A 143518-nucleotide genomic window follows, 5' to 3' on the forward strand; every position below is an offset into this window, starting at 1 on the left:
GTCCAATTGCTTCAGGGTTTGCATGGTTGTTGGCACCCATGGGTGCTCCACAATAAGAAATAATGGGCTGGTTCGAGTCCCATTATACCCTATGAGGGGAAAAATAATTTTCAAAAAGTCATATAAAATCATACGAGTGTCCGATTGCTTTGGGGTTTGGGTGACAGGTACCCCTGGGTGCCAGCTACCATCCTACCAATTTTTGGATGCCCGAACCAGTTCAAAAAGGTTCAAAAAGGTTTGAATTCGAACCAAACCAGGGGGAGGTTCGAGCAAAACCAAAACCGAACCACCCCCTCCTGGTTCGAACCTGGTTCGAATTTGAACCAAACTGGGCAAACCGGTTTTGTGCACATCCCTAGTGGCCAGGGGAGTCACACAAGCACAGGAGTGAGCCTCTCCTTCTCCTCCATCGCCCCCAGGCCCTAAGCTGCCACACAGCTTGCCCCCTCGGCAGCCCAATATAGTTACTTGCTACAAAATGAGATCTTGAATTTCTTCACACATGACCTGACTGAGCTCACAGGGCTGCCACTGCTGCCTTTGCTGGGGTTTATGATTGCCATGCAGTGGGTAAAATGACTTGACTAGCAAGCCAGAGGTTGCCGGTTTGAATCCCCACCGGTATGTTTCCCAGACTAGGGGAAGCACCTATATCGGGCAGCAGCAATATAGGAAGATGCTGAAAGGCATCATCTCATACTGAGTGGGAGATGGCAATGGTAAACCCCTCCTGTATTCTACCAAAGACAACCACAGGGTTCTGTGGTCACAAGGATTCGACAGCCGACTCAACTTACCACCACTACCTCCTCCTTTATGGTCTCCTCGGCCTCTTCATCCACCTGCCACCACGTTGTCAGGAAAGGAGTTTAGCAGGGTGGCTTCCATGACAATTGCGCCCAGAGGATGGGGCCTCTCTGCAGTAAGCCGCAACACCTCTGCAGGGGTGCTCCCAGCCAGGCTAGGAGCCAAGGCACAGCCTTCACTCACCTCCCATTCTCCCCCATGGTCTCCATCACAGTCTGTGCTGCGCTGTTGGCACCAGTGCCCCTTATAACTTGGGGCTCTAGATGGTCACCTATATCGCCTCTATGGACAGGCCAGCCTTGCATCTGAAGACTGAAAAGTATAGCAAGAACAGCAAGACTCGTCTCTCGTACACATCCAGAGGTTCCGTGATTAGCCAGTTATTAGTAAAGCACACTTCTGAGCATGTAAAACATGCCTGTTGGGGGCAGGATCTGTCTGCTAGTGTGGAGTGGAGGAAGCTGATGAGCACAACTTCACAACTGGAAACAAATATGTCTGTGACAGAGGCTGCCCCCTCAGGGCAGGAGAAACTGCACCAGCTTCTCAACAAATATATATCCTAAGAATGAAAATTCTCTTCAGGGCTGAAAGTGAGAAGAGTATTAGTTTACCGCGATCATCCCTTATCCCTGACACCACATCACTCTTCTTTCATCTCAAATTCTCTGACTCCTTAGGGCCATTCTGTGCATTGCACAGCAACAAAGCTTGTTTGCCACCAACTCGGGGTCAGCTTCAGGGACCCCGCAGCAAACCGTCCTCTGTGGGCCCCCCTCCTCCCTGGGACTCCTTAAGGCTTGTGCTGAGGCTCACCTTAGTGGATGAGATGGGAGAGAGGAGGAATGATGGAGTTGCTCTCTTGGTGGAGAGAGTCCCTTCACTGCAATCGCACAATGGATCTGGGCACGAAGAAGATGGTCTTGGGGATTGGCAGTGGGTCCTTTTGAGGCCCCAGGGTCCTCGACAGTTGCCCAGCAATGGCAGCCTCTGACGGCAGCCTTGCACCAAATGTACACTCAACAGGGACATGCAACCAACCCTAGCTTTCTGACAAGTTATCTGTATGATATACGTATTTTCAGAGGTGCACTTAGGTAATTTTGGTGCCTGGACCTAAAGGCCTTTGGAAGCCCACCCCCGCACCACTGCAGTTTAAGCATCATCCCCCTACACAAACACCCCCCATGACAAACAGAGTATTTTTAAGACATGGTTTCTGAGGGCACAAACAGCAACTGAAACTCACTAGAATGTAAGAATATAAAACAGGTATATTTATGCAACATATACATTAGTAGAAACATCTCAACATACAGCTTAACATATTCCACATATCTCTTTCCCCACTCCTCTGTCTCTAAAGCACCCGGCACAGGCCATGATCACATTCAGCCTCCCGGTGCAGTGCAGGCCAGCAGTGACCACACCACCCAGGACAGACTAAAGAGGATTTGGGGGCCTGTGGGGGTGTGGAGACACTGGGCTTTGGCCCCAAAATCCAGGGGTAAGGGCGCCACTGCGGATTTTCACATGCCTGTTTGCCCCCATTCAATTTGTTTACATTTGTAGATATTTAAAACACCTTAGGTGTACACCTAAAAGAATTGTAATGCATGAATTAAAGAGGCCCTGAAGACCACATCCACTCTCAGTGGCAAACGGGCTCCCTCGTGCTAACATTCCTCACCATCCCCCCTGCATAAGAATATTTAAGGAAAGTGTTTTTTGCTCACTCCCCCCTCCCCCCACACACAATTTCCAGAATCTTTGGCTTTTTCCTCCTGAAGGGATTCTCAATCTTTGTATTATTTGGATCCTTGCTCTTTCACTGACCTTTTACCTGGTTGAATTTCCTTCTCAACTCTGTGCTTTTCCAAATTATAATAAAGACACTCAGAACTTAAAAAGGTCAGCAGCAGAAGGCTTAGCAGCTGCAGCCCCTTGAACATCCCCTAAAAATAAAGAGGTCAAACACCATCAAAAGACTGTCCTATATCTTGACGTGCATGAGATAACATAAAGCAGTGTGTTTTGGAAGTGATGGTGGTCCCTGGCTCATCAGATGCAGAGAGAGAGAGAGAGAGAGAGAGAGAGAGAGAGAGAATATCTTTGAAGCTGACTAGAGAAAGAGCCAAGCACATTCTACGGATTAGCAGAGTGTGATTTTTCAAGATGATTTGTACATGTCCCAAGAGCGTTTGAGTTGAAAAGGCTGGAGAAAGGGAGAGAAATCTGGATAATCCACAACATAAAATAGTATGTATTTGTGAAGCTGAAAGGCTCAGCCATACACACCTCATATGCAAATAAGAGTGCTGACAGTATAACAGAGACAACCACATAAAATACCCAACAGCCATACATAATACACATAGAATTCCTCATATTCATGTAGCCTATGATTCTTCTCACATGCAGAAAAGGTGAGTGTGGTACAGGATATTGAATTCATCTTCCTGAGAATTCCAGTTTTCATTTTTTAAAGCAAATTTTAAGATTTCATAGTTGTGAGATAGCTTTGGAATTACATAAAATAAATATATAACAAAAACAAACCCTGATGCCAGCACTGGGGTGGGGAAGAGAAGTGAATTTCTCAGCATTCACATCACAAGCAATCAGAATGGCTGCACTATCTGGGCAAAGAATAATATTTCCTGCAATACCATGTACTAAAGCCCACAATATTCTGGTATCAGAAGCTCTTCATTCAGGGAGGGCAGCTGGATCCCACACATATGAGTAACAATTGCACATGGAAGACTATGCATTCATTGCATGAAAAGAATAAAAGTGTGGGGTGGATCCTAAAGATGTACAGAATTTTTGCTTACAGCTTACATAGGATGCCAAGACAATACCCCACCTAGACAAGAGCCAGAAAGAGACTTGGCTTTAACAGTGTAATAGACTCTTCTGCCTTCAGACCATTCCATAAGTCTGTTCTCATGCTGTTGTTTTTCTGCTGTAGATGTGGGGAAAGGTTACGACTCTGATTAGGGTTCATATGACATATGAAGGATCAGTTGGCAGGGGAAGCGCTGTCACTTCCCCCACCTCTCCTACAGGCACGGTCCTTTCATGAGGCAAGGTGAGGTTGGTTGCCTCGGGTGGCAGATGATTGAAGGCGGCTCCCTGCTACTGCCATCAGAGCAACTCTTGGGGGCTGATTTGATCCTGGCAAGCTTTGCAGGGAGTGCCTCTTCTCACACGCTCCGCAAAGCTTGCAAGCAGCAGAAGGAGAGAAGAGGAAACTGCTGGCAACCTTCCTTCCGCCCCGTCACCACCCCACTTTCAAAGTTTGCAAGGGTTTTGAAAGATAGCTTGCCCCCACCAGGGTCATGGGGCAAAGCAAAATTTGGCACTTCACCTCAGTACTGAGCCAACTCTGCCCTTCTCAGAGCAACTTCTCTATGGCCTAGTTATTTCACAGAGATAGTAAGCCTGTGGTCTGGGCTGCAGACTGTAGGTGGAGGAGTCACGTGACCAAATGCTCTTCTGCACAGAACCATTCCTTAAGAACAGAAGAACCGCCCGGCTGGATCAGGCCCAAGGAAGCCCATCTCGTGCAGCATCCTGTTTCACACAGTGGCCCACCAGATGCCGCTGGAAGCCTACAGGCAGGAGTTGAGGGCATGCCCTCTCTCCTGCTGTTACTCCGCTTGCAACTGATACTTAGAGGCATCCTGCCTCAGAGGCTGGAGGTGGACTATAGTAGCCTCCGACTAGTAGCCACTGACAGACCTCTCCTCCATGAAGTTATCCAGACCCCTCATTCCAGGTTGTCGGCTGTCACCACATCTTGGTGGCAAAGAAATAAGAACAGCCCTGCTGGATCCTTACACACAGAAAACTGTCATGTCAGAAAGAAGACCAGACTCAGAACCTCAAGAGATCGAGTCACAGGCCTCTGGCCATGTAGTTTGGCCATATTGTTTTTGATGTCGTAAAGGCACAGCATTGGTGCACAATTATTTATTATTTACTTAGACATCTATATCCTGCCATGTGGTACAACAGTGGCCTCATTTAAGGTTGGCGTGCCTTGTGGTAACTTTCATGACTGTGTACATCCGAAACTGAGACCCCAAATATGGATGTTTTTAAATTCAGCTTTCTAGAACATCTGTTTGTTTTTTATTTTAAAAATCTGTGAAGATACAAAATTGTAGGCATAATGCATATCTGCGCTCCCTGTGTAGAGGGGAAAGACAAGGAACACACAGGGGGAGGACAGGGAATGAGGAGCAGAGTGATGGCTGTGCAGAGAAGGCTGGAATGGAAAGGGGTTTCCAGCACAGGCAGGTCCCTCTTCCTTCTTGCTCCTGCAGAGGCGCTTTTCCCCCCTGGACTTCGGGTCCAAAGTCCAGGGCCGCCACAGTCCCTGGGGCCCCCCAAATCCTCTTTAGTCTGTCCCAGGTAGTGCTATTACTGGCCAAGCATGATGATACTTAATTTGGGGGGGGGGGCTTCCAAAGGCCTTTAGGTCCAGACTCCAAAGTTACCTACGTGCACCTCTGGCTCCAGGCTACAGTCACTAATTCACTCCCACAGCTCACCTCTGCTTGGGGCTGTCATGTCCATATAGGTGACCTAGGTGGTCACCTAGAGCACTAAGTTTTAGGGGGCACAAATGCCACTGTGCCAGCGCCCCAGCTGTCCTAAAACAGCAGCAACCAGAAAATGACACCACCACCCCATCATGTTTCCTGGTAGCCCTAGCAGACCAGGCAAGAGGGGATGAGGGGTGAGACTGTGAGGCGGCCATGAGCTCCCGCAGTGGCATACCTGGAGGAGACCTTGGGCAGGTGGAGGTGCCGAGCGGCCTGGCTGGGAGCACCCCTGCAGAGGTGCCATGGCTCAGGAGAAGTCCCACCCCTGGGAGTGCTTGCCATGGGAACATAGAACATTTCTCCAAGGTTGCAGGCAGGAATCTCTCTCAGCCCTATCTTGGAGAAGCCAGGGAGGGAACTTGGAACCTTCTGCTCTTCCCAGAGCGGCTTCATCCCCGGAGGGGAATATCTGACAGTGCTCACACTTCTAGTCTCCCATCCATATGCAACCAGAGTAGATCCTGCTTAGCTAAGAGGACAAGTCATGCTTGCTACCACAAGATCAGCTCTCCTCTGCCAGGCCCTTCCTGTCTTGTGCCAACCTCCTGGCACTCATCTCCTTTCTGCAGGGTTGAAGAGGCATACCAGGACCCTCGTAGCTGCCCATGTTGGGGGCTTGTGACCCAAGGTGCAGTGGGGTAAATTTGGAAAGAGCTGAGGCTGCTGAGGGGACAAGGTACAGGTTTGCTCAGGGCTTGAAGACTGCTCCAGTCCAAGGTAAGTGCCTGAACTGGCTTCCGCCTCTTCACAAGTAAGCCTATTGGGAGATAGGCCTCAGGCTGCTGGGCCCAAGCCTGGGATGGTCCCAATAGCCAACCCCTGAAACTTCCTGCCAGGATACTATGTTGTGCTGAACTTATTTCATGACATTTATATCCTGCCTTCTGTCATGGAACTGAAGGCAGCACACATGGGAGTCCCAGATGGCCCTTCATCCAGGCACTGATTAGGGCCAAACCTGCTTAGCTTTAGTAAGAGTAACTCTTTTATGTGCTCTTTAGACCAAGGGTCCCCAAATGTTGTTGGACTTAAAGTCTCATAATCTCCAGTCAGTTTGTCCCTATTCTTCCTACCTACTTCCAGGTAAGGAACTTACAGTTGATTCCCAGCCCAAGGCTGTTAGTCTCCCTTTCTCCCCACAGTAATTGCTCACTCACTCAGACCTCACTTTGAAGCTTCCAGGGAAGAACTCAACTCTAACTCACTCCTCCCCTACTCTTCGAGGCTGTTGCCCAATAAACCCTACTGGTGGCATAACAAGGATGCCAGCGGCTCCTCCCCAGGTTGTTGCCAGCGGCCCCTGCCATCCCAGCCATGCCCCCTGCATCTGACGTCAGATGCAGGAGGCATGGCAGTGCTAGCAAATTGGGCTATTTGGAAGTAAAATCCAGCCAGCGCTGCGCTCCCAGCATGGCCAGGTTGACTTCTCCCTATTGCAAAGCTAGGGGGAGGTGTTCCGGGCTGCAGCCCCTGGGACATTGTGGCCCGGGTTCTTTGAACCTGTTTCCACAGTGAATGCTACACCCATGCACCCTGCCCCTCAGCCTGGATTGGGCCACAGGGATTTGATTCTCCCAGCTTTTCTTCCTTATGTGGAGAAGCCACTAGTCCTGAATCTAAATATTTTATTGCCATATAGTGGAGTGGAGGGGTGTGTATTCTGGAGAGTGGACCAGAACAAAGGTGTCCCTTCTTCCTGGTTTGTTCCCCTTCTGGAACTTCTCCTTCCAACTTGTGAAGGAGAGTTTTTTAATCTCATGGTACACATCACCCTGACACTAACTCCCTCCCCTCCAGGACAATATGTTAAGGGCTAGTTCCATCCTTCCTGCTCCATCTTCATTTTTTTCTTCCCAACACCCTCAGCACTCCATGGCTCAGCTGCTCAAATATTCTGTAGGTCCTTGAAGTCACTGGGCATAGGTCCCTCATCCATGCAGGCCATTTCTGAGTTTTAAACATTTTTCTTTTAATTTACAATCTAATATTTCTGCGTAACCAGGAATCTCCCTGCCTTCACACCCCATATGCACATCATGACTTTGTTCATGAGTGGGTCTACTTTGCATCTAGACTGATAGGCATAGGACCATCCAAGTTTGGTGCTAGAGGGAATGATGTCTTTAAGGCTCAGATTTGCCACCAGATGCAGACTCATCAGGGAGATGCAGCAGACCTATGCTCTCTGCTATGATAAATGGTTTGAAAACAGAATTTTATCACATTTATATACTTCACATGTATAGGTGGACATTTAGAGTATTTTAAGAGTGTACAACCAAAGAAATATAATGTGTAAAGCAGCACTGAGGAATGAATTCCAGAGGGGTAGCCATGTTAGTCTATAATAGCAGCAACAACAACAGAGTCCTGTGATACCTTAAAGACTAACATTTATTTTGGCATAACTTTAGGACCTGGCCTGTTAACCTTCACAGACCCTGGCCACTTTATTGTTGCTTGGAAGGCATAGTGCTAATTGACATCTCCATAATGAAGCAAGCAACAGTGGGGCTGTTATATACCCCTGCTGGCTGAGACACACATTATACAACTGCAGTTCCTGTAGGAGTTGCTTGGATGTGTGTGACTCCAAGATACAACAGCCTTTACTCAAAGAATTACTCCCCTGCCAAGCCCTTACTCTGCCTCAATTATTTATCACATTCTTACACATAATGCAAAGAGGGGGCAGAAAAGGAGACCCCCAAGTGGCCTAGATTGGCAGTTGTTTCACTTTTGCAGTGATGTGAAGTGTAACAAATCCTGTAATGTAACAGCTGTGGCTTGGTGCTAGTGAGTAAAAATTAATTAGCTGCCCATCCTCAGAAAAGAGAAACGTCATGTGACATTGTTACTGACTGCATAGCGCTAAGGCTGTGTGCTTTCTGTGCTTCTATTCAGGTGCAGCGGGGGGAGGCATGGAAACAGCAGCAAAACCATCACTGTAGGGGCAGATTGCCACTGAGGAGGGGGATTTTCAGCACCAAAACAGTGCAGAGGGGTGTGTTTGAAACACACACACACACACACCCCACACTCCCATCTAGAACAGGGGTCTCTCTGACTAATTTCTAAAGATAAAAGAGCCATTTTGGGGCATGAAACCTAAAGACAGCTTTAATGTCACATGTTGTTTGGCTTTCAACTTCCTGAGACTCTCAGCTTTCATTTTCAAATAAGTGAGTTTGCCGTCCTGGTGGTTTTGCTGTCTGGGGTGGGGTGGGGGTGGGGGTGGGGATGTCATGCTTTGTGAATCTCAGAAGCTAAAGGGGTGGCAAAATAAAATTGCCAGAGAACAGGGGTGGTGATCAAAGTTTCAGCATCCTGCATAGCTCTTTGCCCCTCCACATGTGTAGCAGAAGACAGTAGGCTTGTTCACACAACCATTTGGGTGTGGGGTGGAGAACAGGCGAGCTCCTCCTCCATCAATAGCACACAAACAGCACCTTGATTTGGGCCAGCAGACCCAAAAACCAGACTATCAAGGCAACTGCTGGCTCTGTTGTTGAACTCTGTCACTGCAAGCCCTACCCCTTCATGGAAAGTCCTCCAAGGTTGCCTCTGCCTTCCCAGCATGCTTTGCAGTGTCAGCAGACTGGAAAGCTTAATGACATCAGCAGCTGTCCTCCCATTGGTCACCAAGGAGCTGCTACAGCTTCAAAGCTGTCAAAGCTTCTAGATCATAGAGTGTGCTTTGCGGGCGAGCTCATCCATTGACGGCAGCCACTGTAGCCACCTCTGTCTATGGTTGCTGTGCAGAGGTGGTTGGGCAGAGTGCTGTTTCACCAGATAGAAGAGGCACATCAGTTCTCACATCCAGAGAATCAAGGTAGGAGCTTGGGCTGGATGGATCTGCATGGGTTCTGATTATAAAACCAGGGCAGCCCACCTCCTACCCTAATTTTAATGGTCGTTTGAACCAGCCTATTTTGTACAATAACCAAAATATGCAAATTTGTTTAAGTTATTATTAATTATTATTATTATTATTATTATTATTAATTTGATTTCTATACTGCCCTTCCAAAAATGGCTCAGGGCGGTTTACAAAGAGAAATAAAACAAATAAGATGGCTCCCTGTCCCCAAAGGGCTCACATTCTAAAAAGAAACATAGAACACACACCAGCAACAGTCACTGGAAGTACTGTGCTGGGGGTGGATAGGGCCAGTTACTCTCCCCCTGCTAAATAAAGAGAATCACCATGGTAAAAGGTGCCTCTTTGCCAGGTTAGCAGGGGTTGCATATAACATACACATCATAGTTGCATATAACATACACATCACAGAATTAAACTTTGTGCAAAATTTAGGACAGACTAAGTGTTGCACTGTACACATGGCCTAGCATATAGCATGATTTTAAACCTTTGTCATACTGTTGTCATCCACAAAAATATATTTTCTAAGCATTCCCAATATACAACTAAGGCACATTCCCATGAACACAAGCAAACAGCTTTAGAGACCCCTGTTGGGGTTATTCAGAAGGATGTGCCTTGATTCTGGACTGTTTGCACATCTCATAAGATTAGGAGCACGTAATGTTTCCCACTGTCCTTTTAGCATTCCGATGGCAATATCCCAGAGTTATTCTTGATTCCCCTTCCTACTGTGTAAACAGCCATTCTCTCTGTAGTAGACAGAGGCACTGTGCACCAGAATTGTAGAGGCTAAGAGACTTGAGTTATGAATTGTGAAGTCCCTGGTTTGAATGTTGAACTTGCTAGGTGACTTCAGCCAAGCCATTCTCTCTCAGCCCCCTCTCGTCTTCAGTATGGGGATAATAATACTGATTTACCTTATTCTGGCCACCTTGAAGGAGCCAGTTGTGTGACTGTTCCCCAAAAACCCACTCAGGACCTGAAGGATTGTAACCACTATTAGCTGGCTGCCAATATCTCATCATCATTATTATTTATTTATACAGTCAGACAGGTGTTATTGACTGGTTTGTTTTATCCAGACATCCAAGGACCTGGGATGGCTGAATTTTATGGTCAATGTTGTTGCTGTTGTTATAGATATCGTCGCAGAATATAGGCTGTTCCCAGTAAAGCTGCTTTTTGTAATTAGCTGATGGTGATTTCTGTGGCCCCTATGGTGTTGAGGTGCTCTTCAAGGTCTTTTGGAACTGCACCCAGGGTGCCAATTACTACTGGGATTATTTTGGTCATCTTCTGCCACAGCCTTTCAATTTCAATTTGTAGATCTTTGTATTTTGTGATTTTTTCTATTTCTTTTTCTTCTATTCTGCTTTCCCCTGGTATTGCTATGTCGATTATTTTAATTTGTTTTTCTTTCTTCTTGACTACAGTTATATCTGGTGTATTGTGTGGCAGATGTTTGTCTGTTTGTAGTCAGAAGTCCCATAATATTTTTACATCTTCATTTTCTTCAACTTTTTCAATTTTATGGTCCCACCAGTTTTTGGCTACAGGTAGCTTGTATTTTTGCAGATGTTCCAGTGTATAATCCCTGCTACCTTGTCATGCCTTTGTAGTCAGTCTGTGTGATCTTATTATTTATTTTATTTTATTTTATTCAATTTCTATACCGCCCTTCCAAAAATGGCTCAGGGTGGTTTACACAGAAAAATAAATAAATAAGATGGATTTCATTTACGGTGAAAGGTGCTCAGATGATGGTGATTGTTCAACTCCAAGCATTCTTGGATGAAATGGATGGTCTGCATTAATCCAGTTTTCAGTCTGGTTGACCTTGTGTTAGGAAATGGGCAGAGGGAGCGCAACTCTACTGATTTTCCTGGACCTCTCAGTGGCTTTCAGTATTAACGATCTTAACTCTCTGAATAGTCTATCTGGGTAGGGGATGCTTTTTTAATAATGGTTCAGCTCCTACCTAGAGGGTTGATTCAGAGGTGGTGCTGCAAGACTACGACTTGGCCCTGTGGCATCAATAGTAGGGGACCTCACAACGTTCTGTCTTGACACAGCTGGCACAAGCTCTACATCCAGGGCCTGAGCCGGTGACACAGCTGGTGACATCGCCTCTTGACTCTTCCTCCTCCATCCTCTCAGTGGTGCACAACATGCTCTGTTCTTCCCACCCCACCCTGGCTCTTCTGCCCCACAGGCTCCCCCCCACCCACACACACAGTTCTTTCCTTCCCTCCTGCAGTACTAGAGCCACTCTTCCCTCCTTCCCACCCCAATGTGGCTGTGACCCTCTCCCTTGCCTCACCAAGTGGAGGCACACCAGCCACCACCCTCCTCTATTCACCTCTGCCTTTTCAGTTGAGTGCTACTCTAGCCCAGTATTCCATTCCTCCTCCACCTTTCTTCTGCCCCCTTCCATTGACCTTTGAAAAACCAGAGGAGGGGATGGATGAGAAGGATGGTGGAGGTTGCCTGCTCCCTCCTCCTACCTCGTTGGTTGCTAGACAGAGGCGCACTTAGCCATGGACCACAAGGATTTGGTCTGTGGCCTCCTGTCATCTGGGGGGCCTCCAAATGTTCTGGGGGGCCTCCCAAGAGACCCACTGCTGCCCCACGCCCGCCAAGCAAATCAAATCTTTTTTTAAAATCTTTTTTAAAAGCGCTGCTGTGCAGTGGGGACGGGGGGCTGCCAGCATGCATAGAGGCCCCAGGTGGGCCGAAAATGGTCTAATCTGTCATTTGGGAGGCACTCAGGCTCAGAGAAGGAGCTCTTGCCACCACTTCCCTCCCCTGAGTGCCCACACATCTGCTGGCAGCTCCCGTCCCCACCACACAGCGACGCTTTAAAAAATGTTTTTTTTAAAAAAGATTTGACTTGCCCCCCCACCCAGCTCTCAAGTGGGGGCGGGGGAGGCAGGAGGCCTCCCAAGCCCTTCAAGTCTGGACTCCAAAATTACCTAGGTGTGCCCCTGTGGCTAGCCCATGAATGAAAATTGGGAGCACACACAGCTCCTGAAACTGGACAGGATACTTTTCCTACCCAGTTTTGATCATGTGAACTGCTTTTGTGGGGAGATTTGTTTCTTGCACCTCTTCCATAGCCCCCTCGCTCAGTTTTTTTTTCCTTTTGTGGGAGGAAAGCAACCACAACCACACCTTCTGTTTTTTGTGTTTACCTCCCTTCTTCTCTGTTGCCATCCCTGACACCTCCTCCATCTCCTCATGTAGCCCAGCAGCCTGTGTTGCTGGACACAAATTGCAGGGATGCCAGGGCAAAGGTGCCAAAGACAGCCCCAGCAACTCCTCCTGGGCCTCAAGAGAGCTTGCATGTGGCTGGGGCTGCTGCCCTAAGAGAGAGCCTCCCCCCACAACACTGCAGGTCAGCCAGGGCTGGGGGCACTGCCCCAAGACAGCTCATGACGCCCCAGCAATCTCACCTCTTTCCAAGTCCATGCACCTCGTAATGGAAAGCACTTTTTACTCAGGGGTAAATACCACTGAAATTGATTAGGTTTACTCACAAGTAAGTATGCAGCCCTACGCACACACAACTGAGAATAAGCACCGTCATACCCAGTGGGACTTACTTCTGAGCAAATATGTTAGAATCAGGTTGTATGCATGCATAGGATCACAGCCTTAAACTGCAATACTGAACACACTTACTAGGGATTAAGTCTATTGAACTCTGTGCGACTTGCATCTGAGTAAATATGCATAAGATTCAAGCTTCAGAGCATTTAAAGACCATAATTCAGTTTGCAAATATCCCTTCCACTCTGGCCTTTGTAGTTTCATGTTACTGCTTTGGCACCTGAGGACTTTTTCATGGAGAGCTTCCTAGCAGTTTTTCTTCTCTGGAGAGAAACTCCTCTGGGTATAGCAACCAGTGGTAACACAGCTAGTTCTATACAACATTCATGCACAAATGTACCACACAGCAACAAGCAAATGTTCAAGGATGGTCAGCAACATCTCCAGAATGTTACAGACCTCTTTGGTTCCACCTATAAACAGCCCTCAGTTTCACCATGTACAGAGGACAAAGCACAGGAACTTAATTCCAATGGAAGTGGTTGGAGAGTCCATAGCAATGCTGTGGCCAAGCCTGTACCTATCTACCCAGTTTTTCTGCATTTCAATGGGACTTGTGCAGGAGAACTTCCTAGTGGATGGGTCCACTGTCGTCGTCTTCTGTCTTCTACTCTGTCACCCTTAATGGAGCTCAAAAATGTACCACCTGAGGCAGCAACTTCACATTGCCTAATGGCAGGGCAGCCTCTGCACATACAAATGCTCTTTCTTGCTCATTTACACATACACTCAGAGCACTGCCACAGATGGGCCACTTAGACAAAGACAGACCCACAATTGTACACCAGTCGATGAGGCATGCAGCACTGGAAGACATAAAATCTAGGGAATGTGCATCTATTATAGATAGGTTTGCTCTCAGGTGTACCCTCAACAGGAAGCTGCAGCTATTCACAGTTCTCTGAACTAGCTGAACCAGGTGCAGACCATCTGTGCTTGTAGGCCCCACCTCCCCCCCAAGCCCACCTGCCAGTCGCCGCTTTCTCCTGCCTGCCCGTCGCCGCTCCGCCCCCGGCCACTGCTTTCTCCCTCCTGCCCGCCCACCCGCCGCGGCTTTTTTCTCCCGTCCGCCCACCTGCCACTGCTGGGTTTTTCTCCCTCCCTCCGTCCGCCCCCCCACCCCCGCCGCTTTTCTCTCCCCCCCATCCGCCTGCCTCTGCCGCTTTTCTCCCCCCCCCCATCCGCTCACCTGCCTGCCTGCCCACCCGCCCCCGCTTTCTTCCCCCTCTCCTCCTCCCTCGGCCGGGCCTCTTGCTGGAACTCTCACAGCGTGTCATGAGAGTTCTGCCGCCAAATCCTGGGCACGCATGCCGGCTAAGAGAATTAAATAAATAGAAGATGATCAACAACTAGCCATTGGGAGGCAAATAGGAGCTGATGATGAATTTTCAGCATGAGAATGGCAGGAGGGAGGATGAGGCTCCCTTCTCCACAGGGATGCAGATCCACTCTAAGCATCTGAGGATCTCCACCCAAAGTGCTTTTTGATTCACCAAAGCAGATTTTCCCTAAAGTTGTCTCCCCCCCACCATTCAAGTGGGGGGTTGTTCCTCAAGCTTTCCCTCTGTTTGCACCCCTGCTGCCCTGGTTGCCCAGTCCAGGAATCCTCCAAGCCCAGGATTCCAACCCATTTTAAATATTTCGTGTAGTTTGGAATAGAAATATAGAAACAGAAATATAGTAGAAATATTTTGCATAATAAACATGTTCGCAAACACATGTTCACCACATTCTCAGGTTTCGCTTTGGAATGTAAAATCATCCAACAGATGTCCATCTGGGGAAACTGTAAACTAAATGGTCCAGATTAAATTGTGATCCAGAGCATACACTGACGCCCTGGCCCCTGAACTCCAACGAATCCCAAACACATATCCACTCTAACCTAATGAAAAACCGAAGAATTCCTCCCAAACATAGGCACGCGGGCACGCACACGACGAGGAATTCACACTTCTAGCCACGCTTCCCCTCTCATTCGCCCCTCCCGCGTTGGCTGCTTGCATTTGACGGAGGGGGTCACGGTGGAGGAGAAGATTTGATATGGAAGAACTGAAGGGGGCGGGGGAGATCCCCTGGGGAAGAAAGAACCCCCTGGAAAGAAGCTTGTGAGATTTCAGCAAGGAGACGACTAGAATGGAGGAGAGAGGGGGATTTGCAGAAGCGGGGGGGGGGGGCTAATGTGGTTAGGGCGCGGGGTGGGGGGAGATGGATTTGTTGTTGTGCAAAAGAATCAGAACGGCGGGACCAAACTGCAGAAAGAGAGAGAGAGACAGGAGGAGCAGCCATGGGAGAGTCAAGTCCAGCCAGGCAGGAGGATTCTCAGGGATGATGGACGGCAGGGAAGGCTCTCTCCTGCCTCGCCGAGCGCCGCTTCATCCCGGTCCTCCCTTTCTCCCTGTGTGTGTCTGCGCGGGGGGCGGGCGGTCAGCTCAAGCCTCTCTCCTCCTTCCCTTCCCTCTCTCGCTCCCTGCGGGCAGGCTTGGCTGGAGACCGAACTGAGGCAGCTTCAGCCACAGGTGCTGCCTGGCATGTCCCTTGGAAACGCCTCGCTCCATAGCAACGCCAGAGGAACAGGCTGGGCTGGAAGGAAGAGAGGGATGTGGAAGGAGGACGCAGGGAAAGAAATCTGCAGGGACAGCGGGGTGGTGGGGGGAACCACATGAACACACATTGCTCCCTCCCGCCGCGAGGTTCCCGAACTCGGGCTTCTCGAGGGGAAAACATACGTACCCCCTGCCCTAGATGGAAGGAGCGCTTCCCTTTCATCCCACAAGCGGAGGGGAAACCTCTCCGGCTGAGGGGACTGGGTGGCAGGCAAAGAGAAAAACACTCTGCACATTCTCAGAGGCATTCTCGGAAGGCCCGTCATCTTGAAAAACAAAGCCAGTTCCTTCGGAGGCGGAGGAGCTCTTGCAATGCCCCAACAAGGGCACGGATCCACCCACCCCACTCTTTGGCGCCAGGGAAGCTCCAAGCACGGGGCTGAGGCGCGGGGCGTCCTTTGCTGCCGCTGGGTTTCATTTCCTCTGCGAAGGGGCCGGAACACACACACACACACACACACCCCTCCCCCAGGGCGCATCCCCCCCCCCGCCCCGCCTGGGTAGCCCCACCCCATGCCCCGAGAGGGCATCCCTCGCTCGCTCCAGCCCTCGTTATTCCCTCGCTGGCTGCCTGCAAAAGCAGCCGCTGCTCTGCCGCCGTTCGAGGGGGCGGCCTCTGGTGGCGTGTAGCCGAGAAGGGGGCAGCCAGCAGGCGGGGGGTTAACAGCGCCGCCGAGCGAGACAGACGGACGGGCGGGCAGACGGACAAGACAGCCGCGCGGCGAGAGAGCCCAGGCGAGGCTGGAGCAGCCCGCAGCAGCAGGAACAGCCACCGCCGCTCTAGCCGCCCTGTCGGGCCATGGAAGACGACGCCAGCTGGGCGGAGAGCTGCGGCAGCCTGACTCGCCCCAGCCCGGCGGGGTCCCTCGCCCCTGCCTCGCCCTCCTCCTCGGCCGCCAGGAAGGTGAGTTGTGGCTGGCTGGCTCGCCCGCCGCCCCGCGCTTGGAGAGGGAGCCGGCTGAGCCTGCTCGCTCGCCTTCGCCCGCCTTCGCCCGCCGTGTCCTTCGCCGACTCTGCTGCTGCCCGTCTGCCTCCCGTGCCGCGCCGTCCTCCGTCTTCGGCTCTCCTGCAGCGGGCATGAGGGGGCCGCCGCCGCCCCTCTGTCGGGTCAATACGAGGGCTCGCTGGTCCTGGGGCTGGGGAAGCAGCAGCAGCACCATTGGCGAGGTGGGTGGGTCGGGCCGTGCTCAGGCGTGTCGGAGGGGCGCATGCCCGGTGGGGAGGGGAGTGGGCTTGCACCCTTGGCTGGTTGGACCGGCGGGAGGACGCTGCTGCTTCTGGGGCGGCTCTCTGAAAGACGTGTGAGCACTGGAGAGCCGGCATCTCCGAGTCTGTCCGATCTGAGCGGGAGCTCTCTTTTTTGAACGGGGCGCGGGGTGGGGGGGGGGGGTGGCGGGGCTCGTCTAAGAACTCCTTGGTCCCGTAGGGCGTGCTTGTAGAAGAGGAGATGGCAGAGAAGGAAGGTCTGGCTGTTGCTGCCGCCGCCGCCGCCGCCCCAGATCAGCTCTCCATTTTCAGCACGAGGGCTCGTCGTCTTGGGGCTGGAACCGCATCACTTCCACGGCGGGAGGGAGCAAGTGTATGGGGAGTGCTCAGGGAGCGGTGTGGGGCGGTGGAGCGGAGCCATGGCGGGGCGTGTGGTCTTTGGCGCTTGCTGGGCTCGGGAGGGATGTTCTGTTCTGTTCTGTGCAGTGTGTGCGTGCGTATGTGTGTGAGACAGAGATCAAATAGGTTTCCTTCAGTCACGGGAAACATGTCCCTTAAAAGGAGGACAATTTGACATTTCTCTGCGGGGCTTGTACTTCAGCCTAGTCTTGCCCTTCCTAGCAGCCCTTCTGCAGCCTCCCGAGTCCCTTCAGTCTCTCTGTTTTGAAACTCTCCCTCCCAAGACCTGTTGTGCCCAAGAACAACTATGGTGAGACAGAAGACTTCAAAACAAACAGGCACAGGGGTGGTGGCCGGGCGATTACTTGAGCCCCCTGCAGGTTGGCTGAGGAGGGTTCTGGGCGAAGGGAGGGGTCTGAGACCAGCCACTAGACAGAGCAACAGTGAGTGCGCCACACGGTTCCCCACATGTGTGGTGGAGAGCCCATGAGAAGCCCAAAAGCTTGTGACACGACACACCGGTCAGAATTGAGCTACCCAGCAACTTCATTGCTCCAGTTTAGCAGCCCCTCCCTGGGCCATAGGAAAATGCACTTGGCTCACAAGATTTGCAGCATGATCTTAAGTATGCTTACTCAGAAATAAATCCCACTCAGCTCAATAGGACTTACTCTCCCAAGGACGTGTGTACAGGACTGCAGCTTCCTTCTTCCAGCCTTTGGAAGAGCATAGCTGCCTTTCTTCCTGGATGTGAGTGTTAAGACCTGAGGCTATCTGATGTATGGGTAGGTACCTAGCAGGGAGCGAGGTGAACCTCTGTCAGCCTGTGAAGATCCTGCTGCTTTTTCCAGCTCCTGGCCATCAGCAGTACCAACAGACCATCAGTCTCACTTCACAGCCTCAGCTAGCAAATGCTGTTGGATTTCTGTAAACAGTACATTAGCCACTACCAAGATGAAGTCACAGCCCAGCTCTTGAACACAGCAGATACACTTGGGGTAGCACTAGCATTTGTATTTCAGTCTCACTTTTCAGTCTCTCTCCACCCCCCACCCTCTCCTCTGTAAAAGAACATAAAAACTACCTCTCTGGATCAAACCAAGGGTCCATCTTCAAAGGTGGCCAACAGTTTGCCTGGAAAATTCACAAGAAAGGGCATGATGTAATCATGTTTGCCTGCAACACTCAGAGAGGTACACTCCTCCTAATCATGGAGGCTCCCTTTGGCTTCTCTTGGCTAGGCCTATCTTCTATGAATTCGTCTATTCCCCCCGCCTTTTTTGGGGGGGGGGTAAAGGAACACAATACAACAACACTGAAGCTGGAAGGCCATCACTTCATGTTGTGATAATGAATTTGTAGATTAATTATGTGTTGCGTGATGATGTACTTTCTTTTGCCAGTTCTGAATCTCCTGCCAATCAATTTTGTTGGGAGACTCTAAGTTCTAGTACTGTATGAGAAAAGGAGCAAAATTATTCTCTATTTACTCCCACACCATTCATAATGTTGTGCATCCCTCTCTTGGGCATCCTTTCCCTCTACTCCTTTCCCCGCTCCATAGCAGGTTCTACCACAGCAAGACCTTAGCCATGCACTTCAGCTGCTGGCTTCTAATACTCCCACTCCTCTTGATTAAGGGTAACCGTCTATTCATCTCAGGTCTTAGCCAGTGTGTGATTCAAAACAATGATGCAGAATCCCACCCGCCTCCTCTAGTCTACGGGGCCTCTGCCCACGTTGTTATATTTATATGACTATTGAACTAGGATACATGCACCTGAAGAAGAAGAAAAAAGAGGAGGGGCCACAGAAATTTAACTCAGAAGATTTCTGTCTGAGCGTACAGCAAATCTTGACCATTTTTCTTTGGATCTGGAAGCCAGCCCAAAAAAATTGAGAGCCAGGCAGTGGACACCTGACAAAATTATTGGATTTAGTGACAGACATTGTAGAGGGTGAGAGTAAATGGGCTTCCCCTTACCCCCTTTACAAGTAGCATACTTATAACAGAAACAGAGCTGCCAGGGACAAATAAATAATTTATTAAATAACTCGTTCTTCTGCATATCCTAGGTGCCCTGGTTAAATTTCTAGGCATCATGGCTCCCTGACACCTAGGGTTTGTCAAGCCCTAGCTTAGAGTAAGTGAGAGCCATTTGGGTAGAAAATCCAAATGGTGCTCTCCCCACGATTTTACATGATAAATCATTAACAGGGACACTCTCTGCATGACCCATTGCTACGGAAATGAATGGGAGCTGTGCAAGGAGTGCTCCTTTTCATTTCAACAATGGAGCTTGTGTGGGAGAGCATCTTGTGAGCTCATTGTGCCTTGTGAACTAGATCCATTTCCCATTTTGCCACCCGTATAATGGCAGCAAAATTCTGCCCCTGCTGTAGCTACAACATTTTGTCCCCTAGTAGGGTTGTCTCTGAAAGTAGTTCTGCTGGGCTGAATAACACAATACTGATTTAAATGTTCAAAATGTCAAATGCCAATCCCAATGCACTTCTCAGTCAATTCTTCCAGTTTATACCACCCTCAAGTATTTTGTAAAATGTACCTTTTCTTTCACAGCTGAATTTGTTTACTCACATTGCACTTCAGTGTGCCTTTACCCATTAGATTAAAGATCTGTTTACAGTTGGAAAGACACAGAGATACTGGGAGCATAGACAGAAACATAGGGGACTTGTAGATAAATATTGTTATGTCAGGGAACAGTCAACTGTGGGATTAATAAGGGAAAGTGACACCTCACTGATCTATCCGAATTCTCAGAGGATGTCAGGCACCATGTAGAACAGGGCGACCCACTTGATTTAGTGCAATTGGATTTCCAGAAGCTTTTGACAAAGCCTTTCATCAAAGGCTCTTAAGAAAACAAAATCATCCTGGAATAAGAGGGACAAACTTTTTGTGAATCAGTAATGAGTTTTTAAAAGAAGGGGATTCAAGCAGCTGTGTGTGTTTTTAAAAAATGTTTTGCTGGCACAAGCCCTGACTGTTTTTTAGTCAGCTATACCATTAGGGAGGGCAAGGCCACTTGCCTCTGACGGCAAAATTTCCAAGTAGCTTAGAGGGAAGCAAATAGTCAATTATTTGGTTTGCTATGATATTTTTAATCCCCATATGGGGAACTGTTTGGATTTTCTGCGTCAGGCATCAAAATGTCTTCTGTGTTTTGTTGGGGCTTATGCCATGTTGAGGACTAGGGTGATGATGTGGTAGGAATAAATAGTCAGTTTTCATATCGGACAGGTCAATAGGCAGGTGGGAGCAAGGATCTGTATCAGCATGTGTTAAACACATTCAGTACTGACCTCAAAAAAGGAGGAGGGGGATGCTGAGGTGGAAACGTTTACAACCGACAACGTTTTAAAGTCCAAAGCAGATTGCTGTCTTTTGAAAGGTCATTACACAACTGGGTGACTTCAGCAATAAAATGGCAGATGAAATTCAGTGCTGCGAAGTCATAGTAATACATGCCAGGGGAGGGGGGAGAGCGAGGGTCCTTCTTATAAGTATTCCAGTGAAAGCAGAGCACATATTTTAATGTCACTGTGTGAATCAAGGATGCATTTGCACTTCAAGTGGCGTGTCCAATGCTGATCTACCTCCACCCGCAATCTTGGACTAATGTGGCAGAAGGAGGAGGGGGGAAGGTGCTGAGAAAGTCAGCACACATGATCAGATAGATGGAAATGTTTTCCATAAGACCTGAGGCTAAAAAGATTTCCTGTTGAGCTAGATGACAGGAAAGAGGTGCAACAGAGATGTACAAAATAATGAATGTTGTAGAGAAAGTTAGCAGGGAGCAGTTGTTAATTTTACCTTAGCTCATCATACAAGAACAACTGAGCACCTGAGGAAGCTCAGGCAGGGGGCGTCTTAAACACTCCTTGAGTGCAGTCCAGTTTGATGCACGAGGTAAATTTTGCCATAGAATCTTGTGATGGCAGATATAAAACTGGGGTGGTGGGGGTGCGGGGTGTTCTGTCTTTTTAAGAGAAGAAATTCCTGGAGAAATGACTGTCAGTAGCGATTAGCCAAGATGGCTGGGGAAGAGAAACTTATGCTCAGGGTATTTCTAAAATCACAAACAGCTAGAAGCTATGAGTAAGTGGCAGGAATTGGGTCACTGCTCAGTTGCCTCTTCGTTTTCTCTGAAGCATCAGGTAGATGTCAAGTGTCCTGCTCCAAGAGGGTGGACCTCTGATTTAAGCAAATATATCAATCCTTTCATTCCTACTTCTTTTCCTTCGTAAACAAGTCACCTCCCAATCAATGTTCTCTCTACTCTTTTTCATCTGTGTGTGGAATGAGTTTTGTTCTGGGCAGCAGTATCAAGGCAGTGTGTGCACACCTGCAGTCAGAGTGGGGTCTTCCCAATTCAACCTGAGCGGGATCTAAAATTAACTGGAGCGGACATCAAAAAACTTGTGAGCACGTGCACGTGTGCACGCCTTAGAGGGAACGCTGCTCCCAATATATTTTTGGAAACTGGGAGGATACAAGGAGCAGTCCTATGCAAAGTCAAATCAGTAGTCCACCTGGCTCTTAATGCTGTTTAACTAGACTGGCAGATGCTGGGGATCATAACACCACTCATCCTAATGCTTAGCATTTTACATGATACACTTGACTGTTCAAAGCACTTCATAAACATAACCTTGTTCTTACAACAACAATACAGAGTAAGGTAAAGTGTGCCGTCGAGTCGGTGTCGACTCCTGGCAACCACAGAGCCCTGTGGTTGTCTTTTGGTATAACACAGGAGGGGTTTACCATTGCCATCTCCCGCACAGTCTGAGATGATGCCTTTCAGCATCTTCATATATCGCCGCTGCCCGATATAGGTGTTTCCCATAGTTTGGGAAACATACCAGCGGGGATTCAAACCAGCAACCTCTGGCTTGGTAGTCAAGTTAGCATTATTATTCCTGTATTGCAGATACTGGGGATGAATCTTGCCTAAGGCCATTCTTTTCCATCAGGATCAAAAGGGGCCTGTCCCTGAACAGTAGGTGCTAGGGAGTATCAACAGGAGGAAGCAGATGTCCTCTTTTCCCTGATACTGGATAGGACTTTGGCCTGACCCAACAGGGGTTTTCTGATGTTCTTAAGGCCATCAAGTGAGCTCATGGTGAAGGCAAGTTTCAAACCACGGACCTTTCTGCATCAGGGCTCACTCTCTTAGCCATTATGCTTCACTAGTTTCCAGTCTCTGGTTTCATATATATGAAAAGCAATGCATGTACTCTGCTACTTATATAAGGCCCCTTCCCCTCTCTAGAAGGTAGGGTTACCCAGTCTAGATGGTGGGGGACAGTCGATGTACCAGCACCAAAAAGGTAGTAGAGGACACGCTTCACCAAAAAGTCTCCACTTTGCATAAAATTTGCATATGTTTATTGGTATTATATATGCATATTTTGATAAAAAATTGGATAATTTGAGAATAAATACAGCTTCTTAGAGTTGTGCAAACAGGTTTGATAGTTCAGGGTTCAGCCTGACCCAGATCAACACACGCTCCGCTGGCCATTAGGAGGGGTTGTGAGTCATTTTTATGATTTTCTTTGTACTTACCCCCACAGAGGTTCTCCCCGCCCCCCCATGCACGGTCTCCCACGTGTGACTACAAACATCTATATACAGCTTTTCAACAGGTTTCACAGTGGCTTATTATTTATAAATAAATAATAAGATGCTCCCCTGTCCCCAAAGGGCTCACAGTCTAAAATGAAATGCAAGGTAACACTAGCTGTATAGGAGTTGTATAGGGCCATTTGCGCTCTCCATGATAAATAGAAGAGATTCTAGAAGAGAAGGCACCACTAAAAGGTGCCTTTTTACAGTGAGCAGGGAAGCTGCTAATTGTGTAAAGTTAGTTAACTAACTCGGGGCGGAGGCATCATTGAGCGAACGGGTTCAAAGAACCCAGGCCGCTGCCCCTCAGGGGCCATGCCTCGCACCTGCCTCAGATGGGGGTGTGCTGGCGGAATGAGCCCGGACCGCCACTGGCCTCTCTCTGCACCTGAACGGAGAACTAACTTCTCACTGCCATTGCCACCTCCACCACATGAAGGAAGTAAGCAGCACCTGCCACGCCCACCTATCTGCGCTCCTGCATCACATGGCTCTACAACCTGCCACTGAAGCAGAACCTCCCCTCTGGCTTCCTCATTGGATGGATGGTCAGTAGGAAGGGGAAGGAGACAGAGAAGCTGCTCGTGAGAGCAAAGTGTTCTGAGCAAACAAAATGTGCCAGCGGCTCCCCAGTAGGGGTGTGCATGGACTGGTTCATGGTGGACCAGTTTGATCACCAACCAGTTCTACACATCCCTACTCCCCAGAACTTCAGATACACACAACTCTACTCCCCAGAACTTCAGATGCAAAAAAGTTGTTTGGTCCCCCAAATAGCCTCTATTCCTCCTAATGGGGGAAAAAAAAGTCATTTGATCCCCAAAATAGTTGCATGTCCTCTGTAAAAGTCCCTAGTGGGCAACCCTACTAGAAGGTACAGCCCCAACCTCTCCTTAATCTGGGGACCACAAAGGGACCAAGCACATCTTATTTCACTGGTCCACTGAAGCAAGACGATTAAACTGAGTGAGCTAATGAATTAAATACCTTGCCTGCAGACATGCTTCTCAGCCAAGGATTCCCCCGCCCCACCCTCACAACTTTCCCCTAAATGTCTTCCAGTTGTTTTTGAGCAAAACATGAGCCCCATAATGAACTCATGAAATTAATTGCCACAAATTGTGGAGAAAGCCACTAGCTCAGATGGCTTTTAGGAAGAGGTTGACAAATTGATGGAGCAGGATAGGTAGCTCAATAGAACCTTCGTTGAGTCAATTCCTAGAGCAGCCAAAGTAGCCTTGTAGCCAGGCAAGAGAATGGGGGGGATGAAAAGAAAGATTAACATGCCTGTTAAAAGGAATCTCACTCTCCATTCCCCTTAATCCACAGACTCTCACACATAGCACTGGGATGGCTGTCTCTGCATGTAAGAATTTCTACACATTGAGCCACCAGCTTGCTGGAAGTTGGTTCAGGATTTTGGGAGCAGGTCCTGGAAGGAGAGCTGGTCTTGTGTAGCAAGCATGACTTGTCCCCTTAGCTAAGCAGGGTCTGCCCTGGTTGCATATGAATGGGAGACTGTAAGATATTCCCCTTAGGGGGATGGAGCTGCTCTGGGAAGAGCATCTAGGTGCCAAGTTCCTTCCCTGGCTTCTCCAGGATAGGGCTGAGAGAGATTCCTGCCTGCAACCTTGAAGAAGCTGCTGCCAATCTGTGTAGACAATACTGAGCTAGATAGACCAATGGTCTGACTCAGTATATGGCAGCTAAGCTTCCTAATGTATAGTAAAGTTTGGAGGTTGACATCTCTGGAGGACATACATTAAGGAAATCCATTGGAAGGAAATCACACAAGAAGGAACTTGTGGGAGCTATGTGAAACAGAATGCTGGACTAGATAGGCCCTGGGCCTGATCTAACACGGCTGTTCTTGTTCTCCACTGATCTCCAGCCCCTACACCCCCTATCCTGAGGTAGATCTTTCTGACTCGTTCGGAAATATGACCTCTGATTTCCAATTTGAATATAGTTTTCCTTGGTTTTTGCCCACTGAATATGATAGATACGATTTGATTTGAAAATGATTGTGTAGAGCTAGCTATTATCTGTGTGTCCTTGACACTGTTTTGCAAGCTTTTTGTTTTATACTGAGTAAGGTAGGAAGAAGGGGAGTTCTGCACCACATTTTAGACGCTTGGAGTGAAGGAAATACTTTTGACTGCAATAAGACCTTGGGTTCCAAACACAGCAGGATTAAGACTCCTGTGCTCTTGGAAGTCAGATTCCAAGATGTACAGCTCCAGTAAAGTGTCAGCACTCCTCCTTTGAAGAACCCTGGTCAGGTGGGTTGTACATTCACACTGGTATCTCTGAGTGCAGTGGAGCCTGTGCTTCTGGATACATTCCAGTCCAAGGCAGGTTTGGGAATGGCTGCTCATTGCTGAGTATATACAACTCACAATTGATTTAAATTAGTTCCTTGTCAAAAGACAAAAGCAGGGAGTTAAAAAAAATAGCTAACATGCATATATCAAGAACAAAGTGTACCACCAAGTATTATCCAATGTACTTTACTTCTTTGACAGGGTGATCAGTCTAGGTGAGAGTTGATGCGGTCAGTGAACTACAATTTGCCTTTAGGAAGGCCTTCCAGGAAGTTTCACATGATATCATCAAGCTAAATAAATTTAGCCTAGGTCATCAGTTGGTTGAAAACTCATCATACCCAGGGAACAGTGAGCTCACTGATAAATGGAAAATGGGACAAGGAGTGGAGGTTGTGTGAGTGCTTGTCCTCAGGCTTCTTTAGTATTTTCATCAACAATGTGGTCTTCTTTTGTTTTTAAAAAGGTGGGTTTTAGTTAACTAGAGGTCGGGCTGTGTGTATTTCATAAATCTGGGTTGAAATGTAGTGTTATGCACAGAATTCAGCTTCTTGTTTACAGAACCCGTGTGTTGAGGACTGAGCTAAATTCCCCATTTTGTGTTATGTTATAAAATAGTTGCACAGGGGGAAAGATAGATATATAGATTTCATCTGTCTGTCTATCTATCTATCTACAAAAGGATGTCCAAAACAAGCAGTTAAAGTAGGGGAAAGATCAAATGAAAACCTACCTTCCTGGTTGCCTATTTGAGAGGGAGGGGGAATCGTTAGTGGGGAGAAAAAGGCAGAGTTTTAAGAGATTGGGGCAAATAGTGTTGGAGGTTGCCAGAATCAGAGCTGGAAGAAGTGCTGGAGAAGAAAGACAGCTGAATAAAAGAGCTGCTGATGGTGAGATTGACTATTAGGGTTCAGCTGAATAGGCTATCTGGATGCACTTATCCCATTTTATTTTGTCTTTTGCTCTCATGGTGGTTGTCCATTTGCAATAGAATTATTTCAACAACTGTTGGTTTACTCTTTTTTTCTTCAAGTAAAATTATATATTTAATTCAGATCTCACGTGGTCTCTATGTTGTGTTCCCCACTCCATGCTTATTTGCCTTACCACTTGGTGGCAGTGGTAAAACCTCTCTAATCACAGGGCTGGGTAATATCGTACCAGGCTGTGATACCATGTTCATACTTTTTACTTTTAAAAAGCAAGTTTCTAGCCCTCATGGTTATGCAGATAGACATCAGAGTATATGGAAATGGCTGATAAAATCTCAGAAGAGCAGTTGGATAAAATTTTCAGGGGACTGGGCTTTAGTTTTCTGCTAGACCTCTTTGCCCTTCCCCATGATGATAGTGATTAAGAGATGCAGAATAAATTAGGCAAAGTGAGCAAATTATGAAAAATTGCATCATATATACAGAAAGAACAATAGGTCCTGTGGCTCTGTCAAAACCAACACTTTTATTATGCACAAGGTTTTTAAAAGAGTAGGCACAGCTCTGAGTAAAGAAAAGCATATAATTTCATGCTCTGTTCCTAAGAAGACATTTTATTTGTGTATTAAAACACTTCTATCCTGCCTTTCTGCCCATCAAGGACATTCAAGGAGGCTCACAATCCACAAAATGAAATACAAATAGAACACAGTAGTAACTATCTATAAAAACAATCAACCAAAACACAGCAGAGGAAATAAAACAAAACTATTTAGGACTAGAGGTGCACCTGGGTAATTTTGGAGCCTAGACCTACAGGCCTTTGGAGCCATCCCCCTACACACACACACACACACACACACACACCCCGTGATACACGTAGCATTTTTTAACATGTGAGTTCTTTGGGGCACAAACAGCAACTGGACTCACAAGAATGTAAGAATATAATAAAGGTATATTTATGTAAATATGCATTAGTAGAAACATTTCAACATGCAACTTAACATATCCCCATCCCACATATTTCTTTCCCCACTCCCCGCTGCCACCGCTCTCTAAAGCAGAGGTCATGCTCATCCACCTGGCACAGGTCACAGTCACACTTAGCTGCCCCACACAGCGTGGGACAGCAGTACGACCACACCACCTGGGACAAAATTAAGAGCATTTGCGGGCCTCCAGGGGGTGTGGAAGTCTTGGACTTCAGCTCGGAAGTCGAGGGCTTAGAGTGCCTCTGCTTAGGACACTCAGCTGCTGCTCAAGTCAAATGCTCACTTGTGTTTTGACCTGGTGTCTTAAAGCAAGCAAAGAGGGGTCCAGGTGTGCCTCCCAGGGCAACAAAACTGGGTGTCACTACCCAAAAGGCCTCTCATGTGTACCCATCCAACACACTTCTGATGATGGTCGTGTAGGGGAAGAATGGCAGTTCAGTCCCCAAATAGAAGAGCAAAACCAGTTTGGTGAGAAAGCAGCAAAGCAAGAGGTCTTGAGACAGTTCTTTAGTACTGAAGAACTACAAGGATTTATTTAGAAGATACAAAAGGTTAGGAAATCTGGGCTTAAGGCTGAAAGGGGAGCAAACAGCCATCTCAGCCATCATCTTTGCCTCTCATTTGCTGGAGAGACGAAAATGGAGACTAACACTGGAAGAACAAAGAGGGGAGGAGTCCAGCAATTTTATCCATGACCCTAACCACCCCACCCCCAAGTGGTCACTATGAGACATTGCAGCTGAGATGTGATACTGCCAGGGTCCTAGCTCCAACAGGTGGGACATGGAGGAGGACCCATCTGAGGATCTCCTCATGCAGGTCAGTTCATATTGACTGACTGACTGACTGAATCTGCATATGGATGATGAAAACAATAGCTTTGAAGCAAGAAGCATACTATTTAAACAGATGCTGGTTAAATAGTATGAGGTGTGCAAGAGAGCAACAATCAAGGATGTGGTGTGCAGGACTTCTGCCGATAGGACAAAGGAACTGAGCGTGTTTGATCCAGACAGGAGAAAGCTGAGGGGAAAACGTATGTACAATTTTCAAACATCTTAAAGGTGTGTAACTTAGAATCTGTAAGCAGTATGAAAATCAATTCCCTGAGGTCAGTAGAGGTCAATGAGCTTAAACTGAAGTGGGAAAGGATTGGATAAGGGAGAGTTTTCTAACCATCAAAACCAGTTTGTAAACTATTATTGTTAACTGGGACTACGCGTTGGGCTCATATTACCCCAACACTGCATGACTGTAGCGGCTGGTGAGGGTGCCGCTGGAGGGCGGTGGCAGTGGCGAGAGGCACCTTTACGAGTAAATGAATTGGTGCTTACCTCAGCTCTTGCCGCACCTGAACGCTGCTTGGAGAAGCAGCGTGCCTCCCAGCACCCCCTGTGGCAGGGGGTCGCCTTCGCCACTCACCTGGCCACGGGCCCCCCGCTGGGCTCCGCAGAGGCCAGGTGAGTGGTGGAGCACCACAAGGTAGCAAGGGTGAGTTTAGATCAGTGTAGAGTAGGCATGGCTTGGAGATAATGAGCAATGCCAGTCTTTAAAACTACCAATAAAGTAAGAAGCATTGAATAAGCAATAAACTCAACTTCATCATATGCTGCAATGGATTGAAGAACTGAAGTGAGGAAGAGAGACAATGTGACATCACCTGGAGATAACATCAAGAGTTGTTGTAAGAGTTATAGCCAGAAAATGTACATAAAGTGTTTTGAACACTTGAAAATGCTATAGAAATGCTAAATGTTGTTCTGTTTCTATCCTCGTACTGGCCTAGTACTGCATTTTGTTATAAGGAAGATACTAACGGTAAAAAGAGAACACTGAGAAAAGCTCAAACTACAGTCCCAGATCCCCAGCTTATCCCATGCTTGTACCAACCAGACTACACCCAGGGACCTTGGAAGGGGACAATGTGCAATGCCTCGTGCCTTCTTGCAAGCTCAAGAAAGCCCCTTAGCTCACCCTCGGAAGTCTTTCTTTTTAAAATGGGTGTCCCTGCTATGTGTGGGAGGGGGAAAACTGCATTAGCAGATGCAGGAAGGGTTTTTTTCCCCCTCACTGAACCTTGTTTAAATATTTAGCAAGAAACGGCCTATAAATATCCCTACAAAGCATTAACTATGAGGTATGTGCGTCTTCCTTTTGATGGTTGTTGCTTTCTACCACCCACCACCCTAAGGCTGGATTGGAAGGAGATTTTTCTCATCCTAAAAGGAAGGGAGGCAATTTACATGTACAGATTATAGTCTGGGGGGAACGGAAGGATTTTTATTTCCCCCTTCATGGGGAAAAATGTTGCGGAAGGCAAGAAAATATAATGTATACGGCTTCAGTGGCAGTGCAGAATTACTCAGGCTTTGCATGAACAGAAGGCGAGATAGCAAAACTGTTCCTGGACTGTACCACTTCAGACTGTCAATAGGGGTCCTGGACTAAATGCTGCTTTATATTACAAAAGTCCACTAGATTCAGTGTGAAGATTCCAATCTAGCCTCCCCGCTGTGGCTGACATGCTAGTTTTCTACCTGCAGAGACTTATTTCTATAATATATTGTTTATATTGTAAACAAGGACATTCCAGTATATAATGTCATGGTTGCTAGAGCATCTGATAGAAGTACTAGAGGAGGGAAAGGAGCAGTCGCAACTGGAAGAAACCGAAATACCTGGAACAGAAAGAGTGTTATATTGTACTTTAAGGAAAGTGATGAGGTGTCTACAGAGGGCAGTATTCTACTATTAGTGTGGAGGGTGAAACTTGGCAGGCAGTGTTAGGATTAACTGGCTGGGTGATAAAATGAGGATTGCAATGAAATTGAGAGTGGGGACTTCAGCTCCTGTGGGTGTGAGTGCAGGTACACCATCTGATTAGAAGCTAGCGGTGCACAACTCAAATGCCCCAGTGGGCTGGAACCAATCATGTTTGGGTTTGCAGGGGCCAAGGGCAATTTTAAGCACACTAATTTTTACATTGAGAATAGTTATTAAAAATATTAATGCAAGTGAGGGGGCAGAGGGTTGGAGCTGAGGGGAAAGAGGGCAAGGGGCATCGGGTCTCAAGTGACTAGCTGCATTGAGATGCTGCTGGTGGTCAGCAGAACAGACCAAGAGCTCTTCTTGGCTCCTGCTGTTGTTGCAGAATATTCCTACCTGCGAGCCAGCAAAAAAAAAAAAAAAGAAAAAAAGAGGGGGAAAAGGCCCCACGAGCCAGATCTGGCTCCCAGTCCTTACGTTATGCTGGCCTGTTATAAGCACATGACCAATCAAAGCTGAAAGTGCAAACCAACTCAGTTGAAAAGCATTGCATGATTTGAGGTGGGTGGAAAGTTCTATCTGTGGCAGGTCCTTCCTTCCTGCACGCAAGTTACTGCTTGATGCTGCAATGAACAGACGTGTGAGAAGAATGAGCTCTTGAAAAGACTGCTCTCAGATGAATCAAGGTAAGGGATGAGTTGTAGAGTAAGTTCACTTGGAAATATGGTGGGAGGGAGATGGTGTTCAGCTCTTCTGGATGGGGATCAAGTTATGGGAGGCTCCTAGATGCAGTCTTGTTACTAGAGGCCCCAGTGATCTCCATGGCACAAAGCATATGTACTGGCTGAGACAGGTGCACCTGCTGCAACCTCTTCTGGACAGAGATAGCCTGACCACAGTCATTCCATGTTCTGGAAACTTCCAGGCTCGACTTCTGCAATGTGTTGTATGTGAGGCTGGCTGTGAAGGCTGCTTCCAAACTGAAGTTAGTCTAAGAACATAAGAACAGCCCTGCTGGATCAGGCCCAAGGCCCATCTAGTCCAGCATCCTGTTTCATCTCGCCAACCAGATGCCCCTGGGAAGCCCACAGGCAAGAGCTTAGGGCATGCCCTCACTCCTACTGCTACTCCCTGCAACTGGCATCTTGCCTCTGAGGCTGGAGGTGGCCTATAGCCCTCAGCCTAGTAGCCATTAATAAACTTGTCCTCCATGAATTCATCTAAGCCCTTCTTAAAGCCATCCAGGCTGTTTTCTGTCACTACATCTTGTGGCAGAGAATTCCATAGGTTAATTACACATTGTGTGGAAAAAGTACTTCCTTTTGTCAGTCCTAAACTTCTTGGCAATTAATTTCATGGGATGACCCATGGTTCTAGTGTTATGCAAAAGGGAGAAACATTTCTCTCTATCAACTTTCCCCACACCATGCATGATTTTATAGGCCTCTGTCATGTCTTCCTTCAGTCTTTTTTTCTAAACTAGAATGCCCCAGGTGTTGTAGCCTTCACTCGTAAGGAATGTACTCTAGGGCCCTGATAATCTTGGTTACCTTCTTCTGAGCCTTTTCCAGTTCTACAATGTCCTTCTTGATATATGGTGGCCAGAACTGTACACAGTACTCTGTAATATTAATAATATCACAGTATTAGTCATATTAGCAGTTTTATATTCACTCCCTTTCCTAATGATTCCAAGCATGGAATTGACCTTTTTCACAGCTGCCGCACATTGAGTCAACATTTTCAAACAGGTTTGTCTACCATGATTCCAAGATCCCTCTCCTGGTCAGTCACTGACATCTCGGACCCCATCAGTGTATACATGAAGTTGGGTTTTTTTGCCCCAATATGCATCACTTTACACTTGCTAACATTGAATGGAATTTGCCATTTTGTTGCCCACTCCCCCAGTTTGGAGTGACCCTTTTGGAGCGCCTCACAATCTGTTTGGGATTTCACTAACTAAATAGTTTGGTTTCATCTGCAAATTTGGCCACCTCGCTGCTTACCTCAACTTCTAAATCATTGATGAACAAGCTAAAGAGCACTGGTCCCAGTACAGATCCCTGGGGGACCCCACTTCTTACCTCCCTCCATTTAGAGAACAGTCAATTTATACATACCCTCTGTTTCTTGTCCTTCAACCAGTACCCATCCACACATGAACCTGTCCCCTTATTCCATGACTGCTAAGTTTTCTCAAGTCTTTGATGAGGAATTTTGTCATAGGAACATAGGAAGCTGCCATATACTGAGTCAGACCATAGGTCCATCTCGCTCAGTATTGTCTACACAGACTGGCAGCGGCTTCTCCAAGGTTGCAGGCAGGAGTCTCTCTCAGCCCTATCCTGGAGATGCCAGGGAAGGAACTTGGAGCCTAGATGCTCTTCCCAGAGCGGCTCCATCCCCTGAGGGGAATATCTTACAGCGCTCACACTTCTAGTCTCCCATTCATATGCAACCAGGGCGGATCCTGCTTAGCTTAAGGGGACAAGTCATGCTTGCTACCACAAGACCAGCTCTCTTCACAAGACCAGCTCTCTTCGAAAGCTTTGTCGAAGGTTTGATGAGGAGCTCTGTTGAAAATCCAGGTATACTATGTCAACTGGATCACCTTTATCCACACACCTGTTGACACTCTCAAAGAACTCCAAAAGGTTTGTGAGGCAAGATTTACCTTTGCAGAAGCCATGCTGGTTCTCCTTCAGCAGGGCCTGTCCTTCCATATGCTTAACAATGTTATCCTTGCGAATGGTTTCCATCAATTGCCTGGAATAGACGTTAAGCTAACCGGCCTGTAATTTCCTGGATCCCCCTAGATCGCTTTTTGAATGTTGGTGTTACATTGTCTACTCTCCAGACCTCCAGCACAGAGCCCGATTGTAGGAATAAATTATACATCTTTGCAAGGAGGTCGGCAATTTCACATTTGAGTTGTTTAAGGACTTGGGTGGATGCCATCTGGCCCTGGTGATTTGTTAATTTTTAATTTTTCCTGACAGTTTAGAACGTCGTCATCTCATCACCTCTATCTGACTCAGTTCTTTAGCCTCTGTCCCTGAGACGCTCAGTTCCGACACCGATATATACTCAGGATCCACTGCCATGAAGACAGATGCAAATAACTCATTTAGCTTCTCTGCAACCTCCATATCCTCCCGAATAGTCTCTTTAACTCCCTCATCATCTAATGGACCAACTGCCTCCCGGGCAGATTTCCTGCTTCTAATGTATTTAAAGAAGTTTTTGTTCTTCTCTTTTATTCTTTTAGCTAAATGTTCCTCATACTCTTTTTTTGCTTCCCTTATTGTCTCCTTGCATTTCTTTTCCCAGAGTTTGTGTTCTTTTCTTTCTGTTCATTTGGGCAGGCTTTCCAACTTCTGAAGGAAGGCTTCTTCCCCTTTATAGCTTCCTTGACTTTACTTGTTAGATATGCTGGCATCCTTTTGGACTTGGGGGTATCTTTCCTCCTTTTTGTTATACATTCTAACTGGGCTTCTAGTGTTGTGGTTTTAAATAAATTCCATGCATTCTGGAGAGAAGTGACTCTCCTGATTTTTTCCCTTTCAGCTTTCTTTTCACTGAACTCCTCATTTTAGAGAAGTTTCCTTTTCTGAAATTCAAAGTGTCTGTGTTAGACTTCCTTGGTGATTCTTTCCCCACATGTATGCTGAATTTGATTGCACTATGGTCACTGTTCCTTAAAGGGTCGATGACACTGACATCACGCACCAGGTCCTGGGTGCCACTCAGGATTAAGTCCAAGGTCACCTTCTCTCTGGTTGGTTCCAAGACCAAATGTTCTAGGGCACAGTTGTTCAGCAGATTAGAAATTTGGCATCTTTGTCGTTACTTGAATGGGAATTTACCCAGTCTATGTGTGGGCAGTCGAAGTCACCCATTATTACACCCATCTGTCTCTCCTTGACGCCTCCCTGATTTCCCTCTGCAGCTCCCAGTCACTGTCAGTGTTTTGATACGGAGGGTGATAGCATGTCCATAGTACCACATTTCCCTTCAGGCCTTGTATTGTCACCCAAAGTGTTTCTGTGGAGGACTCCAGTCTTCCTAGGTCTTCTAGCTTGTTAGACTATATCCCTTCTTTAACATAACAGTGCTTCTCCACCTCCAAGGCATCCCTCCCTGTCCTTTCTATAGAGTCTATATCCAGGGACAAGAAGTCCCACTGGTTCTCACTGGTGCACCATGTTTCCGTTATGCTTACTATATCTCCATTTTCATTCGCATTCCAGCTCGCCCATCTTGGGTTGGAGGCTTCTGGGATTGGCATATAAGCACCTATACGCTGAATCTCTTACCTGATATGTGCTATCTTTCTTATGGCCATTTGATCTCTTTGACCAGCTAGCACAGCCACTGGGACTAGTTGTTGGAAACGCAACTTGCTGGTGCTTAAAGAGCTACACTTACCCTCAACCTGTTTCCAAGCACAATTAAAGTGCTGGTGTGTGTTTTTAAAGCCTATATGGCTTGGGACCTGGATACCATAAAGATGGTCTGCTCCCATGACAACCTGCTAGTGCACTGAGTGAGATTCTCTTCAGAAGCCCCCAACATCTGAAGTGAGGCAGGTCACTGGGGAAATGGCCATCTCAGTTACGGCATTCCATTAGGAGAATTTGCTCCCTGGCAGACTTGTATGATGCCCATACACATGGTTGTCTTTCTGGCACCAGGAGAAGACTTTTTATTGCCCAAGCATTTTAAGCTGCTCTTTAAATTGTTCTAACCACTGTTGCTACTGTTTGGACTGTATTATGTAATGTGATGTTATTGCTGTTCTACAGTTTTTGTAGATTTCCCTGAAAACATTGCTGAAGCAATCCATAAAACTATTGTTGTAATTTTTCAGTGGCAGAAGAAACTGGGTTTAACTGGAAGCTTGTCAAGACAGAGTTGTAAAGCTGGCAGAATTGATTATGGAATTACAGAGTGAGGCTTCTGCTTTAATAACTGGTGTTCCAGCTGTCATAGAGATGGTATCAGAAAAGGGAAAACAAGCATAAAGAAACAATATTTTCATCATTAATAGCATATGATTCTTCCCAGGGGTGCTTTAGCCTTCTAGCTGTTTTTGGACTGCAACTCCCATTATCTCCAGCCACAGTGACCAATATGGGAGCTGTGCGCCAGAATCTACAGGAAGGCTGAAGCCGTCTTCTAAATACTGCCCATCATGATGGGTCTGAAAAAGAAAAACCATCAAAAACAGATGTAAAGTAATTCTCTAGAAACAATGCATTAACTCTCTTCCTCCAGATCCTATCTCAAATCCCACCTCTTCCAGCAAGGCCCTTCCTAAACCCCATCCCACTCTCACAGCATTCATAGCATGTTAGAGTTGGAAGGGACCTTGGAGTTCTTCCAGTCCAACCCTCTGCTCACCTCCAACAGTGATGAAATCTAATGGTGTCAAAATGCACCTGTTCACATTTGCCGTTTTCTTAGCCTTGCTTGGCCTTTTCTATTCTTCTCTCTTTTGTTCTCTCCCCACTGGCTGATCCAACAAGGAGGAGCTCTGTGTAGGAGGCTTCCATCAATGCCACCAATGTGGATGGCAGTTGTGCACAATGGGATCAGTGTTCCCTCTAACAGGGATTCCCAGATATTGTTGACTACAACTCCCACAATCCCCAGCCAAAGGCCATTACAGCTGGGGATGCTGGGAATTGTAGTGAACAACATCTGGGAATCCCTGTTAGAGGGAAGACTGAATAGGATGTGCTTCTGCATCCTTACTGTGGGGCTCATCCAGCCCCACTGAACTAGCAGCATGTGTCTTTTGGTGTAGATAACAATGCACTTCCCCAGAAGGCAATAGCTCTTGCCTGTGACTAGAGCTGGATCAGGGCTACTGTTTATATTGTATATGCTACGAGGAAGGCTGCAGGAAGCTGTCTTTCTTTCCTCCTTGTGCTGCAAAGCACCGTCTACACACTGATACGAGTCTTGCCCCCAAATGGCATGTTTGTTGCAGTTTTGAGCATTTTGCAGAAGGCCGTTGTGCAAGGGTCATATGGCCTTGCAGGGGAGTACCACCTGTGACCTTATTAGCAGAGCAGCACACTCTGCCCCTGTTCTTGTGCCATTAAAGTTTTATGTTAATGCAGTTTTTTTAGTTCTGTAGAGGCCGAGTGTATTCCCCTGCTGTGCCACTCAAACTGGCTGGCGCTCATATATCCCTTAAATTAAACTGAAAAATCAGCAAAGCTACCTCTCTCCTAACAGCAGTGTCCTGCCTTGCTAAGTTTGGTGACAGGTTTCCCCGCTCCCTGCCTATTTATTTAGGGCTGGATCCAAGCACTTGGTTGCATGCAGTTCTGTCTGTGCACCTACAACAGGGCTAGCTAAGACATTTTGGTACCCAAAGCACAGGGGTGGCTCCTATGAGGCAGGGTGAGGCAACAGCTCCAGGCAGCACCTTGAACCTGGGGGGGGGGAGCAGCGAGCATGGGCATGATGCCCCACTCCTACCATATGTGGTCATCGCCTCACCTGCCTGCTGCCGCCGCCGCCGCCACCACCACCACCACTCCCAGCCCTTTGCTACCCTCCCTTTCCTCACTTGTTTATCTTCCAGGTGGCTGCTTAACATTCCGGCCATTTACACTGGAGACTGGCTGAGCAGCCCAGCTGTCCCGAAGGTTAAGCAGCTGCCCAGGAGATGCACACCTTAGGGAAGAAGGGACAGAGAGCACAGAACCGGATGCTTCCTCTTGCCCTCTTCTCTCCCTCCCACCCCCACACCTTCCGTTTACAAGCACTATAGTTGGAAGGTGTTGGGGGGACGGAGGGAGAGAAAGGAAATGCCCAGCTCTACTCTCTCCATCACTTCCCTCTCCACCTCCCTCACTTAATAGCCCTGCTGCCCTAACCATTACCCCTAACCCTAACCCACACCCCTTACCTGGCTGTTCCTACTCTACTGGAACAGCCAGGTAACTACTCTGCTGAGTTGGTGGCGACCCAGAACTCTAATGTGCCCAGCAAGGGCAATGACCATGGAGGAGGAAGAGGGATTTCTGCCTGAAGAGTTGGGCTAGAGTGGTGTCACCCATAGAGCTGGGCTGGTAAGAGTGGTGCTAGCAGCTCTGTGGAGCTGCTAGCTGCTGCAGAGGTGAGAAAGTGGAGGGATGGCTCTAGATCTTCTGCTCCCCACAAATTTGCCACTTTAACTAACTTGCTTTACCTTGCTACAGGGGCAGGCCCTGATGTACAGCTCTGAAAATGTGGGGGTGGGGTGGGGGTGGGGAGGTAGCACTGGCTGACATTCTAACTAAAGAAAAGTCTATGCACTGTGGAAGGCTTCCCGAGTTCTGCAGCAGGGAGGTGGGTGGGGGTGTAATATTCTCTAATCTCAGTTTCCTCTAGAAATGCCCAGCACCACTGGAAAAGATGCCCCTGAGGGTCACTCAGCCCTCAAGAACATATTTTTGAGTGGCACAGGGCATTTCCAAAGGAAGCAGAGATTGAAGGAAATCACATACACAACCCCATCCTCCATAGCTACAATAGCTCTCTCAATTGTGGGAGCATCTGCTTGGCGTTTGGACACTTTCTTAGTTAGGGTGTGTGTGTGGGGTGGGGTGGGGTGGGGTGGGGTTGGGTGCTAGGAGAGGACTGTAAGACATATTCTTAGAGGGGGTTTCCCAACAATACGTGCTCCATCTCTCCAGGACTGGAGCACAGATTTATTATTATTTCTTGTTTACACAGTCAGACGGGTGTTTATTGACTGGTTTGTTTTATCCAGACATCGAGTCCTTCCCAAGGACCTGGGATGGCTGAATTTTATTGCCAATTGTTATACATATCGTCGCAGAATATAGGCTGTTCCCAGTAAAGATGCTTTTTGTAATTGGCTGGTGGTGATTTCTGTGGCCCCTATGGTGTTGAGGTGCTCTTCACAGTCTTTTGGAACTGCACCCAGGGCGCCAATTACCACTGGGATTATTTTGGTCTTCTTCTGCCACCGCCTTTCAATTTCAATTTGTAGATCTTTGTATTTGGTGATTTTTTCTATTTCTTTTTCTTCTATTCTGCTATCCCCTGGTATTGCTATGTCGATTATTTTGACTTGTTTTTCTTTCTTCTTGACTACAGTTATATCTGGTGTATTGTGTGGCAGATGTTTGTCTGTTTGTAGTTGGAAGTCCCATAATATTTTTACATCTTCATTTTCTTCAACTTTTTCAGTTTTATGGTCCCACTAATTTTTGGCTACAGGTAGCTTGTATTTTTTGCAGATGTTCCAGTGTATCATCCCTGCTACCTTGTCATGCTTGTTTGTAGTCAGTCTGTGCGATCTTTTTACAACAGCTGATTAGGTGGTCCACTGTTTCATCTGCTTCTTTACAAAGGCGGCACTTGCTGTTTGTTGTGGATTTTTCGATTTTTGCTCTTATTACATTTGTTCTTAGTGCCTGTTCTTGTGCAGCCAGTATTAAACCCTCTGTTTCTTTCTTCAAGTAACCATTCTTAAGCCATTGCCAGGTCTTGGTGATGTCTGATTTTCCACTTATATTGTGCAAATATTGACCATGCAGGGGCTTATTTTTCCATTTTTCTGCTCGGTTCTTGACTTGTTCTTTCTTGTACGCCTGCTTTGTTTCATTGGTGTTGAATAGTTTCTCGTTATTGACCATTTGAAGTGCATCTTCTTCACTGTCCTTGATATATTCTTCAAGGCCTCTTTTTTCCTCCTCTACTGTTTGATGGACTTGTGGCATTCCTCTTCCACCTGAGCTGCGAGGGAGGTAGAGCCTATCGACATCACTGCGGGGGTGCAGAGCATGATTGATGGTCATGATTTTCCTGGTCTGACGGTCTAGCGTCTCAAGCTCTGCCTGGGTCCAGTCTATTATTCCTGCAGTGTATCTGATAACAGGTGTAGCCCAGGTGTTTATGGCTTGTATGGTGTTCCCGCCATTGAGTTTGGACTTGAGGATTTTTCTAACTCTCCTGATGTATTCACTTCCAATTTTTCTTTTAACTTCAGTGTGTGTGATGTTATCAGCCTGGAGAATGCCCAAGTATTTGTAAGGTTCTTTCTCTTCGAGGTTCTTGATCTTGCTTCCATTGGGCAGTTCTATTCCTTCTGTTTTTCTTATTTTCCCCCTGTTCATTATTAATGCAGCACACTTGTCTAGTCCAAACTCCATTGCTATATCGCTACTGAATATACGGACAGTGTTTAGCAGTGATTAGATTTCTGACTGGGACTTTGCATACAACTTCAGATCGTCCATGTACAGCAGATGGTTGATTTGACTTGATGTTTTAGATGTTTGGTATCTGAGGCCTGTTTTGTTGAGTATTTGTGAAAGTGGGGTCATGGTGATTACAAATAACAGAGGGGATAGTGAGTCCCCTTGGAAAATGCCTCTTCTAATGCTATCCTGTCCAAGTGTCTTGCCGTAGATTGGTAACTGTGTACTCCACATGCTCATTGCTTTTTTAATAAATATCTGAATGTTTTTGCTGACACCAGTTGTTTCTAAACATTTTAGTATCCATGTGTGAGGCAATGAGTTGAAGGCTTTCTTGTAGTCAATCCATGTAACACTTAGATTTGTTTTTCTCCTCTTGCAATTTTCTAAAATCATTTTGTCAATGAGCAGCTGGTCTTTTGTGCCTCTGGTGTTCGGGCAGTTTCCTTTCTGTTCAACTGGCCGCTGTTTGTTAGTTAATACGTGTTGCATCACTTCATCTGCTATTATTCCGGTTAATAATTTGAACATGGTTAGCAGACAGGTTATTGGTCTATAATTACCTGGAACTGCACCTTTTGCTGGGTCTTTCATGATGAGATCAGTTTTCCCACTTGTTAGCCATTGTTCAATATCACCTCCTTGCAAAATGTGATTGAACTGTTTTGATAGTTGTTTATGAAGGCTTGTTAGGTGTTTAAGCCAAAAGCCATGCAGTTCATCGTCACCTGGTGCAGTCCAATTTTTAATTTTCTTTGCTCTTTCACTTATTAATTCTGGTGTTATTATTAGATCTTACATTTGTTGGTTACATTTTTTGACCTCTTTCATCTAGCCTGCTTGTTTATTATAATCTATTGGATTGTCCCATTATTTCCCCCAGAATTGCACTGTTTCTTCTTTATTTGGTGTTTCTACATTTCTTGCAGTTTCTCCTTCTATGCTTTGGTAGAAACGTCTCTGATTCGACTGGAATTAGAGATTCTGCCTGTGTTGTGTAGTTCTGGCTTCATACCTGCTAATCTTCTTTGACACTGCTGTTATTTGCTGCTTTATTATTTCCAGGACTTCTCTAATTTTCCTTGAATCTAGATGGTATTTTTGGATCAGATACTGTTTGGTGTTTTCATTCTTCAGCTTCTTGTCTTTCATATCTTTAAATTTACTAGCATCTGATCTAAGCCTGGAGATTTTATTTTCTAATCTAATCTTCCATTTAGGTGATGTGCTACTTTCTTTTTTTACAGGTCCAGTGATCTTATATCCGAGCTCTTGTGTTGTTATTGTTGCTGCACTGAACATTAGTTGGTTTGTTTCTTGCAAATTCTTGGTTGTTATTTCTGCAAGTGCAGCATTGACATATTTTAATCCCTGAGCAAGTTGTTTTTTGGCAGCTGTTTTTAGTGCTGGAAGTCGAACCCTGGTGGTTGTTTGGTTCATGTGCTCAGTTATTTTTTGCTTTAGTTCTTGTTGCTTTTCTGTTAAAGGGCATTTGGGTTTTTGAGGTGAAGGCAAAGGGGAGGTTGCCTTGTTTTGATTTTGAAACAGTTCAGCAACAGTGGCATCCTCGATTTCCAACACCTCCTCCACCTGCGCCTGAGCAACTTCTTCAGTTGGTGGTAATTCTTCTTCCATATCTTGAGCTTGTGTTGCTCTTTGCAGTTCTTCCAGCTCAACTTCTGTGAATACTTTATTTCTTATTATGAATCTTCTCTGGTCTGCTAGCCTTTGTTCTGTTATTTCTGTATCTGGATGCTTCTCTTTCCAAATTTGGTACATTTTTTTAAAATAACCTCTTCTAGTTGGACTAGACTTGTAATAGCAGATCATTATTTCCTTGTTGGCATTTTTCATATTTTTTTTCTGGTTAAGTGACGTTTCTTCCAGTAACTTTGCTGTTTGCAGCCCTGGTTGCTCAACTGAAGATCCTGAGTCCTGTTGCCCACTTGCCACCAGATGTCCAGGGACTCAAGCACTTGGCGCAGTCCTTGTTGACCTGGGCGACGACCGATCCGGTATAGATTTATTAAAGTTACGTCTCACCATATTGTTGATGGGAGAGGCACTCTTTGTCTGGCTCCTCTGGTGAGACCTGTCCAGTATGGTTGGACCTCTGGCATAGCTCTCATCTTCCTCAGAGCACACAAGCCCCACAACCACTTATTATTATTAAGAAATTATTATTATAAAGAAAGAAAGTATTCACAGAAGTTGAGCTGGAAGAACTGCAAAGAGCAACACAAGCTCAAGATATGGAAGAAGAATTAACACCAACTGAAGAAGTTGCTCAGGCACAGGTGGAGGAGGTGTTGGAAATCGAGGATGCCACTGTTGCTGAACTGTTTCAAAATCAAAACAAGGCAACCACCCCTTTGCCTTCACCTCAAAAACCCCAATGCCGTTTAACAGAAAAGCAACAAGAACTAAAGCAAAAAATAACTGAGCACCACCAGGGTTCGACTTCCAGCTCTAAAAACAGCTGCCAAAAAACAACTTGCTCAGGGATTAAAAGATGTCAATGCTGCACTTGCAGAAATAACAACCCATAATTTGCAAGAAACAAACCAACTAATGTACAGTGCAGCAACAATAACAACACAAGAGCTCGGATATAAGAACAGTGGACTTGTAAAAAATGAAGTAGTACATCACTTAAATGGAAGATTAGATTAGAAAATAAAATCTCCAGGCTTAGATCAGATGCTAGTAAATTGAAAGATATGAAAGACAAGAAGCTGACGAATGAAAACACCAAACAGTATCAGATCCAAAAATACCATCTAGATTCAAGGAAAATTAGAGAAGTCCTGGAAATAATAAAGCAGCAAATAAAAGCAGCAAAGCAGTGTCAAAGAAGATTAGCAAATATGAAGCCAGAATTACACACAACACAGGCAGAACCTCCAATTCCAGTCGAATCAGAAATGTTTCTACCAAAGCATAGAAGGAGAAACTGCAAGAAACGTAGAAACACCAAATAAAGAAGAAACAGTGCAATTCTGGGGGAAATTATGGGACAATCCAATAGATTATAATAAACAAGCAGGCTGGGTGAAAGAGGTCAAAAAATGTAACCAACAAATGCAAGATCTAATAATAACACCAGAATTAATAAGTGAAAGAGCAAAGAAAATTAAAAATTGGACTGCACCAGGTGACAATGAACTGCATGGCTTTTGGCTTAAACACCTAACAAGCTTTCATAAACAATTATCAAAACAGTTCAATCACATTTTGCAAGGAGGTAATATTGGTTAACAAGTGGGAAAACTCATCTCATCATGAAAGACCCAGCAAAAGGTGCAGTTCCAAGTAATTATAGACTGATAACCTGCCTGCCAACCATGTGCACATTGTTGATGGGAGATCTTATATCCGAGCTCTTGTGTTGTTATTGTTGCTGCACTGAACATTAGTTGGTTTGTTTCTTGAAAATTCTTGGTTGTTATTTCTGCAAGTGCAGCATTGACATATTTTAATGCCTGAGCAAGTTGTTTTTTGGCAGCTGTTTTTAGTGCTGGAAGTCGAACCCTGGTGGTTGTTTGGTTCATGTGCTCAGTTATTTTTTGCTTTAGTTCTTGTTGCTTTTCTGTTAAAGGGCATTTGGGTTTTTGAGGTGAAGGCAAAGGGGAGGTTGCCTTGTTTTGATTTTGAAACAGTTCAGCAACAGTGGCATCCTCGATTTCCAACACCTCCTCCACCTGCGCCTGAGCAACTTCTTCAATTGGTGGTAATTCTTCTTCCATATCTTGAGCTTGTGTTGCTCTTTGCAGTTCTTCCAGCTCAACTTCTGTGAATACTTTATTTCTTATTATGAATCTTCTCTGGTCTGCTAGCCTTTGTTCTGTTATTTCTGTATCTGGATGCTTCTCTTTCCAAATTTGGCACATTTTTTAAAAATAACCTCTTCTAGTTGGACTAGACTTGTAATAGCAGATCATTATTTCCTTGTTGGCATTTTTCATATATATTTTTTCGGTTAAGCGACGTTTCTTCCAGTAACCCTGCAGTCTCCAGCCCTGGTTGCTCAACTGAAGATGATGATGATGATGATCCCAGAAAGGACGGTATTGAAGGAGCTGGTGCTGGTCGAGGAGGAAGCAGAGGACCGGCGTCCTTGGGCAGGTTTTGCAGAGTGGTGGCTGTGCCACTGCTCAGCAAAGAGCTGCTCCAATGGGAGCAGAAGGAAATGGGGTGTGGTGAGGGTAATCTTGCTGCTCCTGTGGTGCCCCAACAATCCATTGCTTGAGGAGATGGTCTTAACTTGGGAGGCCCACCCCTGCTTTTCCCTCCAACATACTGTATGATATACTGTATCTACACTACTAGTGCTGGATCAGTACTAAAGTAAAGTGTGCAGTCAAGTTGATTTCGACTCCTTGTGCCCACAGAGCCCTGTGGTTTTCTTTTGGTAGTATACAGGAGGGGTTTACCATTGCCTCCTTCCGCATAATGTGAGATGATGCCTTTCAACATCTTCCTCTATCACTGCTGGATATAGCATGAGTGACCATGAAAAATATAATCCTTTATGAAACCTTTCAGGAAGTAATATTATTATTATTTTACATTTTATATCCCGCTCTTCCTCCAAGGAGCCCAGAGCAGTGTACTACATACTTAAGTTTCTCCTCACAACAACCCTGTGAAGTAGGTTAGGCTGAGAGAGAAGTGACTGGCCCAGTGTCAGCCAGCAAGTCTCATGGCTGAACGGGGATTTGAACTTGGGTCTCCCCGGTCCTAGTCCAGCACTCTAGCCACTATAGCATGCTGGCTCTCCTATCCTGGATAATACCTATCCTGGTTGTAAGAGTATTATGAAAGTGTTGGGAGTATGCAGTTGGTTCTTTGCCATGAAGAAATTTGCTGATAAATAAATTAAAAAGAATTTGAAAGCGAGCTGTGAGGCAGATAAAATGGTCTGAAAGCAAGTTGTATGAGAGAAGGCCAAAATAAATGGGTATGGTTCATCTAGAGGAAATTAAGGAGGGATATTTAAATATTTAAGAGGATGTAAGAAAGAAGTGGGAGAACAAATGTTCACCCTGTTCACTGATGCAGTGGGTTTAAATAAGAGGCAGGTACAATTTTAGGCTAAACATTGGGGAAGAGAGCCTGAGTTAAAGCAATGGAAAATAACTGCCCAGGGACAATGAAGAATCTCCATACTTGATGAAGGAACTTCAAAAGATTATTGATAAGCATCTTTCAGGGATTGTTCATCACTCATAAGAATAGCTGGCATTTATATAGCACATTTCAAGTGTTTCATGCTTCATGCAGCCATGCACTATCTTGGTAATCCTCACCACAGCCCTGTAAGTAGGCCAGCGTTAGACTGGGATAATGAATGTGTTGTAGTTATCTAGAGCAGCAACCCTGCGTCGCCTTCTCCTCCTTTTACCCTGTAACACTGAGTAGTGCATTAGGTGTGCTATGATGTCATTGTGGTGCACGTTTTGCTATTCCTACTCCACTTTGGCTGCTGTTCAAGGGATGGATGGAAGAAGCAAGACATTTGCAGTGGGTTTTGCATTGCTAATCTTTACTAGGGAGAGAGGAGGAGGACATGTGAGCAGGGGTGTTAAAGGTAAAGTGTGCCGTGGAGTCGGTGTCAGAATGGGTGTCGACTCCTGGCACCCACAGAGCCCTGTGGCTGTCTTTGGTAGAATACAGGAGGGGTTTACCATTGCCATCTCCCACACAGTATGAGATTATGCCTTTCAACATTATCATTACTATTATCATTATTATTATTATTATTATTACATTATTTCTTGCTCTTCCTCCAAGGAGCCCAGAGCGGTGTACTACATACTTAAGTTTCTCTTTCACAACAACCCTGTGAAGTAGGCTAGGCTGAGAGAGAAGTGACTGGCCCAGAGTCACCCAGCTAGTTTCATGGCTGAATGGGGATTTGAACTCGGGTTTCCCTGGTCCTAGTCCAGCATTCTAACCACTACACCACACTGGCTCTCTTACTAGATACTTAAAAGATCTAGGCCCTAGGCCCACAGGCCCCCTTTTGATTATTAAACTCAGTCATACCTTTCCAAGAATAATTACATATGATTAAAAAAAAAATTCCTAGTATTATAATAGTATTCCTAGCACAACACCTTTCAAAGCGGAAGCAGCAGAGAGCTAGGTGAGGCTAGAAGGAGTTCTCTGCCTCCACTGTTGCACTTCCTGTCTGGAAAAGGTCATGGAGGACGGAGGTGGCTCTGAGCAATTAGTTAGGGGCCAAGCCCCATGGGCCACCCCCTAATGACCTCCCATTTCCTGGATGTGGGGTTGCTGCTTTTGCCAGCAGCCACACACCAGCCATTATGTGTAGCTTCCACCTTATTTTATCCCTCACTTGGGCAGTTGGGAGTGGCGGCTGGGAGTGTGGCTAAGGCTGCCCAGTGAGTTCATGGCAAAGGTGAGAGCCGCACCGGGGAGAGACCGTCTCAGCCCACACCCTTAACCACTCTCAGCAGAGGTGTAGCGAGACCCCCAGGGGCCAGGGGACAAAATCTGGGCAGGGGGGCCCCCCATCATGCACGCAAAGTGTGTGAGCCCCAACACCTCAAGCCACGCCCCCTGTGCCTGACATAAGGTGCAAGGGGCGGGGCAACTAACATCTCCCTGCTGCTGCCCCTACCTCCTCCTCTGCCGGCGGCCACCTCCAACACCACTGCTGCCGCTGCTTCTTATCTTGGGGGATGAGCTGAGTGGGGCAGGCCACCCTCCATGGTGGCGGTGGTGGGCGCTGTGGCTGGCAGGCCTTTCTGGCCACCCTGTGCACCTGCACAGTTCAAAGATGGACACTGCATGCCCATGACCTCACGGGCATGCAACATCCATCGTTGAACTGTGCAGGCGCACAGTTTGGCTGAGGAGGCCTGCCAGCCACAGTGCCCGCTGCCGCCACCACAGGGGTTGTCCTGCCCTGCAGGGGTGGTGGCATTAGGGTGGGGCAACCAGCTTGGGGGCCCCTTGAGGGCTCCCTGACCCTCTGGGCCCAGGACATTTGTCCCTGCTTGCCCATGACTCTCCAAGTCACTGTTCTTCAAGTGAAGAGTTAGACTAGATTAGCTCTTAAACTCTTTTAAAATCTACAGCTGACAATGCCTCTGAGTCACAGCCGGACCCACATCGTCCCCAGCAAGTAGAAAGTCCTCTTTTTGTTCCTCCTCCTGCCAGCCATCACCACCAGCGAATCCTGCCACAAAGCCCACTGCTGTAGAATCTATTACTCTTGTCATTTTGCAGTTCAACCAACCAACCTGGCGCTTGCATTATTACCGTTCTCTCTATTCAGACCCAAAGAATCTGCTCTGGCAATGCGACACTCTCAGAGCCACACTGGATGTTACACCAGAGGCACATAACATAACTCTGACAGCCCTCTTGAAGCAGAAAAAGCCATTTCCACATCCCCCTCACCCTCTGCGGGGATCCCACTGTATGTTTGCAAAGATCTCAGTTTAAATACTATACATGTCTAATCAAAACTGAATCATATTCTATGAGATCATGTTCAAAAGATTAAAGTAATAAAAGGCTGCCATAAAAAAGCCGTTTAACATGTAGTAAAAACACACATCAGATTTACCAGAATATAAAGAGACGACTGAATTTATTTTCGAAGTCAAAAATACACTCTCTCTGCATCTTGTAGTTTTTATGAATATGACCATCTGTTCTAGTTACTTTTTATCTGTCAATTTATCTCCCCCCCCCACCTTCCCTCCCTCTTTTCTCTCACTTTCTCTCAGATATGTGATCATGCACAAGGTGGGGGTGGGGGGAGGAGGAAGGGAAGACTCTCCCAAAGCAGAAAGTTAACCAGCCAGTGTCTGTTTCTTGCTTCACCTAGAAGCTGCGGTTTGTCTAACAGCCCCAGTGAACGCGTCAGCAAAATGTTAGCACATTGATTTCTCTCCCTTAAGTTTCTTTCAGCTGAAGGACCTGTGTCAGCCGCCTTCATTGTCTAGCACATAAAGGAAGAGGCTTTCATAGGGCTCCACTTGGAGAGTAAATGTGAGAGATATTATATCCAGCCCCTGAAAAGGACTGCAAGGTTTGCAGCAGCCAATATCTCCCCATCTATGGATAAATGGAACCTGAGGCATCTTTCAGATGCAACGGCTGACATATCTTTGAAATCTTCGTCCATAATCCAAAGCCAGATAGCACTTTTATTAAAGTAGAAAATAAAGTTGTGCCGTTATGTTGGTGTCGACTCCTGGGCGCTTGCCAGGTTAGACCCTGCAATGGGGTCACGTCAGATCTCCCAAGTCTGCTTCCACACTTCCTGTGTTGTGACACCGCAGCCCCTACGTGGACAGCAGGGTGCCGTTCACATTGCCAATGCCTTGTCTTGAACTTAATCGCTGGGATATAGAGCTAGGACATCATATATCTGGCGTAAGAAAGTTGCAGTTTTTTCGGGTTGTTCGTTTCCACAAGACTGCTCCCCCTTCTGTTTACGTTTCGAAAGTGACTTGCCTGAATGGAGGCATTTTACTGCTGTTGAGCAGCTAGTCTAGAAAGTGCCCTGGCGACCACAGAGCCCTGTGGTTGTCTTTATTAGAATACAGAAGGGGTTGACCATGGCCATCTCCCGCACAGTATGAGATGAAGCCTTTCAGCATCTTCCTATATCGCTGCTGCCCGACATAGGTGTTTCCCATAACCTGGGAAACATACCAGCAGGGATTCGAACCAGCAACCCCTTGCTCCCTAGGCAAGTTAATTCCCCGCTGTGCCATTAGGTTTTACACAGCATGAGGTACATTTTATTAAGGTACTTTTATTAGGACCAACCAATGTCAGAAAGTAATATGCAAGCTTTCAAGTTCTCCAGAATGCTTCAGGCTATGTAAGGCGCCTGGAGATTCAGGCAGCAGGGCTCCCTGTTTCACCAGAGGAGCTTGCAGGCTAAAGCAATTACTGGCCTGATCTTTCTTGTACGGCAGTGCCACTTCTGTGCTGGCCGAAAATGGCATTGCTGCTTATCAACCCAGCAAGACCAGGAGCATTTCCAGACGGGGCTTTTAGCTCACTTCTCCTCCAGAATGGAGGGTGTTCACATATCGGCCAGGTTTACCCCAAAGTCCCTGCAAGTTATTGGGGAGCACTCCAGACATGATGCAGGTTTTTCATTGTGTGTTAGAGCGTATCCTGATTTATATCCGGGGTGGGGTGGGGAATCTGCTTTTTGTGTCATTTGTGGGGGGGCAAATTCAACTCTCGCAGTAAAGCCTCACAGTAAAGCCGCGTGAAAGCATGCTGTCTGGAAATGCCCCAGATGACCCAAGGAACCAATAAGGGCCTAGATGGCTCTATACAGCTCTGTATAGCAGATGTTCGAGTTCGAGTTCCTCAGACTGAGCAACTTGTCAGAGTAGCAACTCAGATGGTCCTACCTTACCAATCTGATACCTGTCTGCCAATTCATACTCTGCTGCCTATTCAGATCATCGGTGGAGGTCTGGTTATGGTTGTCATTGGCTTGTTTGGTGGTGACTCGGGACCTGGCCTTCTTTGTGGCCACCCCAGGGCTTTGGAATACACTCCCTGTCAAAATAAGAGCTTCCCCATCTCTGACTGCGTGTTTTTTAAAAGACCCTCAGGATGCACCTGGTTTCTCAGGCTTGTAGTTAAAATTATCCCATTTAATTGTTCTTATTTTATTTTGTTTGTTTGTCTGTTTGTTTATTAAATTTATACCCCGCCCAAACTTAAGTCTCTGGGCGGCTTTGATAAAATTGTTTTTTATTCTGTTTTTACATTTATTTTATTTTAAATTATGCACACTGCCTAGGAATAGGCATATCAGAGGGTATATAAAGATGATTAAAAATAGGATAAATACAATAACTAACCACAGCTTCAGCCTCTGGCCCCTTCGGACCCTTGCATTCCTGCTCCAGAGCTTGTCCTCAGACTGTTTGAACCACATCATCTGCCGTTGGTCCCCCTGCTAGTATTGGACCACGTGCTTTGGCCTGTCTCAGAGCTCAGCCAAGGCCTGATAGGCTGGAGAATAAGTGGGTGGAAGGGAAGAGAAAGCTGGGTGTGTGGTGGCAGCTCAGGACTCTTGGGTGCCTGAGATGGGGTGCTAAATGCTGCCTCATCTCACCTGCTGCCCCCTTCTGCCAACAATGCACTTGCCATACACACCTGTCCCACTCCAGTGTGGGATGAGCAGCTTCAGTGAGCATCCTTATTCCATGGGCGCTGTGTGTCTTATTGAAAGAAGGAGAGAGCAGAGATTCCTAGGCCAGGGTTTCCTAACCTTGGGCCCCCAAATGTTGTTCTGGGACTACAACTCCCAGAAGCCCCAGACATGGACTTTGTGGCTGCGGATTCTGGGAGTTGTAGTCCAACAACATCTGGGGGCCCAAGGTTAAGAATCCCTGGCCTAGGCCACTGTTTCCCTCTCCTCCTCCATTTCCTCTCCTGCTCCATCCATCTCCTTTCAATATGTAAACTTGCACTGGAAGAGAGAGGCTGAGGTGTGCATGTGCATATGACACAAACACGGCATGAGGAGGAGCAGGGCAGTGGTCACAGCAAGGGCGGGGAGGCGGGCGGCAGACAGGACAGGGGATAGGAAGTGGCAGCTACTACCACTCCCCAAATGACTGCTTGAGACAGCTACCTCATCACACCTTGTTATGGTATCAGCCCTGTGGGAAAGACCCAACATCTGTCGTTCCCAAAAACCTTGGATGGGGTGGAGAAGCAGTTCTGTGAATGCAATTCAATTAGCCTCACTGGGTGCTAAACCATTTTCAAGACTTTCTTTACCTATTGGCTCACGTAAAATTAATCTCCAGCTTTGCTAATGGAAAGGCTACCATGTTTCTCTTTACTTCTGTTCTGTGCCTTCTAAGGGCTCTATGTGTTTTGAGTAGTGCTAGAGACAGATCCAAGTCACTGCCATTACTAGCCATGTTTATTTCTTTGTCAGGGTAGTCCTCTTTCTATCCTAGAATCAGTGTGGTACCAAGTGAGGCCAAACAAACGACATCTGTTTAACTCCTCCTGCACCCCATGTCAAGTCTGTTATAAACTGCAGACATTGACACTTGTCCCCTATGGTCTACATATCTGGCCTGAAAGAATTCTAGAGATCTCAGAAGCTGCTTTGTGATATTTTAGTTGATCCCATTAAATAAATTATCCTGCTTTTGGCTTTTTTCTAATACACTGTCATGACCACCTACCATTATTGTGCATCTACAATGGGGGACCAGAGTTTGGGGAGATACTAATATTCCTAGTATTCCAGTCTGCAATTTTTTAGACTATGCAAACATATTCTGTCCCAAAAGTGTGTGTGTGTGTGTGTGTGTGTGTGTGTGTGTGTGTGTGTGTGTGTGTTTTTGAAGGAAAGGAGGAAGAAGAGAGAGAGCAGGGATATAGAGGGCAAGAGGGAATGTGGGAAAGCCATGTTAGCCAACCAGAAAGTAAACACTAAATATTTTATGGACACATTTTCCTCCCAAAATTCTTTAGCAGGCTTGGACTTTTTGAACTGATTCATTCCCTTTCACGATCTCCTGTATTTATCATTCTAATTTTATTCCTATGCTTTTTATTTCCTTGTCTCCATGCACAATGGAAGTGGTTCTTTATATTAAATGGATTACATGCCCCATGCTATAAATAACCACAGGAATTAAGATCCTGTGAACTTGTTTTACGGATAAGAATCAGAGGCAGCAAATGTTCTCCTCAGTGTCTCTGGGGAAACATCCCTGTTTTTGTGGAAGTGGCCCTCTCATATGTATGCATATTAGGACCATGACATGTTTTCTCTCTGCATCGGTCTGCAGTCTGCTTGTGTTCACAGCATATAGTGTGTTTACAAGAACTGAAGAGACTCGGAGGACTGTAATGGGAGTTGGTGGCCACTGGGCAGCCATTCATTAGGTGCACTGAAGGAACTTGGAAAAGCTTTAGGTGACATGCAACTTAACACTGCTTTTTTATTCCTGGTTTCAGTGAAGAATATGAGACGGATTTACTACTGAGTGGAGAAACGGTTGCCTCTTGATATGGAGACTAGTACCTGGTAGGTTCACAATGTTATTTTAGAAAACATGGCAGAGCAGGGACAGGAGTGGCCATGGCACCTCAGTGGCCACCTAGAGCAGCGTTTGGAAGCAGATGGAAACAATGTAGGGTGCACGTCCCAGCTGCTGCCACAGACCAAAGAAGCACAGAGGGCCCGGTGCTGCTGGGAGGCAATAGGCAAGGGATGATACTGGCAGTGGCCGGGGGTGAGTGAGCAAGCCAATGGGACTGGGACCGGCTTTAAGCATGGATATGGAGCCGCTCCTCAGCTCTCAAGGCTGTGTGGCAGGCATCTACACATCCATTTGCCAGCTCACCCGTGACACATGCCTCCAATCCTCGAGCTAGCAAGACACCCAGCAGCTCTCCTTCCCAGAACACTCATCTGCAGTGCCATTTTGAGAAGGTAAAAAACAGCAGGAATCCCTTTTGAGCAGTAGGAGAGCAGGGCTCCCACTGTTTCTTACCCTCTCCAGCTGTGTTCCCTCTAACAGAGATTCCCAGATGTGGTTGACTACAACTCCCATAATCCTCAAGCAAGAGCCATTGCAGCTGGGGATTCTGGGAGTTCTAGTCAACAACCTCTGGGAATCCCTGTCAGAGGGAACACTGCTCTCCATATCACCATGCAAATGAGAGAAGCCCTGCTTCCCTCCTAAGCCTTCTCCCTATGTACCAGGAAGATTTGGGAGAAGAAACGGGGTTGGTGGTGAGCACAAAAAATGGATGGCTAGTGAGATAATCCTAAACTTGTGAACCCCTGACATGAAGAGAAGGCTCCAGCAGAAACTGAAATGACAGGTGATGGAACCTAAGCAGGAAAACAGCAAACAAAAAATGCCACAGTTACTCACAGCTCCAGCTGCTCCCAGACAGAGCCTTGGTCAGGGCTGGGGGCTTAATACTGGATGAAGGGGCCTGCTCTTCTGCTCCATCTCCAGGACCTGCCCAAGGCATTTCTGTGCTGGAGGCAGAAAGCCCAAACAGCACCCCTCCCCCTTAATTGAACATGGGACGCAATGCACCAGGAAGCTACCCTATGCCAGTCTCGTCACAAAGAACAGAAGCTGCCTGGGACACTTTCCAGATTGCAAGCCTTACACCGCAAAAAGTGCTGTAACCTGCAACATTTTGTGGCGCCGAATCCAAACCGCATTAGAGATGCGTTGTAAGGGGGCAAGCCTCCTACAGTGGGCAAAAACAGCTATTTTTTGCAACGTCATAGGGCTGTGACGCAGCGATAAAATGTGAAAGAAGGCATTGGGAATAAGAATTCCTTACAATGCGGGGGCTGCGATGTCAAAACACAGGCGATACGGAAGCACACTTCAGGGACTCGTTGCGACACTGTGATAGCGGGCAGTCTGGGAAGCGCCCAGGAACACAACGGTCTCTGTGCAGTTCTTTCTCATTCCAATGATGCTTTTGGAGAAGAAGTCCCAGAGGATTGTGTCCCACCAGTCAGTTCTGTACACCATCTTTAAAGGCAGCCCAAACCCACAGCCTGAGGTAGAGGAGCTACTTTGCCTTGTGCTAGGGCTGGCTCTGCTCAGTTCTTTCCTGGCTTCCCCAAAAGGAGGGACTCTTCTGATGAGTAATATGCATACTTCTCTCTCTCTCTCTCTCTCTCTCTCTCTCTCTCTCTCTCTCTCTCTCTCCCCCTCTCCCCCTCCACAGTGTGATGCTTCCTCTGGTCTCCTGCTTCCGTCTGCTGCAGCTCTGGCCCTTTCTGCTTCTTGCCTCAGCAGTGCCACCACACAGCGCCTGGTCTCTTCGCTCCCGAGGTCTCCCGGCAGCACGGCCACTCTGCGGCCACCGCAGCCCCTCGGCCCCCAGATCTGTCTGCGCCTGGGACAAGAGCCCGCCTCCCGATAAAGGACCGCCCCCTTCCTCACTGCACCCGCGGTCCCTGGCTCACAAAGGGGCGGAGCTACGCAGTGCAGTGCGGCTGAGGCGTCAGGCCCAGGGGACCCGGCCTGCCACCCCCTCTGGCTTTGAGGATGGCCTCTCCTCCTCGCAGTACCCCTGGGCCATAGTTTGGGGTCCCACGATATCCGTGGAAGATGGAGGCGATGCCAACTCGGCCAACCCAGGTTTCCCGCCTCCGGGTTACACCTTTGTTTCCTCAAGCGGAATGGCGACGGTGCAACCCAATTCCCACTCGCTGCTGCACAATGAAGGGCTCAACCTACGGCAAACCCCGGCCACACTACGGCCCTTCCTCTTTGGGCCCCGGGGAGAAGGTAACACTCCTCTCTTCCCCCATTCCTTGAGCAGGGGGCTAAAGGTGCATTCCCCCCCCCTTCTGGCAAGGCTTCTGTGTTTCTTTTAACAGCCTGAGTGACAAGCAGAAATTCAGCAGGTGCAACTTTCCCCATCGCTGCAACTCCATGCCCCACCTGCTGGATTTCTGCTTCCCATGCATCTGCTAAAGGCGTGCGGGAGCCCAGCCAGGCAGCATGGCTTTAAGGTGTGTCCCTGATCCCCACAGAGCTGGTCAAGGGAGACTTGGTGTGTGAGCACTGCAAGATATTCCCCTCAGGGGATGGAGCCGCTCTGGGAAGAGCAGAAGGTTCCAAGTTCCCTCCCTGGCAGCATCTCCAAGATAGGGCTGAGACACATTCCTGCCTGCATCCTTGGAGAAGCCACTGCCAGTCTGTGAAGACAATACTGAGCTCGATAGACCAATGGTCTGACTCAGTATATGGCAGCTTCCTATGTTCCTGTGTATCATTCTCACTGTTTCTCTCTCTGTCTCTTCCAGGTGTGGACCCTCAGTTATATGTTACCATTACGATCTCTGTTATTATCGTTCTAGTTGCTATGGGGATAATACTCAAATTCTGGTGAGTAGACTTTAGGTAGGTGCAAAGGACCCTTCCATATTACATCTGAAATCAGGGGAGGTGCAGCAGAGTGTGGACATAGTACTGGGGGTATGCTACAGTACAGTCAAAGATAATGAATGCCTTAATAATCCAAGGATAGCCAACTTACATGTTCTTGGTGAGCTTTCTATTCCCCAGGCAGCGGTCCAGGAGGTGGAAATGTATTTTGTTGCACAAACTGCCCTTCTAACAGGCATAGAGAACACATACCGGCATAGAGAACACATACTATCAGGTATAGCGTTAGAGACAAATATATGCATTACATTATGTATTGCATACCAGATTTTTAAAAGAGGTTACAATATCTTTGTTTCTCACAGCTTAACTTCTGACATCTTAAACTTTTTGGGGAAATTTTATGTCACCTGTCGATGAAATCTGGGTAGGTCCACATAAAACTCAAAGGCCACCTTTGGTCTTCCCTGCCCTGACAAATGGAGGGATTACTACAGGGTCAAACAATTGACATCTTCAGTTGTACATTAACTCCTTTAGCTTGTCTAACACACTTTTCACATCTAATTCTATATGTACGATTAAGCCATTCTATGATTTTGGTCTGAGTACTGTGTATTGCACATATATCATCAGTACATTTGCACAATTTGTGTTACTTTTAACAACCTTATTAGAGTTATAAAAGTATGAAACGTCTATATTACATTTGAAAAGAGGTTTAATAGAACTCTTTTTAAATTGGTATTTGTTTTTGTTTTTTTAGCTGAGTATTATTCCTATCTTTCTGTGCATAAGCAAAGATATGACCGTATAGTTTTGAAATGTGCAACTTAAGGGTAAAAACAGGTGCTTGCAGAGAAGCACTACATTCAGTACAAGCATACTTTTCCTCTCTGAAGCTGAGCTCCGGAAAAAACCAATTCTGCAAGCTTGCATTGAAAGCCAGTTATAGGTAACGTCAATTGGTTATTGCTTGTGATATCACCCAGACACACTCCTCCCCATCTCTGGAGCGGTTTTCCACATTTTAAAAGAAAATCCTTTGACTACAGTGAAGGATGAATGGACAAACAGCTAAACATATGTGTGGTGTGTACATTAAAAGCATAAAATAAAAGGCAGACAGCCCAAACGAAGTATGGCTGGTAGAAAGGCAAGACTGCTGGATGGAGCACAGTTTGATGACAGAATGTACATTTGTCAGACAAACTCTGAAGCCAAGAAGAAACCACATTTACACAGCAGATGAATAACTCACATTTACACAGCAGATGACGAACTCACTGTAAAGTATTAAGGTGGTCTCAGCTTGCATACCATCAGGTCTTCCTAAGATGCCACGATAAGTTGTAGATGGTTTGGGTTACTTGGCAGTCATAGTGGAAATACTGTTGAAAGGATTGTTTCTCAGACATACTGGTTGCCATCCAAAGTAAATGCACCAGGCAGATGCATCTGTGCTGCAGAGAGCTTCCCCATGGCTGCTACATCCCCTGTTTCCCCGAAAGTAAGACCTACCCCGAAAGCAAGACCTAGCAGTAATTTCTGATGTACCGCTAATATGCCCTAGTGCATTTTGGGGGGCTAAAATTAATATAAGTCACTGTCTTATTTTCGGGGAAACACGGTCTGCAAGCACAGTGGCAGGGGGAGTGAATTTTGACACTTTGCTTTGGAAGTGCACTGTGTTACCTGAAAACATGGCCCTGAGGGCTGCACAGCATATTTTGGGGGGACACAGGGTGCTTCCAAAGCGAAGCTTCAAAATTGGTTCTCCCTTCCCATTGCTGCACTGTGCAGCTAGGAGAACTCTCCACAACATTCCTGGCGCATCTGTGCTCAGTTACTCTGGATATCAGCCACTGATTTTATTAATGTCTTTATTTTGTTATGATTTCAGAACATGATTTACATCTGCATTAAGTACTCATATGCCTTTGAAGTTGTCCTTACAATTTGTCATCTTCTCTGTCCGCAATGGACAGGCAAGAAAAAATATTCTTTTTCTGTACTGAAGCAATGCTCCCAGGTAGAAGATTGCACATTCATTCATTCATTGATCTGATCTGATCTGATTTGATTTCTATACCGCCCTTCCAAAAATGGCTCAGAGAAATACACAGAGAAATAACAAACAAATAAGATGGATCCCTGTCCCCAAAGGGCTCACAATCTAAAAAGAAGCATAAGACACCAGCAGCTGTCACTGGAGGTACTATGCTGGGGGTGGATAGGGCCAGTTACTCCCCACCCCCGCGGCTAAATAAAGAGAAACATCACATTAAAAGGTGCCTCTTTGCCAAGGTAGCAGGGGTTAAACTAACTAGGGATGTGCAGAACTGGTTCTATTCGAACCCTGGTTTGACAGGTTCAAACTAGAACCAACCCGGCCTTCAAAAAATGGATTGCTGGTCTGAGTTCGAACCAAACCAACCCGGTTCTAAGGGAACCGGTTTGGAACCAGTTCGGCAGCTCAAGGAGTATGCTTGTAAAGGGGAATCTGGTGAGGAGGTCATGCAAATGCATGCACAGGTGCCAGATCCAGTCTGGAGCTTAGAGCGGCCAGCACGGGTGATAAGGTGCCCTCTTACCACTCCGCCACCTGGCTGCCATTAGTTTTTTAAAGGCAGGGTTCCCCCCTTTGCTTGCAAAGGGGAATCCTCACCAGATTCCCCTTTTACAAACATGCCCCTTGAATGGAATTGAACAAGTTCCGAACCAGTTTAACACTCGAACTGGCTCACATAACGGTGGTCCAGTTTGAATTCGGTTCCTTAAAACATCTGTGCCAGCTACCAGAATCTCTTTTTTCTTGGGGCGGGGGGGCGGGGGTGGTAAAAGCCGGAAAGTTTAGGTCAGTTGCCCCTGAGGTCAGCACAATCATTTTAACTTAATGCATATATTTGCCCAGTGCAGTCAACACAATCACACTGTGCATCATGTGAGTGCACACTGTGTGTTTCCTCCCTGACTGCTACGCTCCCCCAGGCCCCGGTGAGCAGAGGCAGACAGGGCAGAGAGCCACAGGGTAGCCTGCTCTCACACCCACTTCCTGTGCAATTCCTCCATCTCACCCTGGAGCCCAAGCACAGGCTCAGCCCTCCAGATCTGCCAGCACCACCAGCCATAAGAGCAAACAGAAATATTTTGCTTTATCTCAGCTCCTGCTCCAATCCAGCAGGCTCCACCCTGGCCCTGCCTGGGTACAAGACCTCTTGGAATCAAAATTGGCAATCTAGCTACACCAGGCAGAGGCTGTCCTGTAGCCAGGGGTCCCATCCCCCAGACTAGGGCCTGGATATTTCTACAGCACAGCAGGCTGAGGAGTTCCTGTTGGCAGTCAGACAGCACAAAGGATTGAATGTTTCTGGGAAAATGGCTGAGACACCAAGAGTTCCTAGTATGCCTGTGGAAGTGTGGAATTCTATGGCCACACATTTGGATCTGGCATTGGAAAGGAAGCGTGGACTTCTCTGCTGCCAAGGTGCTAGTTAGGAACTGCTGTGGGAAACCTCATGGTTCTGCTGTCAGTGCATATCCTATCAACCAGTTTAATGACCACAGGTGTTTCTGTTCTAGGGCAGGGTGGGACGATTTCAGTTTTGCATGGTCTACTTTTTTAAAAAAATGATATCCCTGCAGTCCACTAATATATTTTAAAATTTACAACATAAGAGTGCAAACTTAGGATCGCTTAACAGATAAGGCATAACTCATGTATGTTAAGTGATCCTGAGTGCACTCTTCCTTGAGAACGTAAAGACTAAGAAGTGCCAGATCAGACCAAGGAGCATGTAGTCCAGCATTATTGGCAATAATCTGAGCAACCAGCAGGTGCCCAGTGGGTCACTGCTGCTCTGTGAACTACCTGCTGCCCACTTCTCTTCTAGGGCACATGCCTCTCTGGGTGCATTCGAGTGGCGAAGGACTCTCCAAGAGTCTTTTCGTGAAACAAAACCCCCATATTTTGTTTTGAGAGCTGCAGCTGTTCTAGCTTCCCTCCAACAGTAGGGATACAATATCCCACCCTTATGTCATGGCAGGGAGGGGAGGTGGGCAATGATGGCCTTCTTTTAGACCTCTCTGCTGCTTTTTTTCCCTTCCCACAGGTGAGGGAGGGGGGAGCACAAGCCTGTTCAGCACTTCTTTTTTCAAGTGCTGAACAGGCTCGAACGCCGGCGTTTGAGCTGGCTCGACAAGCAGGGAAGGGAATCTTTAAGAAGTAGGTAAGGAGCTCCTTACCTGCCTCTTAAAAGTACCCCTCCCCTCCCCACCCCACCCCACAAGGGACTGCATGAACAGCTTGTGCACATCCCTAGGGAGAGATGGGCTCTCATGCTGAGGAAGGGATCCACAGTTTCCAAAGAACGAAATATGAGGAAGAGAAGAAGGCTTAGAAAAGGTTCCTGAAATAGTGAAGAACCTTCTGCAGCAAAAGGGGCGGTGCTGATAGAATTTGATCAATTGGGGTTTGTTAAAGGAATGGACTCAGAGGGCTTCACAAACCATCTTATGCTTCCATTGTGTAGTAGGAAAACGCTCAGCCTCTAAATTTAAAACATCATCAAATATACATTTAGGGGTCATAAAATGGCACAAGCATTGGTGGCTGTTATTATTAAAATGTATGGAATGCTTTTCTGTTAGAAATACTCAAAGCACTTAAAAACCAATAGAACAAATACAACAAACAAGGTAAAGGTCATCACTCTGTAGGCACAATAATACAAAAATAAAATCCAAGGAAAGCTCTCTAAAATGATGCTGCCACTTTGCTGAAGCTCAGCAAGTCCAGGTTTGGCTGGAGACCACCTAAGAATTCATGTAAGCTGCCTTGTGTTCCATAATAGAAGAAAGGTGGGATATAAGTGTAATGAAAAAAGTACAAAGATTTTGGGAAGTGGCTGTCCCTGGACAGGGAATTCAAAGAGCCAGAACAACTATTGTAATGGCCCTGCTCCAATTCCCTATCAATACCCATGGCTCACCTGTTACCTCTGGGAAGGAGGGGAACCAGAGCTTTCCCCCATATATTTCAGAGAATGATAATGAATGACTGGGAGAAGGGACTCCTTCAGGTGTGCAAGGCCCAGGATGTTCAGCTTTAAGATTGAAGGGGAATTTGTTGCTCTTCACCATTGACATCACAGGTACTGTCCAGTAGGTGCCCATGGCTCCCCTGTTACCAAATTCCACACGGCACCCACTACTGATGTTTGAACAGGGAAATAAAGTTCAGTAGTGTCTCACCTCATCATTGAGGTGATTCTCTGTTGACGGTACAGGTGGACATTTCATTTCCTCATCGATCGAAGTGGCCATTTGACTACTGGGGAAATGTGATTTCCCTATTACCTAGATTTCCTTAAAACAAGAAAATTACCTAGAAAGGTGTTTGGAACCCTGAAACAACTAAGTAATGAATGTGTGATAGACAGTGACTCTACCACCACCGCCACTCTCCCTGCAGCTGGGACCGCAACCAGAAACGCCGCCGCCACTCTAGCCAGCAAAGTGGACTGCGACAGCAGGGTAGCCAGCAGCCCTTAACAGACCTGTCACCTGCCTCCGTCAGCATCCTGGGGCCCTATGGAGATTCACAGGCTCCCACACCGGAGATGGCAGAAACTGGGCAGGGACTGGAGGGCACAGAGAAGCTAGAGGGATTAGGGAAGACCAGTGCCTTCCAGCTCAACAGGTAAGTGACACAGATACTAAGATATGTATATATGGGAGTGCCTTGGCTTGAAGAGTGGGAGAGGGAAAATAAAAACAGACCAGAGGAAATCAGTAGGATTTAGGCAGCCTAACTTTTTAAAATATTAAATTGTTGTGTTTTAAATTTCTTGTTTTAAAATTTCTTGTTTTTGTTTTTAATGTTTTACTTTTTTAAAAAAAAATCTTCTTGTAAACCGCCCAGAGACGTAAGTTTTGGGTGGTATAAAAATATGCTAAATAAATAAATAACTGTGTTGCCGGGTTATAGCCACAGTTGATGGATTTAATCAGTGAATCAGATTAACACTTTGAATCCTAATTTTTAGTACTGCTGCCATCCATTTGATACATACAGTCCAGACACCTTTGGAGGTAATGCTTCTTTTGCAGGAACATCACAATTTCCTGGCACCAGATATACTATGTATTTTCTACCTGGGGAAATGCAATTCTTCCTCTAGAGTATAAAGCTATTTTTCAACCACCATGTGAAATGTGGTTTGTGTGCATCACAAGCACCCTTTGGATTTTGTCCACCATATTAATGGTGGTAACACGATTTCCCTCTCCATGACTCTGACTTCTAAAGGTGTTTCCCCACCCCCACCCCCAGGGGCTGAAAAATCCCCTGCTATGATATCCTTCTGTAGGAGCATCCATCTTGCCTTCCACAAGAAAAGTACTGAACATGGCAAGGCTGCCAGCAAGACCCCTGGAGGGCAAGGAGGATGAGAACTTTTGTCTCACTGCATGTGAACTGTCATGTGCTCCCATGGCAAGTCTGCATTCAAAGTCATTAGCACAATATCTTGCCAAAAGTAACGGATATGGTGGAGGGTAGTCTTGCTCTGGGAGGAAGCAGAACTGTAGGGGAGAGCCATCTCTCCCACCTCCAGCCTGGATACAAATAATTTAAAACCACAAGTTTTGTGACATGAATGGGGCATTGCTAAGGGCAACGGAATAGTCTTGTGTTTACCATGTTTCCAACAAAAAAGATGGGTGCTCCCACACCAGAACAGTACAGCAGAGGTTTCTTGGGCTCTAACATTTCAAAAGAATAACGCCAGGGTCATGGAGGAGCAGATTTTGTTACTCATCAGCATTCCTATCATGGGCATAAAGTGTCCTCTCATGCCGTCAAGAACGGGAGCCAGGGTTGCAGCACCTTGGAGAGCTCCAAGTGAGCAACTTGCTCCAGCAAAGGCCAGAGCTGGAATGAGGTCTATTGAATACAGTACTTCCAGGCTCAGACTACAGAGACTTGCAGGCTCTGTCTCCTGCCTGGGGAGCAGAGATATTTAAAGGGGCACTCATCTGGCCTGGAGTCTAGCACTTCTCCTCTGCCCCATCAAGTCCCTTCTGGTTCTGGTCCATTGTCAGTGCAGGCTTGGGAGAGGGAGCATGAAGAACTTGGCATGGGAAAGGCTGGTTCAATGGGGGCTCGGGCTGAGTAAGTGCTGGGATTTCTGGCTCTGGGGTTTCTGGCTCTGGGGGGGGGCGTGGTCAGGTTCAGATTCCAGCTTCGTGTCAGGGCTTGGGGCTGAGGTTGGGGCTGACCCTTGCAGCCTGATTGTTCCTGCTTTCTCAGGCTCAGACTTTGTGCTACTGCTCAGGGAGGAGTCATGACCACGAGTCAACAGGTGCCTGTGAAATATGCACAACCACATTCTGGCCTCAACATTAGCTGAGTTCTCTGGATAAAGAATTACATTTTCTCAGGTGCTTGTGCATATATTAGAGAGAGAGAGAGAGCGAGCGTGCGCACCACACATCTGGTACTAGAAAAAAGTAGTTTCAGCAGTCTAACTGTATGCCAGATGGCAAACTATAGCAATCTTGGACTAATCAGTGGAGATCAAATGGGCAGGTCCAATTAAGACTGCAGATATTTATAAATTGGGGTGATTTTGGATTAATGTAATAGGAAATGATATTTAAAAGACTGAACAAGAAACTGCCATGTTTGCATATGCAGGTTGAAGTTCTCATAGCTTCAGTATCTCAGAGGCATCTGCACTGAAGTTTTGATCACATGCAAATATATTTAAATGTAATCAATCAGTCAATTTAAGGGCAGGCCATTAATCAGCGACAAATTATTTAGTCAGTTGACAGTCCTAAGAGCGATTTGTATGAAAGGCATTTTGAAGTGAAGTGTGCCAGGAGCGACCCTCAAGCGTGGAGGGTTTTGGGGGGAGTCTTGGGGAGACCTTGACCCCAAGGTCATGTACTCCATCCCAAAATGACGGGATCAGATGAAGCAGCCCTCCCATATGTTTCATATCTGTCTGTTCCCGGCTGCCCTCCTTTCTTTTCCAGGATCCCACTGGTCAACCTGTGACGGCACTGGAAGCAGCCGGCCTGGCTCCTTTGTGGCAAGACCAAATACTGAGTCTCCAGGAGAATCCCAGAGGACTGGCAGCCCTCCCTTTGCCCCCCGTCGTCCTGCAAGTGTGGTCCTGCCACAGCAGAAGTATTGTAGATCCCTTTTGTGTCCTGACTTTCCCTCATCATTGCAGACCCAGTGAAACTAAGGTCTGGGCTTTGACTGCTGCAGGGAGTGACTTGGGCAGTCTTGTGCAAACAGAGGGCTGGGAGGCAGGAGTAGTAGGGGACAAGAGCTGTTAGTGTCCTCAGCAGGGTTTTTTTTGGGGGGGAAACACAACGATTTCCCTCACACCTCCCCAAACACGTGTACAAGTGTGCACTTTGATCTTTGTGAGTAAGCATGCTTGATCCAGGGCTGCAACTCCAGCCTCTTTCTCCATCCTGTGATTTGAAGTGTCTTCCAAAGAGCCAGAGTTCAGCGTCACTTTTCCCTGCACCATGGAGACCCTTCTGGTTTTGTGGGGATGGACACCTATGGAGGGGGAGTGGGGGTGAAGGAGAACTAGACATCCTGCACTAGCAGCAAGCTGGGCACATCTCCGACTTATCTCTCACTCAGTCTTCCTTCTCACTAGTTGATTTTGTCCTGTTTTTGATCTCCCTTCCTGCATTTCCACACACTTCTTAGTGAATGAGTCAGTGCTGCATTTCTCCCTTCCTTGCTTCACTCTCATTTCTCACCCCAGATCTTCCACAGCTGCTTTTAGTCCCCTCTCGTATTATCTCCACCCTATACCCTAGCTAATGGGTACGTGCAGCTGTTCCCTGGTTGGTTACTTTTGTTCAGTCCAGTTTGGTCTCTATTCAGAGAGATTTTAATTGAAATATATTTTATTAAGCTTTTTTTAAAACACACACACACACACACACACACACACAAGAAAGTATGCATATTAGTTAATGCAAAAGAAAAGAAAAGCCTTAGCTCATAATAGCAGTTAGTACAATGAGAGAACTTGTTAGAAACTCACAGTCTTTAAAACACACCAGCTTTCTCCTCTTAACTTTTATTTTTGGATCTGGTGTTGATATCTGTTTCCTGCTTTTCCCAGTCACTAGTCGGCAGTAATTTTCTGTTTGAAGTTGCTGTCTCGTGACCACAATTACTGGGCTTCGCAATGGCCCAAATAAAGGGTGGCTTCACACGTCGCATGGCAAGTACGTGGCCAGCTCCCAGAGCATGTGCAGCCGCACCACTTCCAGTTCCAGGAAGGCTCCGTTGACATGGGGTGTGTTGTCTGAACCCACCACTGCTGGCACATTCTGCCCTTCTTACTGTTCCAAATCTGACAGCTGTAACCAAGATTTGAAGTCAGTCAGTCTTCATTATGGTCTTTGGCCAATATCAAAACATCTAAAACAAGTGTAAAATTTAAACATAGCCGTATTGATAACATATCTGTACACTGGATCAGGGGCGTAGCGAGGCTGGAGTGGGCCCAGAGACAAGATTTTAAAATGGGCCCCTCGCTGATACACACACACTCACACACACACTTCACAATATATAGTCATGTGACATGCCTCGGGGGGGGGCCAGGCAGCCGCCTCCCCTTGCCTAATGGTAGTTACGCCCCTGCACTGGATGTAACAGCAAGCAGAACACATCAAACTTGTATTGCAGAATGACAGAATTTTGCAACTCTATGTGTGATAGGCGGATTCACATCTGTTGACAAATATTTAACATAGAATTCGTCCAATCATCCAGGCAGGTTACGTTAAAAAAAGGGTCATTTAACCTTCACCTAAGACCTATATAAAAGACACACCGCAGAAGCACATGTGCAACTTACTCAATCTCCTCTCAGTTACAGGGGCCCTAACTCTGCTCAATTGGAATTCTGCTATATCTGCCAGCCAGTAGTTCTGAGAGGAGGGCATTCATATGGGCCCTTGAGAAGGCCCATCTATGTTTAGGGAAGGTGAGGAGGAATAGATAATCTGCTGGGCGGGTTCTCATCCCACCACTGAGCAGGTGGAATGACCTAGATGTCCTTGATAGGTCTTTCTGAAACTCAGTATCCCAGATCCTTTGTTTAATAAGTTCTTTGGCCCTGACCAATCCCACAGAGAGGATTGCCTCAGGTGAAAGACCGTAGGTACGGAGTTTCCTAACACAATTCTCCCACCAACCCGAGCAGTGCCTATCCAATAAAAACAAGGGAAGGAGACCAGAGGGCATTAAGTTGCTTCTTGCCCAGTTTATTAGTATTAGATACCAAGCTCTGCCCTCTATCGAGATAACACCCACTCCCAGTCTCAGAGTGGCATTAGAAATACATTTGGGGGTCAGAAACAATGCTCTTAAGAACCTGGCTTGGACCTGCTCCAGGAGGGAATAGTTAACATAGGGCCCCAGCTGTGCCCCATATAACATCTGAGCCACCAACGTCCCCTTAAATAAGTTGATGGCAGCTGGAATGAACATCCCTCCTTGCCGCCTGTGGAAGCTGAGAGTTGCTGACACACTTCTCTGTGCCGGAGCAGCAGCATATCTAATTGGGGAAGGCTATGCTGACATTGGGTGTGTCGTCTAAACCCACCAAGGTTGGCACATTCTACCCTTCTTACAGTTCCAAGTCTGACATCTGTAACCAAGATTTGAAGTCAGTTACAGATGTCGGTTTGAGAACCACCGACACCTCCAGCCTCAAAGGCAGTTTGCCTCTGAGTACCAGTTGCAGGGGAGTAACAGCAGGAGAGAGGGCATGCCCTCAACTCCTGCCTGTGGCTTCCAGCGGCATCTGGTGGGCCACTGTGTGAAACAGGATGCTGGACTAGATGGGCTTCCTTGGGCCTGATCCAGCAGGGCTGTTCTTATGTTCTTTACCATAAGTAGGATAGAATATGGTGACCTTGGTGGTGTTGGTTGACACACCCAATGTCAGCATGGCCTTTCCCATAAAGCATACAATTCCTTTACAACACCATTAGCATTAGTTTCTGAGATGTATTGTTTTAATTTCAGAATATTTGAGTAAAATTTGCTCTTGTTCCTAGGCAATTTGGAGCATATTAAAAACATTTTTTTAAAAAAGAAAGGTATTAAAAGGGATTGCAACCTTGGCTAGGTTGGGTTAGGTGAATCATAATCAAGAATTCTGCTAGTTTGAACTCCTGGTAGTAAGGGAGTACTCAATACAAGAAGAGTATTGAGGCTTTCCACTTTCCCTGAGCCAGAGAGATTGATAAGGGAACAGATTCTATTCCTTCCAGAACCTCAGATAACATAGTGATGAGACACTGTGTACAAAACCAAAGTTATGCGGTGGGTGGGGCGGGGGGATGATGATGAATGAACATTCAGGATTGATGTGTTAGACCATTCTTTTAAAATATAAGTTTTAAAAGTGTTATAAAATATAAATATATAAAATATAACACCGAGTGTTTCACTGGGAGATGAGCAGATGAGGAAGAGAGAGTTCCTATACTTTTGAAAAAGGTTATTTTGGCAGCTACTGCAGGTGAAATGCTCTCTTTACAATTAATTGAAGGGGCAGGAGCCCCACTGGCCACCTTTGCATTGGGCCACCCTCTCTAGAGAATCCATACTAAATATTTAAAATATTTATGATCTGCCTGCCTGCTCTTTCCAAAATGTTCAAGACAGTTTACACAGCAATCATGTCAATCACAATAAAATCCAAGCTTAAAATAAAAGCAGCAAAGATAACAAAAGCAATCAACTATTAAAAGTTCAAGGAAAGAAAACTGTTCTACTTGGCACCTAAAAGTTAAATATCTTAGTGTCAAGCAGATATTTATGGGGGACGGATTCCAAAATGCAGGTGCCTCCACTGAGAAGGCCCTGCCTCTTATTACCACCTGTATAACTTCTGAAGACACCCAGAGCATTGTAGATACAAAGAACTCTGTGGCAAGCAACAGTACAAGAGTCTTTTATAAAATATTTAAGACTTACACCCATGAAGGCTTAAACTATCTTAATGGGATGTTTGGGCTGCTCTTTTTTAAATTTAATAATGCTAGTGCTACTGGTAAGGTTGCTAGACTAGCCAAGAATTCTGTTCTACCTTTGCATTACTGTTAGAGTGGGCCTTAAAAATGGGCAGATGAGGTTACCCTTGTCAGCTAACATACAGAGCAAGGCTGCACTGGTGCAGGGAGAGAAGGCAACTTGAAGGAGATGTTGAGAAGGTGATTGAGAGTCACCCGGTGGGGTGTTTTCCAACTTTGGGCCCTTACAAAGGAGAGCAACACCAGGGGCAGGCCAGGAGGCAACTTGAAGGAGATGTTGAGAGGAACGCATTTATCCTGTCTAGCTTCCCAGCTCCTGCTCACTTCTGGGCTGGGAGAGCTGTCTGAGCTGTGGCCTCTCCCAGCCTCCCTCCTGGCAGCTTATAGATTGCTCTGCTCTTCCTGACTGCTCTAAAATTGAGCACCTGGGCCAACCACCTGTAGCCACTCCCCAAATTGGGCCAGCCTTTGGTGGAGGGACTGAGAGCTGGGGCAGGAGATCCTGAGTGCAGTATATTGTTACCTTATTATTGGTTGTGTCTGGTATAGGTATGTGCCGTGGGTTGTCCAGAAATGGGAAGATGGGGTAGCTCTGGGTCAGCCATTCCAGTGGTGGTGGGGAATCAGTGAAGGCATGTCATTGGTAGGGCAGCAGGCCATTACAGGGGAAAGGAAACCAGAAACCTAACAGCTGTTTCCCTTTCTAGCTGGCCTATCAGTTCATTGACTTTGGGGAGCAGTGCCAATCTCCCCCAGAGCTTCAACTTGCACTTTTTAATGCCAGGTCAGTCCAAAACAAACCAGAGGTCATCTATGATTTGATTTTGGATGAAGGAGCTGATCTCTAGTGATGTGCAAGAACCAGTTCAACGTTCTATTCCTAGAATGCCAAACCGGTTCGGAAACCAGCGTTCAAACTGGTTCGAATGAGGGAGCTCCTTTAAGGTGCGGGGAGGGTGTCCTTACCTCCCCCATGTGCGCGGGCCACTTCCGGTATTACGCTGACCAGGGTGGCAAGAGGGTATGCAGCTTCCCCACACCAGCGGTTTTTGAAGCAGCGCCAGAGGGGGAAGCATGGCAGGGGAGGTAAGGACACATCCCCATGCCATAAAAGATCCCCCCCATGCTTCCCAGGTGTGCACGGAACCAGTTCCATGCACACCCCTACTGACCTATGCATTACATAGACCTGGTTGGGGGAGGCTAGTGGTCCAGTCTGGTCCCAATGTCTCCCAGCATAAATCTCTGTGGTGGAGCACGTGAGAGAGTGAGGAGGTGGTATGGCTGTGGTCTATAATGACACTGTCTCCCTTAGCAGGGTCCCTGTCGGGGAATTGGCCCATATCAACTGTCTGTGCCTTGGCCTAGGGACCAAGAATAGATTGGGACTACTGTTTGTGTACAGATCGCCCCGTTGTTCAACAGAGTCCCTAACTGAGCTGATGGACCAGTCACCCAGGCTGGTGGTGGTGGGGAACTTCAATGTTCACTATGGAACCGGGTTGTCAGGGGCAGATCTGGAGTGCATAGCTACCATGATGACCATGGGTGTTTCCCAACTGGTCTCTGGACTGATGCATGCTGGTCACATGCTTAATCTGGTCTTTTACTTTGATCAGGGTGATGTTCCATGGGTGGGGGCTCCTGTTATTTCCCCATTGTCATGAACAGACCACTATCTGGTTAAGGTAGGACTTTCAACCACAACCCACCACTGCAGGGATGAAGGACCCATTAAGTTGGTCCGCCCGAGAAGGTCAGTGGATCCAACAGGACTCCAAGAAGCCTTGGAAGGATTTTGAGTTGGCTCTGCCAGTGATTCTGTCGATGCTCTGGTGCAAACTTGGAATAACTAACTCACTGAAGCCGTAGACATAATCGCTCCTAAGCGTCCTCTCCAACCTGCTTCAAAATTAGCCCCGTGGTATTTGGAAGAATTACGGGATCTGAAGCAGCAACAACTAGAGTGCAAATGGAGAAAGACGCGGCTCAAATCCAAGGTAGAGCATGTGGCGGCACATGCACAGATGCACGGAGGCCAGAATTGTGCTGCTGCTGCACGAGTGGTTTTCTAAAGAGGGATCACCTGCACTTGGGCTACACCAGGAGGGTGACTGGCAGCACTGGCAGCTGAGCTAGGCTGGTAAGCACTTTAAGCTATTTTCTCGCCATCCCCCTACCCCTTTACTTGTCAAGGGGAATCCTCACTGGAGTTCCCTTTACAAGTATAACTGCTCGAACTGCTGAACTGGTTTGGTCAAACGAACTGGACTGGCAGGTCGGTTTGACCGAACCAGTTCAGCGACACATGGTTTGGTTCGATTTTGATCCCAATTCGAACCGAACAATGATTTTTGGTTCATGCACACCCCTACCAGTAAGACTGAAACATACTGTCCTGACCCACAACAGAATTGTTGTCAGTTCTGCAGGATTACTAGTGATATTTTGGTCTCCATTTGTTTGTTTGATTTGTTTGTTCTAAATCTCTACTAACAGACTTGAGGGTATGATTCAGTGAAAGTTAAGTATGTTAAAGTATCTTTTATTTCAGTGAGATTTATTTTAATAATTTATATCCCATGTTTCTTATAAATGCCTAATGCTGACCTTGAAATAAGAGACTCAAGTGCTTAAGTTTGAATGAGTCATGCCCTGTGTTAGGAAGTCAAAGAGGAGAGAGAGGAATGTAAGAAATAATGTTAAGATTGCACAGCAAATAGAAAGTACCAAAAAATGCAGAAAAGAAATAGACTACATTAACGCCAAGAGGTTGAATGTAGAATGCTTACATGTCTGTTTAATTACATTATAGATGTTTAGCTTTGTCTTCAACTCTTTGTGACTTTACTTTCCCTGAAATGTATGTTTACAGCTAATGGGAATACTTCTGCACAACAAATTTCTGCCATTGGCGTGTTCTCTGACTAAACAAAAAACAAAAAAACTGTTCACATGCTGCTAAAATGGGGGCTGGCCCCATTTTAGTGTCTGAATTGGAAAATTCAGATGGCACCCTCCCTCTTACTAATAACTATGGGGCACCATCCACCAGGAGGCTTTTCAGACAGCAAGCCTTGTGGTTTACCAAGAGGCTTTACTACAAGTTCAAGGCATAATGGATTCTCCAGTACAAAAGGAGGACATTTTTTTTAACCCCGGACATCAATCAGGCTAGGTTCCAATGAAAACTCCAAATCATGTGTGAAGTGCTCTCTGAAATATCACATAGACTTCGGGGTAAATCTGGCCAATATGTGAACGCACGCCCATCCTCCCAAAGTAAAGTCACAGTAAAGTTGCCATCTGAGAAAGCCCCAGGGGATTTTCTTGTGTAGGCTCCATTAAGATCACTGGCAGCTGCCAAGAGCACAGTAGTCCCCATGTTAGGCCAGTCTGTAGTGGCCATGTACAAGTGTCATTTCTGGTTTTTAGCCAAGCCATTATTTTAACTACATTAGGTCAGCTACTCTCTTTTGCATTTAATGGATCATTTAGAGGCCATCGTTTTTAAAAGAACTGAAAACCATGAGCCTGAAGGAGGCTTCTTTGCTCATGATCTATACCAGGGATTCCCAACAGGGGGCACTAGTGCCCCAGAGGGTACTTGAAGGGCTCCTAGAAGGTACCCGGAGCCCTCCTGCCTTCCCACGTGGCAGCTGTGCCACTGAGGATTGCCAGCTTGAATCCAATGCATCCTCAGCCATGAAGGGGGGGGGAGGAGGGTGAAGACCCTCCTTCTCTGCTCCTGTTTGGCTGGATATGTGCTGAAGCTCAGCGTACCCCTCCCCTCAGCTTGACTGACAGGCTTCAGAAAATTAGCACTGAGTACTTGCATTGAAATTAACAGGACAAGTAAACTAGTCCCACTAATTTTCATAAGACTGCTGATGAGTAACTTCGTTTGATGAAGTCAGTGACTGCCATAGCCTGTTTCCCTAACTGTAACACTTAAATCAATGTGGACATATACACATATACCCATACTAAAAATCTTTATGGTGTACCTGAGCTGAAAGTTTACAGCAATAGGGGTACATTTCTTAAAACCCCCTGATCTACACATTCATTTCCTTTGACCTACAGTTGACTCTGGTCAAACAGATTCTGCAAGTTTTTAAAGCACTACAAAAAAATCTGCAAAACCTATGCACAGAGATAATAGCTGAATGAATGGGCACACTACAAGCAATGCAACTTCTGTGACACCCCCTTCAGCTCTCTGAAAAAGCTATCATCTGTCAGCAGCCTCACTGAACCTGAATTCTTTGGAATCTTGCATGGTAATTGTCACTTGTGTAGAGAAGAGGCAAACCCTCCAACATCATCCATTCAGTGACAGCAAACTGCTACTATTTAACACCCACTTTAAGTGGGTGGGTAAGACATTAAGAACAAATGCATAGCCACACAGAGACTTCCAAAGGGGGCACAATGAACGCACAGCTTATCCCTGCAGTATATATCAAGGTTTTGCATTCTGCATTTTCCATTGACAGCCCACACCACAGAGAGAGGTGGTGTGTGCAAACAGTGGGGAATGAATGCCAGCTGTGCAGTGTGTGTAGGACCTCTGACCTAGGGGACCAACAGAATTAAAGCTATCTAGCTTTGTGGGGTAGTGGGGTTGTTTGTTTTGTCCCCAAGGAAATGCTGCTGGTTTAGTACTAGCAGGCTAACCAGATAGAGAGTACAGGTCATGTGGATAAACCCTTAGAAGACCTGGAAGAATTTCTGTCCTCTCTTGAGCCACAGATATTGTCACCACAGTTCTGTGAAAACACAGGAAAAACCATAGAAGTAAGTGGTACTGGGTGAAGATTCAACTCCCTGAGAAATTTCAACGTTCATTTAAAACAAAAGGCAAGTTTCTAGTCCTTTATGAATGTGGAGATTTGCTTGAAATTGCATAGGCAATGCCTAGTGAAAAGTTAAGTTCTGTATTCATGCACTCCAAATTTTGCAGTGAGAAAAAGCTGAATTATGTTGCCTGACTATACCATCGATGTCGAGCAAATTGCATAATTCCTCTTATGTTTTGTAATTGTGCAATTTTCACGGTTTTGCACAATTCATTCTAGTTTTGCCAATCACAGGGAGGGGCAAGGAGTTACACAGGGTACTGAAGGTGCCCTTCTCCTACCAACTTTGGGAAACTTTATTTCATCACCCCCATGGCTTTTGACATTTCTACAGTCATTATCCACAGTTTCGGACATACGTTTTGCAGCTGTACAGCTACAAACTTGCTTTTTAAAAACAAAACAATAAGATTCTCAGGAAGCTGCTTCGGCATGCCGGGATACACAGCCCAAGGTCTGGCTCACTCTCATAAAAGGCCCCATGTGGTGGTGTGGTCATGCTGCAGCATGCAATCATGACCTTCCAATTATAACCCAAATTGGCAGAGAACAACACAGGACCACAAGTTGTGCAAGATTTGGTAGCAGGGCATTTAAATATTCATTCTATTCTTAACCGTTCTTAACAGCCGAGTTGAAGTGCTGAACCATGAGTATCTCTCGGTGGCTTCTGGGTTCCCTACCCCTTCCAAGTCTCTTATCAAATTACAGCCCTGTTTATAGGGGGGTGAGAGCACATATCTTCTTGTTTCCTGCTAGCTTTGTGCCCTTTCCCTTACTCTGTCATTACACACAGTTTCCTCCTTGCTTTCTAGTTCTTTCAACTCCCTCTCCCCAGTTTATGCACATTTTGGCCCCAAACCAGCAAAACTTAATTGTTCCTTGTCACTACTAAGTCCATTTGGCAGTTGATGGAACAAGCTAATTGCAACTAATGTCCCATTGTTTCACGGGATCTGGTTGCAACCATCTTTCCTTGGACTGAAGCTACAATTAAAAACCTCCCTTCTATCCCATCAGAACAAATAATCCATTGTTCCAGTTACCACAACCTTATTCTATATTGAGAAATGATCCAAGTTTAGAAAAAGGGAGGGGGGGTAGAAAAAGGATTTCAGGAAAGAGAAGAGATTAAGGCAAGGAAGTCAAACGTGGGAGGTTATCTGCAGGACAGCAAAGTCTTCTCCTGGCTTGCGTTAGATGGGCATTTCCGCCCCAGTCCATCTTGTTCTGGTTTCCAGCAGTACTTCTGTACTCCCTGCCCACTGTGGGCTACTTCACCCGTGACAAATTTCCTACACAAATATCACTTCCATGTAGGAAACGGATGTGTGTTCCAGTACTGAAGGTGAGCAGTCTGGTCTGGAGTATCAGCAGGAAGCTCAACAGTGCTGCCACCAATCTGGTGTGGAGTTCTGCCCAAAGCTTTAAGGTGTTGTTGTTTTTTAATGCCTTTTGAATGGCACCATTTTCTCTCTGGTTTGGAGTTAGAAATATAACCATGTGATATAAATATATTATGTCAGAATGAAATGCTCTCTTTAAATAGGAGGGTATAGCCAAATATGGGAGGGAGTGTGTGAAATGGGTGTGGTTAAAGAAGGGGTGGGGCTACAAGACTGAGGCCAAAGGTGCCTGAAAGAGGCTCCTTGCTCTTTTCCTGCCACTGAACAAACACCTGTTTTGCCGAGCCGTGAGAACCCACCACCACCTGAGGCTGCTCGTGGCGAAATAGATGGCTGTGCATTCCTAGCATGGGATGGGGCACGGGCTGTTTCCCTCATGGAAGTGGGATCTGTATAGAACATGCCATGTGTGCAGGGTTTCTGTGTCTTCTCTCTCTCTCCTGCTCCCCATGTGCACTGTATGATATATTTTTGTAGGATTCTCTTCTTATTGTGGTGAAATTCTTAAATTCTCGTGGGATGTAAGTTTCAACATTTTTAAAATAAAACTTTGCAAAAGACCCAAAGCAAAATGGCTGGTGTGTACATTGTTCTTTCACAGGGCACTTGTAAGACGCTGCTTAACATGTTGACCCATGCAAAGACAATATATAAAGCCCTTCCCTTGTGACTGGTTGCTCCCGAGCATCATTGCTTTCCTCTGGCACATATAGAGGGTATTCTCACGATCAGTGAAGAGCGGGCTAAGGGAGCTTAGCCCACTTTCCATGGATCGTGGGAACCACCGGGCTTGCAGGCAAGCCCGGTTTCCCCACAGTGGGTAACCTGCTAAAATACCCCTCCCCTTAAACGGGGTTAGTGGAGTGAGCGCTCCGCTAACCCCATTTTTTTGATCGTGTATTGCTGCTGCGTGGCTCCACACCACGGCAACACACGGGGAGACTCCTGGGCTCAGGGGTCTCTCTCCAGCATGCCCCATGCGCTTGTGCGGGGCGTCCTGGAACTTCTGGGGGCCACGCAGCCCCCGATCCCCTCAGCCCCATGATGGAGCCGGCAGTCATGTGGGCAGCCGATCTGGCCGCCCAGGGCTGCAATAGAGATCGTCTGTGGGGAGAGCGGGCTAAGCTTGCTCACTGATCATGAGACTCGCCTCACAGAGTCCCCTCAGCAGAGATCTTCCCCTTTCTTGGGGAAGAGCCAGAGCTCAGTGGTAGAGCACAAGCTTTGCATGCAGAACGTCCCATACTCCATCTCTGGCACTTCCAAGGGTTGGGACAGACACTTTCTGAGACCTAGAGAGCCACTGCCTGTCAGTGTAGACCAGGGCTACTCAACTCGGGCCCTCCTGCAACAGCTGGACTACAACTCCTATCATCCCTATTGGTCACTGTGGCTGGGGGTGATGGGAGCTGTAGTCCAACCACAGCTGTAGGGCTGAAGTTGTGGCACCCTGGTGTGGGCGATGCTGAGCTAGGTGGAGGACCAATGGTCTGATGCCGTATAAGGCAGCTTCATAGGAGACCCTCACCTTACTATACTGGAAACTTCCACAGGTCTGGCCCAGGACATATTGGTACTGGAGGTGGAAACTCTAAAGGGCAATCCCCCTTGCTCCCAATTAACAGGAGACATGGCCCACACTGAGAAGTTCTCCTGCACAAGCCTCACGGAAGTAAACATGCCATTCATTTCAGTGGGCCTTGCACGAGAGGACTTCCGGGCGGGTTGTGCTTCACCATAGGTCAGATCTAACCCTCCGCTCCTCTTAGTCGCATAATCCTCCACCCAAAGGGGCTGCCTCCTCTCATCTCACAGTAGGGCTGCCTCTGAATTTCCATGCTCAAATCTATAATTGTCCCTTTGCCTGTAACATACAATTTCCCATCTTAAAAATCTTGGAATTTTCAACATTTTAATTTCAGGCTGCAGCGGGGAGGGAGGAGGGAGGACAGAAATAACTGGAAGAAAAGGAAGAGTGAGGCAGGGAGCAGAAAGCTCCCTCGCTCGCTCCATTCCCCACGGCTGCCTCCACACTTTCTATTTCAGGCTCCTCTTCAGACTCCGCTTCTGTCCATGCTGCTGCCGCCAGAGCTGCCGGCTTCCAGGGTTGCTCTGCAATCGCCCACCCTCCGCGCCGAAACTCCCCCACATCATCAAACCTGGCAGGCAATGATGGGGAAAGGAGGGAGATTCTGGAAACACAGCCAAGCATGGCAGTGGCGCCGCTTAGGAGTTCAGCTCTTCGGAGGAATGGACTGGAGGGAGGGGGCTGGGTTGATTAGCCCATAATATTGGCTGAAATCAGGCACTCTGGGGAAAGCTGTATTCAGGGAGTTTCACAGTTCTGTAGGCTCCCTCAGAAAAGAAATCATCACAACTCTGAACAGGCTGGTACAAAGAAAGGCACCACAATTGGAAGTTATTTTCAGACCCTACAGTTTTCTGCTCGGCATTCGGCGGAATATCACGCCATGGTATTCTGACTGAATGTGTGCCATTATGCTCACAAGAAATATGGGGCAGCGATGTGGCAGCTGGGAGTGGGCAGCGGAGTTCTAAAAAAAGTGAGGCGCAAACTCCAAACACAGAGGAAAGTGTTCCCTGGATTTTCAGATATGGTCACTGCTCAGGTGAAGCCAGTTGTGAGCAGGCGTGCGGCTGTCTGAAAGCACACAACCTCTCTGCAGTGCAGGATCCTGTGCAGGAGTATGCCGGAGCAGGCCTGGGTGTGGGCCTTTCTCCTGGGGAGGCACCTCCGCTTCCCCTCACCTTTGCACCACTCCTGACAGACTCTGGACCAAATTCTGACTAAGCCTTGTTTTGATTTTAGAGCACCTTGCATGTTTATCTGCTCCAGTGTTGGTTTGGCACTTGGGGTGATTAAAGACGTTTTTACACTTTAAAAACACACACACACACACACACACACTTACTTGAAAAGCTGCGCTGAGAAGCGAATGGCGAGGTGGCCTCATGCTTGACACAAAGGCCAGGGGATCGATGCTGTGCAAATCTGGCTTCTGTTGAAAACTGTTTTCCCCTGAGCTGGATCTGAGGGAGGAGATTACATACATGCCCCCCAAGTGTAGGGAAGGCACTTCCACATCAGGCTCACCGCTACTTCAAGGAGGTCTCTGTACATGCCAGGTCTGACTCATCTACACGATTTGTGCTCCACAGAAACTAGGAAGACCTGCAAGCCAACCACTTGACCTACTCCTGTTTAATGCTGAAGAAGGTTGCTAAACTGGAAGCGTGCTGAACAGGAAGGTCATGACAAAAGAATGTTTCTTTAAGACAGTCACAGTGCAGAGGTTTGGCAGAGGGAGGGACAGTGGTTAGAGTGCTGGACTAGGACCAGGGAGACCCGAGTTCAAATCCCCATTCAGCCATGATACTAGCTGGGTGACTCTGGGCCAGTCACTTCTCTCTCAGCCTAACCTACTTCACAGGGTTGTTGTGAGCAGAAACTTAAGTATGTAGTACACTGCTCTGGGCTCTTTGGAGGAAGAGTGGGATATAAATGTAAATAATAACAATAACAACAAACCAGTTCAGTCACATTTTGCAAGGAGGTGATATTGAACAATGGCTAACTGGGAAAACTCATCTCATAATGAAAGACCCAGCAAAAGGTGCAGTTCCAAGTAATTCTAGACCGATAACCTGCCTGCCAACCATGTTCAAATTATTAACTGGAATAATAGCAGATGAAGTAATGCAACACTTATTAACTAACAAACAGCTTCCAAGTGAACAGAAAGGAAATTCCCCGAACACCAGAGGCACAAAAGACCAGCTGCTGATTGTCAAAATGATTTTAGAAAACTGCAAGAGAAGAAAAACAAATCTAAGTGTTGCATGGATTGACTACAAGAAAGCCTTCAACTCATTGCCTCACACATGGATACTAAAATGTTTAGAAACAACTGGTGTCAGCAAAAACATTCAGATATTTATTTAAAAAGCAATGAGCACGTGGAGTACACAGTTAATCAATGGCGAGACACTTGGACAGGTTAGCATTAGAAGAGGCATTTTCCAAGGGGACTCACTATCCCCTCTGTTGTTTGTAATCGCCATGATTCTGCTTTCACAAATACTAAACAGAACAGGCCTCGGATACGAAACATCTAAAACATCAAGTCAAATCAACCATCTGCTGTACATGGACGATCTGAAGTTGTATGGAAAGTCCCAGTCAGAAATCGAATCACTGCTAAACACTGTCCGTATATTCAGTAGCGATGTAGCAGTGGAGTTTGGACTAGACAAGTGTGCTGCATAAAAAATGAACAGAGGAAAAATAACAAAAACAGAAGGAACAGAACTGCCCAATGGAAGCAACATCAAGAACCTGGAAAAGAAAGAACTTTACAAATATTATTGTTTTAGTGGTTTGTTTTAATTGTAAACCGCCCTAAGCCATTTTGTAAGGGCGGTATACAAATCAAATCAAATCAAATCAAATAAATACTTGGGCATTCTCCAGGCTGATAACATTGCACACACTGAAGTTAAAAGAAGAATTGGAAGCAAATACATCAGGAGATTTAGAAAAATCCTCAAGTCCAAACTCAATGGCGGGAACACCATACAAGCCATCAACACCTGGGCTATACCTGTTATCAGATACACTGCAGGAATAATAGACTGGACCCAGGCAGAGCTAGAGATGCTAGATTGTAAGACCAGGAATATCATGACCATCAATCATGCTCTGCACCCCCGCAGTGATGTTGATAGGCTATACCTCCCTTGCAGCTCAGGTGGAAGAGGAATGCTGCAAGTCCCTCAAACAGTAGAGGAGGAGAAAAGAATATATCAAGGACCTTGAAGAATATATCAAGGACAATGAAGAAGATGCACTTCAAATGGTCAATAACGAGAAACTATTCAACACCAATGAAACAAAGCAGGCCTCCAAGAAAGAACAAGTCAAGAACCGAGCAGAACAATGGAAAAATAAGCCACTGCATGGTCAATATTTGCACAATATAAGTGGAAAATCAGACATCACCAAGACCTGGCAATGGCTTAAGAATGGTTACTTGAAGAAAGAAACAGAGGGTTTAATACTGGCTGCACAAGAACAGGCACTAAGAACAAATGCAATAAGAGCAAAAGTAGAAAAGTCAACAACAAAGAGCAAGTGCCGCCTTTGTAAAGAAGCAGATGAAACAGTGGACCACCTAATCAGCTGTTGTAAAAAGATCGTACAGACTGACTACAAACAAAGGCATGACAAGGTAGCAGGGATGATACACTGGAACATCTGCAAAAAATACAAGCTACCTGTAGCCAAAAATTGGTGGGACCATAACATTGAAAAAGTTGTAGAAAATGAAGATGCAAAAATATTATGGGACTTCTGACTACAAACAGACAAACATCTGCCACACAATACACCAGATATCACTGTAGTTGAGAAGAAAGAAAAACAAGTCAAAATAATTGACACAGCAATACTAGGGGATAGCAGAATAGTAGAAAAAGAAATAGAAAAAATCACAAAATACAAAGATCTACAAATTGAAATTGAAAGGCTGTGGCAGAAGAAGACCAAAATAATCCCAGTGGTAATTGGCGCCCTGGGTGCAGCTCCAAAAGACCTTGAAGAGCAAGTCAACACCATAGGGGCCACAGAAACCACCATCAGCCAATTACAAAAAGCAACTTTACTGGGAACAGCCTATATTCTGCAACGATATCTATAACAGCAACAACACTGACAATAAAATTCAGCCATCCCAGGTCCTTGGAAGGACTCGATGTCTGGATAAAACAAACCAGTCAATAACACCTATCTGACTGTGTAAATAAATAAATAAATACATACATAAAATAAAATAAAATAGTGTTCCAGCTCTTAGAAAAGGTAAAGTGTACCATCAAGTCAATTTTGACTCACAGAGCCCTGTGGCTGTCTTTGGTAGAATACAGGAGGGGTTTACCATTGCCATCTCCCGTGCAGTGTGCGATGATGACTTTCAGCATCTTCCTATATCGCTGCTGCCCAACATAGGTGTTTCCCATAGTCTGGGAAACATACCCAGTGGGGATTTGAACCAGCTCCTAGTATGGAGGGGAAATATCACCATGAAGGGAAAGAAAGAAACCGGAGAGAAGTGCTCCATGAGTCGGAAAGCCACAGAAACAAGTGCTTCCCTCCATCTGGAAGTACCCAAATATCTCTGGGCAGTGACTCTGCTGATGGCAACCTGATGGGACCGGATATCTATGGACCCCAGTTTTATAGGTCTCTACAGGATCCCCACTGGGACAAACTTCCAAACAACAAAACCTAAAAGATACTGGACAGAATACAACCACCTCCAGGACTAGGCAGTTTTGTCTAGCCAATTATTGGTGGTCCTTTAGGCAGCTAGCTAAAAGAGCTCTCTTTAGAAAAGCAGTCATATCCTCAGGGGGCTGATATTGACACTGATGTTGTTATCCAGGCTTCTGGGCTCTTATATGGCTGTGTAGTCCGCTGCTTGGTCATTTTCTTTTAATGTGTAGTTTTTAGTAACTGGTTTTATTATTTTATTGGTTCTAACTGCTGAGGGAATCTATAATGGTTTGATTTGGCAGGATAGAAATTTTAATATAAATGTATGAAATAAATTTGGTAACTCTAGGATTTAAAAGGGTCAAATGTAGGCATGCCATTTCACATTCAGGGGGCAAAGAGATTTCAGTGGTAGGGGAAGATTCAAAGCAAGCAAATTTCAAATGCCTGCTCTTTGACCTATTCAATATTGCATTGCAAAAAAACAAACAAAAAAACCAACCAGTATGCTGAAGATGCACTTAAGATGCATTTGATGCACTTACTTGTTTATACCTCATAATGACCAGACATACAGATGTCCTTGAGGAAACTTCCTATGTGGTCTGAAGCCCTTGGCTGGAGGGCAGATGCCATCCATGGATGTCGCCGCCTTTCTCATGTTCGTTTAAAAACTGAACATGAGAGGAAAAGGAGCTAGCAGGTAGCAATACTACATAGAGGGATGAGGAGATGACTTCTGATCACAGCTTCTGACATCGTCACAGTCTTGCAATCTCACCTCTGAATTATGACTCACGTGAATCCTATCTCAAGGACACATGAAATTTCACACTGAGATCTGCGAGAGACCGAGAGAAAAAGCCAGCCAGCAAGCATGCATAGAGACCAGTTTGTAATGCTCAACTGTTTTGATACAGGCAACGAAAGAAAACAGGGAGGACCACCAGTGTCAAAAGATGGAGCCAAAGCCCAGAAGGCAGAGCATCTTCTTTTGCGTGGAGAAGAAGATGCAGGTTCAATGAAGAGATGCAGGAGAAGAGATGCAGGTTCAATCCCTGGCATCTCTGGAAGGGCAGGGAAAGACACTTTCTTGAAATCTTGGAGAGCTGCTACCGCCAGTCAGTGTAGACAACAATACTAAGCTAGATCCTAGGTGGGACAATCCATGGTCTAACTCTGTATAAGGGCAGTGCACGTGTATCAGGACAAGCAGTTTGGGGACTATGAGCAGAGTGCCCTCAGTAAGAAGCCAGGGGCGAAGTCTCTTATTCACGACGAAGAAGAAGCAGCCCCACATGGACATTCATGGTGCGATGTAATTAATACGCTCACTCCAGCTTCAAGACTGCACTGCAAATACCTCCGGATATTGTCATTTGCTCTCCTTATCTGCAGGGCCGCCTGCTGCAGAGATAATGCAGAGTAGTACTATTAGCGATGTACTGGTAAATATTCTGGGAAAGGGGTTGAAAAGGGCTTTCACCTTCTACTTGTCATTTACAATTTCAACGAACGGCACAGTCTTTTATAACATCTCTGCACTGGGAAACAGGAGAAGCAGACAGAGTGTTAAAGATGCCAAGCACAGTTGCATGTAAATGAAATACAATAAAGCAGAGCTAATATGGACACACTGACTCATTTGGGCAACAAACTCAATCTCATTATAAATTGCATTTGGCGGGGGGGAACAAAATAAAGAGACGACCATGCTTAAGACCTGGGAATTGCTACAATTAGGGCTGCTTGTTCCACCTCCCTTCTGCCCCCTTTGGCATTCGATAGGCTCTTTAATTACATGATCACATTCTATTTCTCCGAAGAACCCTGCCTGCCTCATTCAGGACCAAGATGGATGGAAGTGATTTAATGGTTAGCTCTTCAATATTCTTTCTTACACTCATCATTATATACCTCGCCCCAGGCCTTATTTATCACACACCATGCAATGCCTGCACTGAATACAAACCAATTCATTTCATCACATTTATTTCCATGGTACCAATCCCCGTAGAGTCTATGCTTTTCACAGCATGTGCTTCAATCATAACAATGCCACATTGGGTGAAGATGGCATGAAGGAGGACCCTCAGCTCACGGGAATGTTTTTGCTCTCTCTCTCTCTCATGTCCCATCAGGAGCCACAGCAGGGTAAGTTTTTCTTATGCTCCAGGTGTCTCTCAGAGGGACAATCAGGAGTCTCTGGAGATTCCTGAAACCACTGACTCTCTTGACAATGTCTGGCAAGATCACACAAAGGCTGTTGGGATTTTGAAGCGCCACAGTCTTTCAATATGGTTTGCAGTATCTGTTATGTCTTGAGGATCTCCTTGAGGATCTCTGTGTTAATAATTTTATTCTATGTAATGTACCTCCAATCGTAGCTCCCTCACTCCCATGTAAGATCTCTGCATCTTGGTCACTGCTAAGTCATTTAATAGGCATTTGATGTACATTTAGTGTATATGTGTATATATATATATTACATATGTGCAGTGTATTTAATGTATATGTAGCTGTGCTTTGCCTATTTGATGCTGTCTCTGCTCTCCCTTTACATTCTGGCTAACCAGCACAGAGGTTTCATAAAGTTACTTAAGGAACAGTGCCTATGCAATTCATTGCAACTTGAAATTTTAAGTGAAGGAGACAAAATTCTTGCCAGCCCTTTTTAGGGTTTACAAGGGGATTTAATACATCAGGGAATAGACAGGTGACAAATTCCCAAGTCTGGAGGAAAGAAGGATTACAGGCGGTGTAGAATAATAGAGAGAATAAAACAGCATCAATATTATAGCACTGGGTAGACCAGGAGTAGAAACCAAGCAAGGCTGGATCTTGCAAATGAACCTGCTTTGTCCAGTGCTTTGTAGGTGACCATCTTCTAGTGCAGCCAATACATGGTTGCTCATTTGTTGTGTGAGATCCAGACATTTTTTCATCAAGCAAGAACTTCATCTGCTTCGTGTTTACACCAGTTCCCAACCCCAGAGTCTCTCAAAATCCTGCCATCAGAACAGTGTTGTGGCAGAGAGGGAGAGTTTTTCAAATATGTACAAGCATTTCAAATCACAAGAAAGCAAAGGGAGAAGCCACAAGCAAATAGGCACAATGGGAGAGAGGATCAAGTGAGAACAAGGCAAACTGAAAAATACTTCCCTTGCACACTTAAGATATATTTTCCTTATCGACTGAGGGAAATTTCCTCATTAAGAAGAATGATTAAGACTGGCAACCTTTTAAAAACAAACAGCAGCTGCAGGGGGCCCGATCCAGGTTAGAATGGTGGCACCAGGAGGTTTTTCACACCTGGCTTTTCGTTTGCGTCTCCTCCAGAATGGAGGGTGTGCATTCACATATCGGCCAAATTTATCCTGAAGTCCATGCGAGCTATTGGGGAGCACTTCACACACAATCTGGGTTTTTCATCATGTGTTAGAGTTTAGCTTGATTTATATCCAGGGTTAAAATATCCACTTTTTGCATCTTTTTGTAGGGAGGCAACTTCAAACTTGCAGTAAAGCCTTGCAGAAAACCCATGTGATGTCTGGGAAAGCTCCTGGATGCTTTCCACGTTACCCGCTCAACAGCGGTAAAATGCTTCTGTGTGGGCAGAAAGCACTGAAAACGCAAATAAAGGATGTTGCACATAGCCACCAGCAGGGGGAGCAGTCTTGTAAAAACTCCACAATGGGGAAATACAGCTATTTATTTGCACTGCATATGCAACATTATAGGACTATAATGCAGCAATAAAATCCAACGTGAGGCATAGGAAATGTGAACTGCCCCTGGCTGTCAGTGCAGGGACTGTGGTGTCACAACACGGGAGGTACGGAAGTACATATTGCAGATCGAAGTGCCACTGTGGTAAGGGTTAATCTGGAAAGCACACTAGGGGTTAACCTTTTCTCTTGTGCTTTTTCCCTGCCCAAAATCCTCCTCGCTTTTTTTTTAACCCCTAGAGTGGCTCTCTGCAGCTGTTCCAGAGGCAAATTGAAGCTGCGGGGGATGGGGTGGAAAACAATGCAGAGGGAAAGGGTTAGATTCACATGGTCCAGGTATGGATTAGGTCCCTTGCAGCTGCTTTCTGACAAAGAGAGAAGCTGCCAGTGTTAAACATGCCTCCTAAAAAGACATTGAGACGGTTCTCATGAACAGCCAAGCCAGGGGTTGGCTGCCCGTGAGAACCGCTGAGATCCAGGCAGTCCTGTGGCACCAAACCCTGTGCCGAAGCCTGGCTCTTAGCTGAGGTTAAGGAACCCGGCGGCCAGGATTGTGGGTCCGCGTGAGCTACTTGCCGCTCGCGCTGACACAGAGACAGGCACCGAGAGACCTAGAGCGCCCGTCCCCACCCTCGGCATGCGGTGCACTGGGGGATACCCGGAGGCTGGGCTAATAAGGAGTCCTGGCCTCAGAGTGGTCCGCCCTGCTCCGCACTGCACGGAGCGGCAGGGATCTTGTGGGAGCACACTCAGCACTCCCACCAAGTAAAGAATGATTGTGTCTGGGGGGAGGCAAGGTTTGCGAAGCCTTCTCCCCACCCGCCCAGCAGGTTGTGTGAATGGCCCCCTGGGCGTCGTATCTGCTTGGCGATGGAATGCAAATGTCCCTGCACCCAGAGGATCAGGGGGCCCACAAGGGCCCTGCTGCCCCACCCGCCGCCATTTCCCATTTACCCTTGGTGGTGGCGGCGGCGGGTGGGCTTCTCCCCCTCCCCGGCCTCTCCCCCCTCCCCAGCTGGTTCCCCTGCCAGAGTGTGGGCCTCCCCATTCCCTGGCTGCTGCACCAGCTTCTCTCGCGGTTGTGCATGGGCCTCCCCATTGAGTAAGGAGAGCATCGCATGCCATGACATCATGGCATAGAGCCCCCAAAACAACTTTGTCCCCAGGCCACCGGGAGTCTCCCTACACCGATAGGAACCATAGGAACCATAGGAAACTGCCATATACTGAGTTAGACCATTGGTCTATCTAGCTCAGTATTGTCTACACAGACTGGCAGCGGCTTCTCCAAGGTTGCAGGCAGGACTCTCTCTCAGCCCTATCTTGGAGATGCTGCCAAGGAGGGAACCTGGAACCTTCTGCTCTTCCCAGACCGGCTCCATCCCGAGGGGAATATCTGACAGGGCTCACACTTCTAGTCTCCCATTCAAATGCAACCAGGGCAGACCCTGCTTAGCTATGGGGACAAGTCATACTTGCTACCACAAGACCAGCTCTCCTCTCCCCCTGAATGGCCCCATTCAATGCATTATGTAATGAGTAGTTTGGCCTCAGATAGCAATCTAGTTTTATTAGTTGCACTGCTGTTGCACACAGGGTAGACCTCCTGTGTCTACCCAGAGGTCACCTAGCCACTGTACGTACCTGCTCCAAGATCCAGCACAAGCTGCTTCAGAGTCCTTCATGGTCCTTCAGAGTCCTCCATGGCCTTGCCTCTCCCTCTCTCTCCACTCTCACATTCTGCCCATAACCTTTTCTCCTTCAGCTCTACCACCCTCAGTCATTCAAGACTCCTGCTCCCTCAGAAGACTCTGATGTTTCTCACATACTGTCCCCCATATGCTTAGCTGTCCTCCTGCCAACTGAGCAAAGAGGCACCTTTCAAAGTGTTGATTCTCTTATATTTAGCAGGGGGAGAGCAACTGGCCCTATCCAGCCCTAGCATAGCATCACTCCAGGGGCTGTTGTTGGTGTTTAGCTTATATCTCTTTTTTTAGATTGTGAGCTTTTTGTGGATAGGAGACTATCATTTATTGCTTTATTTTTCTATGTAAACCACTTTGGAAACTTTGTTGAAAAGCGGAGGAGGAGGAGGAGGAGGAGAAGAAGAAGAAGAACAAGAACAACAACAACAACAACATAAGAACAGCCCTGCTGGATCAGGCCCAAGGCCCATCTAGTCCAGCATCCTGTTTCGCACAGTGGCCCACCAGATGCTGCCGGAAGCCACAGACAGGAGTTGAGGGCGTGCCCTCTCCCCTGCCATTACTCCCCTGCAACCGGTACTCAGAGGTACCCCACCCTTGAGGCTGGAGGTGGCCCACAGCCCTCCGACTAGTAGCCATTGATAGACCTCTCCTCCATGAAGTCATCCAAACCCCTCTTAAAGCCATCCAGGTTGTTGGCTGTCACCACATCCTGTGGCAGAGAGTTCCACAAGTGGATCACACGTTGTGTGAAAAAGTACTTCTGTTTGTTGGTCCTAGGCCTCCTGGCAATCAATTCCTGGTCCTAGACCTCCTGGCAATCAATTTCATGGAGTGACCCCTGGTTCTAGTGTTGTGTGAGAGGGGGAAAAATCTCTCTCTCTCCAAGAAGAAGAAGAAGAAGAAGAAGAAGAAGAAGAAGAAGAAGAAGAAGGACTAATTAGCTCCCCCATCACCTGTCTGATGCCTTCTCACTTATGTCCTTCAGATCCCTCCTCAAAACCCATGACGTTTTTGTGACACTTTACGTACAACCCCCTAGGCTCTATACCATACTGCAGACCTGCTCAACTCCACCCCCTGCAGCTGTTGTTGTTGTTGTTAATAATAATAATATTATTATTATTAATAATAATTCGATTTCTATACCGCCCTTCCAAAAATGGCTCAGGGCGGTTTACAAAGAGAAATAATAAATAAATAAGATGGCTCCCTGTCCCCAAAGGGCTCACAATCTAAAAGAAACATAAGATGATAGACACCAGCAACAGTCACTGGAGGTACTGTGCTAGGGGTGGATAGGGCTAGTTACTCTTCCCCCTGCTAAATAAAGAGAATCACGATGGTAAAAGGTGCCTCTTTGCCCAGTGGACTTTTTGGACTACAACTCCCATAATCCCCAGCCACAGTGGCCAATTGCCAGGGATTATGGGAGTTGTAGGCCAATATCTGCAGGAGGGCTGAAATTGAGCAGCCCTGCCCAAGTACATGTACATAGATAATTGCATATTCTCCCACTGTTTCCCCTGCCGCCAAACCCTTCCTCTGTTTTTCCTCTTATTTCTGTTTCTAGGCTGTGAGCCCTGTGGGGCAGGGACCTATCCTTTCACTTCTTGTATCCATGTACATAGATACCCCTATATAAACAGTAATATTCCGCTCCATGGTCAAATTCTAGAAGAAAAAAAGTTATGCAAAGACTTCTGACTTCACTTTACTGAATAAAGGGATGGCTGTTTTGCACTATGCCTTCTTGCAGAGTTGAATTATTTACAGACAGGGGAATCAGTGCAGACTGACTCTAAACATTTCTGGCAATGTAGAATAGGTTTGTGGGGTGCAATCCAGGGGAGGCAGATGTTTCATGGCAGCAGGACATCCCTAAACACGCAAGGGATGTTAAGCAGAAAGCTTTAAATAGGACTCTTTGCTTTTTCTCTCCCGCCGTTAAGATGGAACAAAATCCACGAGTGAAACTATTTTGATGGTTAGTGCTGGACCAGAGGCAACGAGATACATACAAACATTTATGTGTCGGGTGGTCCACACCATCAGAATAGAGGACACGGATCACCAGAAAAGAGGATCGCCTTTGCATATGTTGTGTGTGTATACGTGTAAATTTAGAAACGTTATAATTTGACAATAAATGCAACTCACCACCACGAGAAAGCCTATGACCAGGTGACCCATGGCTTCATTCTAAGTGTGGCCTCCTGAATTCCCCCCTCCTTTGCCATCTCTTGGAGTTCTTTGCTGCCAAGTCATTAATCTACACTAGAGACATTAATCTACACTAGAGACACACATATCAGGCAGTATATAAATACTAGCTGATCCCGCCCCCCACCAAGTCTCCCCACCCCTGCTATTTTTTGCTTGCCACCTCTCATCACATTCTTCCCAGCCGCCCCTCTTCTTCTCCCCGCCACCCGCAGACGCTGCATCCGCCCGCCTGCCAGGCCCACTTGCCATTCGTGGCCGCTTCGGCTGGCCGCCATTTGCCACTCCGACCACCCACCTGTCAGTCATGGCCGCCTGTCTACTAGGCCCGCTCGCAGGCCGTGCCCGATGCAGCCACTCCGCCCGCCCACCCCAGCGCGCCCACCGGTCGCAGCCGCTCTGGCTGCCCGCTCGCCGGTTGCGGCCCACCTGCATTCGTGGCCACCAGTTTGCTGAGCCCACTCGCCAGTGGCAGCCAGCCCACTGCTCCTTCCCGCCCCACGGCCCTCGCGAAAGCTGCCACACATGGGATTAGCGAAGGGTGTGCCTAAGACAATTAAATATGTCGGTGATAGACAAACAAACAAATAGAGCCAGTGTGGTGTAGTGGCTAGCGTGCTGGACTAGGACCAAGGAGACCCGAGTTCAAATCCCCACTCAGCCATGATACTAGCTGGGTGACTCTGGGCCCGTCACTTCTCTCTCAGCCTAACCTACTTCACAGGCTTGTTGTGAAAGAGAAACTCAAGTATGTAGTACACTGCTCTGGGCTCCTTGGAGGAAGAGTGGGATATAAAATGTAATAATAATGATAAAATTCAGCCATCCCAGGTCCTTGGGAAGGACTCGATATCTGGATAAAACAAACCAGTCAATAACACCTGTCTGACTGTGTAAACAACAACAATAATAAATAAACTCCAAACTCACTTTTCCTTGGAAGTATATGCAACTGAGATCAATGTGACTCTTCCCAAGCCGATGGGAATAAGTGGGAGGGAAGGGAAGGGTTGCATATAAGGGAAACTTTCCACAGATACGGTTTTCTCCTATCACAATGCTGCAGTAAGAAGCAAATCTGCATCTGCTGGAATGCTCCTTTCTCTTGAACTCCTGCAGCTCAGTCCTATTCCCCACTGGTTTCAATGAGACCAACTCCCAAGTATACATGGGATGATGACACAGCCTCCAAGACAGATAACCCCTCTCCAGACAATGGCAGCCCTTCCCCACAAAGGGTGTTTGTGCTGCTCCTGAACACAGGAAGCAACAGCCAGAAGCAGAAATAGAGAGTTTGTTTGTTTGTTTATCGTTCGCTTTCTATACCACTTTTCATTAAAACAATCTCCAAGCGGTTTACAATATAATTAAAACAATACATAATTAAAATACAAAAGTACAGATCATATAAATATAATATCTCTATTTAAAACTTTAATAACCCATTAAAAACAATAATACATAAAACAGAAAGCAGTAGTAGTAAAAATAATACTTGCATTGAAAAGCCTGGGTGAAGAGCCACGCCTTGACTTGCTTCCTGAAAACTGTCAAGGAGACTGAGGAGGTGAAGCCAGCTGGGAGAGCATTCCAAAGCCTGGGGGCCATGACTGAGAAGGCCTTGTCTTGAGAATCGCCAGACAGGACTGTGGGCTGGGAATATTTGGTAGCCAGCAATTCATCTGCACCCTTTCTAGGTGCAACAGGCTAACCCTCTTCTTGCCTGAAATCGACTAGCCTGCCAGCCAGAGAAGTCTGAGCTGCCAGCAGACACTCTTCCCTCCTGACTTGTCTTTGCAACCAGGTGGAAAGTTGCTGGTCCCATCTCCAGAGCCAATGGCTGCCACTCAACCAGCAAGCTCAGAGATGGCTATGTCAGGGCAATTTCCCAGACTGGGAAACAAAGAAACAATGCCAGCTTCAATGCTGACACTCCTAGTCTCCCATTCATATGCAACCAGGGCAGACCCTGCTTAGCTAAGGGGACAAGTCATGCTTGCTACCACAAGACCACCTCTCCATTGGTGATGGAAGGTGGCCAAAATATAAAATAAAACAAATAAATAAATACAATGTCAGGTGTTACTCCTGTACGGTCAAGCATCAGGAAGACAGAACAAAGATGAACCTAGGAAGCTGTCTTATATGAAGTCAGACCATTGGTCCATCTAGCTTAGTATTGTCTACACCACAGCCGCTCAACTTCACCCCTCCTGCAGATGTTGGCTTACAATTCCCATAATCCCTAGATATTGGCTACTGTGGCTGAGTATTATGGGAGTTGCTTGACTAACAAGCAGAAGGTTGCCAGTTTGAATCCCCGCTGGTGGAAACTCCTATACTGGGCAGCAGCGATGTAGGAAGGTGCTGAAAGGCATCATCTCATACTGCACGGGAGGAGGCAATGGTCAACCCCTCCTGTATTCTACCAAAGACAACCACAGGGCTCTGTGGGTGCCAGGAGTCGACACTGACTCGAGGGCACAACTTTACCTTTACTTTAGTTCAAACACAGCTGGGAGGGGGGCCAAAGTTGAGCAGACCTGGTCTACACATCTGGCAGCGGCTTTTCCAAGGCTGCAGGCAGGAGTCTCTCTCAGTACTATCTTGGAGATGCCAGAGAGGGAACTTGGAACCTTCTGCATGCAAGCAGGCAGGTGCTCTTCCCAGAGCGGCCGCATCTCCTAAGGGGGGTATCTTACAGTGTTCGTATGTCTCCAATTCAAATGCAAACCAGGGTAGGCACAGGGTAGCATGTCTACACACATAGCAGATCTCTTTGTTACTCAGACTGAGTGTTTGTATAGTGGTCAGTGAATGCTGGTAGACCCATGCTGGCCTATTGGTGCAAGGAGGTTTTCTTAGCTGGTGTGACTAGTCTCCCTGCACTGCCCCTGTTGAACACAGGCAGGCTGAAGTGCATGACCTGAATCCTTGTGTGTCATTCCCCAGGTCAAGAGACCCACCCCAGACTCTGACAAGCAGGTGCATGAGCCGAGGACTACATAGGAACATAGGAAGCTGCCATATACTGAGTTAGACCATTGGTCTATCTAGCTCAGTATTGTCTTCCCAGACTGGCAGCAGCTTCTCCAAGGTTGCAGGCAGGACTCTCTCTCAGCCCTATCTTGGAGAAGCCAGGGAGGGAACTTGGAACCTTCTGCTCTTCCCAGAGCTGTTCCATCCCCTGAGGGGAATATCTTATAGTACTCACACTTCTAGTCTCCCTTTCATATGCAACCAGTGCAGACCCTGCTTAGCTAAGGGGACACGTCATGCTTGCTACCACAAGACCAGCTCTCCTCTCCTTTAACTATGTTAACTGTTGCTCGGGCAAAGTAAAGTCCTGCCTAGATTTAGTATGTATAACTTAGCCAACTCAGGAGGAACCAATGTGTTACCTGAGGGCTAGGGGTGGAGCCAAATTGCCTTCTTCCTCCATTTTGTAATCTCAAACAAATCATCACCAGAGGCAGGACATAGACCATGAGAGGCTCCCAGTTCACATGTTGGTCAAACCTGACAACTGTTGGAAGTTAAAGGACTTTGCGCTGTCTCTTGTCTCAGACAGTGGAGGACAGACTAGTAAGTCAGAGGGCTAGAGGGTCAAGACATTGATCATCCCTTCTCCACTGCTCTGACACTATCCCTTTGAAATGTAGATTGGTACTCTTAGGGATTAACTTCCTTCCTCTCCTCTCTTCCCTACCTGCCCTTCTACATTGCAACATGCAAGCAAGCCTCTCTCCCTGCACCATGTGTGCAGAGAAGATGCAGAATCCATCTGCATCCAGCTAGATAGATAGATTAGAGATCCTAACTCCTCACTTTCCTATCTAGAATGGAGTTCCTTAATAAATGCCTTATATATTGATTTGAAACTATGAATTGGCTCCAAGTTACTTTACTCTCAGCATACACGCATGCCTAACTAAATCCGCTGTGTTGTGCCTCTGTGCACTCTGCTGTAATGAGAAAGGGATTCTCTCACCACAGAGAATTTCCAACAACAACAACGTCAAAGCCACAAGGTACTTCTTCCTTCATTTGGCCAGAAGGTCAAATATGGCCAAAATTGCTGGAGGGAGAGATCAGGTCTGCAGTCTTGCAGGAAGAAACCAGAGAAGCCTGGGTCTTCCTCTGTTTAGCTGTGGAGATCAGATTTGCATCTCACTTGGATCCTGCCCCCTCTCCTGTTAAGTCTTCACACTGGAAAAGAAATGTCACCTCTAAGGCTGATCTATCAAGCGCAGGAATAAATTACATTAGATGAAGAGCAAAAGTGATGAGAATTCATGAATATTCAGGAGGCAATTCAACAACCCCAATTAATAAGGAAATTAATTACTAGAGTGATTGTAGCTGCCAATTTCTTTTCTTTAAAGTTCTTTATGTTCATTTTCTTTAAATGCACCAACAATTGCTTCCACGTGATCCATTTCACTAGAGGGCTGCAGGAGAAACCAAGTCCCACAATCCTTTTCCTGTGTGGCTGGTGTCGCATCCTTTGTAAATATGAGTTTGGAGGGTATGTAGGGGGTGATTCAGATGAACACACACACCCTTATCTATCTATCTATCTATCTATCTATCTATCTATCTATCTATCTATCTATCTATCTATCTATCTGATATACTGCCTGACTCCAAAGTCTCTAGGTGGTTTATTTGTTTATTTAATTGATATGCCCTTAATTTATGCAATTAAGGGATGCCCCAAAGCGCATGGGGATGTCCTCTGGTGACATTGGGCAGGCACGGTCCTGGGTTGTCCCCAGGCTTATCATATGTGCCAGGCAGTATTCATCTGAACTGGCCCAATGTCTGAGTAGGACTCCAGAGCACTGCCAGTGGACAGCCACATATGTCACCTCCGTGACCAGTTCTTTCTGCTTGCCTTTTTCCTCCTTCAGCTCTGGCGTGGTCTTCTGCCTTCTCCTCTTCAGCTTTCTTCCTAAGTCCCCTGACCCTCACCAGGTCTTCCACACAGTCTGTCCTTAGCCCCCTCTCACAGCTCTTCCCTCCCCACAGAACATTCCAGACCTCGATGCAGTCAGTCAGTTTTATTACAGCCGTTGGCCAGCCAAGAGATAAAAATCGAAGCAACAAATATAACTAATAAACACAAATAGTAACTGATAATAACACACAGTAAAACAGTTTACAAGTATCCAAAATAGATGACCTGAAAAACAATAAAACAGCTCCTAAAATTGGGACCTTAATTGAGACCTTAATCTCATAGCAATATTAAAAAAAAAATTGCTACCACTTTTGTAATCTCACAGCTTGTATCCGCAAGGCAATATTGTGTATGTATATATATAAAAAGCTCACACCTTCCAGGAAATCTAACTAACTGGGGGGAAATAAGTTCTTCTCTGACACCTCGATACAAAGAATAATATAATAGAACATGGGTAACAGTTTCCAGGAGGCCAGAGCCACAGGGGCAGAAAACCATAGCTGAAGAATCCTCAGGGAACCTCCTTTCCAAAAGCGAGGAGGGCAGCACATTTAAGCAGGCCCGAGCAAACGCAACCCGAAACTTGGAAAAGTGAAGCGTTTTTAAATAATTACCTCTATGCAATCTCCTGGGGGACTGTGTCCAGCCACATGCTCATTGGTTCCACCACTGATGACCGTTGACATTACATTCTAGTCATGACTAGAATGCTGGACAGCTATCAGACTCTACGAGGAGGAGACTCTGCAGCAAACCCAGCCCTCTCATCTTCCCTTCGCTCACACTTACATGGCTCCCTAGCCAAAGGGGCCAACCTTAGGGGCGGATGAGCTGGGCAGTCAACCAGGGTGCCTACAGGGACGCTGAGCTGAGCTTGGCAGCTCACTGTTGGTTGTGTCTTCTGTCTGTAGTGAACAGGGTGCAGGGGGAAGCAGTTCCTCTGACCTTTTTTCAAGTTCTACAGGTTCTCTGGGTATTAAATATAAAAATGAACTTCCACCAGTTACCTTTAAAGTATGTTTTTCCCCCCAGTTTCCAGTGTGATATTTCAGTGTCCTAGATATGAAGCAACAACTCAATAGTTTATAAACTACCCACAGAGGTGGGTGGGTGCTGGGCACTCCTTGCCCAGGGCACTATTATTTATCCTAGGGCTGGTTCTGCGCAACCTTATCAAACATTTCAATAAAGGTCTCCCTCTATAAACAGTTCCCAGACTTATATATACACAATGTAACTGTTAGGCCTATTCCCAGGCCTTTAACCTTCTAAACAAACCAACTAACAAACAAATAACTCTCTCTCTCTTTCTCTCTCTGTTTGGACCTCACTCACCCACTCACTCACTCATTCACTGACTTGAACTTCCCAGATAGAAACATGCTGTTTTGTGGGTAGGTTTCAGACCTTGCCCACACTTCCAGAAAATTCAAAACCCCCGGAAGAAGTCATTAATTTTCCAGAAAATGCAGCAAAACTCTCATTGGAAGAACATGGGAAATGATACCTTCTAACAGACTTTGGCTGTTTTTTCGGGTACTTTTACAGAGAGGAAGTCTCAACTTTCACAGAATGGTGAAGAAACAAACAAGCTATATTTGTTCAGTTCACTGTATTTCAATCTGTGTCAGATTTCCACAAAAATCGCTTATGAAATTGAAACACACACAAAAGAGTGCTGGAGATATGAATACAGTTTTCTAAACACATACACTCTTCTGGACATCAACTACCAGTGAGTGAAGGCAAGAGTGCGTGGTCATTTTGTGATACAGGAGGAATGCTCACAAATTGCAAGTCCCCTTTTACTAGTAAACAATATACTTTTAACACACACAAAGCAGCAGAGTTCTTCACAGACAGTGCCAGACAAGGTTTAAGTTAGTCTGTTGAGGATTTTCCTTGGCATTATTAAATATTTTATTGTATGGCTGTGAGATTTAGCAGCCTGAAGGTTAGGTTAATTTCACATGATGAGGTTAACACATGTACTGCAAAAAAAGATTCAGTTTCATGAGCATATTACGAATTGAGGCTCTCCTACGGAGTTTGTGACTGAAACAGGATGCGAACTGTGAGCTGCCTGCCTCACAATTTACATTCTTAATGCTCATCTTGTATTTGTTTGTTTCAGTGATAGTTCATTTCATATCATTAGCAACACTTCAAATACCCTTATCCCAGATTACAAGCAAATATTCTTAAATAAAACCATTACACTCATAAAAAGTTGAACAAATGTACAACATCTTTGAAGGGATGTGCCTTGTTTTGCCCAATATGAAAAAAGCTGCCAGTTCTGGGGAAAGATCTATCACATCTCAATTTTCCTTCTCTCACAGGGAAGGTGCTCTGACCCCTGTTCATTTTGGCTGCCCTTTTCTATATCTTATCCAGCTCTATATTGCCCTTTTTGCATTGAGGTGTGACCAGAATGCACACAGTAGCCCAAATGTGGCTGCACCAAGGAATTGATATTAGGATATTTTTATACTGAGCCTTTTATTTTCAGTCCCAGGTGAATGGGAAAATAGGGACATGTTGGCAGGTATGGAACTGCAGGTTACATAATTAGCCACCATTACTGCAAACTCATGGGGTTAAATTAAAAAAAAATTAGCCAGACGAAGCACCACTGAAATCAATGAAAGAAGTTAGTCATGACTAAGGGAAGTCCCATTAATTTCAATGAGAGTTAGTCATTAGTAACTTCCTTTGCATATAACTCACAGCATTTAGATTTCCATTTATTTAGAGTTGGAATGTTAGACTTGAACTTCTTCCAAAATTTGGCATAATTTATCCTGACAGCTGAGCTGCCACCTCTTACAAATACACTCTCTTCCAGAGGTGCACTTAGGTGATTTTGGAGCCTGGACCTAAAGGCCTTTGGAGGCCCTCCCCCTCACTGGAGCGCCCCCACCCACCCACTGCTGCAAGTTAAGCATCATGCCCCTACACACACACACACACACACACACACACCATGACAAACACAGCATTTTTAGCATGTGGGTTCTTGAGGGCACAAACAGCAACTGAACTCATAAGAATGTAAGAATATAAAACAAGTATATTCATGCAAATATGCATTAGCAGGAACATTTCAACACACAACTTAACATATTTCCATCCCACATATTTCTTTCCCCACTCCCTACTCTGTCTCTAAAGCACCTGGCACAGGTCATTTTCACACTCGGCTGACCAGCACAGTGCAGACCAGTGGCGACCACACCACCCAGGACAGACTAAGGAGGATTGGGCGGGGGGTGAGAGGGACGGGTGGAGACCCTGGACTTTGGCCCCAAAGGCCAGGGGCAAGAGCACCACAGCTCTCCTCAAGCACCTTTGTGATGAGATACAACTTGGGAAGAGGGCAGCAGGTTTCCACCCACAAAACCCTACAGGGCTGAAGGTCTGTATCTTGTCCATGGCCAAGACTGTAGTCAGAGGTGATCTTTCCCACTGACCTTTGGGATCCAGTCCATGGCCTCCTGTCTCTGAGGGGGGCCTCCAAATGTTCTGGGGGGCCTCCCCAGAGGCCTGCCGCCACCCCGTGCCCACGTGCATTGATCCAAGCTGTTACATTATTTGACATTCTTTTGATTTTAAGGAAAGTGCATTTGTTGGGAGGAGAATTTGTTTGTGTGAGCTGGTACAGCCAGGCATAAGACAAAACCTGCCTTATCCAATAAAGCTTCCAGTGCCAACTATTCTCACCACAGAGATGGCAAGGAATAGAGGAGCAATGCTACCCCTTGCATCCATAGCAAATAATGGCTTTCAGTATGTCATAGAAGTTTGGGATCTGTGGGTTATTAAGGATTCTAGTCTATCTAGCTTGAAGGCTCCGATGGTGACTTGAAACAGAACGGAAGTAGTCTTGCGGTTACCTTTAGCAACCAAAGAACGCATCCTAGTGTATCAACAACGCAGTGGCGGAGAAATTGCGGTGACCATGGAGGAGTCTGCGCCGGGGACGACATCGGAGGGCACCTTCTGCCTGCAGCGGATCCTTCCATGTTCATTCCTTTGCTTGCCCCAAGGCAGCACCAGAAGGGAAAACGTCACTGCTGCCTCCACATCAGCAAGTGAACAGTGGAGGGAGGGGATGGGGAAATGCCCACCTGGGTTTTAAGGGAGGAAGCAGGTCTTGTCATCCTGGAAGGAGAAACAACTTCTAATGTCAGGCTGCTTGCAACACGAATTAATGACGAAAATGGCAAAGACCGGCATGGCAGGGCAGTGGCAGGCTTTATTTTTTAATAAAAAATTTAAGGGGGGCCTCCAAAGCCCTTCAGGCCCGGGCTCCAAAATGACCTAGGTGCGCCACTGACTGTGGCACTAGTGGGTGGGAGGTGGGAGTGGTCCCAGAAGCTGATTGTTCTCCTGACTCCTCTGCCACTGCTTCTGTGATCGTAGGCCAGGCATTCAGGCTGCATAAAGTGGAAGGTGGAATGGCCCTGAAACTCCACCCAGTGAACACAAGGGAGGTGTGGCTGGATGAAAAAGAAGGGGGCTGGGCAAAATAACAGGCATACATGGGGCATTCGTGACTTGGACAATTCCCTGAATAGGGCCGTTGGTCCATGTGCCAGCCACTCCGACTGGCTGGAATGCAACGCAACACTTCCTTAGGTATGTGCATGCAGCTCTTCCCAGCCCTTTCTTCTGGGAGTCTGCCGCGAGTGATCAAACCTGGAACTGGCTGCTTGTTCACCGTTTGCTCATATCCATGTAGGTACAGCTCCACGTGGGGACTTCCAAGAACTGAGCTGTCTAACTGGAAGCCCTCCTATGAGTGGGGCAGGGGAGGGGAGAGAATGGGGCATATCATGAGCAAGGCCTCATGTGTTGATCATCTATCAGTTTCTAAGGCTGGGGAGTTAATGTGTTGCTCTGTGGAGTGAGAGACCTGTGTTATAGTCCTGCTGCTTCTCCCTTTCACATCAGATTATAGCCTTATTCACATAGTCGATGCACATATAGGCTGCATCCACACGTAACACAGAACTGGAGTTGAATGGGCCAGAGGTTTCGTAAGCATTGCATCCAAATGCGTGGAAATGCAGTTTGATGCGGTGACGAACCTGAAGTTTCAGATTTCTAACTCCAATCTGAACCCGTGGGTTGTAGTGAGTTTCATCGCCGTAACCCGAAGTTGGATGCATCAGATTCCCAGGCGTTGTTGACTACAACTCCCAGAACCCCCAAGCAAAAGCCATTGCAGCTGGGGATTTTGGGAGTCGTAGTCAACAACATCTGGGAACCCCTGTTATTGGGAACACTGGTTGCGTCCGGATGTGGATCCGCAGGTTGCATCCCCTTCAACCGGAGTTGAGGGAGGAAGCTCCTCCCTCAACTCCATACGTGATTGGCTGTGCGAGCTGTCCTTCAGACAGGAAGGAAGCCCACACAGCAAGCTCCCTGTCCCCTCTGCAGTCTCCTTTACTGCAGAGAGATCGCTCACCATTACAAGAGAGCGGGAGGCAGAGAAGCGGAACTGTGGGTCCATTGGACCCGTGGTTCCACGTTACGTGCGAATGCCACCATCATCTGTGTACAGTAATCTACAAATCTGTATGCAATACAGCTATTCACACACCATGTTGCACACAGATACAGTAGTACAATCCCAATCTGTACCCTTCATTTGCGGGACCCCGTATCCAGGTTCACTTTTTAAATGAACACAAATACAGCTATTCACACAAAAACATGCATATTTATACAGATACCTGTATGCATGTACAGTATAATGTCTGCATAGGGCTATTACTGCTTTGCCTTGTGGAAGCTGCATTTCCTTTAAGCCAACATTCCTCATTGTATCATTGGTCCCTGAGCAGTTCTTGAGCCCTGTGCAGTACTTCTAGTGGACAGCTCAATGAAAATGCAGACTTATTGTGCAGTTTCCTCACGGTGGTTCTGATTACAGCACAGGTCTGGAGCTCAATCCAGCCTGGCTCTTCTTTTTAGCCTGCTTTCCAGTAGGCTTATGAGATCACCTGGCATTCAGTATGTGTGTCCGTGTGTCCCCACCCCCCACCCAATCAGCTTCACAACTTCTGGCAAAATGGCAGCCAGAAATAACACTGGAAGTCATTTCCAGCCACCCAGGAACCGCAGATAGGTAAAATTTTCCTACTTTTAAAACCACGGATAACAAGGTTCGTCTATATTGCCCAACTACAGATACATGAAACTGCAGGTGCTGGGACCATGGATAATGAGGGCCATCTCTTAGAGATGTGCACGAAGCAGTTTTTGCATTCTGTTTCAAACGCAAAACAAAATGCAAAATGGCCTAAGCATTCTGTTGAATGCTTAGCAGTCGAACCGACTATTTCAACGGAACAAACATTTCAGCCATAGGGAACAATGGGGAATTCAAAACACCCCATTGTTTCCCATGGGTAGCTCCTAAGGACACCAAAGTGCATTGGGTGGTAGCCCATGTTGGGTGCTACCTACCACCCAGCCCACAAAAGAAATGGGCAAGCAGGTGATTTTAAATATGTTTTGACTTTCCCCCCAAACCCCCATTGGATTCTATGGGGATTTGGGGGAAACCCTAATAAGATTCTATGGGGGTTGGGAGAAAAGGTTAAAAATATGTTTAAAATCACCCACCAGCCTATTTCTTTTGCGGGTTGGGTGGCAGGTAGCACCCATCATGCACTACCACACAACCCACTTTGGTGTCTCTAGGAGCTACCCATGGGGAACAATGGGCTGTTTCAAGTTTCCCCACTGTTCCCTATGGCCAGAACAAGCTGTACTCACAGAGTGCACACACAAGTTTTGCACTGCAATTTGCAATGCATTTTGCAACCCTGCCTTGAAAAACACTGCAGAAGCACACAGTAAAAAGGAATCTGTCCCTCCCAACACAGAACACACATTTCAAACACAGTCCAAAAATGGCCAAAAAAGAATCACTGACCCAGAATCCACTGCTAGACACAATGCCTGTGCTGCCGTAACATCATTGGCACAAGTTGCTCTCTTACACACAATTATGACTCCTTACATTACTTCCTAGATTGCAACAGCTGCCACAGCAGCATCCTTACTTAGCAGTAAGCATTGCCCTAAGCTCATCTAGAGCAAATTCAGCCACATTTTGACTGAGTACACCTTGCAATGCAGATTGCAGAGCAGACAAGAGTATTAAGTGAAGCACAAGTTAGTCTCAAGACCAGACATGGAGCTCATCACAGCAATCACCAAGAAATATTACACAGAGACACAGAGAGAGGCCACTGTCCATTTCTCACCACAACATAATTTCACAAATGAAACAAACCACAACTCAAGCACCCAAGTTCTGCCTTTGTCAGTCTGAGATCCAGCAAAAACTGATAGTTATAGCAGCAATAGCACCGCATATTACACTCAGTGCTGTGAAAAGAAAAACACAAAATCAAACCTCTCTGGATTCCTGCCTCCTCTCCTGATGTATCCTCTTCAAGAGAGGCAGAGGCACACTATAAGGGCACTTTCTCTGCACCTCCCAGTCCCTTTGAATACATTTTGAATATGAAATCCCCTCCTTTTGTGTCCCCCCCACTCCTCACTCCCCTCAGTAAATGGGGGCACAGTTGACCATGAAAACGCTTTATTGGTATGCTAGCAAGCCAATGGCACAGTGGAGAAATGACTTGATTAGCAAGCCTGAGGTTGCCAGTTTGAATCCCTGCTGGTATGTTTCCCAGACTATGGGAAACACCTATATTGGGCAGCAGTGATATAGGAAGATGCTGAAAGGCATCTGTGGTCGCCAGGAATCAACACCAACTCGACAGCACACTTTACCTTTAACTTTAACAAGACAACCAAGAAGCAAGGAGATTGCAAGCCAATCGAAAGCCAGTGCCAGAAAACCAATCAGCAAGAGAAAAACAGGCCTCCAAAATGGCACTCGGAACGTCAAAACATTTCAACTCGAAACGCGGTTGTTTTATTCCGAGCTCGAAACAGGCCCCAAACAGAAGGACATTCTGTTTCAAGCTCAAAACACTCAAAACAGGCCATTTAGAGTTGAAACGTTCTGCACATCCCTACCACCTGTACTTTTAAATACAACTATAAAATGCTTTCTATTTAGATTATAATATAACACAAGTGTCTTCCCTTCCTCTTTTATCCAAAATCTTTGAAATACTGGAGGAGAGAAAATAATCCAGTTATGTTAAGAAATTATGTCCTTTGGGAATCGACATCCCCACTACAAATTCCTGAGAAAAATGGCTTTAACAACAACAAACAGAATATAAGATCCTTCTATATCTCACAGACTAGCAAGAGTGTTGTTATTGTATACTTCTTTGTGGAGAGTCAGGACAGATGTAGATTTCTCCAGAAAGGTGACTTCTTAGTCACTAGTATGATGTTGTCTCTGTCCTGCAGAGATGAGTGGCGGTCAATGTCTCTGGGGCTAGGAGCAGAATGGGCTGCAGCTGTGCCCCCCACTTCCTGCCCCCCTCTGGCTGCCTCTTTCTTTCTTCTTGCCCCACCCCAGTTCTAACTTGAACCAGGGGACCTGCATGGGCAGGTCATTCACCAGGTTGAGCCCCTTGGCATTGCCATTTGCTGGATATCCCAACCTGGCAAATGACCATCCCACACGGCTCAATCCGGCGAATGACGTGCCCACAAGGCTCAAGCCAGGGTGAGTTGAGAGAGAGAGAGAGAGAGAGAGAGAGAGAGAGAGAGAGAGAGATGCAGCTGTGGCCCATCTTGTGCCACCCTGCCCTGCCCTGCTCTCCACACACACATCCATACACACACACACACTCAAGCCCCAGCTGCCACTGGCAGAGATGATTCTTCTAAAGGTTGAATATATTAAAGTAAAACCTCTTTCACACTTTAAACCAACTGATGATATGAGTCCCTGTCTATTTAGGGACCCTCTTTGGCTTCTCTTCTCAGATGTCCTTACCTGTTATTTTCTCTTTCCCATTGTCCTCTCACCACCATTCTATACTCTTTCCCCTCGGGTAGAATCCAGCAAGCTGGTTTACATACCACTTTACATGAATGCTATTAAAACATCCTCTGGTGTGGGGGGGGAGGGTTTGTGTGTTCCATCTTGTAGTATAAATGCAGGATCGGTAAATCTTTCACACAAGTTCCAAGCACGATTGTAAAGGAACCCCACTGGAGTTTGGGCAGTTTTATTCCCCTGTGCAGTGTCTGGTAGTCACTGCCACCACTCTCTGCTTCTAGAAAGAACTCAAGTTTGGGTCTGAACCAACCTTTGGAGGATCCCCTCGGTCTTCGCAGAGCAGGAGCTGGGCTTAGTTCACCCCTTCAGTTAAGTTCCCTTTAAGTAGCTCAACCGAGCGGTCAGCTTGTGAGAAGCTGCAACTCCAGAGCCTCTGAACAACACACGCAAGAGGTGAGATTGTTTTTGTTAAGGGTTTATTAATCTACATGAACCAAGGTGGGGAAGGGGTAAAATGTGCCGTCAAATGTGCCGTCAAGTTGATTTTGACTCCTGGCGACCACAGAGCCCTGTGGTTATCTTTGGTAGAATGCAGGAGGAGCAGGTAGGCATCAGGAAAATAAAGCAACAGTCATTTCTAACACATTCTAAAGTCTAAAGCACAGCACTTACAAATCTTGGTGAAGGATGGTCCAGCCAGTAGATGGAAAAAAGCTGACCTTTAACACAGGCAACACACAACTTGTAAAGAGTTTCTTAGGTAAAGCCCCTGGAAGGGCAGTAAGTCCCTTCCACCAATCAGAGCCTTGTATTCAATTCAGTATCTTTTATGTTTTGTTGATCAGAAGTTTGTCCCAGTGTGGATCCTATAGAAAGTGTGGTGGTGGAGTCAGAAAGAAAAGGGGAGGGAAAGAAGGAGAAAAAAAGGAGGAGTTGTTGCTGAATAAGTTCTTCCTTCACTTTTTAAAAGATTACTTTGTGTTTGTGAGGGAAGCAGCTATAAAACACAGAGGTAGGCCACAGCTCCTCAGCCAATGAGGAGGTGAGATGCCCTGGTGGGTAAAAGCAACTGTGAGGCTGGCACCTGTCCGTAGTTCAAAGGGTTTTCCATTACCATCCTCACTGGGTAGGTGGGGTGCAAAGTGTCCTTTTCTCCTGTGCTAGACAGGATTAGGGGATTGGCGGGTGGCAGGTCCATCAGATGCTGTGATGCTCTTGCTTCACAGTGATGGAGGCTTTCTCCCATCATAGGAACATAGGAAGCTGCCATATACTGAGTCAGACCATAGGTCCATCTAGCTCAGTATTGTCTTCTACACAAACTGGCGACAGCTTCTCCAAGGTTAGAGGCAGGAATTTCTCCCAGCCCTATCTTGGAGAAGCCATGGAGGGAACTTGGAATTGGATGCTCTTAGGAACATAGGAACAGAGGAAGCTGCCATATATTGAGTCAGAACATTGGTCTATCTAGCTCAGTATTGTCTTCACAGACTGACTGCGGCTGCTCCAAGGTTGCAGGCAGGAATCTCTCTCAGCCCTATCCTGGAGAAGCCAGGGAGGGAACTTGGAACTTAGATGCTCTTCCCAGAGCGGCTTCATCCCCTGAGGGGAATATCTTCCGTGCTCACACTTCTAGTCTCCCATTCAGATGCAACCAGGACAGACTCTGCTTAGCTATGGAGAGAAGTCATGCTTGCTACCACAAGACCAGCTCTCCTCTTCCCATAGCGGCAGCTCCATCCTCTAAGGGAAATATCTTACCGTGCTCACACATGCAGTCTCCCATTCATATGCGATCAGGGTGGACCCTGCTTAACTAAGGGGACAAGTCATGCTTGCTACCACAAGACCAGCTCTCCTCATGCACCATGTGGATGACCACATGGCCATCATGTCTCATCACATGGCACATGTGACCATCATGCATGCAGCTCCTTGACAATAACCTTAATCACCATATAGATGCTCCTGCAAGCTTCCATGCTCCTTTCTAGTGCAATCTTGCCCTTTGTACACACATTGAGCAGGGACCTCAAGCAACGTTCACAGTGCCACCTGCCAACCAGCACTTGCATTCAGATAAGAACCCTCCTTTTCCCACAGTTGCCACCAAAAATAGTAATGAAAAGGGGTGGATTCTTCTTGGAACTGTGAAGCAGGTTCAATAGAGCTGCAAAATAGCATGAAGTCCCCGCTCAGCATGTGTAGACGGTCAGAGGGATGGGGCTGTAGCTCAGAGGTAGAACATCTGCCTTGCATGCAGAAGGTCCCAGGTTCAGTCTCTGGCCACATCTCCGGGTAGGGCTGGGAAAGGCTCCTGCCTGAAACCTTGGAGAGCTGCTGCCAGTCAGTGTAGACAATGCTGCAGTAGATGGATGAATGGTCTGGCTCAGTACAAGGCAGCTTCCTATATCCTTAAGACCATGCTTGGAAGGAGCACGGAAGCTTGCAGGAACATTCGTGCAGTGAATAAGATCACGCCTGAGAGCTGTGTGAAAGATTTGCTGGTCCCACACTTTATTGCTGTTTGGAGAGATTGCAACAAATCCAACAGAAAGTTGCTATGCATGCTCACTGGACTTGAGCATGCTAGTGATTTCATTGACCTGAAATCATGAATCACAGCTGTTGCTAGAAATGTGCTGCACTTGGAGGAATTTCGCCAATATGCTATGGTCTCTCTTGTCCCATTATTGCCCCACATTAATGGCCAAACTGTTATGTTAATGCTGTTATTGGCCCCAACATGCTGGATTTTTTTCTTCTGTAAATAGCAGCTGTGGCAGGAGGGGGTAGGCACTCTGAATATTCAACATTCGTTCTTCTGATTCAGTTATTGCATGAAAGTAGACTAGATGGAAGTTATTTATCAGTATTAAATATCAGTGCAAATATCATTTGTACACAGTGTTGCTAGACATGCAAAGATTCTAAAAGGCTTTCTGTTCTTTTATACACAAATATATGAAAATTCAGGGTTGCACAATGCAGCTGTTGCCTTGAGCAGCACAAGATGCAGTTCCTCGTATGGCCAGCAAGTCTCAAGCAAGAGAATGACTGAGAGAGGAGAACAGGTTGGAAGGCTGGACATGAGGGTGAGCTTTCTCTGCTTTACTGCTGGTTGATGCCCCAACCAGAGGAGGTTTATTATGCAGAGGAGAGTTCTACTTGCATATCACTCCCACCACCTCAGCAGCTGTAGAGTAAAAAGGAAAGAACTTCCTTTCCTTTCTTTCCAACTCAGTTTGTCTAAAGATCAAATGACACATTAATAACAAGCTGGCAGGGTTTTGGCACACTAGACAAAGTTTGACTTTGGTGCCCTCACCCACCAGCTAAGAAGTGCAGAACCCCAACTTTAACTCAATGAATTAATCATTATGATCTTTGACCAGCATAAGGCAAGAAAATATAACATTGGCAGCTGTTGAAGGCTACTAAAATTGAGGGAGTATGAACTGTAAGAAGGCTATAAAATTGCTAAATGGTTAGAACCTATAAGGTTTATAAAGGCTGCATTACAATCTTTGGCCGTGTAGCAACCAGCCCCTTCTCTCCCCTAAATAATTAACCAGAAGTGAACCCTGTCCTGACTGACAGGCTGGTGAACTCCAGGGATCAGCCAATCAGCACACCAGGTAGGTGGGACCAAGACAGCCATTGGAGAAGAAGAAGAGTTTCTTTATTAGAAGAAGCTAGGCTGGAGGTGAAGCAGCTGAGCACATGTGGCCAAGGAGGAAGGCTTCAAGGAGATCTCTGCAGTTCCTTGAAAGCCAGGAGGGTAGGAAACTTGAATCCTCTACTATGGTTTGGTGAGTTCAAGAAGGAAGCTAAAGCTTTGGCTTCTGGAAGTTAGTCTACGGAAAAGTTTGTTTAGTCAAACTGTGCATTAGACTTTCAATTTTCTTTTGTGTGCATTATGTATATCCCTGAAACTGTTCTAGGATTGTTTACCTGTAATGTAACTAAGCTAAGAAACGCTAGCCTGCACCCATCCATCCAGGGTGTTGCAAAAAACTCTGTAAGCTTTTTTGTAAGGTACTTTTGTATTTTTCTACATCCCTGTTCCTTGCAACTGGGGTGCTTTTTCAAGTATTCTTGTAACCACTGAGTATTTTTACCTGTAACTAAAAGCTGAGGGAGCCTCAGACCGAAGCAGTCTGTAGCATTTGAATAAAGTTTTTTTTCCTCTCCCCCCCCCCTTTGTTTTACAAGCCTCTCTGAGTAGATTTTTGACTCAAGAAATGGGGGGCTGGAAGGGGATCTCATTTTGGTGCACACAGGCCTCAGATGGTCAGCAGTCTACCAGTTTTCTCACCACGTGGAAGCTTGCACGTGGAGGATTTTTGAGTATTTTTCCCATAGCAAAAGAAGGAGAGTTTCCCTGGGATTTCCACCCCAAGCCCAGGGAGGGTCAAACTTTGAGATAAAGAGGAGCGGTGGCGGCAACTATTTTTGAAACTACAAGAGATACAGGAATGTTTAGGGAAAAGCCTTGCTAGGGAAGCGCAAGAGGGATGATTCAGCATTTTTCTTCCCCTCACGTGCGCTTGCAAAGGCTTGTAATCCGCTACAGGCCATCATAAGGCAACTGGAGCACAGAAACTGTAAGCACCATGAATCAGCAGTTACAGTATAACACTATAGGAGACTAAAAGGTTTACCAATTAAAAGAGATTAAACTGTATAGGTTAAAACTGTTAAAATAGTGTGATAACTAAAATCTATAAGTAAAAAGGCCATAGAGTTTAAAAGGTTATTGTAACATCAAAATTGAAAACTATAAAATTGTAAAAAGTTCCATAGATTATAGGCGGGGCTCTCTGTGCTGCACCAGGTCTAGGTATTATTTACTGGCGGCCAGAGTCCAGCAAATTTTGCATACAGCTGCACAGAACTTGGCAATTTGTGTGTTGTAGAAGGGTTGAGAGTAATATGGAGGTTTAGAATTAATCAGGGTGGCCAGGTAACCTAGCCAGTTGTGGGAGAATGATGGTATTGTGGGAGTCTCTGTAGAATGGGAAATGAAGAAGGACATGATCTGTAGTTTTGACTTGCCTGGTGTTGCATGGGCCCAGGCGTTCCGGGAAAGGGATCTGCCTGTATCTTCCATCCAGTACAGCCAAGGGGTGGGCACCAAAGCGGGCCAAGGTGAAGGCTCTTCTGTGACCATTGGAGAACCTCAAGCTGCGTTAAGGTAAGCAGCAAGGGTTGCTATCTATCTTAGACTTTCTGAGATAAGAAAGTCTTCTTGGCCTTTTGGCTAAGATCAAGTATAGCATCCGACTTTAACTTGAGCTGTACAAGCTGTTCATTCACCGGGTTGAATGACCAGCCCACGCAGATGGCCAGCAAATGACTAACCTGCACTGGTTTGGGGAGACAGCTGAGGAGCTCAAAGCCTGCCCAACGCCTGCCCTTCCTCTATTGCCGCTGCCTCCCGCCCCTCAGCAGTGCAGGCCCTGCCATCTTCAGGGGCAACTAAACTCCCTGAGAGGCAGCTTTTAACAGCACTGTGAGGATTTCCCTTCACAACTAATCAGGCCCCAAGTGCAGCCAACCCTACCATCACACGCAGCACTTACTTCCTGTCAGAGGCGCTCTTAGCCCTGGACTTCTGGGCCAAAGTCCAGGGCTTCCACAGCCCCTGGGGGCCCCCAAATTCTTTTTAATCTGTCCTGAGTGGTGTGGTCACCTGGACGAGCATGATGGTCCAGGCTTCAAAATTCCCTAGGTGCACCTCTGCTTCCTGTCTTGGTTCAAGGCACTGGAGAAACCAGGATGGAGGTTCCTGCCCAGGGGTGCTTTTCCCACTGGGCAGAAGTCCAGGGCCTCCAGTCCACACCCCCTGGGGCCTCCCAAATCCTCTTTAGGCTGTCCCAGGTGGTGTGGTTGCCACGCCGCTGCCCCGAGCAGTAGTGCATGACCTCTGCTTTAGAGACAGATGGTGGTGTCAGGGAATAAATACATAGGATAGAAATAGGTTAAAATGTTTCTGCTCATGCATATTTGCATAAATATACCTGTTTTATATTCTTGCATTCTTGTGAGTTCAGTTGCTGTTTGTGCTCTCAGGATCCCACGTGTTAAAAATACTGTGTGTGTTACGGGGTGTGTGTGTGTGTGTGTGTGTGTGTGTGCGGGTTATGCTTAATTTGCAGTGGTGGTGGTGGGGGCTCTAAGGGCCTTTAGGTCCAGGCTCCAAAATTACCTAGGTGCACCTCTGCTCCTGACTGAGCAGCTGTAGCAGTAACAGAGTGGAGCAAGTGTAATGCACCACTCAGAAGTTTGTGGAATATAGGCCTGGAATATAGGCCTGTGTCTGATTTCATTTTATATTAAGAAATGAAATCACACCTGAACTCTGGGTGAACTGCCTGCTCTGCAAAGGGAGAGGCGCATTCCAGCATTGCATTGTGAACTGGATACTTAAGAAAACACAAAGGGCCGGGCCTGTGCTAATCAATATGCTAAAATGTAACTCACTATCAGATAACGTCTGTGCAAGAAATCTATGCTAATCATTGTCAATGATGGCCCTGCTATGCCCACAGGGGATCGTTCAGTTGCTGTCTATAGAAATTCCACCCTAGGAGAACACCTGTAGATTTAGTCTTTCTACTAACACTTGCTCCTCCTCCCGCTCCCTTCCAAGTGCACAGTTTGCAGAAGATGAGATTCAGATTTCTCTGAACTGGCCAATATCCTGAATAATTAAAAGACATTGTCCAGAAAGTAACAGCTTTGTCACCCCTTCTGGGGAACCCAGGAAAAGATGAGATTTGAATAGATCTCTGAACAGATCAAAGGAAAATACATGAGGCGACTAGACAGAGAGTGAGCAGTCTTGTGCCTACGGGCATACACCCTACATGTCTGTGACTTCTACTGCGCAGTGAGAAGTCAAGACTCCCCAGTAGGGATGTGCATGGTCCGGAGCGGTCTGGACCAGCACCGAAGGGGGGTCTCCCTTTAAGGGCAGGGAGGGTTTACTTACCCCTCCCGCCGCTTTGCCCCCTCCAGCGCCCGTGTTTCCTGTAGAAATTGGGGCGGCAGGATACCTCCCCGCCGCCCCTTCTGGCTGCTCAATGCCGCCCGCCTCCAGGACGGGGTGGGCGCGCGGGCGGCTTCACTTTGCAATGCTGCTGAGGGACTCACGGTTTACTGCTGCCAATACAATGGTATTAAACCGGAACAGAAGCCGGCACAGCACCGAGCCGGCCTCTGCTCCGGCGCCTCACCGCCCGGCGGCTCCCCCATCCTGAGCCGCCGCCGCCGCCCAGCAGCCACTGAAAAAAGCTCCAGAGAGGACGCGCCGTCGCCGACGCACCGCGCCCAGGCAACCCTCACTTCCGGCCAACATGCGACTTCCCCCCCACATACAGAGTGGCTGCCTTCATGCTGCCACTCTGTATGTGGGGGGGAAGTCGCATGGAAGCCGGAAGTGAGGGTTGCCTGGGCGCCGCGGCATGTCGGCGACAGCGCGTCCTCTCTGGAGCTTTTTTCAGTGGCTGCTGGGCGGCGGCGCACCCACCCCGCGCGCGCACCCACCCCGTCCTGGAGGTGGGTGGCATTGAGCAGCCAGAAGGGGCGGCGGGGAAGTATCCTGCCGCCCCAATTTCTACAGGAAATACGGGCGCTGGAGGGGGCAAAGCGGTGGGAGGGGTAAGTAAACCCTCCCCGCCCTTAAAGCTACCCCCCTCCACCCGAACTGAACTGGCCAGGTCCGGAAAGTTCGGAAGCCTTTACAATGGCCTCCGAACCGGTTTGGACTCATCACTACTCCCCAGCCATGGTGCTCCAGCTCTCAGCCATGATCTGAAGCAACTGCAACAACTCCTGTCTCCAGCCAAGCGCCTCACTCCTTCAGCTGACGAGATTCACCGTTCTCAAGTCTCTGGTCCTGGGTAAATATGCTGCTCCTACAAGCCTGGAATTCCTTCATCCCTTCCCCTTCTCCTGCTCCCTTCCCCTTGTCCCCCTACTAATTCCTGAATCTCCCCCCAAACCATGCCAGCCCTCAGCCTACCTCCCCCGCCTCTTTTTCTGCCTGTATCTGAATTGTATTAGGCTTTAGGAAGATTTAATGTACACACATATGTTAGGCACATTACACTACACCTTGAATCGGAAACATGTTTTTAATGTGGATTATTTTATCCTAATGAGCAACTCTTTATAATAACGCCCATTGAACTTTCTGAGTGTGTCTCTCTCTATCTCTGTTTGCACGCCCAGATCCTACGTGGTCATCATCTCCAAGAACCAACTCAGTTTGTGTATGATGTGGCTTTGCCTCTTTCCCTCTGAGCATGTACAGAGTGCGAAACCAGGTATAGTTCACAACACGAGGCAGGGCGAGCACAAAGCATGCTGAGTGGGGAGGAGGAGGAAGAGGAAAGCCGCTAGGAGGCAGGCCTTGCCCACTCAGACTTCCAGCCAGGGACCTGTTGCACTCACCCCCACCCCCACCCCCTGCAAACTGGGCTAAATGGCAGTCTGGAGGATTGGTCTGGATTGTGATCATGGCAAGGGGAGATAGATAGATAGATAGATAGATAGATAGATAGATAGAGTTTATTATGGTCATAGACCAGCAAAAGGGAGAGGGATTTATTTATTCATTCATTCACCCATCCATCCATCCATCCATCCATCCATCCATCCATCCATCATCAAATGTGTACACTGCCCCAGACTTTTAGCCTTGGGGCAGTTTACAGCAACATAAAACAGGTATTTATGATGATTGTGATGAAATGGGGGTTTACTCTATGCTTTCCTAGGATCTACCCTAAGTAGAAAGATTGCTCTGATCCCAAACTAGGAGCACACCGTACCTTCGAGGTAGGCTGCCACCAGTTGAAGACTGATCTAAAGCCACTGACCAGGCTTAGAGATGGCTTCAACAATCTAGAACTGTCTGGCTTGGGACGTACAGGCACTGTACAGCTGGAGTCCAAATCACCCAGCTCTAAATAACAATACATTATTCAGGAAATAACTCAAGATTAGTGAATGGCCTTACGAGTCACATGGGGAAGAGTCTTGCAAGTAACCCTCCAGAACCTGTTAAAATCAGACTGAAGCCACTATAACTTTATTATTTATATAACAAGGGTTGCACACAGAATAAGGAATTGGGGAAAATAGAGGAAACTGGTAGTAAATAAAGGCACACAGGAATTCAAAAGAAAATACAAAAACATTAACTAACTAACTAGTGCTGAGTTTTACCTTAATCTAGCAGTAGGCAGGTCTTTGGCTGAGAAAGTATTAATCTCTACAGCTTCTCTTTTCCTGGACGCTAGTAGCAGCTGGTGATATGATGCCTGGTTGCTTTAAACTTTTGCCGCTGTTATGGTGCCAGTCCAGATGGGAGGAAAGTTTTCATTGATGCCAATGGGAGGCTTCCTCCTGGGTCAAATTGCCGTCAGAGGAACAATCTGGATTGGGGCCCCCACATAGCTGCCATTCAGCTCAGAATTGGACAGGTTCAGACATTAGGCAGAACCGTTGTTTATTGTAACTAAGGTTTATTTGCCAGACCTGGATTGGCACCATAGTTAATCACCATATCTTGCTTTGTTTCACCATATAATGTTCAGCTTCTGCCTTCTTACTTCCCATAACCTAGACTTGCCTCTCTTTATGCAAGAACACTGAAAGGGCAGAGCTACTGAAACATACAGATTAAACCATGACTGCCGGTTCAGACATCACATAAGTCCATGGTTAGGACAAACAAACTAATTTTAGATCTTGGGTTCGGATTATTGCTTGACTGCCTGAAATAAACCAAGGTTGTTGACTGGCATAGGTTCAGGCATACAAACTAGCCACAATTAGATGAAATAAATCGCGATTCCATATGATGTCTGAACTTGCTCAGTATGTCAAGGTCAAGCATGTTATTAGTGTGACATGTGGTTTGGTCCTAAATGGATTGCAGGCTGCTTTCCTCCTCCGGTAGTTCTGCTGGGGAGGAGTGGAGTGGAAAAGGCACTTTCACCCTTCAATACAGCAGGTAGGGTGGAGAAAAGGAAGTAGGAGGAGAGAGTAAATAAAAGGGAATTAGGGGAAAATCTGCACCTCAGTATTAAACTTTGGAACAAAAGTCAAGAAACTTGAGACTTCAGGGATTCCAAACTGATAATCTGGTAACACTACTTTCAATTTCTAATCCAAATCTTCACCACACATTTAAACCAGTTTGTTACTCATTTCCTTTCACCAGGCTGGGAACTCTGGAAACTGTAGTTCTGTGGGAGAACAGCTAGGGAATGGGATCTCTAACAAAGATTTTCTCAGCAGCACCCTCACCAAATTACAATTCCCAAGTTGCTTTTGAGAGCCATGACAGTCAAAGTGGTATAAAACTAATATAAATTTATGGTGCAGATATGCCCCCAAGGGGATTTTTCAGAAAATATATGTGACAAAGAGGTATCATCTTGTTCACAGGATTTTTTCCTGAAAAAAATCACAAAGATGAGAAATTCTGGCCTAAAGTTTTCCAAATATATTCTTCTATGGGAATAACTCCAAGTACAGTCCCTTTAATTATTACATTGACTGGCCCAATGATATAGCAAAATAGGTGGAGTTTGTCCTCAAAAGTGCTCCTGTGAATATCTTAACACATTTCTCTTTTAAATCAATTTTAAGCAACATTTTATGTTTAAACCTTCCCAGTATCTTTTATGAGAATGATCCTAGATGATGTGCTTCAATTATATAACATGCAGCTATAAAGACACTGATAAATGTCTACATTTTTACCCTTTCTTGGTGAAACTTATTCATACTCAGCCTCATTGTTTATTAGTCTGCAAATGTTAAACCAACGAGCTCTATTACATTAATCAGCTGATTCTGAGCAGCAGATTTTCAATGATAAAACTTGTATCGATTCAAATAATCAATTCAGCTGAAGATTTTTTCTTTCACTACATATATTAATACTATATACAGGGGCTCTCGTGGTTATTTTGTGCAGTTAAAACATATCAGTGGTTTTCTTTTAAGCTGAAATGTATGTAATTGTATTCTGTTATGCATTTGTTATAGTGAAAGCTGACAGCTCTGGAATATTGATGACAGCTATGGAAATAAGCCCATGGGAAAATTCCTTCTTAATACCCATCATTCTTGTGCTCAGAAAGGGCCATTTCCTTTGCAATTTTTCTCCCATCTAAATATTGATAGATCATTATTCATACAAAAATATCTAATCTCTCTCTCTCTCCCTCCCTCTCTTTTTGGTTTCTTCATTCCTGTTTGCCTCACTTGTCACAAGATAAACATGCATTTTATTAAAAAGCATTTGCCTCTATCATTTTCTCCTTCAGATTTCATTGACTGTGCGCACACACTGATTATTATAAAAGAAAAGCAAGCAAAATGTCAACACTACCTTCCCTACCTCATTCATTACACTGAAGACTTCCATTACCCCTTCATTTGTCTTTTATGTAAAACACACCATCAACTTCTTTTCATCCTTGCTTATTGTGGCTATTTGCCCCTGCTTCATAGAATTTAATTCAAACGTACAGAAAGGTTGCTTTTTCATACCTGTAACATTTCCTGAATGTACGCAAAAATTATATACACACTTACCCACAATCACTTTCCGACATTATTATTAATAATAATAATTATTATTTACATTTTATATCCCGCTGTTCCTCCAAGGAGCCCAGAGTGGTGTACTACATACTTAGGTTTCTCCTCACAACAACCCTGTGAAGTAGGTTAGGCTGAGAGAGAGGTGACTGGCCCAGAATCACCCAGCAAGTCTCATGGCTGAATGGGGATTTGAACTCGGGTCTCCTAGGTCCTAGTCCAGCACTCTAACCACTACACCACGACATGGAGCTCAGGATGACATGCACAGGCTCCCCCCACCACACACACACACACACACACACACACACACACACACACACACACACTTAATCCTCACAGCACTTCATGAGATTAGTTAGGCTGAGAGAGAATGGATTATATCCTAAGGTTTTCTTCCTCCGGAGGACTAGCCCAAAGTCACCCAGTGGGCTTCATAGCTGAACAGGGATTTTAAGGTGAGTCTCTGGTCCAAGTTATCATCTCTAGAGAAAGTAGAGATGTACAAAAGCAGAGGTGACCCTGCTAAGTAGGCAGGCAGTGAGCTTGAGTTGCCATTAAGGGGGAGCAAGATAATTGCCTTCCTGGATCCGACTAAGGGTTCTGCTCTTCCAGCCTTCTGTCTCCAACAGTGAGTGGTGTTATCTTGCAAGCTTATAGGCAGGGCATAATATGATGGTTGGCATGACACTGCCCTGAAACAGTGACTCAACTTCCAGAGGCGGGCATCAGAGAACTCATGTCCCTATGGCCATATAAATGCATCCTCAGAAGAACAAGGTACTGTTGTCCCCTATTCTGAAGAGACCCTTTGGCCAATCTCAAACAAGGGCAAGCAGCTTAGAGCCCATGCTCATACTGCCTGAATCCTCCAGGCCAAAAGCCCTTGAGGAACTACCACATAGCCCTTCCAAAGCGCCACAGTTCCCACCACATCTTTTCAAAAATGACTACCAACTTGTCAGGAGCCTACTGAATGACAACGAAATGCAAGACTCCGCACTAAGTGCTTCCTCTCAAGAATCTGCACTTCATAGAAGAGGCAAAGCCTGGTGAGCCGAGCTCCTCATTTGGGCATATCCTCTATAATAATATGGTAGAGTGTGATCCCGTGCCGCCCGTGTCTTTCTCGCCCGTTCTGGGCATGCGCTCCGCGCATGCCCAGAATGGGCGAGAAAGATACGGCCGCCCAGACACGGCGGCCATGATGAGCGGGGAGAAGCGGCGGCCGAGGAGAAGCGGCCGCCGCAAAGCCGGGCGGGGGAAAGAGGCAGAGGGGGAAGCTGGCCAAGGCGGCGGCGAAGCCGCGGCCTCGAGCCACAGCCGGACGGGGGGAGGCCGACATGTGGGAACCAGGAGGGGGCCAGAAGGGGAAGTCGCCGGAGGTGAGCCGGCAGCCACTTCGGCAGCAGACACGAGCCGGCGGCCGCAGCGCCAACGGAGGCCAGCCAGGGAGGCGGAAAGCCAGAAAGGGGAGGCCGGCGGTGGGGGGGCCTTGCCCGGCCGGGGAGACCAGCCGTTGCATGGAGGCTGGCGGTGGCGGGAGGAGGAATGACGACAGGGGGCCCGGAGTGCACAACTCCCCTAGCGCCCGTTAATTTAACGGGCCAAAAATAACTAGTTTCCATATATTTTCTGAAGAAAATCTTCTTGGCTTTTATGCTCTCCTTGATTCTGTCTGTCAACCATGTAAGCATCATCTTGGACTTGATGGTACGTTTCCTAATTTGTGGTATACAGTATATTCTAGTTTTTCATCTTTTTCTCCCTGTCAACATCATCAGGACAAGGCATAACCTCCCTAAATGCCTGCCTGGAGGCAGTGATGGGCTGGATGAGAGGTAACAGGCTGAGGCTGAATCCAGATAAGACGGAGGTATTTATTGTGCAGGGTTGGAATTTGGGAGATGATTTTGATCTGCCAGTTCTGGATGGGGTCACACTTCCCCAGAAGGAACAGGTACACAGTCTGAGGGTACTTCTAGATACAAACGTCTCCCTGGTGTCCCAGGTTGAGGCAGTGACCAGAGGTGCCTTTTATCAGCTTCAGCTGATACGCCAGCTGAGTCCATTTCTTGAGATAAATGACCTCAGAACAGTAGTACATCTGCTGGTCACCTCCAGACTTGATTATTGCAATGTGCTCTATGTGGGGCTGCCTTTGTACGTAGTCCGGAAACTGCAGTTGGTCCAGAATGCGGCAGCCAGGTTGGTCTCCGGGTCAACTAGGAGAGACTATATCACTCCTATCTTAAAAGATCTACGCTGGTTGCCGATAAGTTTCCAGGCAAAATGCAAGGTCTTGGTAATAACCTATAAAACTCTAAACAGCTGGGGCCTTGGGTATTTAAGAGAATGCCTTCTTCACTATGAACCACACCACCCACTGAGATCATCTGGAGAGGTTCATCTGCAGTTGCCACCAGCTCATCTGGTGGCTACTCAGGGACAGGCCTTCTCTGTTGCTGCCTCGAGGCTTTGGAACACACTTCCTACTGAAATAAGAGCCTCCCCATCTCTTACAACTTTTAAAAATGCAGTCACGATGCATTTGTTCACCCAGGCTTTTAATTAGATATTGTTTTAATTGTGTTTTTAATAGTTTTAACATTTTACATTTTAATTTTTGTAATGTTTTAACCTTTTTATCTGTTTTTATTGTTCTGTTCTAAACCGCCCAGAGACTTGCATTTTGGGCGGTGTATAAATGTAATAAAATTAAATAAATAAATAAATAAATAAATAAAGTTGTGTGTCTATCACTGTAGCTTTAAATAACCCCAAGTGTTTTGGAGGGATTTGATCCTCTTGAGTTTCTCTTCCTATTTACTAGCCCTTCATTTTTTAGAGTAATTGCAGAATAGGGATGGGGTAGCTAGCTGAGCTAAATACCCACAAACACATATCAAAAAGTGAATTGTTCTCAGAACATAGGCCCTGGTCAAAGTAACCCTGCTGAAAGAAATTCCAAGAGGGATGGATGATTCATCACCCAGAGTCTCTCCAAACCAAATACTGGCCCATAACCCAGTTAGAGAGCTCAGGAGGGTAGATTTCATCTTCTTTTGTTTTTCCCCCTTCTCGATCACTGGTCTACGTGGCCAGAAAGGGACCCAGGGACCCTGCAGATGGGAAGACGTTGAAAGACTGCTGACATGTGAAGCTAAAAACTGGAGGAAAGCTGCAGAAGATAGAATCTCTACACAAAAAGGTAGTTCTTGTGGAACTACCTGCTGGAAGTAAGTCAATACGATGTAAATGGGTCTTCTTCTTAAGACAGAACAGATTGTAAGTCCACAAGTGGAAATTTGTTTTTCTCTGGAGGAGGAGCCATCAGTCGGACTAACCACAAGCAGTCAATTGTTGCACTTTCATCCACAGAAGCAGAGTACATATCAGCTGGCCAAGAATGTCCAGAAGCCACATGGCTGCATGAGTTACTGTTAGACTTTGGAATTGATGAGCCAAAGCCAACTGAGATGTCTGAGGACAACCAAAGGTGCATCCAACTCTCCCTGACAAAAAGGACTATGAGCTGTTTCTCATGAGCAGTGAGAAATGGCAATAGGGTTTGCAGGGAGGAAACCCCGAAGAGCTTACAGACTGCAGATGAGCAGTTTCCTTTCCTTGGGCAGGCAGCGGATTGCCCGACCAGATGAGTACCGGCTGCTGCCAGTAGCTCTGAGCCGGGTCACCCCATCCCCTGGAGCTCCGTGTGAGTGCACAGTGCATTAAGGGGATCCCCCCCCCCCAAGAGCGCCGCAGTCAGTCAGGCGTGGCTGACATATGATTTTTTTTTTAATGAGGTGAGGAGAGCACTCGCTCTCCACCGCTCCTGCAGCCGTTTCTTTTTTCGACCTCTGGGAGCTTTGGGGGTTATACCCCCGGCACCACTGGCTGCGCCACTGTCTGAAAGGGCAACAGCCCCTTTCTTGGAAAGGTCAGGTACGACTTGGAGAGCTGCCTGGGAGCCAGGGGGAAGTGCTGAAACAATCATGGGGGCCGAGATGGGAAAGGTTTGCACAGAAGAGGCTGTGGTTACCAGCGACCCAGAGGGAGACGTGATGACTAGGCCAGGACCTGCAGTGAAAGAAAAGGGAAAGATCAGAAATCAGATAGCCATTCACCTTCCAAGATCCTTGGGGAAGGAAAAAACACCCCTTAAAATCCTGAGCCACATAAAAACAGATCAGTCCATGAATTCTGGGAAAAGAGGATTGGAACACTGGGAGGCATTTGGGTAGAGAGCACAGAGATTTTATGGTACAGCAGCATCCAAGCCTACATACTTGGCTAGAACTTCCTTCTTTTGTGAGACATTGATTAATTATGTTGAGCAGAGGAGAGTTGGTCTTGTGGTAGCAAGCATGACTTGTCCCCTTAGCTAAGTAGGGTCAGCCCTGGTTGCATATGAAAGGGAGACTTGATGTGTGAGCACTGGAAGATATTCCCCTCAGGGGATGGAGCCGCTCTGGGAAGAGCAGAAGGTTTCAAGTTCCCTCCCTGGCTTCTCCAAGATAGGACAAGATTTTAAGGAATGGGAGCTGGTCTTGTGGTAGCAAGCATGACTTGTCCCCTTAGCTAAGCAGGGTCAGCCCTGGTTGCATATGAAAGGGAGACTAAAAAAAACTTACACTAAAAGTGTAAGCACTGTAAGAGATTCCCCTCAGGGGATGGAGCCACTCTGGGAAGAGCAGAAGGTTCCAAGTTCCCTCCCTGGCTTCTCCAAGATAGAGCTGAGAGAGATTCCTGCCTGCAACCTTGGAAAAGCCGCCTCAGTCTTGGTACCCATCAAACTCCAGGTAGGCTGCAAGTGCAGGGATTTGCAGAAGGTTTCAAGTTCCCTCCTGGGCTTCTCTGAGATAGGGCTGAGAGAGATTCCTGCCTGCAGCCTTGGAGAAGCCGCTGCCAGTCTGTGAAGACAATACTGAGCTAGATAGACCAATGATCTGACTCGGTATATGGCAGCTTCCTATGTCCTGGAAACAAGGATACCCCAGACCCTCTTTCCTTGAGATGTACCCCTCCACTGACACTCCCTATGGCACTCTCCAAAGCCTCTCACCTGTTGTCATGAGCCCAGCAGACTGCACAGGCACTACAGTGATGTTCTGCGTCACAGATGCCTGGCTGTGTGGGGTGAGCTGTTCTGGCTTGGTGTCAGAATCCATAGAGATGTTGGTGGGCAGAGCCACAGAAGTGGGTACTGTCAGCAGCGTAGGATAGTGCGGGGGAGCCAGGCCACAGCCCTTCTCCGAGGGCAACAGTTGCTCCTTCATCTTGTTAATGAACATACTGTTGTCAATCTAGAGTGAGAGCATAAGAAAGAGTGTTTTTAGAATACTAGGCAGGGCAAAACACTGTATGAAGCATGTTAGGAGCTAGATAATCCTCACCTGTCCTGAGACGGTGGGCACTGCTGTCCAGAAATACAGAGAGGAGTTGAAGTGAGATTCTTCCATTCTAGCTGAAGAAAGACAGACACAAAGCTTGATGTCAGATCCCAAGAACCTTTATATAGTATGACTGAGACAGAGCCCCTTTCTTATTTTAAACCAGTTCCAGTTCTACTGCGGAGATTCCATCAGCCTAGAAAACAATGCTCTCTGACGTACCAAAGCTTTGGAAGCCCAAACTATCCGCAGAATTCCCCACTCATCCTGTAGCAGAAAAAAGGTGGGCTGTGCATGCAAAGTCAAGATTTGCACAGAAAGGCAAGAGCATTTTATTCCTAAACTGTCAACAAATACAGAAATGTGTATATTTCTTTTTCCTCCCCCTCAAATTGTCAAATTGCTAAACAGGTGCCAGATGATGCAAAAAAATGTTCCAAGCTGCAACATTACAAAAATCTGAGCCTCCATTAAAACAAACAAACAAACAAACAAGCCAACAAACCGTTGAGCTGCTACAGAACTTTTGATGAGGTGACTTCAGAAGGGCACAGTGAACAGATAAAGGACCCTGGTTTCATCATGCTGAAGTCCACAACATCAGTGAATACTGGGAGACTGCGAGAGCAATTTGAACAGTTTGTGATTTTGTAAACTTTTGAAATTTTTGAATTTTCTTATTAATGTTATTAATTGTTATTGTTTGTTAATCTGGTCTGTGACCGCAATAAACATACTACTACAGATGGTGCCAAACTATTTAGGGATGATACCAAACTATCTGGAGATTTCACAATCTTCAAAACATCTCTCTCCAAAACTGGGTGATTGGGCGACAAAATGGCAAATGTGGTTCAATTTGTAAAGTGTAAAGTGATGCACATGGGGACGAAAAACCCCAGCTTCAAGTATACACTGATGGGATCTGAGCTGTCGGTGACTGACCAGGAGAGGGATCTTGGGGTCGTGGTGGACAGCTCATTGAAAGTGTCAATTCAATGTGCAACAGCTGTGAAAAAGGCCAATTCCATGCTAGGGATCATCTGGAAGGGGGTTGATAATAAAACTGCTAATATGATAATGCCCTTATACAAAATGATGGTGCAGCCACACCTGGAGTACTGTGTACAATTCTGGTCACCACATCTAAAAAAGGACATTGTAAAACTGGAAAAGGTGCAGAAGAGGGCAACCAAGATGATCAGGGGCCTAGAACACCTTTCTTATGAAGCAAGGCTACAACACCTGAGGCTTTTTAGTTTAGAAAAGAAACAACTGCGGGGAGACATGATAGAGGTCTATAAAATCATGCATGATGTGGAGAAAGTGGATAGAGAGGAGTTTTTTTTCCGTCACATAATACTAGAACCAGGGGTCATCCCATGAAATTGATTGCCAGGAAATTTAAGACTAGTAAACGGAGGTACTTTTTCACACAATGCATAATCAACTTGTGGAATTCTCTGCCACAAGATGTGGTGCTAGCCAACAACCTGGATGGCTTTAAGAGGGGTTTGGATAACTTCATGGAAGAAAGGTCTATCAACAGCTACTAGTCGGAGGGCTATAGGCCACCTCCAGCCTCAGAGGCAGGATGCCTCTGAGTACCAGTTGCAGGGGAGTAACAGCTGGAGAGAGGGCATGCCCTCAATTCCTGCCTGTGGCTTCCAGCTGCAACTGGTGGGCCACTGTGTGGAACAGTATGCTGGGCTAGATGAGCCTTGGGCCTGATCCAGCAGGGCTGTTCTTAAGTTCTAGATCCCAGAAGGCCTAGACCCCTAGAGTTCACTCTCTGCTATTGGAAAAGCTGAAAAGATGCTTGGAGTAGACTAGGAGAAAAAGCTTGCTATAGAGAGAGGCTGGACTTAGTAATCTGATGCCCAGATAAGCCCCACTGAGGCTTACTCATCTTAATTGAGTAAGGCATGAACATGTAATAAGTCTGACAAGATGCTTCATTGGCTACAATGGTTCAGGAAGTCGATCAGTGCTCAATTATGCAGGCCTCAGGGAAATGCTAATTGTATGGCAGGAGCAAACAGAATGTTGTATGCAAGGAATTGAATAAGAACATACCAAAATGTGTGTGTTTTGTTAAAGAGCTTTGGAGGGGAAATTTCTTTATCTGCCTCAGCTACAGTGGAAGTGCACAGGTAAGGGAGCACTGCTAATACTGTCTGAAAACATGGATTAAGAGTTATAAATAAAACAGTTTGTCTAGGAGATCCATCAGAGTTAGATTAAGATGCATCATGCCTCATGGCTAGCTACATAAAGGAAGAGGAAGGGGAGAAGAAAGAAATCTGTCCCTCAGGTGAGAGACTGAAACTTGAGACTATGAGTCTAACAAAGGGGAATCAGAGCAGAGAAAGCAGGGTCAGAGGGGGAATGCCCTTACTGGCTATCTCTACCCCTAAAGCCCCTAGTGGCCAATAGGGTTTGCCTGTTGTTGGTGCTAAGAGTTGATGCCATCAGGAGCTGCATCTTTAAAACCCCTCATGCACCAATCTATGACTCCCATCTTCTCAAAGAACCTGGAAACAGTCTCTTGGTAGTGCCAAGATCTTGGTAGATCAGTCCATCTATTACCATGTCTTGAGTTGGAGAGTACTTTAGCGTAACTAGCCCACTCTCATGTGCCTCTCAAACATAGTGCTGCTTTATGTGCTTTGTTGGAATGCATGCAAAACCAGACTAAGGAAACCCAGCCTGGTGTTGCGTTTGTGTGTGTACCACCAGGTATGTACCATGTGTGTACCACCTGATCCCGGCGGCACGGCAGCGGTAAACCCGCTTGTGGAGCCTCCCTCCAAAAGGTTTACAAACCTCCTTTACAAACTGAACCACATTTGCCATTTTGTCAACCACTCACCCAGTTTGGACAGATCCTTTTGGAGCTCCCCAGAATCTGTTTTGGATTTCACTAACTAAATAGTTTGGTGTCATCTGCAAATTAAAACTAAATAGTTTGGTGTCATCCCTCCTATATTCTACCAAAGGCAATCACAGGGCTCTGTGGTTGCCAGGAGTCGAAACTGACTGGACAGCACACTTTATTTAGTCCAGAGCCTGATTGTAGGAATAAGATATATTTTTGCAAGGAGGTTGGCAATTTCATATTTGAGTTCTTTAATGACTCTTGGATAGATGCCGTCTGGCCCTGGCGATTTGCTAGTTTTCATTTTTTCCAGACGGTTTAGAATCTATTCGGCAGTTTGCTTCCCCCCCCCCCCATTTAGATATGGCATTGGGGGCAATTTACCATCACGGTGGTCTCTGCTATTATGTTCACCTCACTCCTTTCCATATATTTTCCCATGCAGTCATCCCCCAGCCTGCATTACCTCAGCACATACAGGAATGGAAACACGCATTTGCCAAGGTAACATATATCACCCTTGGAATAATGCAGGTGCTGGGGCAGAAGTCACAATTCCACATTTTTATGCTGGAAATGTCACCACATTCCTCTGTAGTAGCAAAAATAACGAAGAGTTCCACATCTAAGAGACATAACCCACCAACGACTAAGACATTTATCATGGCATGATCTTTCATTGTCAAAATGGAGAGGGGGGGGGAACCACGTATGCATTCAAGTGCAGTGCTTTTGCCCTCATTGGCTGGAAAACTGCAAGGTGTGAGTAGGTTTGCTTTTTACTGAACAGCTATACAGAAATACTGCCGGCGTGTTTGCTCTTACGTCTCCTTAACCAAAGGGACTAGAAACTTACTTTAAAAAAAAAAGACAATTAAGAGCTGGGGGAAAGAGTCTGGAACCCTAACTGAAGCCAACAACCGCCAAGACCTCCTTGTGGCTAAAGCCCCGTAGTGTGTCGCCAGTCCTCCCGTGTGCTCTGTGTTGGGGAAGGAGAAGACCTGCTGTCTCCCTAAAAGGTAACCAAAAATCAATCACTCTTCAACTGATTTACTCTAGAGTTATTAATGGGGGGCGGGGGGGGGCGTGACGTAGCAGAGGAGGGAGGAGGAAGACAGAGGGAGCGCCGCGCGTGATCTGGCCCATGCCGCCGCCGAAGCATCTGTCGCGCGCTCGCAATTGTCGTCCTTCCGGCGCGGTGGCGTCTTTCTCCGCGCGCTGCTGAGTTCCAGTCCCTCTCGCTTTTCGAAATCTCAGAGTTAGCCGCCAAGCGCGGCGCTTCCGGTGAATGATAGGAATCGTCACCCGGAGCCCCGGAAGTGGTCGCTCAGGCCCCGCCCCCTGAACTGGGAAGTGGCTGCGTGCTCCCTTTTCCGGTGAGGAGGAGGCTGCTGTTGCCGCCACTCGGGCCAGAGCCGGGGGGTCGTCTCCGGGGGCCGGGAGGGACTGGACGATGGGCAGCGGGCGGGGGAACATGAGCGGCTTTCTTCGTCAAGGGGCGGTTCCGGGGTTAAGTCACCCGGAAGCGGAAGACAAGGGCTGTCTCCTGTCCGCCTGGCTGTCCGGGGGAGCGGCGGCGGCGGCGGCGGGAGGAGCAGGCGGCGGTGGAGGCTCCGGGGCCGCCCCCTCCCAGCTGGTGGCCCGTGCGCCGCTGGACTGCGTATCGGCCCGGCCGCTGTTCCCCGCCTCGGCCCGGACGGGGCGGAGAGCGAGGGGCCGCGGGCGGGGTCAGTGCGAGCGAGCGAAGGGTCGCGGCGGGATCTTGGTCGGGGAGGGGGCCCATCTGATCATAGCCTAGCGGGTTGGGGCTCTGGCTTCTTCCCGCTCCCAATCCTTAACGCTCTTGGTAATTGTGATGACTAAAATATTTCTATATCCTGCTTCCCCAGTGCGATCCTGCCTCAAGATGTGGTGATCGCGTTCGCACGGGCTGTACAAATTCTTGGAGACTGGATCTACCAGTGGCCATGTTAACTGTGTCAAGCTCCATGTTCAGAGTTGGCATCCTTCTGAATGCCAGCTGTTGGGGCAACACTTAACACTGGGTGGATCTTGCTTTTGTGCCCTGCTTGAAGCTTCTCTGGAGCTTATGGCTGCACGAGATGGACCCACGTTCTGATCCAGCAGGGTTGCTTCTGTGGTCTCAAATGGGTTGGAGGGCCAAACTGCACAGATTCCCAGGAATATCTGTTTGTTTTTTTTCCACTGAATTGTGTGCCTTCTTGGCACAATATCAATGTTAAGTGTGGTAGGCAGTATTGTGGACTGCACTGGAGATGCTGCAGGGAAGACAGGGCACAAAGTTCCAGGAAATGAGTGGATTTTCCAGCAGACAGGTCTCTTATTCTTCTCCACTCCTGCTCACTTGCTGTGTGTGGACTGCTCCAACTTTTTTTATATTAGTGATGTTTGATAGACATGATTAGGATCATAATGTAAGGTTCAAAGGTTAACACTTTACCTTCCACAAAGTTGCACGAGGACTGTGTTGGTGTGTTCTTATCTTCAGCTATGCAACTCTTATGGTAGAGTCTGATTTTTACAAAAAGAATGGATCTTGTCTGGATTTTTCAGGTTGTGAGTCTTAGTTTGGAAACTGTGGATCACAAGCTGCTTCCAGTCTGTGTAGACAATACTGAGCTAGATGGACCAATGGTCTGACTCAGTATATGGCAGCTTCCTATGTTCTTCAGCTAGTAGCTAACTTCTATCCACTGGCATTTGAGTGTAATACAGTCCTAGTGAGTATATTGTCCCATCTCAGGAGCTTGTTACATTGCCTGTTTGAACTGGGTACTTGGTGCCTGAAGCATGCCTAATGGGTTTTGGCTAGTTTTACCTGTCAGAGAAATCCAGAGTGGTTGTTTGTTAATGGCTCTGTTGCTCCCTTGTTATAGGTAGTAGTATGTCTGACAAGTCAGAACCCTTTTTGTTCAGTGTCGGAAATGGGAGGTTAATGGAATTTGAATTAAGTCATTTGTATAATATAACTTTGCTTGTATATTTGGTGCTGGCTGCAACTCTATGTCCTCATCCATATTGTGCCTAGACTGAGTCAGATCTGTCAGCCCCTGAGTCAGATCTGTCAGCCCATGAAATGCGAACTTTGAAACAGGAGATGGTTTGTGTGTTGTGGTATTTTTGTTGCAAATTGTTTGTGAATGAACTGTTCTGTATGTGTGTATGTACTTGGCTTTGGGAATTAGTTTTGCATAAGGATAATTGACAATTCTTGGCAATATAATGTATTGGTTATATATATATTGCTAATATGTGAAAATATTTTAATATTTTGGCTTTGTTTGCTAGTAGTAATGACAGTGAGAAAAACTGTGTCTTCAAAAGTCTATGGCTGGCTGGAAAAAAAAATAGGGTTAGCATGGCACTAATCTGAGCATCATTCCTCTAGAGATCTGTGGTCTGATCCTGGCTGAAGGGGCTTGACTGTCAATAGGGAAGCTGGACCCTGAACTGCAATGTTCTGTTATGATGTGTGGTGAAAGGTTTTGTTCCTAATGGTGATGAAGAACTAAGGTCTGTCATGTCTAGTTTGGGCTGAACAGGGAGATGATTGACCATATGAACAATGTGTAAGACAGCTTTGTTGCATCCTGACAAGCTGAAACAAACAGGAGACCTGCTCTCGCAGTCTCCCAGTATTCACTGATGTTGTGGACTTCAGCATGATGAAACCAGGGTCCTTTATCTAAGTCACCTCATCAAAAGTTCTGTAGCAGCTCAACGGTTTGTTTGCTTGTTTGTTTGTTTGTTTTAATGGAGGCTCAGATTTTTGTAATGTTGCAGCTTGGAACATTTTTTTGCATCATCTGGCACCTGTTTGCAATTTGACAATTTGAGGGGGAGGAAAAAGAAATATACACATTTCTGTATTTGTTGACAGTTTAGGAATAAAATGCTCTTGCCTTTCTGTGCAAATCTTGACTTTGCATGCACAGCCCACCTTTTTTCTGCTACAGGATGAGTGGGGAATTCTGCGGATAGTTTGGGCTTCCAAAGCTTTGGTACGTCAGAGAGCATTGTTTTCTAGGCTGATGGAATCTCTGCAGTAGAACTGGAACTGGTTTAAAATAAGAAAGGGGCTCTGTCTCAGTCATACTATATAAAGGTTCTTGGGATCTGACATCAAGCTTTGTGTCTGTCTTTCCTCAGCTAGAATGGAAGAATCTCACTTCAACTCCTCTCCGTATTTCTGGCCAGCAGTGCCCACCGTCTCAGGACAGGTGAGGATTATCTAGCTCCTAACATGCTTCATACAGTGTTTTGCCCTGCCTAGTATTCTAAAAACACTCTTTCTTATGCTCTCACTCTAGATTGACAACAGTATGTTCATTAACAAGATGAAGGAGCAACTGTTGCCCTCGGAGAAGGGCTGTGGCCTGGCTCCCCCGCACTATCCTACGCTGCTGACAGTACCCACTTCTGTGGCTCTGCCCACCAACATCTCTATGGATTCTGACACCAAGCCAGAACAGCTCACCCCACACAGCCAGGCATCTGTGACGCAGAACATCACTGTAGTGCCTGTGCAGTCTGCTGGGCTCATGACAACAGGTGAGAGGCTTTGGAGAGTGCCATAGGGAGTGTCAGTGGAGGGGTACATCTCAAGGAAAGAGGGTCTGGGGTATCCTTGTTTCCAGGACATAGGAAGCTGCCATATACCGAGTCAGATCATTGGTCTATCTAGCTCAGTATTGTCTTCACAGACTGGCAGCGGCTTCTCCAAGGCTGCAGGCAGGAATCTCTCTCAGCCCTATCTCAGAGAAGCCCAGGAGGGAACTTGAAACCTTCTGCAAATCCCTGCACTTGCAGCCTACCTGGAGTTTGATGGGTACCAAGACTGAGGCGGCTTTTCCAAGGTTGCAGGCAAGAATCTCTCTCAGCCCTATCTTGGAGAAGCCAGGGAGGGAACTTGGAACCTTCTGCTCTTCCCAGAGTGGCTCCATCCCCTGAGGGGAATCTCTTACAGTGCTTACACTTTTAGTGTAAGTTTTTTTAGTCTCCCTTTCATATGCAACCAGGGCTGACCCTGCTTAGCTAAGGGGACAAGTCATGCTTGCTACCACAAGACCAGCTCCCATTCCTTAAAATCTTGTCCTATCTTGGAGAAGCCAGGGAGGGAACTTGAAACCTTCTGCTCTTCCCAGAGCGGCTCCATCCCCTGAGGGGAATCTCTTCCAGTGCTCACACATCAAGTCTCCCTTTCATATGCAACCAGGGCTGACCCTGCTTAGCTAAGGGGACAAGTCATGCTTGCTACCACAAGACCAACTCTCCTCTGCTCAACATAATTAATCAATGTCTCACAAAAGAAGGAAGTTCTAGCCAAGTATGTAGGCTTGGATGCTGCTGTACCATAAAATCTCTGTGCTCTCTACCCAAATGCCTCCCAGTGTTCCAATCCTCTTTTCCCAGAATTCGTGGACTGATCTGTTTTTATGTGGCTCAGAATTTTAAGGGGTGTTTTTTCCTTCCCCAAGGATCTTGGAAGGTGAATGGCTATCTGATTTCTGATCTTTCCCTTTTCTTTCACTGCAGGTCCTGGCCTAGTCATCACGTCTCCCTCTGGGTCGCTGGTAACCACAGCCTCTTCTGTGCAAACCTTTCCCATCTCGGCACCCATGATTGTTTCAGCACTTCCCCCTGGCTCCCAGGCAGCTCTCCAAGTTGTACCTGACCTTTCCAAGAAAGGGGCTGTTGCCCTTTCAGACAGTGGCGCAGCCAGTGGTGCCGGGGGTATAACCCCCAAAGCTCCCAGAGGTCGAAAAAAGAAACGGCTGCAGGAATCTGGCCTACCGGAGATTAGTGATCCTTTTGTGTTATCAAACGAAGATGACGAAGACCAGCACAAGGATGGCAAGACATACAGGTGGGAATATGGCAAATGAGATGGGGGAGCTAGCAGTGGCTCTGAGTTGTAGGGGAACCAGTCTGAGCTGCTGTATGGTAGTCTGTTTCACTGGACCTCTTTGGTTCTGCTTTAATCACAGCCAGGTAAGGAGCAAAGGTGTACAGTTGCAGTAGAGGTAGAGGATTTGTCTGTCTAGCCTTGAGCTGGATATGCTGCTCAGTCGAAAAGAAGGTGGAATCTAAACACTGTTCAGTGCAACGCTCCAATTTCCAGCTAAATTCATGGCATTACTAGTAACAGAGCCACACAGCTGTACACCACGCACAGCTTGGTGGGCAGCTTTTCCTACCTAGCATGTTTCGTCCCATCAGTAGTGCTCTAGCTGAATGAGATACGGTCCTGCTGTTCCAGCAAGAGGAGGATTCTGACCTAGCCTAGGTTGGTGTTCTCCTTACCAGTCCAAGGTTTCTGGACAAGCTGCTCGCCTCTTGTTCCCCGGATTTTGTTTAAGTGTTCATTGTTCATTAGCCAGTAGATTGATGCGAGCTAGTGGAAGGAATCAAGGGTTGTAATTTAATCCTGAGGATGTCTAATTCAGCTTGCCAGAACTTGGTTAAAACCAGCAGAGACTAATTGATCACACCTTCATTGGCCTGGGGTAGGTCCTGAATGTTTGATCCTAAGTGCTTACAGTTGCAGTATATCGGCATAGCTGTCCTTGGTCTGATTGTACTTTAATTCTTCTGAGGAATGCATTTCCTCAGGTGACACGGTTCCAGTAGTTCTTTATGTAATGCTCTGTAGTGTGACGTGGCTGAACAGGTTGGGCTCATGAGGGAGCACTTGTCTGTACTTCAGGGTTCTCGTCCAATTAAGCAAGACGTGCACAGTGAACTTTAATTTTACTGATGAATATGCCAACATCTTCATGGGGTAAGGCAGTTTTGTTTTGTGATATGGGATCGCTACGTGGTGGTGGTGGTGAGTGAATTCTTAATCCTGTTGATTTTGCCGGTACTATTGTTCTCGTGACTGAATTCAAAGCAGGCTTTTGCTCCCAGCATTAGCCTTTTATTTCCATGGATTTATTACCTGTAGCTGTTGTAGTTTGCTTCTTTGCACTGTCAGCCCCCCGTCCCAATTTTTTTAAAATTGAAGATGGCACTCAGAAGGCATTCCAAATGAAAATCACTGGGTGTTTGTACTCTGTGTCTGCAGTCCAGCAAATCTATATGTGCAATGGGTGGAGAGTATTATGCATGTCATTGCTTTTGAAACTTCCACGGTAGCTGCTGAGGAGGCAAGCTGCTTTTTAGGTTAAAGTAAAAGAGGATTGCCTCTTCAATATGTGGTAAACACTAAATAAACCTCTGCCTCTTCAGCATCTGTATTGTCAGAGGCTTCACTTCAATAAACTGAACTGGCTGGATAAGTGTGGCATTTGTATCGAGAATATTCCCACTGCTCAGTAGGAACAAAGGTGTTGGAATGTTTGTAGTCCTGTTTCTGTGAGAAGAGAAAGTTGCCAGTCCTTCTGGGTTTAAAATGTGCACAGGAAATGAGCAGGGAGAAGAGCAGTTTTGTAAGGCAGGCTGAAGACTGGCATGGAAGGGGTAGAGAACCTAGAGGCAACATAGCTGAAGGGAGAGTACAGAGTTGGCAATGGACTAAAGCAGGAACCTGAGGGAAGGGTTGGTGAAGGAGAAGCAGACCTGCTGAAAGAGGCAAAGGAGAAAGTAAGGCCTTAGGGAAGGGAGAGGCAGCAAAAGAAATGGACAGGCAACTGATGTTTGGAGAGTCAAGGGACTGCGGGCCACGAAGAAAACGGGGCATAGCGCTTCTAGATCCTGCTAGTTCTGTTGTACCTTTAACACTTGGAAAGAAGGTGAATTCTGCAAGCTGTGTGTGGTGTTGCTACTGAGGCATTATAACCTGGCAATGCAATGGGGGCATTGAGGGCCAAGAAGCAACGATGGTGGGTTGAATTACGTAGTGATCTGCAGCGGTAAAGAAATGTTGGCTCAGTTTATCAGCCAGACAAAATATTTTACTCATCAAGCTGTGTTGGTACATTGCTCATCAGGACTTTTTTCACTTGTCAGGCATCATTTTTCACTTGCCACAGACTAGTAGGCTAGTGGATTTCTGCAGCCCTGGTAATCTGAACTAACCTACCAGTTCTTTGCTTGCAGTATTGTAGCTGTCCTCAACTTGGGGACTACCTGCAAATGCTTTGAGACTGCAGGTAGTCCTTGTTAGTCCTTGGGCCACAGTCTGAACTACTACTGTCTTAGGGAAGTGAAGACTCAAAAGTGTGTTTCTCTCATATACCGGGCTAGTTGCTGCACGCTTGTGATCTTTTAGATTTGTTGGATTTGGACCCTGTCTGTACCAGTAAGTACCCAATTTATCGACAGAACTCTAGCAGGAGGTTACCGGAAATCAGCCCCAGAACTTTGAGATTTGCATGATGTATTGACTAATATAGACTCCAAAGCTCAGGCTTTCCGGTTTATGCTCTAATAATTCATAGAAAACTCTCACTTGCACATTGCTGCTGATATTCAAAAGGGTGGTTGTTCCTGAATATTCATTCAAGAGTGGTACTTCCACTAGATATAGTGAGCAGTGATTCAGGGAGTGGTAGATGCACTATGCAGAATAATATCCATAGACCCAGGGACTTCGGCTGCCTACATTTGTTTAGGCAGCAAAGTGTTGTTGTTGTTGTTCCATGTGCAGCACCAGCAACCATGTATATATTGCTGTGCTTACAAAGAATAGAGGACAGGTCTCTGCCCTGAGTTGGTTACTATTTAGATATTGACAGTGGAGGAAAGGAAGGGAAATTATTTGTCTAAAAGACAGCAGCTTCCATCCCTTCTAATTCAGTCAGCTGTAGGACTTGAGTCCAGGTCCCCCACTCCGAAATGCCGCTTCAGAAAGGTGCATTCCTAGGGTGCCCCTTTATAACTAAGCCTAGCGTGATAGGCCAGCTTCTCCTGGAGCTATTTTGCTAGCTGGGGATGAGGCACAGCCCTGGCTCTGCATGCCTTTGGCCTCTGGTTCCGTCTCTAGTCTCAGGAAGCCACGTAGGGACAGGCTGGTTTCGATGGACAAATGGTCTGACCCTGTGCCAAGTTATTCCTTTGATGTGTGTATGCCCTGGATTCCCTACTGCTCCGTTGTTCCCATCGGGGGCCATTCTTCTTAGTTTCCCTCTCATTACCCAGGGAGCCCTCGGACTTGCATCACACCGCATGAGGCAAGGGCTCCTGGTTCTAGCTCTCATGTCTCTTGAGGCTCTCCTGTGTTCTGCTGCCACCATCCCTCCTCCAGGCTTCTTAAAGAAGTGCTGCTGTTTCTTTCCCCTCATGGGGGGGGGGGGGACAGAGAGATGGGGATTTATTTGTGTTGTCGGGCAAATGTGGCTGTCTTCCCAGAGACGTCTGCCTGCCTCCTTTTGTGTTGGGATGTTCAGCCCTACTCCTTCCGTTCGGCTACTGTTGGGTATCCAGTGTGGATAGACGCACCCCTCTATGGGAAATGTGTCCCAAGTCTGTCATGAGGGTGGGGCTGGGTCTGTGCATCCACAGCTGCCCTAGGCACAGTCACAGCTCTAGAAGCGAAGGCTGATCTTGAACACTAACTGTGAGCTGTACCATCGTACAGCACCATCTGGGATCCCATTGCTGCTAGTCAATCCTCTGCTTCCTGCATGGTTCCAGGTGGAGGGCTGCCTCTACATGTAAGAGCTGGATGGATGCCTGCCTTGAGGAGCGAAGGGATCGATAGTCGCAGGGACTGAGTGCTTGTTCACAGTATGTAACAAAATGTGTGTGTTCCCCGCCCCCTCCCCATTTCATGTGGTCTGATTCCCAAGCTGTCTGAGAGTTCACCAGTTGGGGGAAGGAACTGCAACTTGTCAGTTACTCCGCTTTTCCATTGGAGCTTATTGGGGACTGGATTCCAGTCATTCATGCTTATTATGTATAATCTCTTTGGAGTTTATTACCAGGGCTCAACAAATCCCAGGCACTAGCTTGCCATGGCACCTGGAAATGTAAGCACAATGCCCAGACCAGGTGATGGATGTGAGCCGGAAGTGGCAAGCAAGACGGGAATGGGTTGTTCCTTCCTGCTCCTGCTTGTATCCATCCATCCATCCATAGGCTGGCTCAGGGAGGCAATGGACAGACACAAGCAAGAGGAAGAGGGAGCAAGCAAGGCAGGGGGTCTGCCCTCCATGAAGCGGAGAGCATTGTTTGGGGCGGTGGAGGAGGAGTGAGCAGTATCTCCCCCCCCCCCCACCATGAAGCAGAGGGTGCTGCTGGGGGATAAGCCGCCCCACCAGAGCAGAGATTTATTTTTTATTTTATTTTAAAAATTATTTTTATTTATTATTTATTTATTTACATTTATATCCCGCTCTTCCTCCAAGGAGTCCAGAGCAGTGTACTACATACTTAAGTTCGTCCTCATAACAACCCTGTGAAGTAGGTTAGGCTGAGAGAGAAGTGACTGGCCCAGAGTCACCCAGCTAGTCTCATGGCTGAATGGGGATTTGAACTCAGGTCTCCCTGCTCCTAGTCCAGCACACTAACCACTACACCACGCTGGCTCCTTTGCTAGTTGTCTAGACGCCATGCTGGCATGTGCACAAAAATGTAATGGACACACACAAAGCGACGAACTACAGGAAGTCCTCAGACTTACGACAAAGTTGGTCCCTGAAAACTGTCTTAAGTCCCAGCGTCTTGACTCAGAACCTGTCTTCTCATAGAAGACAATGTTATAAAGAGGGGTTTGGTTCCTGAACCAAGGCCAAATAGCCTATTTCCCCCCTGCTGCTGTCCAAGCTGGTGGTGTGCCGTGCGGACATGCAGCAGAGAAGTTAATGGTGGATGATCAGAAACGGCTCGCCTCACTCAGTCCCTTCCTGGCTCCTTCTCGCTTTTCTGGGGAAGGAAGAGAAGCAACTGGGCAGCTCACATCCATTTCCTCTTCTTCCTGGACAACAGTTAGACAAGGAAGGAGGGAGGGCAGGCAGACAGGAAACAACATGGAGGCTGGGAATGGGACAGGCTCTTTCCAGGCTCTTTCAGCACCGAACCATTTCAGATGAGATCCAGACCGATTGGGCACCACGGGGAGCGGGAGGGCGAGCGGGAGCTTTAAGAAAAAGGAGAGCAAGTCCTTGCCTGGTCTCCGCTGCCACATGCAGCTTTCTGCTGCGGCTGCACTTGTCCCAAGTACCCCGCAATGCACCAGGATGCACATGGCTGACCACACCAATGGCACAATGTGGTATTGCTGACCACACCAATGGCACATGTGTGGACACCATGTGCATGCTGGTTCCACATGGAGGTCAGTGGTCCCTCTAATTTTTTTCATCTCTGTGCGGAATGAGTTTTGTTCTGGGCGGCAGTACCAAGGCACTGTGTGCGCACATGGATTCAGAGTGGGGTCTTCCCAATTCAACCTGAGCGGGATCTAAAATTAACTGAGCGGACATCAGAAAACTTGTGAGTGTGCGCACGCCTTAGAGGGAGCAGTGGTGGGGTCACTGGGGGCAAGTGCCACTGCAGAAGGAAGCTGCATGCAGCAGCGGAGCGCAGGTAAGGGCCTGCTCTCCTTTTTCTTAAAGATCCTGCTCGCCTTCCGCCTCCCCGTGGTGCCGAACCAGTGCATGAACCTCAGTCGGTGCCCATCCCTAGCTCTTTCCTTCTCTTTGGCACAGTACAGCATCTGAGCCTGAGGAGGTGTCAGAACAGCAACAGCAGGGGCAGCGTCTTGGATAGGTGAGTCAACCAATCCCTCTGCAGATTTACATGCAGCTGCTGCCACCTCCAGGACTGCCAGTCTCAATGAAGTGAGGCTGCCACTTCTTCTAGTGCAGGCAACAGCAGCTCTCCAACGGAGCCTCCCCTCCATGGAATAAGATGACAGTTTGCAAACTTAAGTGCCATTTGTCTTAACTAAGAGCATCTCTCTGTTCACTCAGGCTTTTTAAATGTTTTTAAAATTGACTTTTAAAAACAAGTTTTTTAATTGTTTTGTACTTATTTTGGAGTGTGTGTGTGTGTGTGTGTGTGTGTGTGTGTGTGTGTGATATGTGTTTTTATTGGATGTTCTGATGTTGTGTTGTGAGCCACCCAGAGAACAACTTGTTATGGAGCAGCTAACAAATAAAGTTGTTGTTGTTGGTTGTTCACACAGTCAGACAGGTGTTATTGACTGGTTTGTTTTATCCAGACATCGAGTCCTTCCCAAGGACCTGGGATTGACTTATTGTCAATGTTGTTGTTGTTGTTGTTGTTTTTAAATATGATCGCAAAATGTAAGTTGTTCCCAGTAAAGTTGCTTTTTGTAATTGGCTGATGGTAATTTCCGTGACCCCTATGGTGTTGAGGTGCTCTTCAAGGTGTTTTGGAATTGCACCTAGGGTGCCAAGTACTACTGGGATTAGTTTGGTCTTCTTCTGCCACAACCTTTCAATTTCGATTTGAAGATCTTTATATTTTGTTGTTTGTTCTATTTCTTTTTCTTCTATTCTGCTGTCACCTGGTATTGCTATATCAATTATTTTGACTTGTTTTTTCTTTCTTCTCGACTACAGTTATGTCTGGTGTATTGTGTAGCAGATGTTTATCTGTTTGTAGTCAGAAGTCCCATAATATTTTTACATCTTCATTTTCTACAACTTTTTCAGTTTTGTGGTCTCATCAATCTTTGGCTGCTGCTGCTGCTTCTTGTTGTTTTTGCTGTCGTTGTCAAGGACTTCCTGTAATGAAAATAATGGACATACATGACTCGGGAAGAAAGGGAGGGAAGGTTATATCTGTTTAAGCTAGGTGTCTGCAGTCCTGAATCTGGCTCCTAGATCCAAAGAAAATTTGTTGAGGCTTGCCTTGTCAAGTGAAGAATTCAGGCCTCTTGTTACCATTTTTTGCTGTTGGTGTGATAGTACAGTGGTCTTCGCTGTTTTTCAAGTGAGGGCCACTTTGGGGAGGGGAAAACCCTTGGTGAGAGCCACCTCCCACTGTGCTGAGCTCTGCACTAGACTGCACTTCTCTCAGTGCTGGGAGGGCCCTTTGAGTAAGACCGGGCTACAGTTCTCAGCACTCTGTGCAGGGGCTCCAGAGGGCTTGGTTTTCCTTAAAGGGAGCCCCGAGCGATGGACAAAATGAAGTACTACCCAGTGAGAATGGTCATCTCCACATGGTGCCCCGGGGCGGTGGGGCTGTGCAAAGTATTAAGCTTGGTCTGAAGCTTCATACAAATCCAATGAACAGTTAATCAGGGAGGTACGTTTAGGGTTAATAGGGGATGCCACTGGCCCTCATTCCTCACAATGAAGTACACTGTTCTCAGGTGGCACATCTGACATGCTTCTTGGAGTGTTTCCTCGAGAAGGGAAGGAAGGCTGGTGGGTGGGTGGGATGGTTGACCCCCTTTGGTCCCTGCCCATGATGGTGCCCCTCACTGGCTTGTTCATGTTGGATGCTTGCCCTTGCAGCCCTGTTGCAGGTGGAGTGCTGGCTGCCCTAGTCATGCCTAGAGGTTTGAGATGGGCTACCTGTCAAGTTGTGGTGTCCAGCTTTCAGATGCATTGTGGGTTTGAGTGTAATACCACCCACCAATGTCAGCTTAAGTAAAGAGCAAATGTGGTTCTAAGTCATCTTAATGTTCTTAGAGGGTGGCTTTTACCAAGGGCTCCATTCAGAGGGCTCTTCAGGAGCACTAGTGATCGTTCCTGTCCCAATTAATGAGTTCAGTACACAGACAGCTGGACTGTGCTTCCGAGCATCCCCTCCCGATGAATCTCCCTCCTGGTGCAGTGTGGAGAGGGCCACTCCCAGGGTGGCCATTGCCATGCAGTTCCTCACACTTCCAGCCAAGGGGGCTTTTCTACAGGGGCGTGCAGGCATGGTGGGAAGCTGCGTGAGGGCCTCTGGGAACTGTAGTTCCTCCCAGCACTATCCTCATGGTGATGGGGGCCTCTGGGAGGAGCTACAGTTCCAAGAGGCCTCTGTGCTCCCTCTCAGCATCCCTGCACACTCCATTTCCTTCAGAAGAGGGGGGCCCTGCAGGGGAGCTGTGCGGAGAAGGCCCTTCTTGGGAGTGGCTGCATCCACATGGCACCAGAAGGCCCTGCAGATTCATCACGGTTGAACACTCTTGATGCACAGCTCTACTGAACAGAGAGCGGCAGATTCCAAATATGTCTTCACATCGGTGTATAGGCTTACGTAGGGTGTATAGCGCAGGTGTAGTGTAGTGGTTAAAAGCATATGTTCTGAGCTGGGAAATCCCCAGTTCAAATCTCAGTTTAAGGATAACTTCTTGGCTTCCTCTCTGAAATATGCAGCTAATACTGGCCTACTAGTCATAAGAATTATCCGTGTGAATGCTTTGAGCACTAGATCTTGAAAATGATGCTACAGCAGTCCCACAATATAGTGTGTGTGTGTGTGTGTGTGTGTGTGAGAGAGAGAGAGGGGGGGGAGACTTCTCTTGCAGCTCTCATTCTGTCTTTGCAAGTGTGTGGTGTGAATTATAGCTATGCTGGTTGAGTGTGCTTCCACTCTCCCCTGATAGAAAGCCATGGATTCTGGCTTTAAATGGCTTACTAGCATCTAAGAAGCTGCCTTACCCTGAATAAGACCATTGGTTCACCTAGTCCACTGCTTAGTGAAGAGATTCCCCAGCCATACTGGGCATTGAGTTTGGGCCCTTGTGTATGCAGGGCATGTGCTCTACCGTTGATCTATGCTCCTTCCCAGAGGGAGGTGTGCTTTTTATAAGTATTTCAGCCCAGTTGATCTGTAGAATTTACCAGAGGCATGTTCATATTTTTATAACATAAGTTATAGATTATCCCTTCAACTTATTCTTTCTCTCTCTCTCTCTCTCTCTCTCTCTCTCTCTCTCTCTCTCTCTCTCTCTCTCTCTCTCCCTCCCCCCCACCCCATTTTGTGTCCTCATCCATAATTGTTTTATCCCACCCTTTCCTATGTTTGTGTGCCCATGTGTTGGTTGGATACAGAATTCCAGATTTAGAACACCTTGATGCTGTGTGTGTACTTTGACAGAGCCTGTTAACTGTGTTAAACTTTCTGTTCATATTTGGCCATCTTCAGTACTAGGTCCATGAGCTAGAGAAGTCTCCTCTTGCTAGGTAATCCAGGGACTACAGAGAACTGATGATGATGGCTTTGTCTTCATGTTCATGGTTAGCTCTACTTCTGGTTCTCCGGCCATCTCCTGCCTCCAGGTCCCTGTGATGTCAGCAGTCTTGGTGCTGATTTTAAATCAGTGCTGCATGCTGATCTGTTTTCTGCCAAGTGGCACTGACTGGCCTTTCATGCAAGAGAGTTTGGCTGAGGTTTGCAGAATGAGTGCAAAATGGTTTCTGTGCCAAGGAAAGGGGAGCACAGGGAGAAGAGCTACCTATCTGCAGATTGTTATTGTTTCTGACATAAAAGACCTGGAACCAATTCTTTTTTAAACTGTGTATATGTGATAGTGCAGGATTAATGCTTTCCGTTTCTCCTTGGTAATTCCAAAGGAACACCCAGGGGCGTAACTACCATTAGGCAAGGGGAGACAGTTGTCTTGGGGCCCCACTGCCTCAAGGGGCCCCCCAGAGGCATGTCACATGACTCCCCACCCACCTGTGTTGCATCCCCTATGAATTATGTTGAGCCTCTTGGAGATCGGCAGTAGCAGAGAGTAAAAAAACCAGATTCAATGTGAACTAGCTATTCACCATATTCATAATGGGGATGTGAGTGTGAGTGCACTATATATTGTGAAGTGTGTGTATATATCAGCGAGGGGCCAATTTTAAAATCTTGTCTCTGGGCCCACTCCAACCTTGCTACGCTCCTGGGAACACCATTTTCCATTACTCCCACTGTCATCGTTTCTCTTCCAGTTGTGATGAGGATACAGTAATACATTGCTGGGATTCTACACAGTGAGCCTGCCCACTTCAGTCTTTGGCCTGATTGTGACAGCCTTTCTATAAACTTTTGAGAACTGCACAAAACTTTTCTGAAAATTGAGGAAAGAAACTTGGCAGCTGTAAGACAAACCTTTGTGTAATGGTTAAGAAGAAATTGAGTTGGGGTAGGAGAGAAATCTTCCTCTGTTTCAAAGCTGCTACTTCTGGTCTTCCAACTTTCCCCTTCTGAGGAATGCCTGTGCAAAATTTCCTATAGGCCAGCTTCATTTAAGTGGTATTGCTAGGGTTTGTTGTAAGGGTTAGAAGGGAAAATGAGTTAACAGCTTAGCTATGGCAAGAATTCTCCATCTCTAGTAAATCCAGCTTTGAGGTCTTTACACTGAAACCTGGAGATTGAGTGGCTTTTCATATGTGTGCAGTGTCTTCATTTTTCTTTTTTTTTAAAAAGGGTTTTGCTTTATCGAAACCAGCTGTTGAGTTCTACCAGACACCACAGAAGATTCTTAAAGTTAATCCTAGGAACTCAGAGCCAGCCTGATGTGCTGGTGGCACTCAACTATTTTCTGAAAAAGCTGCAGCCATCCTTAAATGTGGGAAGCCCTGCATGGGAATTGTCAGCAGATCGATTTTAATGTTGCAACTATCCAAAAGCAATCTTGTTGGCAGAGAACGTTACAGAATGTTGTCTTTCTAATAATCCCATACTGTATGCACCTACTAGCCTCACTCACATGGTATCTGAAGTGATCTGGAGGAAGTAAAGAGAAAAGGTATAATGTATCACCCTTTGTAATTATTGAGAAGAAAAAACTTTTTCCACATGGGAGGAGGAAGGATTTAGAATGGAGACATGCAGCTGGTGTGAAGGAGGAGATAGTAAAGGGGAGATGGAAACTGTAGTGAAAACCTGTATTCAGGGCTGTGTTTGATGAGGAAAAAATTGAGGCACTGCACCAAGAAAAAGCTGAAATCAGTTTAAATTACGAAAATACGAGCTTTCTCTTTATACCCAATGCTGCAGTGATGTGCATAATTCTGGGTTTGATCATCATGGGATGTGGCAAAGACATTGAAGCTTTGCCTCGAAACGCTCCTCATTTGGCCATCTTCTGCTTCTGAAATTTCAGTAAGAACTGGCCACACACTATACCATATAGTGGTATAACTATACCATAAGAGCTAGGAACTTGTGTGTTTTTTAAACTGAGTCTCCACTGGATTCTGCTCCTACAGAATTGTACATAGCCCTGCCTATATTTATCCTTCTGTTAAATAAGTAATGGATATCTGTTGAAATATCAAGTGAAGGGCTTTCAATAAACCAGAATCTCTTCCCACATAACATAAGGTAAAGATATATTATGTGGAAAGAGATCCTGTTCCACAGCCTGTGGGCAAAACCCAATAGAGAATGGAATATAGGACAACTGGTTTGATGGAGAGCAGGGCAGTAGTGTGGAAATCCAGATAAGAGTGGCAAAATAAATGTAGGATAGCTACACTTTTATGTGTTTCCCCTTGGGTACACAGGGCTGGCTGGACCATTAGTTTGATGAGGGCAATAAATTTGCACTTGCCCGGAGGTAGATTTCTCTACAATTATTTGGTTAGGGGCTAGGATGATGTGGCAGGGGTTGCCTGCCTTGAAATTAGATGCAGATGGATAGGGATTCCAAGACACTGCAGCGGAGGAGGAGGAAGAAATTCTTCTCCTGCTATGCATTTCTCCCAAGGAAAAGGTCAGTGGGAAGGCTCCTTCTGGTCTGTACCATATTTTCCATTAAACCAACACATCCTCAATTTTCCTTAAATGAAGCAGAGACCAGTAAACCAAAGTTCCTGCCTTTGTAGTGATTTCTGGAGCTTGGTGTGCTGAGAATGTGTTTTCAAGGGCTGTAGAATTTTGGAGATACTTGGGGGCATGGGAAACTGGCTTGACCCTATATATGTGCGTATATGTATGTGTGTTTTCTGCAAAGCCAGAGTTTTAGGATGCTCTGTCACTGATTGAGAAATTCTCCTGCCTTAAGTGTAACTCAGATTTCCGTCTTTGGTCTGGCTTCACAATCTCTCTGGTCTGTCATGTTGGCCTGTGTGTCTGGTAGAGCATTTCATGCAGTCATACCTGCATCAAAGCTGGAATGGCAGATCTCTTCCCCCACCCTGCCCAGTTCTTCTCTTGACCTCTGGTGGTACTTCATATGTTTCCAATAGATTACTCATCAGAGTTGCTCATTAGAGAAGGCAAGCAAGGCAACAGTTTGACTGCCTTTGGGAAAGTGCTAACTGGGTTCAGAGAAGAGAGAAGTGGAGTCAAAACCTCCTTGGCTATCCATGCAAGTTCTCAAATTCCTTATTGACCAGGCAGGCACCCAGGGTGGAAGCCTGACCACAACAGCACATCACACACGCTTATATTGTGCTAAGTGGATGGCCTTTCAGATATCCTGACAGTGTACAATACTTGATCATATTAGTGAAGTGCTAGAAAAAAATCTGCTGCACAGAACACACAAAAAGACAGGCCCTGCCAATAGGCTTAGACTCTAATCTAGACAGAAATAAAACACAGAACTGGAGGAGAAGGCCAAAAACAATTGGACATTGGCTAGCTGAAACAAAGGCATCACTGCTGGTAAGGGGTTACATGTGAAAACACACATGCATGAAATGGAGCCAGGCTTTGACAAACAGCAAAAACTCAGAAGAATGTTGAGACCAAGAAGGAGACAAGAGAGGAAACATAAGCAGAAACTAATAAATGAATAAATTGGGGAAATGCCAGACTTTCAGGGAATGCTACCAGTATGCTGCCTGCCACAGTGACTATTAGTGTGGCTCCACCCTCTTCAGCAGAAACGCTACCCATGTGGTGTTCTTGACTGGACCCCTTTCCTCATCATCCTTCACCTACAAAGAGCAGCCGCTAGTGGCAGTACAGTGAGGTGCTTTTTTAAAAAGTTGGTCCTATGGTAGGTAAAGGTAAAGTTGTGTCATCAAGTTGGTGTCGACTCCTAGTGCCCACAGAGCCCTGTGGTTTTCTTTGGTAGAATACAGGAGGGGTTTACCATTGCCATCTCTTGTGCAGTATGAGACGATGCCTTTCAGCATCTTCTTATATTGCTGCTGCCCGACATAGGAGTTTCCCATAGTCTGGGAAACATACCAGCTGGGATTTGAACCAGCTCCCTAGACAAATAACTTCCCCATTGTGCCATTAGGTGGCTTACTTGTCAGTAGAGGCCATGCAAATAAAATCCATTTCCACTTTAACAGCCTTTTAACTTTCTAATTCATGTTCTGCTTCCACTAAGTGATGAGTTTGTCAAGAACAGACAAGAGCAGGACTGCTCAACTTTGGTCCTCCTGTAGATGTTGGCCTACATAATCCCTGGCTATTGGCTGCTGTGGCTGGGGATTATGGGAGTTGTAGTGCAAAAGCAGCTGGGGGGGCGGCGGCTAAGTTGAGCAGGCCTGGACAAGAGGTTCTTCTGACTTACGTGGAAGTTAGGATCTGTTCCACCACTTCCTCCCTGGAGGACCCCTGTTTATTGTGGAGTAACTGCCTGCCTCCTAAAAGCAGAATAGGAGAGGGAGGAACTCTGGGATATGTTCACATGACTTCACTGAATGTGATCTTCCTTGTGCAGAATGTGCTCCTACATATGAAAGTTATTTGAAGGCATGGCCTTAGGCAGGCTCCTCTCTCTCTCTCTCTCTCTCTCTCTCTCTCTCTCTCTCTCTCTCTCTCTTTCTTTCTCTCTCGTCCCCTAACTGGCAATATGATAATACTAATTTACTGGTAAGATTGTTGTGTGGGGATTATGACGTGATATTGTACATGAAGCACTTTGAAGCGCTTACATGTTCTGGCAATGGGAAATGCATTTCCACCTGAATACTCATGCAGGGATACTGAAATTTTGCCTTTTTGTTCATATCATCTGAGAGGGTCAGTATGTGCATATTCAGAGCAGCTAACCTGATTGTGGGTAGCGAACGATGAATGACAAACTGGATTATTCATAATTACCTAGAACACATGGTTTGCTTTCGGTAAGGCAGGCAGGTATTCTGGCAGTGCAGTGTAGCCAGGCCATGAGGACTTGCACTCATAGGCTTCCCTGGCAGGGACTAAGGCAGTGGTCCTCAAACCAGGAGCCTCCAGATGTTGCTGAACTGCAGCTCCCATCAGGAGTTGTAGTTCAGCAACATCTGAAGGCTCCTGGTTTGGAAACCACTGGACTAAAGGCCTCTTCCTTAACCATCAACACATTCCCCTCTTGTGCGTTCTGACCAGGAGCATCCTGCTTAGGGCTGTGTGTACTCATTTTAAAAATAAGGTATAAATCTATGCCCAGGCATTCCCACTTGTTCACCAAAGCTGCAATCTGTTACTCGTGTAAGCAGTGCAAATGGAACAGGTTGTATAATTTTTATTTTTTGTATCACCCTTTCTGGCTTTGCTGGTCAGGGGAAAGACAATGAGCTGTTCAGGGCACTAAAGCCCGCACTCTTGCTCACTGGCTGCTGTGCTCAGCCCCTCGTGGCTTCTGAGGTCTCAACAGGCATTGCCCACCTGGTATCAAATACATGTTCATAACCATAAGGCTTGGGTCCAGGGTGCTTCAGAGAGCGCCTTCTTTGTCATGAACCCTGTCGCGTATTAAGGTCATCTGCAGAGGTCTGGTTACGGTTGCCACCGGCTCGTTTGGTGGCAACTCGGGACTGGGCTTCTCTGTGGCTGCCCCGGGGCTTTGGGTTCTGCTCCCTGTCAAAATAAGAGCATCTCCATCAGTGTTCCCTCTAAGATGTGCACGTGCTCACAAGTTTTTTTGATGTCCGCTCAGTCAGTTTCGGATCCCGCTCAGGTTTAATCAGGAAGGCCGCATTCTGAATGCACATGCGCAGACACTGCCTTGATACTGCCGCCCAGAACAAAACTCATTCTGCAGAGAGATGGGGGAAATTAGAGAGACATAAGAACGGCCCTGCTGGATCAGGCCCAAGGCCCATCTAGTCCAGCGTTCTGTTTCATACAGTGGCCCACCAGATGCTGTTGGAAGCCACAGGCAGGAGTTGAGGGCGTGCCCTCTCTCCTGCCATTATTCCCCTGCAACTGCTACTCGGAGGCATCCTGCCTTTGAGGCTGGAGGTGGCCCACAGTCCTCCAACAACTGATCTTTGTCTCCGATTGCTTTTAGGAAGTCCCTCAAGACACACCTGTTTTCTCAGGCTTTTAACTGAAATTTTAAAAGGTCTTTTATCCCATGAAGTCATTAGCTTCTTATTCTGTGAAATGGTTTTGGCTGGTTTTTTACTTTTATATTTGCTGAGTTAAGAGATACACACATCAGGTGGTGTATAAACATGATAAATGAAATAAATAATGAATGAGAGTGAATGCAGAGTAGGCAACCTTGGCTGTCCAGCTGTTGCTGAGCTCCCATCCTCCCCAGCCGCAATAAATTCTTGTTCAGGGTGATGCAAGTTGTAGTTCAGCAGCTGGAGAGCCAAGGTTGCCTACCCCCTGCTAGAGGCTGGTTTAAAAAAAAGCCAAGATCATCAGGAAGCTGGACTTGGCACCCAGTTTCTCACTCTGCAGTCTTCCTGCATTCATGCTGTATGTACAATCCTTAACCTGTTATGCTCTCAGGTGCCTCATACAGATTTTGAGCTGGGAGAGTCTAGTTGACGAAACCTTGCCGCACACAACAGTTGCCTAGTATTGCACGTTCACATTCTAAATCAAATTTAGTACTAAATAGTGGCACAGTGAATGTCTCTTCATTAGGAAAAAGCCTGCAAGGTCAGCAACTCCAGCTCCCCTGCATGCTTGTTAAACTATGCAAAGTTAGAGGAAACCGAGACTCTGGGGTTGGCAGCCGTGTTCCCTCTAAAAGGGATTCCCAGGTGGTGTTGACTACAACTCCCATAACCCTCGGCCAAAGGCCATTGTAGCTGGGGATGCTGGGAGTTGTAGTGAAATACATCTGGGAATCCCTGCTAAAGGAAACGCTGGTTGGCAGTCTCCAGTGGAGTTGGCCCTTGATCTTTGTGTTTGGTGACCAACTGCCCAATAGGTAGGCTACTTAGGAACCACTCTGAAATTTACCAAATTCATGACCTCTGCTGGTGAAACAGCATCCAGCTTTGAGAGCATATGGGATGAAAGGAAGAGGGGGAAATAACTTCAAATAACTCAGAACATTTTAATTTTCTATAGGCAAGAGTTCCAGAAGTGTGTCTTGACTAGATTTCGATCAAACCAACTTGGTTCTTCCATGTGTGTGTGTGTGTGTGTGTGTGTGTGTGTACACGTACACGTCTCATGCATTTGTACAGAATTTGATATAGTGATGTTTGGCCTTGAACTGGGGAACACCCAGGTTCCTGAAATCGCCCACTTCAGTTATCAGCTCACCCAGTTTATAATCTCTAAGACATAAGGCAGTGAGTGATCTTCACAGGGGCCACTTTGGCAAAACAAAAACAAAAAAAACCAACAACCCTTCAGTGCAGAGCCATTTCCCATTGTGCTGACCTCCACCTGGTTTTCTTAGTGCTCAGAGGGCTGTTTAAGAGAGATTGAATCCCCTTTTAGGAGCTGTAGGAAGAAAGTACTGGGAAGAGTTTCACTTCCCACCATTCTGTGCATACCTTTTAAGGGGGCCCAGTTTTCCTTAAAGGACCAGAGTTCCCTCTTAACAGGAATTACCAGATGTTAACTACAACTCCCAGAATCCCCAGCTGCAATGGCTTCTGCTTGGGGATTCTGGGAGTTGTAGTCAACATCATCTGGGAATCCCTGTTAGAGGGAACACTGTAAAGGACGCACACCCATTGGCTGGGGAAAGTGCAGCAGTGCATGGTGGGAATGGTTGCCTCCACATCATGTCAGGGGAGCTGTGCAGAGCATTGAGGTTCACACAAGCCCAATAAACAATTAAGGAGGCATACTTGGACTTCATGGGGGCTGCCGGTGGCCCCCTGGCCTTACAGTGAAGAACCTTCGCATAATGTATCAGTGCATAGTGATCTTAAAATAATTGTTTGCAAGGTGAAGACTGGCTAACCTCTGCAGCAGATATTTCTCCATATTTCCCCTGAAACTCCATATACCATCTCTTTTCCCACCTATTGATGTGTTACAGTCTGTTATCTAGAAGTCTCTCAGAATAGTGTCCAGTAATGCATTGCGGAACCCAAAGGCTGCCTTGAAAACTGGGGACAGGTCAGCCTAATCTCTTCATTTTCCCCTGCATTTGTCCTGTATTTACCAGCCCATCACTGATGAAGTCTTCCAGGGTCCTGTCTTCGATTTATCCCCCAATAAACCGATTGATCTAAAGCCAAGCTCTGGGAAAGGAACCATTTGCAAAGGAACCAGATGACCACCCATGTTGCCATTTACCTGAAGTGCGGTCCCTTGATCCTTGGCCCCTGCTTCCTGGGCAAGGGTAGAGGGTTGAGCGGATGAGAGCGGACCCGTGCTGATAATGTGGAAATGTTTGTACAGGACTGGAAACAGGCTGGAGGTGGGCTCCTTGGTTAAGGAAGGTAGAAGGTGGGTGGACATTGTGACA

The 143518-nt window shown here is 46.6% G+C and overlaps 3 protein-coding genes across 12 annotated transcripts in view; 2 read left to right on the plus strand and 1 right to left on the minus strand.

Moving 5' to 3' along the window:
- Positions 1-14924: 14924 nt before the first annotated feature.
- On the plus strand, positions 14925-62171 carry PIANP (PILR alpha associated neural protein). Of its 2 annotated transcripts, none has more exons than XM_053290840.1 (6): positions 14925-15029; positions 51039-51108; positions 52788-53353; positions 53875-53956; positions 59430-59657; positions 62000-62171. In XM_053290840.1, the coding sequence occupies exons 2-6, from the start codon at positions 51092-51094 to the stop codon at positions 62019-62021; spliced, it is 915 nt and encodes a 304-aa protein (XP_053146815.1). In that variant the 5' UTR covers positions 14925-15029; positions 51039-51091; the 3' UTR covers positions 62022-62171. The 2 variants fall into 2 exon arrangements, with proteins under 2 accessions (XP_053146815.1, XP_053146813.1); XM_053290838.1 differs by lacking the exon at positions 14925-15029 and adding an exon at positions 16293-16431.
- A 38528-nt stretch (positions 62172-100699) lies between these two features.
- LOC128342838 (zinc finger protein 384-like) lies at positions 100700-121381 on the minus strand. 5 transcript variants are annotated; one of them, XM_053290861.1, is made up of 5 exons: positions 120947-121381; positions 117718-117830; positions 117216-117286; positions 116885-117125; positions 100700-101057 (listed from the first exon to the last, which is right to left on the minus strand). In XM_053290861.1, exons 3-5 carry the CDS (start codon positions 117279-117281, stop codon positions 100990-100992), a joined length of 375 nt encoding a protein of 124 aa, XP_053146836.1. In that variant the 5' UTR covers positions 117282-117286; positions 117718-117830; positions 120947-121381; the 3' UTR covers positions 100700-100989. The 5 variants fall into 5 exon arrangements, with proteins under 5 accessions (XP_053146836.1, XP_053146834.1, XP_053146831.1 ...); XM_053290859.1 differs by lacking the exon at positions 100700-101057 and adding an exon at positions 113374-115899 and having other exon boundaries at positions 117216-117282; positions 120947-121380; XM_053290856.1 differs by lacking the exon at positions 100700-101057 and adding an exon at positions 113374-115899 and having other exon boundaries at positions 120947-121379.
- Positions 121382-121388: 7 nt separating this feature from the next.
- Positions 121389-143518, plus strand: part of ZNF384 (zinc finger protein 384) — a 31851-nt gene continuing 9721 nt past the window's right edge. For 2 of the 5 annotated variants that reach the window (XM_053290796.1, XM_053290797.1), the window contains exons 1-4: positions 121477-121817; positions 124261-124331; positions 124422-124662; positions 125647-125977. In XM_053290796.1, coding sequence (XP_053146771.1) covers positions 121544-121817; positions 124261-124331; positions 124422-124662; positions 125647-125977 — 917 coding nt within the window. In that variant the 5' untranslated portion in view covers positions 121477-121543. The other 3 variants (XM_053290800.1, XM_053290799.1, XM_053290798.1) reach the window with 3 other exon arrangements.

This window comes from Hemicordylus capensis, chromosome 2, assembly GCF_027244095.1.
Source record: "Hemicordylus capensis ecotype Gifberg chromosome 2, rHemCap1.1.pri, whole genome shotgun sequence".
NCBI classification, from domain to species: domain Eukaryota; kingdom Metazoa; phylum Chordata; class Lepidosauria; order Squamata; family Cordylidae; genus Hemicordylus; species Hemicordylus capensis.

Excerpts from the sequence above, each read along its gene's own strand:
- PIANP (XM_053290840.1), top strand. Across the intron at positions 53,354-53,874 it reads CTTTGGGCCCCGGGGAGAAG|GTGTGGACCCTCAGTTATAT; the intron begins GTAACACTCCTC and ends TGTCTCTTCCAG. Across the intron at positions 59,658-61,999 it reads AGTGCCTTCCAGCTCAACAG|GATCCCACTGGTCAACCTGT; the intron begins GTAAGTGACACA and ends TTTCTTTTCCAG.
- LOC128342838 (XM_053290860.1), bottom strand. The coding sequence starts at position 117,281 with ATGGAAGAATCTCACTTCAACTCCTCTCTGTATTTCTGGACAGCAGTG. Across the intron at positions 117,126-117,215 it reads TGCCCACCGTCTCAGGACAG|ATTGACAACAGTATGTTCAT; the intron begins GTGAGGATTATC and ends CTCTCACTCTAG. Across the intron at positions 115,900-116,884 it reads TGCTGGGCTCATGACAACAG|GTCCTGGCCTAGTCATCACG; the intron begins GTGAGAGGCTTT and ends CTTTCACTGCAG.